The 142,369-nt window shown below is 47.2% G+C and overlaps 4 protein-coding genes across 9 annotated transcripts; 3 read left to right on the plus strand and 1 right to left on the minus strand.

Moving 5' to 3' along the window:
• Positions 1–6,643: 6,643 nt before the first annotated feature.
• On the plus strand, positions 6,644–31,234 carry SH2D5 (SH2 domain containing 5). 6 transcript variants are annotated; one of them, XM_043995365.1, is made up of 11 exons: positions 6,644–6,959; positions 15,288–15,388; positions 18,285–18,416; positions 18,716–18,796; positions 19,824–19,898; positions 21,561–21,707; positions 23,053–23,301; positions 25,730–25,904; positions 26,765–26,873; positions 27,143–27,302; positions 29,502–31,234. In XM_043995365.1, exons 3-11 carry the CDS (start codon positions 18,330–18,332, stop codon positions 29,691–29,693), a joined length of 1,275 nt encoding a protein of 424 aa, XP_043851300.1. In that variant the 5' UTR covers positions 6,644–6,959; positions 15,288–15,388; positions 18,285–18,329; the 3' UTR covers positions 29,694–31,234. The 6 variants fall into 6 exon arrangements, with proteins under 6 accessions (XP_043851300.1, XP_043851302.1, XP_043851299.1 ...); XM_043995364.1 differs by lacking the exon at positions 6,644–6,959 and adding an exon at positions 7,283–7,419; XM_043995367.1 differs by lacking the exon at positions 15,288–15,388 and having other exon boundaries at positions 6,936–6,959.
• A 4,073-nt stretch (positions 31,235–35,307) lies between these two features.
• On the plus strand, positions 35,308–97,765 carry KIF17 (kinesin family member 17). Its single transcript, XM_043996093.1, is given in 18 exon segments — positions 35,308–35,556; positions 40,974–41,120; positions 42,832–42,933; positions 57,594–57,783; positions 63,734–64,186; positions 70,192–70,301; positions 72,243–72,390; positions 75,354–75,854; positions 75,886–76,022; positions 77,395–77,472; positions 80,145–80,181; positions 80,184–80,218; positions 80,221–80,273; positions 84,563–84,794; positions 89,474–89,732; positions 90,300–90,367; positions 94,027–94,147; positions 97,559–97,765. Coding segments are annotated over 18 exon segments (3,093 nt in total). The 5' UTR covers positions 35,308–35,325; the 3' UTR covers positions 97,750–97,765.
• Positions 97,766–100,112: 2,347 nt separating this feature from the next.
• Positions 100,113–108,522, plus strand: DDOST (dolichyl-diphosphooligosaccharide--protein glycosyltransferase non-catalytic subunit). Its single transcript, XM_043996092.1, is given in 15 exon segments — positions 100,113–100,385; positions 102,664–102,774; positions 103,419–103,505; positions 105,222–105,325; positions 105,449–105,543; positions 106,053–106,146; positions 106,494–106,642; positions 107,127–107,274; positions 107,491–107,553; positions 107,556–107,594; positions 107,596–107,614; positions 107,980–108,027; positions 108,030–108,058; positions 108,060–108,086; positions 108,177–108,522. Coding segments are annotated over 15 exon segments (1,341 nt in total). The 5' UTR covers positions 100,113–100,207; the 3' UTR covers positions 108,327–108,522.
• Positions 108,523–109,808: 1,286 nt separating this feature from the next.
• Positions 109,809–128,590, minus strand: PINK1 (PTEN induced kinase 1). Its single transcript, XM_043996094.1, is given in 9 exon segments — positions 109,809–110,109; positions 113,088–113,324; positions 113,867–113,995; positions 115,335–115,457; positions 115,459–115,489; positions 116,330–116,512; positions 120,650–120,750; positions 121,673–121,960; positions 128,116–128,590. Coding segments are annotated over 9 exon segments (1,731 nt in total). The 5' UTR covers positions 128,497–128,590; the 3' UTR covers positions 109,809–109,851.
• Between the last annotated feature and the right edge of the window lie 13,779 nt (positions 128,591–142,369).

Here is a 142,369-nt window from a genome sequence, read left to right on the forward strand (position 1 = left end):
TGTGTAAAGTGTCTGAGGCCGGATTTGAACTCAGGTAATCCAGGGCCGGTGCTCTATCCACTGCGCCACCTAGCTGCCCCCAATGTTAAACCATCTTATCACTTGCCTCCATCATATAATCGCACTGGTATTCTTCCTGGACTCATTGCCCAGTAGTTAGCATATTCCTACCCCCTTTTATTCTCCTCATCCTTATGATGCTGAACACCCCGATTGCTGAAGGACAACCCTAATTTTGTCTATCTGCTCTCTTACTCCCATCTTCTTCAACTCTACCCTAATTAATTCCTATTCCATATGTCCCCACTCTTTCTACTATGCCATCTAAAATACTTGTTTCATAAACTTCCTTTCATCTTAAATCTTTTCTTTTTTTGCTCCATCTATCTTCTAGCATTCACTGACACCTGGTTCTTTCCTGATGCTACAGCCTCCATGACTACACTTTCCAACACTGGTTGTCCTTTCATACCCCCTGACTTATTGGTCATTGTGGGGAACTGAGAGTACTCCTTGCACCTTTTTGCCACTTCGAAATTTTCCCTCTACTACCATCACTTAGTAACCTCTCCTCCTTTGAGGTACATTCAAAACCAAATATATCGCCCAACTCAGATTCTGGTAGCTTCTATTTACTTATCCCTAGAATATGTTCTTTCCTTTCTCAATACATTCAGTTTTGGGCTCACAGTATTCTTCTCCATCCTAACTCCTCTCCTTCTAGGATACTTCAATATATGTGTTGATTTTTTTTCCTCAAAAACCCTAACTTCATCTTGCCTCAAAACCCCCTAACATCCTAGTTCTTCAACCTACTCAACTTCTACGAGCTATTCCCTAGCAACACATAGGGATAATTCTACTCTGATATTATCATTACCCATAAGTGTTGCATTTTCATGTTCAAGAACTCTTAGTGTCCTTTATCTGATCACTATTTTTTCCTTTCCATCTCTCCATGAACATCACTCTTCTTCCCAACATGACCTATATTTCCTCTATCCCTCAGTTCTTTGTCTGACCATTACCCCTGCTTTGACTACACTCTCTTCTCTTCCCAATTTTGACCCCTTGATAAAACCAGTTCTATGCTATATGGCCCTCCACTCGTTTTTCAAAATCACTTATTTACTTATTCATTTATTTACTTAAATTCTGAACTTGATCCCCAAATAAAATGGGCATTTCTGTATGCATAGTAGAAAAGAATTGTGCATATAACTGTAGTATGAGAGAGAGGGAGAGGGAGAGAGAGAGAGAGAGAGAGAGAGAGAGAGAGAGAGAGAGAGAGAGAGAGAGAAAGAGAGAGAGAAAGAAAGAAAGAGAGAGAGAGAGAGAGAAAGAAAGAAAGAAAGAAAGAAAGAAAGAAAGAAAGAAAGAAAGAAAGGAAGGAAGGAAGGAAGGAAGGAAGGAAGGAAGGAAGGAAGGAAGGAAGGAAGGAAGGAAGGAAGGAAGGAAGGAAGGAAGGAAGGAAGGAAGGAAGGAAAGAAGGAAGGAAAGAAGGAAGGAAGGAAGGAAGGAAGGAAGGAAGGAAGGAAGGAAGGAAGGAAGGAAGGAAGGAAGGAAGGAAGGAAGGAAGGAAGAAAATTCAACCTGTAGCTTTCAAAGCAGTCCTGATTGTGATCATTTCTAGACTTCTATTCTTTTTTGTGTCTTAAAAATATATATTCCTCAATCATTGACTTTTATTTTTACTGCCCTATCCCTACACCTGTTTTCCCATCTGCCCACCCCTACTTGAAAAAAGTAAAGAAAAACAAGGAACCAGAGTGTGTGTAACATGGATTTCTAGGGAGATAGATCTGGAATTCCCCCACTCTATGTCCTGAAGGGAGACTTCAATTTATGAAGAAAGAATCTTCTTTATGTAGGGTTGGAGTATGGCCATGATCAGGGGATCATTCCTTTGCTCTCCTATCATGAAGAGGGGTGTTGTGGGAGAATTCTATCTACTCCTTATAACTCTCTTTGGGGGTTCAGGTTAAAAGCCACTTTCCCTGGTCACTTGAGGAAAAAAGGAGGGAAGGAAGGAAGGGATCAATTAACTTATTTTCTAACAGTTGATCTCCCCTCCCACCAAATGTTTTGTTCACAGAAGGCAATCATAGATATTTAGTAAGCATATTTATCAAAGAAAGCAGTGAAACATTAATCAGTAGTTTAAAATTAGATTAATTTAAGCAATAGAACATACAAGCACGAGCATGCTTCTGTGTGTGTGTGTGTGTGTGTGTGTGTGTGTGTGTGTATGTAAGAGTATTGAGCAATTTGGGAGTGGGATAATCCCAGTTTAACTGAGGAAGGATATATTGGTGCGTCAGCTCCCTCCCATATGCCTGTGGCTGCAGGTCCTGCAGTCCCTTCTTCAAAGTGTGTGCCTTCTATCTCATCCCATCTAACTCCTTTCCTTTCTATCCCTCTCTTTCCTTTCCCACTTTTCTATTGGGAATCTCTGTGCCCAGCTATTCAGCAATCACATCTCCCTCACTTAGGCCATACTCATCCTTCAGGGGACCTCCCGAACACACCTGGTGGGGTGTTCCATGTAATTGTAAACCCAGCATTTAGAACAGTGCCTGGCACACACCAAGTACTTCCTAAGTGAATGCCTTTTCATTTATTCAGTCAGCCCAGTTAAGGAAATGAGGATCAAGTGGGTCTTTTTGCTTTGAGTGGACATAGATTGTTGAGAATTCGTCATCTCCCTCATATCACTGTAAAGAACTGTCTTTTTTTTTAGTGTGAATTCATTTTTATCTGATCAATCCTGTATATAAAAAAAAGACATCATAGAGACAGTCATTACCACGCATCCTGACAGACTGAGAAAATGAGGTTGGACATTAAATGTTGGTGTTTGTATTGGACGTGAATTCAAAGGAAACCGGAGACGAGGGCTCCTTTCTGCAGCTCTCTCCTGCCAGTAATGATATGTTGAGGCTTGAAACTAATCATTTTGGTGTGGGCTTGTGGGAGAACAGCTTTTCAAGCCTGTAGTTTAGTGTCCCAGTCATTCATACAGCTGACGTCTGTCTTCCGGAGCTTCAGAGGATTCTAGAGGAAGGGACAGCTTTTGATTGAGATTTCACATCCAGGGGGGTTAGTCATTCCCAGTGATTCATAAGGAAATACCCAAACACCATGGGACCGTTGCATGTGAGCCTGCCCTAACACATCTCTTCCTCCTGCATGCCTGCTTCTCTTGAAAGAAAATCATTTCAGTTAAATGTGACACCTGCAAAGGTGACTCATTTAAGCCAGTAGTTAAGCTCTACCACTGTGACCTCCAGGGCTATAGGGTATTATGTATGTATTACTAAGTTGCTATATTGAAGTGATGCCATTATTAGCCATTCTCTACCCTTCTTGGGCCCTGCAGTCAGAGGACCTAACTATTGGAATAGGTACAAAGTAGAGAGAAGATGTGACTCCCGGGGAAGCATTATAGTGGAAGCAAAAGGAGCAGTGCACTTGGACTCAAAAGAGCTAAGCTGGCCACCTGCTTGCTGTATGACTTTTGGTAAGTCTCTGTGTCTCTGTGTGTCTCTCTCTCTTTTTTAGTGAGGCAATTGGGGTTAAGTGACTTGCCCAGGGTCACACAGCTAGTAAGTGTAAAGTATCTGAGGTCGGATTTGAACTCAGGTGCTCCTGAATCCAGGCTCGGTATTCTATCCACTGCACCACCTAGCTGCTCCGAGTCACTTACTCTCACTCAGTTTCCTCATCTGTAAAATGTGGGAATTGAACTAAATGACCCTTATGACCAGTTATAGCTCCGAATCTAAGATCCCATGGCCATTCCTGTACTCTTCTTAAACATTACAACCAGACCCTTGGACCCACGTAGAAGGAATTTGACAAGATGCTTGAGATCTCCTCAGCCCTGGACTGTATCCTCTGGACTAAAAACTGTACCCTGGAGTACTTAACTTCTCTAGAAAGCCATCCCTGGGGCTTGTGCTGCCCATGGTTCACTATATCTACGCCTACTCCAACCAGGCTTCACTCTGTTGGTAATCTCTTAGCCAGCTCTGCTGCCCAGTTCATTCAGTCCCAGCCACCATGTTCAGTTTGGGAATATAATCAAATCAATCCTGCAGTTTCTATTGGAAAGGCCATGTCAATATTACTCCACTTCGGGGCAGCTATATGGCACAGTGGATAAAGCACCGGCCCTGGATTCAAGAGGACCTGAGTTCAAATCCAGCCTCAGACACTTGACACTTACTAGCTGTGTGAGCCTGGGCAAATCACTTAACCCTCATTGCCCCGCAAAAAAAAAAAAAAAAAAAAAAGAGCCATGGTTTCATCTATAATCCCATATCTCTGTTCAACTTTGTACAGGGAAATTACTAAAAATAAAAAATGCTAATTTTAAAAAGTATAGGTTTCACACTAGCAGAAATTGTCTCGGTTTTTTATTTGTATCATTTTATTTGTTGGTAAAACAAAATTGAAATGCTCATTTTATTTGTTTGATTTTTAAAAAATTTCAAAGAATGTAGGTTCCATGATGGAAGAGACTGTCTAGATTTTTAAATTTGTATCATTTCTTTCTTTTTTTGTGGGGCAGTGTTAAGTGACTTGCCCAGGGTTACACAGCTAGTAAGTGCCAAGTGTCAGAGTTCGGATTTGAATTCAGGTCCTCCTGAATCCAGGGTTGGTGCTTTATCCACTGTGCCACCTAGCTGCCCCCCTCTCCCATTATCTCTCTCTCTTTTTTTTTTTTGTGAGGCAATTGGGGTCAAGTGACTTGCCCAGGGTCACACAGCTAGTAAGTGTTAAGTGTCTGAGGCCGGATCTGAACTCAGGTACTCCTGATTCCAGGGCCGGTGCTCTATCCACTGTGCCACCTAGCTGCCCCCCTCTCCCATTATCTCTTAAGATTTTCTACACTCTGTAGTAAAAAGTGCACAGGGCTAGGAATCAAAAAAGACCTGAGTTCTGAACTGAACACCAGCACTTACTAGCTATATCACCTTGGCAAAGTCCCTTCATTATTTTGAGTCTCTCGGCTGTGAAATGAGAACAGTAAAATTTGTCCTGCCTACTTAATATTTGTTGGAGGACCAAAAGATAAGAAGAAGTGTGAATTTTGTAAAATCTTAAAGCACTCTGCGAATGGGATTGTTCCCCTCACACCGCAGTCTTCCTACAGCATCCTTGTCAATGGGACAGTCCTTGGGTCTCTATTACTGTTTTCTTGTATCTGGTAAAACACACTTTTAGAAAAGATCCTTTGGTCTTTCACAGCTGTCAAGGATACATGAGTTTCCTGGCAGTGAGGCCTGCATTGTTGCCTCAATTTAATCTCATTTAGGATCCTCTAGAAAGTTATTATCTGCAACCCCCATCTATAACTTCCCTACTTTTCTCCTGTTCCTTGTGATTCAGTCTGCCTGGGGATTGGGGCTGTGACAGCTGAAACTCCTACATTCCTGCCCTTCCCCAAGGGAATGAGAGTATCTTTTCTACCAATTTGAAATTCAGAGTCCATCAAAGGCTCTCTGTCTCTCTGTCTGTGTCTCTCTTACCCTGTCTCTGTCTCTGCTTCTCTCTGTCTCTGTCTGTTTCTCTCTGTCTCTGTCTCTCTCTGTATGTCTCTCCCTGTCTCTGTGTCTCTCCATGTTTCTGTCTCCCTCTCTGTCTCTCTGTCTGTCTCTGTCTCTGTCTCTCCCTCTGCATCTCCAGATTACATTGTCTGTAATAATTAGAAAGACTGCTTGAAGAACTGGGTGTAAAACATGTTCTTTCGGCTTTAGACCGCGGGATCATCCTGCTGTTGCATGTTTTCTAACCACATCCTCTTAGGCACTTCCTTTGCTTTCTTGGCTGAGGACTCAGTTTCCACCCTGCAGTCTTCATTCTTTCATTATTTCATCCTTCTTTATTATGAGCCATCTTGGTTGGTGAACCATAAAAGCAGCCATCCCTTTCTCCCAGGGACTGAATTTTTAGTAGTTGAGATCGTACACCTGCTCCTCTGTTTTCAGCGCTCTTCGCACCCCCACCCCCACCGTGCCCTGTTGTGTTGTATTTTAAAGACTCTGTATTGATGGGGATGAGGTATGGAGAGCCAGTGATCGAGAGAGGATGGGTAAAGTAGAACTATAGAATCAGAATGTCAGAGCTAGGAGAGACCTAGATAGACATCAGCTCTCTCATTTTGCGGATGGGGAAACTGAGGTCCAGAGAGGGGATTGTTATCTGTCCAAAGTCAACCCACTGGTTAGTGGTGGGGGACACTATTTGTTCACAAAATCCAATATTCCAACTAGCAGCATTTGTATTGCTGTTTAACCACTTCCTGGCTGTATCTTTTTAGCTCTCTCTCGCCCAGAGGGATCTCAAAAGGTTCTTTATTCTTGGCGAGGAGTGGACTTTGCCGAGATGAGTCTAAGGAGGCAGTTTAAGTACAAGGCACGGTAACAGGAGTCAATTTGTAGAATTGGGGTTCTAGAAACCTTTATCTACTTTGGACTGCAAGATCACAAACCTAGCTTTTAACCTGGCCAACCAAGACGGGGGAGAGTAACCCCCGAAGCGCCTACTCCACCCTTCACCCACCCCAGCTACCCAAGTAGGAGGAGGAAGAGGAGGAGGAGGAAGAGGAGGAGCGCGGGGGGGAGCGGTGAGGGTGGAAGGTTCTATCACTCTCCCTAAACACAGCGTTAGCTGTGACCCTAGATGAGAACGCTGGCCCATGCTCCCTCCCAAAGAATCGTAGGATTTTAGACTCTTCTAGCGCAAGCCTCTTATTTGACAGCAGAGGGTTCCCAGAGGTTAAGAGACCCATCCGGGGTCCTGTAGATAGAGAGCAAAGGAGTCGAGCTGCGTCTCCTGCCTCCGGGTGCAATGTGCTTTGGCCGCTCTGCCCAAGTCCCTTTCCCCTAGACTGGCCTAGGCTCCCCCGCGAGAACCCGCGCCTTCAGCCCGGCCGAAGCTTCTCCTCGGCCAAGGTAAAAGGAAGACAGTCCCTCCGGCCCCTTTAAGGAGGACAACTGGGGTGGGGGGTAGAGAAGAGAAGACAGCTCTGGGACTAGCGCCGGGTCTCCTTCCAGGCCGCGGATTGGGCGATGGGAATTCAGGGGAATCTTTCGCTGGCCCCAGATTAGTGGGTGATGCGAGGGTGCCGCCGGCGGCAGGTGATACGGTGGTTCCTTTCCTGCGGCCACGTGGGGAGGAGCTCGGAGTGGGCTGGGTTGGGAGGGGAGGGGAGGGGCTGGACTGCCTGCTTGGGGGCGGCCAGAGCGGGGACGTCCCGACCCATGGAGGAGCGGCGGCGCAAAGACGCGGAGGATCCCACCCCCGACCCAGTAGGTGCGCACCTCAGAGACGTGCCTGGAGGCAGGTAGAGCCTGGAATTGCGCTACTGCTGGGACCCGGGCTGAAGACTCAGCCACCGCCACCGCCACCCGAGTGAGTGGGGCTGCTTCCCGAGCTAGCGCCGGCTTCCTGTCAACCTTGGGGGGGGGTTCCCTGGTCCCCCCTTCTCTTGGCCAGGCTCCCCGAGCCTTCACTCTGCCCGTCATCCGTATGCGAGCAGGGATTGTACGCTGAGAGCTCCAGGGAACTGGGGGTAGGGGGTGGGCGGTGGGAAAGAGTCCCCGGCCTCAGTTTCCTCATTTCTGAAAAGGGAATGTGGATTAGATGATTTTCGAGGATCTTTCTAACTCTGCCCAGGAAGTGTTGGAAGCCGAGAGCTCCAACCCATGGCTACCAACAGCTCGGTAATGTGTGTGTGTGTGTGTTGGGGGAGGGGGTGGGGGTCTGCAAGGTTGCACGGTCTGTAAAAGGCAAGTAGTCTGGTTACCTTCTGCGCCAGCCGTCTGACCCTAGACAGAGAAGAGCAGGAACTCTTCCCCTAACACCCTCCGGTTTTCCCCCAGCCATCCTCACTCTTAGTGACTGAGAGAGTGAGGAGAGATTACAGTCAACGGGATAGCCTGAGGAAGATTGGGGGGGGGGGGATTCCGGTCCATAGGCCCTCATAAGCAATGGTTGGTCTGCTTGTGCTGAGATCCAGGACCCGGCGACGCACTCTTGTAGTTTCTTGCCATGTGAGGGCAGTACGGGGACTGACCTGGGCCAGGCTGGCCTGACATTTTACAGTGTCTGTGAATGCCCCAGGTCAGATGGGGGGGTGCATGAGGCCAAAGGAAACAGCTGTTGTGCTGATCAGATCAGCTTTGGGCTCTTCAAGGTGTTCGCAGGCTTCCCTGTCTAGCCTTTGGCTGTCTCTGGGATGTGGAAAGAGGGAGGGAAGGAGGGAGGGTGGGAGAGAGAGAAGACTGGAGGTAGAGGCTATTGGTGGGAAAGGAGCTGCCTGGGTTGCTGGGGAACTGCCTGCCTCGCTGGGGAACTGCCTGCCTCAGGAAAGACCATTTGTGCTAATTGGGACCGGTGAGGGCCAAATGAATCATAACTCGCATCTCTATAGTGCTTGAAGGTTTGCTACTTAAGGCTTTCTTTCCAAGGATGGGTACTTGCGTGTATGCCCATTTTAGAAAAAAAAAAAGAAACTGAGGTTGGGTGAGGAAAAACATGCCCAGGGCCACATGGGTTGTAAGCATTCGAACAGGGACTCAAAATCTAGCAGAATACAAATAGTCTAGCTGCAGAGCAGGTGGGAGTCCTCAGTAGAGTCGCCTACCGGGGGCTTCTTATCTTAACCCATTGGAAATGGTAATCCCTCGCTTCTGGGCGGACCATCCCTACTCAAGCCCAAACAGATTTAAACTAGAGTCTGAAATCAGACTCATCAGCCCTGCAGTATCCATCCCCCAGGCTGCTTAGGTCCCTCGGTCTGACCTGTGGGGTGGGGGGTGGTAAGGGAAGAGTGAGGCTGGGTTATCACTAAATGCTCTAGGTTTCCTGGGAGGATTTGCAAAGGAATAGAATGTCTGGGAGCAGCTAGCAGCTCTCAGCAAGGAGCCAATCTGTCTGACTCCTGTGTGCGTGCAGCGACTAGAGAGGTGTGATAGCTTTCCTCGGCACTCCGGTGCTGAAGGGGCTGTGTCAGCAGCACAGCCGGGGTGAGAGATTTCTCTCGTCTCTTTCTCTCTGCTTTCTTACTCTTCTCACGTCCCTCACCTCAAATCTGCGTCTCTTTGTCTCCTTGTCTCAACTCTGCCTCTCCGTCCTCCCCGTCCTCCTCTCTTTCTTCCCCATCTCCACTCTGCCCTTCTTTCTCTCATTCACCTTTTCTCTGCCTTTTTTGCGGACCTCATCTTGACTGTCTTTCTCTCTCCAATCTGGACTTTGTTTTCATCTTTCTCTCCCCAGTTTGGATCCGATGCCTTGGTCTTCCTCTCTTCCATCTCACTGTTTTTCCTCTCTCAATCTTTGGTCATAAAAAGAATTTACTTCTATAGTATTTTAAGGTTTTTCCTCTTTATCTCCCCATTTTTGCCCTAAGGTGTGCTCTAAAGTCCCATGATTTCTGACCTAGGAGAGAAGGAAGGAGGCCTCCCATTGAGTCATTGTTGCCACTGGCTTAGGAAGCTGGGGTACATATTTATGAGCAGACTGTTGTTCTAGAAGACCGGGACTATCTCTCTTTGGTATGCATTTCCCTAGTACCAAACAGAGTGCTTGAAACAGAATAGCACTAAATAGATGTGGGTTGGTAGATTGATTGATGCTTGATACCCCTTGACACATCAAAGCTTCTGGTTTGTCATTCAAGGTTGCTAAATTCTTTGCTTACTCTGGGGCTGGGTTTGCCCCCCCCCCAAACCTGCCATTCCTCTGAGTCTCTTTCAGGCATATCTCTGAGCCAGAGAGCAAGAAGCTGGGAAGCACCATAGAATATGGAATATTAAAACTGAAAGAGATGTGTGTGACCTTGGACAAATCACTTCATCTCTCTGAGCCTCAGTTTCCCTGTGGATAAAATAAGAAATCTTTAGTTTATCAATAAAGGCTCCTCCAGCTCTGGGTCTATGTATGATTCTGGGATCTTGGGCTATAGAAAGTTAGAACTGAGAGGGCCCTTAGAACACAGGGTGTCAGAGCTGAGAGGGCCCTTAGAACATACATAGGGTGTCAGATGGAGAGCGAGAGCAAGATCGAACAAGAGAGAGAGAGACAGTGAGTGAGTGTTCATAGTCAAAGCTTCTCATTTCAAAGAAGAGGAATTATTTCGTGGGGGGGAGTGATTTTCTCAAGGTCACACAGCCAATCGGGGCAGGATTTGGAACCTTAATCCTGATCTTCTGACGTCCGGTTCAGTACTTTCCCCTGCCCCATTATGCTTTCGCTGTACCTCCATCCTGAGGCCTCCGGAGTGGAGCTGCAATCTTTTTCATTCCCCAGCAGCCTCCTTCTTTTCCTCCAGCCCTGAAGGAATAGTCTTCCTGACCCGGTCTTCTGGTGGGAGTGGAGGATGCCTGTCTCCACCTCTTTCTACTTCTCCTGTTCTGATTTGAGGGAAGCGGAAGGTAATATGATAGTGACTCCTAGTTATTGACTACTTGAAGGAATGTAAATCATTCTCCTTAGAACAGCCTGGTGAGACTTGTGTATGTATTGTTTTTTTTTGGGGGGGGGTTAGTGAGGCAATTGGGGTTAAGTGACTTGCCCAGGGTCACACAGCCAGTAAGTGTTAAGTGTCTGAGGTCGGATTTGAACTCAGGTACTCCTGAATCTAGGACCGGTGCTTTATCCACTGCGCCACCTAGCCGCCCCTTGTGTATGTATCGTTATCCTCATATTATGGAAAGATTAAGGTGGAATGTCTGAGCTAGGATTCGAAACCATTCTTTGTGGTAGCAATCTAACATCCTGAAGACTTCCTTGGGGTGTGAGGGCATGGGTTTCTTCTTCATGAACTTCTCCCTGCAGAAGACTGGAAGTACATACACACTCTTTCCTGGCTAGAGGTAGGAATTTCCAAGAATTCCAAAGCTCTGCGGAATTGGTTTCTTGGAGGGGATGAAAGGGGGAGGGGTGCTCCATGGGAAACAAGGAAATTGAGATGATAAAAGGATGAAACTGGCTTGATATGGTTGAGCCATTCCTAGTCCCGGAACCTGAGGCTAGTGGATCGCTGGAGTTTGGAGTTACAATGGGTTAAGGCAATCAGAAGTCTGCCCAAAGTTCAGGATTCATACGGGAAACCTTTGATGGGAATGGAGAGGAAGGGTACTAACAGGATGCCTAAGAAAGGTCTGGTTTGTCCAGGTCTGAAATAGAATTTCAGGTCATTGATGGGATCTGGCCTCTGCATTTCTAATCTGGTCATCCTGGGGCAATTGAGTCTCTAAAACAAAACAAAAGCAATGAGACTGACTTCCTTAAGCTTCCCAAGTCCGTCCTCTGATATGTGAATTTGTAGCCGGGGTGAGGAGGGGGGAGGGATGGGGAGGGACCCTGAGTGAGCTGAGGAACACAGAGCTCTCATTGTGTATCTCTTGGATTGATATATACAATCAGTCTGAGATGTTTATGGAAATGGGGAGAAAATTTGGGGAAGAAATCATTTGTCTCTAAATTCAACCAGGGGTGGGGATGAGGTCAACCAGACTGTTGTAGTAAAAAGAACACTATATTGGAAATCAAGAGTTATTTTTCAGTCACGTCCAATTCTTCGTGATCCCATTTGGGGTTTCCTTGGCAAAGATACTGGAGGGGTTTGCCATTTCCTTCTTCAGTTCATTTTCTAGATGAGGGTATCGAAGAAAACAGGGTGAAGTGATTTGCCCAGAATCACATAGCTAATAAGCATTAATGACTTGCCCAAGTTCACACAGCTAGTAAATTAAGTGATTTACCCAAAGTTACACGGCTAGTGTCTAAGGCTGGATTTGAACTCAAGAAGATGAATCTTTCTGGTTCCAGGCCTGGCACTCTGGTGCCTCTTAGTTGCCCTTGGGTGTTAAGAGACCAGGGGCCAGATCCTGGCTCTGCCAAATGTGTCTGGGTCTCAAAGATTTTTGCTTAATTGTTTTGTTTTGTTTAAGATGCAGCATTGTTCGGGAATAAGAAGGAGTCATGGATTTAGAGTCAGATAACTAGCCACATGACAACTGCAGGAAAATGTGCTGGAGGACTTGGGTTTGAAAGTTGGCCCTCTACCCACTTGTTCTAAGATAAGCTCCAAGTGGGTACAAAACTTAAACATAAAGGATGGCATCACAAACACATGAGAGAAGCAAGGGTGACAATACCTTTCAGGTCTATGAGTAGGGGAAGGGTTCGTGACCAAACAAAAAAAAAAAATAACATAAGGTAAAACAGATTATTTTATTATATAAAATTATTTTGTTTGCAAAACAAAAGCAATGCAGCTACAATTAGAAGGAAAAACCAGTAACTGGTGGGGCGGGGGGAGGATTTTTGCTAGAGCCATTCTCCAGCTGATACATGGTCAAGCTCTATAAACAGGCACTTTTCAGAGGAAGAAATCTATGCTCTTAATTAACATACGAAACAATACTCCAACAATTAGAAAAGTGAAAATTAAGGTGACTCTGAGGTTCCACCTAGAGCCCATTGGATTAGAAAAACTGACCAAAAAATGGAAAATGACATGCCCAAGGGAGCATGGGAAACCAGGCACATCAATGCACTCTTGGTGGAGCTGTGAACTGATCCAGCCGTTCTGAAAAGCAACCTTGCCCCCTTTGGACACAGCAAGACCCAGTACCCTGGGCCTATACCCAAAGAGGTCAAAGAAAGAGGAAAAGGATCTATATACACAAAAATATCCCTAGCAGCAGTTTTTATGTGACAAATAACTGGAAATTAAGGGGATACCTATCAATTTGGGAACAGCTGAACAAATGATGACGTAATGATGTCATAGCAGTTTTAAGAAACCTGGAAAGACTTGTATGAACTGATGCAGAGTGAAGTGAACAGAACTAGGAGAAAAATGGATACAATCACAACATCATCATAAAGACTAGCCACGTCAAAAGACCTAAAAACTCAATGGCCCACCATGATTCCAAAGAATTCATGCTACCCACCTCCTGACAGAGAAGGGATGTACTCATGGTGCAGATTGAGACTTATAGATTTTTTTTGAACATAGCAAATACAGAGATTTGTTTTGATTGTCTATGCATATTTTTACCCCCCAAAAGATACTTCAACCCCTTATTATGTCTTTGTATATATCTTTTATATATGTCATATATATAGATATATATCTATATATATCAGTGATATATCTATCACTGATCTCTAAGGCTGTCTTTCGGTTCTAAATTTTTGTTTTTATGACAGTTTATTTGGGAAGGGGGTCTCCTGGGCTTCTCAGGACTTGATCCCCCTCGCCTCTACTACCAGAAGCCCCCATATCACTGTTTCCAAGTATGTGCTGCTCAGTAGACCATATATATATATGTATGAGATTTTGGGCAATATATCGTAAGCATTTATTAAACACTTATGGTATGCCAGGTACCTATTCTGTGCACCAGAAATACAAAGACACAACTGAAACAGCCTCTGCCCTGAGGGAGTTTACCTTCTATCACAGTAAGGGTAAATCACTTGCTCCCCTGGGTTTCCTAGTAAAGTCAATGGAAATCTGACTGGAGTTACAGGACAAGAGTGCAAATTCCACCTCTCATGATAACTACTTCTGCTTCTTAGACAATCCCTGAGCCTCAGTTTCCTCATTTGTCTAATAAGGGGTTTGACTTCCAACTTCCAGTTTGACTTCCATCCCTTCCAGCTCTTAATTCAGGAACCAATCATTTCCCTTTCTGAGGCTTCTTTTCCTTCGAATTCAATCAGCCAATAAACCTCTATTAAGTACTAACTGTGTGCTCTGGATATTGGGGATACAGAGACAAAAAAATTAAACAGTCCCTGCCCTAAAGAAGCTTACATTCTAATTTAGGAGGTAACACATACACATATGTAGGTATATGGAGAATATGGAGAAAATAAATATCAGGTCATATGGGGAGTAAAGGCATTAATAACAGGGAGGAAGGGATCAAGAGTTACCTGTAGAAGGGGGTGCTTGGATTGTAGGGTGCATGAAGGGGAGTAAGAGGAGAGGGGCCAATGTATGAAGAACTCTAAATGCCAAACAGAGGGTTTAATACTGGATCTTGGAGGTAAAGGGGAGCCCCTGGAATTTCTGGAAGGGGGAGGTGATATGGTCGGACAGGAAAAAGTTTGACAACTTTGAGGAGGGTGGCTGGAGTGGGGAGGTAGCCATTAGCAGACTGTTGCAACAGTCCAGGTGAAAGGACTTGAATGAGGATGGTGTCCCTGTGGGTGAAGAAACGATGTATATGAGAGATGTGGGAGAAAGACATTGGCAAGAGTGGGCATTGTGGCAAGACTTTGTGGGGTAAGTGAGAGCGAGGAATTGAGGGTGACAGTAAGATTTGGAGCCTGGAGGACTGGAAGGAAGTTGGCACCTTCCCCAGTGGAATTTGGAAGAGAAGAGGGTTTGGGGAGAAATAAAGAGTTCTGTTTTGAACATGTCAGGTATGAGATGCTTCCAGGATGTCTGGTTTGAGATTGTCCAAGGGGCAATTGGTGAAGTGGGAGATTAGAGCTGGATACATAGGTCTGAGAATCATCTGCCTAGAGAAGATTATATCCTGGGGGAACAATGGTAGTCCAATGAAAGGAGCAATGTGTCTGGAGTCAAAAGACCCGGGTTCAAATCTTGTCTCTGGTTCTGCTTTGTGTGATACCCTGGAAAAGAGGAGTATGCTTCCTCCCTCGCCCCCAAAAGGTGGGACATAATTATTGCAGGCATTATCAGATGAAGTTTCTTTATGGATGTCGCTTTAGTGTTCTTTTCCCTTGTAACAGGGGAGGATTCTCATTCTGGGGAGATGGATGGCAAATGACTGTGACTGTAAAGACAAAGGCAACAATAAAACATATACAAGTAACCTGAAGGGGTTGAATTCACTGATCTCTAAGGCTGTCTTTCGGTTCTAAATTTTTGTTTTTATGACAGTTTATTTGGGAAGGGGTTCTCCTGGGCTTCTCAGGACTTGATCCCCTTTGCCTCCACTACCAGAAGCCCCCATATCACCGCTTCCAAGTATGTGCTGCTCAGTAGACCAGCCTCTGACCCTTCTCTGGGCTGTGGCCAGTTCTCCCAGTACAAGCTGGGATGGGAAGTAGGTTTTAACTACAGGCTGATAACTATAGACCCTTGGGTATAGGGTGAAACGTGAGAAGTCAGCCCTAACCTTCCTCCTTCCTGGGAATAAACAGAATGTTCTATTTCCAAAGCCCTGGAATTCTAGGCCTTCCTTCGGGGGCTACACAGGGCTGGCTTATCCTCTCTCCTTCTCCAGGACCAAACCAAATCATCCCAGGCTGGGCCCTCACCTGATGACACAGGCAGGACAGGAAGAGGGTGTGTCACTGCCTCACCCACTTCCTCCCCAGGGATAAGGTGAGTAGGTGCCAGCTCTCTCCAGGGTGGGGACTATAGCACTTTCCCATCAGCTCTCCCCTCCTTAGAAAGAATCTCAGAGCACTTAGAACCTCAGAAGTCATCTAGGATCTACTTCTACCAGAAAGCATAAATCACATCCTTGATAACCAATCAATCAACAGCAAACATTGATTAAGCCATTACTGTATACCAAGAACTGTGTTAAGTGCAGAGAATGCAAAGAAAGGCAAAACTCTCACTCCCTGTCCACAAAGATATTACATTCTTTTAACAATTCTTTTCCAATTAACAAGTCTTTTCTTTCCCTTTATTGAGGGAAAAACCCAAACCTTTGTGACAGATATGTTTAGTCATTCAAAACAAATCCCTACACTGACCATGTCCCAAGAGTATGTCTTGGTTGACCTCTTGGTAAGGTGGTGGATAGAATCCTTCATCACTGGTCATTTGGAGTTGTGGCTAGTTATTATGATATTGATCAGAGTTCTTAAATCTTTCAGAGTTGTTCTTTTTCTCTCCCAATGTTGCTGTTACTGAATAAATTGCTCACCTGGTTCTGCCCCCTTCACTCTTCATGAGTTCATACAAGGCTGCCCATTTTTCTCCAAAACTAAAGGTAGCTGACATTTTCATGGGGGAGACAACTTGTAAGTAAAATGATAGGTTCATAATAGTGAATCCAATCCCCTTCATTTTACAGATGAATAAACTGAGGCACAGAGATCGAAAATGGTACATATAGAGTAAATGGGAAGTAACTTTAGAGGGAAAGACTCTACCAGCCTGGGGGACTGAGGGAGAGAATTTCAGGCATGGGCACAGCCTTGAAAAAGCATTGAGATGAGCTTGTACCACGGTGCTGTCTGTGTGAGTGGAGAGGGAAGGAACATCTAAGAAAAATGCTGTGAAGGGAGAAACGAGATTTGGCAGCTAATGTTGGGCGAGAATGAAATGAGGGGGTGAGCCTTGGGACTGACTGGGGGGGGGGATGTCCAGGATTCTTCTGTCAGATGGGACGAATGCTGCACCCAAGGGTCTGAACATGGAGATGGGGAGTTGGGAACCTGGCTAACTCCAACTGGTGGCCACCATCTTTTCCCCTGATGAATAGGACTTGGGGTTCTCCAATCCCTCTGCATCCCCTGCTCCACAACCTCAAACTCAAGGTCAAGCAGAGTGGAGGTGGCTGTTGTACTTTATCCCCAGGAAGTAGGTCAAAGGACCCTCTGGGAGGGGGTGTTTCCCTTCCCCAGTCAGATGAGTCTGGGTTGTGTTGGGCAGAGTGAGGGAGCCCATGGGTTTGAGAACCTTGCCCACCTCTAGATCAGGGAATGTTCCAAGGCCCTGAGGTCCAAGTTGAGCCTGGCTGACCTCATCCCCTCCTTGTCACAAAAGTCCCTGGCCTGAGGAGGTCCCAGTTTGGGGCAGGAAGATTCTCATGGTGTGGTAAAAACACTTTGCAGTACAAAGACCTAGGCTTTCTTCCTACCTTTTAGTCTATTCCTGTCACTCTTGCCTCATAAATAATACTCTGAATTCACCACACACTTCTCCCTGACTCTGAAACCTTCAGGGGATCCCCATTGCCTGCTAATTAAAGACAAGAGCCCTTAGGTCAATTCAGTAAGCATTTATTAAGCACCTACTATATGCCAGGCACTGTGCCAAGCTGGGGGTGGGGGGCTACAAAGAAAGGCAAAAACAATCCTTGTTCTTCAGGAGCTGACAGTTTAATGAGGGAAACAACATAAATGATGTACTTTGTATAACCATGTACAAAGATACGTTTAGGATACATTGGAGAAAATCCACAAGGAGAAGCAGAAAGCCAACCTTCCACTCTTATTGGGAAGACCTAACTTAAATCCCACCCCTATCGTTAGTCAGGGGCAACCTAGGTGGTACAGTGGATTGGCATGTCGGGCCCAGACTCCTCTTCCTGAGTTCAAATCCAGCCTTAGATGCCTGCGTTCCAATTCTGCTTCTGATACTTGCTATCTATATGTCCTTGGGGGCAAATTACTTAAGCGCCCTGGGCCTCGGTTTCCTCCTCTGTAAAATGAGGGGATCAGTTTCCTCCAACTCTAGAGCTATGATCTATTGTTATTCTTATACATGTTTGACCTCCCTATTAGGACACAAACCTCCGGAGGACAGAGACTGTATCTTGTTTCATCTTGTATTTCTGGAACCTAGCACACGGTCTTGTACACAGTAGACACTAAATGAATGTTTGTCAAATTGAATTGGAGTTCCCAATCTGCTTATTGGCTGTGTGAGAAAATCTTTTAATTTTCTTGGGACTCAGGGTGATACAACATGACTGATATAGAAATATGCTTAGGGGGCAGCTAGGTGGCACAGTAGATAAAGCACTGGCCCTGGATTCAGGAGGACCTGAGTTCAAATCTGGCCTCAGACACTTGACACTTACTAGCTGTGTGAACCTGGGCAAGTCACTTAACACTCATTGCCCCCCCCAAAAAAAAATATGTTTAATGGGATTGTACATATACAACCAATATCAGATTGCTTGCTGTCTTGGGGAGGGAGGGAGAAAAATTTGGAGCTCAAAATTTTATGAGGGGGGCAGCTAGGTGGCACAGTGGATAGAGCACTGGCCCTGGATTCAGAAGGACTTGAGTTCAAATCTGGCCTCAGACACTTAACACTTACTAGCTGTGTGACCCTGGGCAAGTCATTTAACCCCAATTGCCTCACCAAAAAAAAAAAAAAAGAGGGTGATAGTAGCCCTGGCACTGCCTGCCTGCCAGATGAGTGGTGTTCCCATTTTATCTATTTCCTATAGAAATGGAAGCCAGACGTAGTTGTGTTTTCTTCTGGGTCAGGTAAAGTCTAAAAAAATAACACATGTGCCCCTTGGCCTTTGCAGCTTCCTCCCCTCTGGAGCCTCCTGAGCTAAGTGTTTGTGGGGGCCATGCAGAAGGTGGGGGCAGCTGGCCGGAGGGCCTCCGACACAGCCCTCATTCCACACAGGTCAAGGGGAATTACCAAGTTTGCCCAGGTAGGCAGAACCTTCCAGAGGGTGAGGGAGAGGGAGGGACTCAGGGAAGGTTGACACAGGAAGGGGTTGGACCAGACGAGATCCGGGTCACCTCCCAAATCTCTAATTCTTTGGTCAATCCTGGGCCCCTCCTCCTTGGAGCCCTGCCTCAGGCTGAGGCCAAAACAATACCTCTTGTGTCTTCTTGGCCCTATTGGATACCCAAAGTCTTTGTATGGGGAGGAGAGGGAAGGAGGTTTGAGGATGGCGGGAGAGAGCTGACTGTTCTCTGACATACTCTCTTCCCTTTTCCATCACAGTATGTTGGCTCCTTTACTGTAGATGACCTGGGGCTTCAGGAGAAAGTGTGGATGGTCCAACAGCAGCTGTGGGCTCTGAAGGTAGGTAAAAAATGATTGGGGAGGGAGAGGATTAGCATTTAGATAGTGCCTACTATGTGCTGGGCGCTGTGCTAAGCTCTTTTTATAAATATCTTTCTGATCTTCACAACAACCTTGCTGAGGTGAATGCTGCTGTTATACCCATTTTATTGTTTGAAAAAATGAGACAGGTTAAGTGACTTGCCCACAGTCATACAGCTAGTACCTATAAGAGGCTGGATTTGAACTCAGATCTTCCTGATGCCCAGGGTTCTATCTACTTTGACATCAGCTGTTTATGACTGAGAGAAGGGAACTAGAGAATGAATGCGTGTGGGGGAGAAGAGACCCCAAGGAGGGGGAAAAAATCAGTATCACTCCCTAACTACATCATCTTTCTTCACTATCACCCATTCCTAGACTATCCAAGTGTCATAGCTGAGAGAGCCCTTAGAACACAGAATGTCAGAGCTGGGAGGAGCCTTAGAACACAGGATGTCAGAGTTGGGAGGGCCCTTAGAACACAGAATGTCAGAGCTGAGAGGAGCCTTAGAACACAGGATGTCAGAGCTGGGAGGGCCCTTAGAACTCAGGGTGTCAGAACAGGACAGGACCATAGAAGCTCCTCTGGTCCAAAACCCTCATTTTACAGATGAGGGGAAGTGACTGACCCAGCATCCCAGAGAGAATCTCCAGCAGACACAGGGCCAAAACCCGAACCCAGGCCTCCTGAATCCTAGGTCCAGGGCTCTATCCATTTCCCTGTACAACCTTCCCCAACCTCTTGTTGGTCCCTCATGTTTCTGAGGTCCATGCCGCTTCCTTTGAACTGAATCTCCAGCAGTGAGGATGGGCTCACTCTCATCTGCACAGTGAGCCCGGGGACCTAGAAAATTCCCTTCTCTCCTGACCAGGGGCTGGAGCTCCAACCATGGCCCCGTGAGCTCAGAGGCCTGAGCCCAGCAGGGCCCAGCCAGTATGATACTGGGAGACGGAGCGTCTGTCCCTCAGATTCTAAGCCCCGCCCTTCTCTCTCCTCCTCTGCCAGGACTGCCCTAGGAGAAGAGCAGTGATCCTAAAATTCAGTCTGCAGGGCCTCAGGATCTACAGTGCTGAGGGGGAGGTAGGTGCTCAGCTCCCTGGGTGTGGGCCACATCTTCCTAGTCATCCCTCATCTCTGCTCAGTGACTCACCAGGATTGTCTGGCCCCCACGCCCTCCCTGCCTATCACTTTGGCTCTTTCCACCTCCCAGATTTTTTCCCTCTGGTGTTTTTTTCCCCTCCTCCCTCCCTTCTTCCCCCACCCCCCAACATCCCCGAGCCAAAGGTTCTCTCTCATTTTCTATTGCTCTACTGGGCTCACGTTCTCCCTCTTGCTGCTCATTCCTTGTCTCCCTCCCCTCACAAACCTCTCCCCCCACCCCATCTTTTTTAAAAGGTGCATTACTTGATCTTTTTTGGCTCAGTGATTCTGGGAGTCACACAACCAGCTCCTACTTCAGCCCTGAGCAAAGGGGCTGCCTGGCCTCCTGGTCTTGGCTTGAGGTCCCCAGGGCAGGCCCAGTTTAGTGACTCCCCGAGGCAGCCAGAACAAAGATGGGGAAGACTCCAGAACCAGCCCCACTACCTGGCCTGTGCCCCATTATCCCCAACCAATATGCCCTTGGGTTCCCTAGGAATATCAGGGAGGTAGCTAAGGGGCCCTCAACAGGATAAGTGGGCACTGCATATCTCCATGGGAATGGGGGTGAAGAACTGGGCCTCGGGCTTCCCCACTGGGCAGTCCCAGTACAATAGCTAGAGCTGGAGTGTGGAGGCAGGGATAGCTATGAAGGATCCTGGTAAAGGCTTGGAGCAGTGGAGAAGGGTAAAGCTGAGAGGCATAGGCCCCAAGAACTGATGGAACTGAGTGTTTGACAGGGATGGGCTAAGAACTCCAGGAGTGAACGAAGGATAGTTCCCAGGGCCAGGCCTTGTGAGATCTGGAAGTGCAAGTCAACAAATGGTTGTTAAAGACCATCAGTGGGAAGGGCCTAGAAAGGTAGCATGGAAAGAAGGAAATATGCATTTATTAAGTGCCTACTGTATGCTGGGCACTATTTTAACCCCTTTACAACTATTATCTTGTTGGATCCTCACAACAGCCCTGCTAGACAGCTGCAGCACTATTCTGACCCCCATTTTACAGTTGGGGAAACCGAGGCAGACAGAGGTGAAGTGACTTGCCCAGAATCACACAGCTGGGAAGTGTCTGAGGCTGGATCTAAATTCCAGGCCCAGGGCACTGCCTGCCCTGGACATGCCTCTAGCTGGCTTCAGTGTCAAGAAGACCTGGCTTTGAGTCCTGCCTCTGACACACATTAGCTGTGCCACCCCCTCCTCAGTTCTGATGTGCCTTGTGCTGTGCTGGGCACTAAGGATACAAAGAGTGCCTGCCTTCAAGCAGCTTATGGTCGCAGCTCTTACTTGGCTCATATTGTTAAGTCCCTAAAGTGCCTTCTTCAGCACAACCCTGCATAGTTTCCTGGTGGTAAAAGTGTTCATATTCCCCTTTTAAAGATATGGAAACTGAGGCAGAGAAAATTAATGACTTGCCTGTGGTCACATGGCTAATAAGCATCAGTCTGAGCCCCCAGGAGCTGCCAACTCCTCCTCACCCCCAAGCTTGCTCGGATCAGCTTGGCTGACAGAGGGTCCCCCAGGGAAATGACAGCTTAGAACTAGCAGCTGCCGAATGAGGATAGCATGTGTCAGCCTCCCACCTGTGTCCCACCCCCTCCCCCAGACTCTCCTGATGGCTCACGCCCTGAAGCGGATCCTCTACTCCACCTGGTGCCCAGCTGAATGCCAGTTTGCCTTCATCTCCCGGAACCCACGGAGCCCTGCCAGCAAGCTCTTCTGTCACTTGTTCGTGGCCAGCCAGCCTGGGGAGGTACCAAGGGCCCCAGGGAGTGGGAGGGGACCACGTCCTAGACCCCCCCCCCCATTGCCTGTCAGCATCTGGAGGCTTTAGAGGAATGGGGGGAGGCCCCTTAGCACATGGGGTGGGGAGGCTGTCCAAGGCTTAGTGTCTGGCCGCTCCAACAACCATCATGGAACCTGCCCGCCTACCAACGTGAACATGTCCTGTTCCCATTGTACCCCAGCAGCTGCCCTTGGGAAACCCAAGACCCACATCTTAGACCTCCCTATTAAGGGCCAAAACCCAGAGACAAAGGTCAACTCTCCAGTCACTTCAGGGCTGTACTCTCTGAGCTAATGAGAGAAAGCATCCTCTGCCCTCAAGAAGCTCCCACTGTGTGTGGAAGGGAGAGGGAGGATGTAAGCAGACAAGTGTGTGTGTGAGGAAGAGAGGGGGAGGGGACGAGCATTAGCAGCAAGAAAAGCTTCCCTGAAGGGGCCCATGAGCTGAACCTCGAAGGAAAAGGGGGATTCCCAGAGGCAGAAGTGAGGAGAGAAAGCATGTCAGGATAGGGGAAGAGTACAGAGGCATGGAGGGCTGTTCTAGGGACCCTCCTAGCTCTGACATTCTGGGTTCTAAGGGCCCCCCCCAGCCCTGAGATTCTGGGTTCTAAGGACCCTCCCAGCTCTGACATTCTGGGTCCTAACGACCCTCCCAGTCCTGAGATTGTGGGTTCTAAGGACCCTCCCAGCTCTGACATCCTAGGTTCTAAGGACCCTCCCACCCATAACATTCCATGTTCTAAGGACCCTCCCACCCATAACATTCCATGTTCTAAGGGCACTCCCAGCTCTGACATCCTGTGTTCTAAGGGCCCTTCCAGCTCCGACATCCTGGGTTCTAAGGGCCCTCCCAGCTCCAACATCCTGTGTTCTAAGGGCCCTCCCAGCTCCAACACCCTGAGTTCTAAGGGCCCTCCCAGCTCCGACATCCTGGGTTCTAAGGACTTTCCAAGGTTTGACACTATATTCTAGGGTCCTTCCAGTCCCAACATTCTGTTCTCTAACATCTCTTCCAGCTCTTACAATTTATGATCTGAAGGTCCTCCCGGTTGTGATATTGTAGGATTCTTTTCTAGGATTATATAGTACATGGAATAATGGGGTTTGGCAGTAGTGGAGTCAGTGTTAGAGATGGTTCCCATGGGTTGATGCACCCCAAATAAAGCTTCCCTAGACCACCCCTTCTACTTATAGTTCCCAGATGCCCTGGGGCTGGGGGTAGGAAATGGAGCAGGAAGAAGGCATTTATTTGTCCCTAATCCATCTCTGTTCCCATCTCCAACCCCACCCCCATTTCTGCTTTGCCTCCCCAGGTCCAGATCCTACACCTACTGCTTTGCCGCTCCTTTCAGCTGTCATACCTCTTGCAGCACCCCGAGGATCAGGCACAACCTGGACCGGGGCTACCAGCAGAGGAATCCCCCAAGCCCTTGCCCAGCCCCAGCGGTCCTACTGGGGTGGTCAGGGAGCCCTTCGGTCGGGATCAGGTCTCTCAAAATGTCCACGCCCTGGTGTCCTTCCGGCGGCTGCCAGCCCCAACTGATGGCCCAGGAGGCAGCACGGTGAGTGGCTTACCTTTGTAGTGATGTGGGGAAAGAGGCAAGATGAGGAGATGACTCATAGATGGTAGGGAGCTAAGGAAAACCTTGCTAGGCAAACTTCCCTCCCAGCAGCTCGATCCAGATTTGGCCTGGAGCTCCCATCTCAAGGCATACAGTAGGCTCTTGGCAAACTTGACAGATTCTAGACATGGTGCTTTTCTTTTTTTTTTTTTCTGCGGGGCAATGGGGGTTAAGTGACTTGCCCAGGGTCACACAGCTAGTAAGTGTCTATTGTCTGAGGCTGGATTTGAACCCAGGTCCTCCTGAATCCAAGGCCAGTGCTTTATCCACTGTGCCACCTAGCTGCCCCTATTTTTTTTCTTTTTTCTTTTTTCTTTTTCATGGTGCAGCAAAGTGTCATGGGAAGAGCTTTGGTTCTACAGTCAAAGGACCTGAATTCAAATCCCCCTTTTTTCCCTTTACTACCTGGGTGGCCCTTGGTATAAGTCATTCCACATCTGGAGGCCTGTTTCCTTCCTGGTACAAACAAGGGATTTAGAATCTCTGTCCCATCTCACTTATTTTTTCTTTTAAATAGTATTTTATTTTTTTCTATTACATATAAAGATAATTTTTAACATTCATTTTTATTATTAAATTTTATTTTTAATTTGTGGAATAAAACAGGCATTTCCATAATGTAATACAATAAAAGAGAGTCCTTTTAAACATTCATTATTTAATAAAATTTTTAATTGCAAATTTTCTTCTCCTTTCCCTCCTCCCTAAGATGGTGAGCAATTTAATATAGGATACAAATGTGCAATTATATAAAAGATATTCCCATAGGAGTCATGTTGTGAAAGACATCCCACTTTTTTATAAGCACTTTCAGGAAGCATGGCTACCTCCCGGGAGCCTGGCCCAGGACTGTAGGAAGTGGGGCACACAAAAGATATAGACTCCTCTAGGGCAGTGACTAGCACATAGCAGGGTCCCAATAAGCGCTTGCTGTTTGTGTGACTAATTAATGACAAGACCTCAGTTCACACTCAGCAGGGAGGTGGGTTTTCTCTGACCCTTTCTTTCTTTCTTTCCCTGAAGTTTGAGGAAAGGGGGAGTTAAAGTACAGTTGAGGGGGGGGGCAGCTAGGTGATGCTGCAGTGGATAAAGCATCAGCCCTGGATTCAGGAGGACCTGAGTTCAAATCCGACCTCAGACACTTGACACTTACTAGCTGTATGACCTGGGCAAGTCACTTAACCCTCATTGTCCTGCAAAATAAATAAATAAACAAACAAACAAATAAACAAATAAAGTATAGTTGGTAGTGAGGAGAATTATAGCGAAAGGGACTGGGTTGGCCCATAGGAGTAGAGAAAGTTTCCTTAGTTGGAGGCAATGTACTAGAGTGGCTAGAACACCGGGCATGAGGTCAGGGAACCCTCTGTCACGTGTTCCTGTGTAACATTGGGCTACTTCCTATGTCTTCTGAACCTCAGTTTTCTGATCTGAAAATTGATGGAATTGAACCTCTAAGAACCTTTCCTACTCTTAACCTCAAGGTGCAGTAGGAAAAAAAAAATACTACATTCTTTCATGTAATTGTAAAAAATGCTATTTACATCTTAAAAAAAAATATTGGATTCACAGTTTGAGGACCTGGGTTCAAATCCTAGCTCTCAAACCCACAGTTTCCTCAACTGTAAAATGGTAGGTTGAGACTTGATGGCTTCTGAGGCCCCTTGTTTCTCTAAATTGATGAGCTTATTATAAGAGGGTCAGCCATGGAGCACATGGTAGGGGATAGGCTAGTACTCTGACCCCTTTCTTTTTGGGGGGGGGGGGCGGTAATGAGGGTTAAGTGACTTGCCCGGGGTCATACAACTAGTGTCAAGTGTCTGAGGCCAGATCTGAACTCAGGGCCTCCTGAATCCAGGGTAGGTGCTTTATCCACTGCAGTGCCACCTAGCTGCCCCACTCCTGACCCCTTTCTAAAGGACGTGCATTAATTACCTGTGTGGCTTCTGGTTCCTAGGGTCATAGACTTAGGAAGGGACCTGGAGTCCTGCAGGCTAACCATTGACTTAGAAAACCACAAATTAACATTATTTATGTTAAGTTGTCTTTTTATTTATTTTGTCAAATATTGTCTGATTATATTTTAATCTGGTTTGTAAGCTACAGGTCAGAGCTGGGATTTGAACTCAAGCCCTCTGACTCTGAAGCTAATGTTCTGCCAGGTACCACATTGTTTAGCCCCATGGGGGGGGGGGCAACAGGGGATATATCAATCAGAGGAACAGTGCCTGAGCCAGGAAGGAATAAGAAGTAGGGAGCCATGCCTGCTCCCAGGGATGGCTTTTGTCACATGGTGTTGTTCAACCTGGGATGTCCCTGTCTGTGTCTCTCTGCCTTCCCCTGGTCTCGCTCTGGTCCCCGTTCATAGAAGGAAATGTCAGAGGCAGAAGTTCGAGGGCCTACCCGTCACTCCCGCCTGGGGAACCCTTACTGTTCCCCAACCCTTGTGCGAAAGAAGGCAATTCGAAGCAAGGTGATCCGCTCTGGGGCTTATCGTTGCTGTACCTACGAAACCCAGCTTCAGCAGTCTGCCCGGGAGGCCTGTGAGTGTGTGTGTGTGTGTGTTTGCATATGCTCCTGGGAATGGGAGATGTGGTGTCTGGGTGGACAGGGGAGGCTGTGGGTGGGAGCCAATGGAAACCACTGGGGAGGCTGCTGGGAAGGGAGGCAGGGTGGAGGGGAGGGGAAGGGAAGGAAGGTCTTTCCCTAGATGTGCAGCTGGGTTTCCAGAGAGCTTTGCTCTCCCAAAGACATCCCTATGAATGTAGACTTGTCCCAGGATCAAGTGGTCTCAGACCTAGAAGAGACCCCAGAGACCCCCCAGATCCAAACCATTCCACACCTGACCTGGGTAGTATGAGGGTTCTTAGCTCCATTTTACAGAAGAGAAAACTGAGGCTAAAATAAAGTGAAAGAAGAAAGTTGAGTCCAAATAAGCTAACTCAAGATCTAGTGTTCATGCCCTCATGGAGTTTTATAAATGGTCAGAGCTGGGGGGGAGCCTTAGAACACAGGATGTCAGAGCTGGGAGGGGCCTTAGAACCCAGGATGTCAGAGCTGGAAGGGAGCTTAGAACATAGGATATCAGAGCTGGGAGGTCCTTTGAAGACCAAACCATCCCCCTCACTCTCCAGTTGACAGAGAGGGTCCTGCCCCTAGTAAGTAAGCACCTATAGCAGGATTTGAGCTAAGGTGTCTGTGACCCCTGGGTCTAGACTGTGTGACAGTAAGAGTATTGGGCACAGAGTTCAGGGACTGCATCCATACATTGACTGCTGCTTATTACCTGCTGATACCTCATCTGTAGAATGGGTTCACAGGGCTGTCCTGAGGCTCCAGTGAGAGAGAGGATATAAAGCACTTTATAAAGTGCCCTTGTTAACGTGTGTCACAAATACCACAGTTCCCACTGCCTGGGAGAGTTGGGCCCAGGGGTCCAGTGGCCTGGCCTGCCTGGTGGAGAGCGAGGGAAGCCTGACGGAGAATATCTGGGCCTTCGCCGGCCTGGCTAGGTAAGTCTCTCTCCACCCACCACCCCCATCCCAGAGACAAGGTTCATCTCACATACTTGGGTGAAAGGATCAAATGCTGTCATGAGGCAGCTCTGAGCTGGGGACGGGTTCTTGGCAGAGAGGGACCCAGCCTCTGGGTAGGGGTTTGGGGACAGGCAGGATATCACCCTGCTTCTGGGCAGTGCAGCTGCTGAGCTGGCCCATCCAATGAGTCACAGAAAAGCGCTACCCCAAGGCCTGGCACTCACCATGTGTACCTTCTGCCCTAGGGCCCAGGCACTCTCCCTGCTCCGAAGAGATGTCCTGGGGGCCTTTCTGCTGTGGCCTGAGCCTGGCCCCAGTGGCCAGTGGTGCCTGTCAGTGAAGACACAGTGCGGGGTGGTCCCCCATCACATCTTCAGGACCCACTTGGGCAAGTTCAGTGTGGAGGTAAGTTCTTGGCATCTGATGCCCCCTAGCCCTGCTCATCCCCACAATCCCATCAACCCCTTCTCTGTTCACATCCTTTGGAACACTTCAAAGCCCCTGGAAATCTTGGGTTGTGAGATTTTGGACACCTGTGCTGGGGGATGGTCTCCTGTAGTTTCAGGAAGGAAGAAAAGAACAGAAAGGAGGGAGGGAGGAAAGAAGGGAGGGAAAGAGAGGATGAAGGGAAAGGGGGAGGAAGGAAGGAGACAAAGAGGGAAGGAAAGAAAGGTGGAAAGAAGGAAGGAAGAAAGGGAAGGATGAGAGGGAAGAAGTAGAAAAGGAGGGAGGGAAGAAGGAAGAGAGGAAGAAAAGGAAGGAGGAAGGAGGGAGGAAGGAGGAAAGGAAGGAGAGAGAAAGGGGGAAAGTAGGAAGGAGGGGAGAGAAGAAAGTAGAAAAGGAGGGAGGAAAAGAGGAAGAAAGGAGAGGGAAGGGAGGAACAAAGGAAAGAAGAGAGGGACAGAGGGAGGGAAAGAAGGGAAGGAGGGAGGGTGAGTTTCAAAGAGGGAAGGACCAATTAAGTGCTAAGCACTGGCAATACAAATACAGAAGTTAGGAACTTCCACTGTGTTAGTGGAGGGTGAGCAGATAGGGCTGTTTTGGTCTGGGTGGTCAGAGGGGCAGTGACTGGAGCCTTCTGGGAAGTGGATTAAAACCTTGCTGGAGGGGGGGCGGCTAGGTGGCGCAGTGGATAAAGCACCGGCCCTGGAGTCAGGAGTTCCTGAGTTCAAATCCGGCCTTAGACAATTGACACTTACTAGCTATGTGACCTTGGGCAAGTCACTTAACCCCCATTGCCCCAGAAAAGGAAAAAAAAAAAAACCTTGCTGGAAGCACACAAGGAAAGCCCTTTGGAAACCTGAAAGCAGGAAGGAAAAATTACCTCAGACATGGCTCTGACTCTCTTGAGTGATCTTTTCCTCATTTGTACCACGATGATAATGATTAGGACTGACTGACAAGTGCAGGGCTCTTGTGAGGAAAGTCAGTCAACAAGCATTTATTAAATGCTTGTTCTGTTCTGGGCTCTGGGCTAAGTTCTGAAGTTAGGAAAGAAAGGCAAAACCACAGCCCCTGCCCTCAATGCCTCTGGGTAGCTGGGTGGCCAGAGCCCTGGGCCTGGAGTCAGGAAGACTTGAGTTCAAATCCAGTTTCACATACTTCCTGGACGTGTAACTCTGGCTAAGTCACTTAACCTCTGCCTCAGTTTCCTTAACTGTGAAATGAGGCTAATAAATAGCACCGATCTCCCAGGTTTGCTGTGAGGTTCAGGTTCAAATGAGAAAATATTTGTAAAGAGCTTAGCAGGGTGCCTGGCACGGGGCGCCTGACATTGAACAGGTGTGATATGCGTGCTTGTTCCCTTCTCCTTTCTCCCATTTATAAAGCACTTAGCGCAGAGCACGGTACCTAGTAGTCACTTAATAAATAACTGCTTGTTTCCTTTCCTTCCGCAAGGAGCTCACACGTAAATGCGGAGCTCTCATTCTAATGGGGGAGATGACAACTGAGCAATAACTAACGTTGAAATGGAATATTTTTAAAAAAATTATTATTTTATTTTAATGACTAACATTTATAAAGAGCTTCAAGGGTTTCACATATTATCTAAACAAAAAGTACATATTATCTCATTTGATTCTCACAACATTTTACAGATGAAGAAACAGGGTCACATTCCTACCCCTCTAAGACAGGATTTGAACTCAGGTCTTCCCAACTCCAATCCAGCATTTTAGCCACTGGGCTGCTTCAGTTATGGGAGTAACTATGTACAGATAAAATAAAGACAATGTATATTGAAGGGAATCTCAGTGGGGAAGGCACTAGCAATTGGGGGATTAGGAAAGCCCCTCCCCCATACTTCCCCCAGCCACTGATCAGAGGGGGATTTGAACCCATTGCTTTGTTAACTTTACAATGCTGTAGAAATGGGAGCAAAATTCAGACTTTGCCATCTGCAGCTGTGTAAACCGAGGCATATACTTAGTACTTTACTGTAAAATGAAGGGGTGGGGTCTCTTCCCCTTCAAAATCAAGGCATCTAAGTATGTTGTGTCCAGACTTGGGCTCTGAGGGGCTGGGTCCAGCAGTCCACCAGTAGGGGGAGGGGCTGGAGCTATGGGGACCGAGGATGACTCTTTTTCCTGTGCCCTCCCTCAGCACCTGCCGACAGAGTTCCCCAGCTTGGAGGCCTTGGTGGAGCACCACTCGGGAGCTGAACGTAGCCTTTTCTGTCCATTGGACATGGGACGCCTGAACCCCTGCTATGAAGCACAGGACTGTGGGCCTGGTCGGCCTACATGGCCCCGGGCCCACCCCAAGCATGAGCCCCGGCAGCAAGAACTGGGTTAAGGCTGTCTTTGAATTCCCTAATAGTCAAAGTGTGTGTGTGTGTGTGTGTGTGTGTGTGTGTGTGTGTGTGTGTGTGTACACACTCAAGTTATTCCATTTGGGTCTTCCCAGTCCGAGCAACCTTTTCCCTTGGTGCTAATGGCTCATGGAGCATAGCCCCCGAGTGGGTAGTTACCCTGGTTGGTGGTCTCTTGAATGAATCAGACCAGGAACTGCTGGTTTGTCTCTGATCCCCTCTCCCCTCCAACACACACACACACACACACACACACACACACACCCACCAACAGCAGCTCTGGTCCTCAGAAATGGCCTGGAGGGAAGAGACATGCCATCCTTCCCTCAACTTGCTGTGCTATGGACAAGGAGACTTGCTAGGCTTGGCTCAGGTGGCTTCTCTCATCAGGGGACTGACCTTATCAGAGATTTTGCCATCAATCCATGGATAAGTCTCAGTCCTAGGGGAAGGCCTTTTTGCCCAAATTGAGTACCCTGAGATTATGCCTCTACCCTGGATGGGCTCACCCTAGGCTACATTTCAAGCTTTCTCATGAACACCTAGTTTTATTTGGAAGATCCCTCGATGGTGAGGGAGGCATCCAAGCATCAAACCCAAAAGACTTGGGTTTGAACCACTTCTCTGCCTCTTCTTAGCTCTATGACCTTCAACAGATTATTCCTTTCTCTGGGCTCTCCTCTGTAAAGGGAAACAGTGTGGTGTAGTGGCCAGAGCCCTGGGCTTGGAGTCAGGAATACCTGAATTTAAATCCCACTTCAGTTACTAGTTGTGTGACCCTGGATAAATCACTTCTGTCTGCCTCAGTTTCCTCATCTGTAAAATGAGGGGGTTGGATTCAATGATCTAGCTCTAAATTTATGATCTATGATAAAGAGATTGAACCAGGTAGTCCCCCATGTCCTGTGATTCTGGGCTCCTTTCTGCTAGTCCCTGTATGTGGGTCTAGAGGTGCTGCAGGGCAAGTCACGGATCAGGGATTATTTGGTTCTTACTGGAAGCGCTTGGAAAGGATGCAACAGGGGGAGGTGGACAGGCCCGTTTGGTCTTCAGATACTACTTGATGCTGAGGCCTCTTTCTTCTCCCCAGAGCCCCCAAGGTTAAGGTAAGAGGAGCATAGGGAAGGCTGCTGCAGAAATTCTGGGTGGGCAACCATCCCCTCCCCCTTCCTCAAACATTTGCAAGCATTCACAGATGCTGTCTTGGAGCTTCTACAATAGAACTTGCTGCACCAAATAGCACAATCACAGGGGTTAGAGTTGGAGGGGACCTTCCAGTCCAGCCCTCTCATTTCAAGGACAGAGAAAGGCAGAGGAAGAAGGGGAAGGTAATTTACTCAAGGTCACATGGGTCAGTAGCTGAACCAAAACTTTGGCATCAGGTCTGGGTAACTTGAGAGAGGTAGGAAGTGAATTCAGCTCATTGAACCAGCTCCTGGGTCTTTAGGCTTTGAAATTTAGCAGGTGCTTTCTTTTCTTTTTTTCTTTTGTGGGGCAATGAGGGTTAAGTGACTTGCCCAGGGTCACATAGCTAGTAAGTGTCAAGTGTCTGAGGCCGGATTTGAACTCAGGTCCTTCTGAATCCATGGCTGGTGCTTTATCCACTGCACCACCTAGCTGGCAGCTAGCACCAGTCCTGGATTCAGAAGGACCAGAGTTCAAATCTGGCCTCAGACACTTGACACTTACTAGCTGTGTGACCCTGGGGAAGTCACTTAACCCTCATTGCCCCACAAAAAAAGAAAAAGAAAAAAAAAACCACCCTAAGGATGGGACCTGAGGGATCTTTTCCCCCTTTTCACATGTAGGGAAACTGAGGCACCATGAAAGGACTTGTTCAGGGTTAGGTAGCTAGCTAGTGTAAGAAGTGGGATTTGATTGTATTTGCTGAATCCACACATCAGTCCCCACCCTCCTGGATGTGTTCTCTCTCTCTCCTCTCTCTTCTCTCTCTTCTCTCTCTCCCCCTCCCTCCCTTCTGCTCCCCCTCCCTCCTGCTCTCTCCCTCTCTCACCTGCTCTGCCACTCCATTCTCCCCTTCTCCCACTATCTGTACCTCTTCTTCCTCTTCTCTCTCTCTCTCTGATTCTCCCATTCTCCTGAGCAGCTTAATATATAGTGGATAGGGCTCTTGACTTGAGAATCAGGAAAACCCAAGATGAAAACCTGCCTTAAACACTGTGGGACTCTGGCCAAGTCATTTAACTTCTCTGGCCTCAGTTTCCTTATATGTAAAAGAAGGGGCTGAACTCGACCTCTAGGGTGCCTCCCAGCTCTAAATCTAGTATCCTTTGCTTTCCCTTTGGCCAGCTAGAGCCAAGGACCCAATGGAACCTACAGAGTTATGGGAGAGGATAGTTGAGATCCCCATAGCAGGAACTGAAGCCAAAACTTAATTCAGTTTTATGGTATCTGCTCCTCCTCATTGCACTGTCCCCTGGGAAATTGCAAGTTTGTCACCCCTGGCTTCGAGGGTGGAATTCTTAGGTGCCCGATAGGAGATAGGAGAGCTCACAAGGTTGGGCTAGAGTCACTGAGGTGGTGAAGGAGTGTTGAGTGTGAGCTCTGGCCCAGGCTGGAGCCCCCAAGGGATCTTGGGTAATCTACATTAAATAACCCTGCTTTTGAGTATGAGAAGTGCCGTCATGTGAAAGAGATTTGTTAGATTTGTACAGCTTGGCCTCAGAGGGATGAACCAGGAGCAAAGGATGGAAGTCACAGAGAGGCAGCTTTCGGCACTTTCTAACGCTTAGAGCTGCCCATTTGTGAGACAGGCTGCTGGTAGAGGTAGTGAGTTCCCCGTCACTGAAGTAGTCTTTGTGACTGTCAGAGATGCCTGATATGAACTCAAAACAGATGGTTGCTGATGCTTCCCATGCTCCAGTTCTGGGTTAGGTTAAAAAAATGCAAGTACCCCCTCTTTTTTAAGCAAACATGATGAGGTCTTTCAGACTTAATTGTGAAAAACATTCCTCTTCACTATGCTGAATTCTCAAAGGTCTCTCCTTGTTTCAACTGCCCTATGTATGTAAGGCATCTGACAAAGGAGATACAAAGTAATGGAGCCTGACTGCATTGGGTTCTGGGAATTCTCAAACCAAGGGACACCAAGGGGGAAGCAAGCCACTCAGTCATTGTGTGATCTTAAGCATATTTCCCTTCTGTGGGCCTCAGTTTCCTTATCTGTCAAATGAAGGGCTGAGATGAGAAAATCTCTTTGGATTTTCCTCCTGACAGTGGAGAGTTTCTGATGGTCAAAGGCTGATTTCTGAGTTCAGGAATTAGCTCCCATGTAGCAGGACCTGGGGGAACTTCCAGGCCCATTCCTCTCGGCTTTTCTTTGGGGGAGGGGGTTGTTCTGAAAGGAAGGGTCAGGGGGTTAGACTGTACTACATTCCACGGCCCGGGGTGTGGGTGGGGGTGGAGAAAAGCACAGTTATCAATGAAAACATTTCTCTGACTTCATGAAGATGAATGTGGAAATAGGTTTGACTTTATGAGTCTCTGGGGGGAATCCATGTATTCCATCAAGTGAAGACTTCTTGGTAGTCCTGGGGCCTTGTGTCAAAGTTTTCCCCTATTGTGACATGAGCCCTCCCTGGTGGCTCCCAGCCAATGACAAGAGTGGCCAGTATCGGACTATTTAAAAAAAAAAAGGTGGCGCAAATATCGTAAAGAAGGTTTCAAGAGGGGGGAATGTTTAACCTACTTAGAATAACTTTTCCCAAGCACTTTAACGTTCATTCAACAAGTATTATTAAGCGCTCACTATGTGCAAAGGCGCTAGGCGCCTGCCCTATTTGCGTACAAACCACGAATGTACTCATTTGAGCCTAATTGTCCATTACTGTGTGAATTTCCTGGGAATAAAACCCTAGGTTTCTTAAAAGAAAGAAAAATCAGACTTTTCACAAATTCGGCGACCTTTCCTGCGGTCCTCCTCATTAGCTGAGCTCGTTTTATTGTTGGTCTCAGGTCTGTCTCCCTCCACCCCTGGCCCGCGGCTCTTGCCTGAAGCTGGTTGGGCCTGGAATCTGCCTCCCGTGTACCTTACCCAGCTGTGGCCAGGCCCAGGGGTCTGGGCTGAGTGGGTTAAGGAGAGCATTGCCTTCTCTGAAACAATACATCTTTTAATAACCCCACCTTCTCTGTCTTTTAAGGGAAATCTTCTAAAGAGTAGGGTTAGGGAGAAGGGAGAGGGAGGTGTGTGTGTGGGGGAGGGGGGTCTCTCTCGCTTCTTGCGTTTCTCTCTAGCCCAAAGGCGTCTTTAAGCTCTCTTTATCTCTCCCTGCATCCCTAACCTATCCCTAGATCGCGCCTGTGTCTCCTCGCGTCTAACCATCCCTATCTTTCCCCGATCTCCCTCTCTAAGCTTAATGAGTGTTTCTAAAACGTATCCAGCCTCTGTCCCTCCACCTCCGGTCCATCAGTGTCTCTAAAAGTACCCACGTATTGATCTCTTAGGGTGTCCGTCAAACCTACTGATGCTGTCCGTCGTCTTTTTGGGAATCTCTCGGCTCTGTCTCTCCCTGGATCGACCCCCTACGGGTTGAAGGGGACACTGGGGCAAGGCTGCTCGGCGAGGGGGGCGACATAGGGACACTTGCTGGACATGGCTTTTGGTGGGCAGCAGGAGAGGCTTGGAACTTCCGGCCTTCCCCCGGGCCGCCACCTGTGACGCCAGAGTCGGTCGCTAGGCAGCCGCGAACGCCGCAACGGGCGGGAGGCAGGGGCGGCTCCCGGGCTCGGGTCCCTGCGGCGGCGGCGCCTGCAGCGCGGAGCCCCCTCCCCCCTCCCCCCCGGCCCAGCTACAGGGAAGGGAGAGCCGGGGCGGAGGAGGAGAAGCAGGCGCCGGCTTCTGCCCCCCACCTCCCACGCGCGAGCGCGCCGGGGTCCCCCGGGAGGCTCCGCCCGCCCGGGAGCCCCCTTCCCCCTCCCTCCCCGCCCCGTCGAGGCCCCGTTACCTGACCGCTGCCCCACCCCTAGATCTCTGCACTGCCCCCCCCGCCCCCCCCCCCGGGAGCGGGGTTCCCCTCCCCTCGACTCGCTGTGCATTCATTGTCGATCCCCTCCAGGCCCTGGCACCTCACAAGGAGGCCGGGGTCAGCCACCCACCCACCTCCCCAGACCCCTGCGCTGCCCCAGGCCCTGTACCCACCCTGAGGATCCAGGAGGCACCTCGCCTCCCCCGGGTCCTGTGCCCAACCCCGAGGGGCAAGATCCCCCGCTGGCCCTCCCAAGTCTAAGCCACTCCTGCGCCCCACCCTGAGCGCCCCCTCTTTCCCCAGCCCGTCCCCCTCATCCCAACTCGTTCGAAGAGCGGGCCCTACACCCCTCTGTACCCCTAGACTAAGCCCCGCCCAGTCCTGTCGAAGCCCCGCCCCCAGACCGCCTCTCAGGTCCCAAGTCTCCGTCAGGCCCTGCGCCGGTCCAGAGACAAGGGGTGCCCTTCCCCACGGGCCAAGTCTGCCCCGCCCCGGCCCCCAGGTCAGGTAGCCTGGGCCCCGGGTCCGGCCCCGCCCCTGCCCTGCCCCGCCCAGCCCAGTAGGCCCCCCCGGCGTAGGCCTGCGCCTGCAGCCCCGGCCAGGCCCCCGGGCCCCCCGCCGCGGCGGCAGCATGGCCTCGGAGTCGGTGAAAGTGGTGGTTCGCTGTCGGCCCATGAACCAGCGGGAGAAGGAGCTGAACTGCCAGTCCGTGGTGACAGTGGACTGCGCCCGCGGCCAGTGCTTCATCCAGAACCCGGGCGCTGCGGACCAGCCGCCCAAGCAGTTCACCTTCGACGGCGCCTACTACCTGGAGCACTACACCGAGCAGATCTACAACGAGATCGCCTACCCCCTGGTGGAGGTGAGGGAGGGGGAGGGGCAGGGGGGCACGTGCTCGGCCGAAGGAGACCGGGGGAGGGCGATGGTCCGGAGGCTCAGGCGGGCTTAGCTTCTCCAGGACACCCCTTCTACCTGGGATTCAGTCTTTACCAGCGGGCTCACGCCAATCCCCCTTGGATTCTGGCCTGCAGGCACCCCTAGCCTCCCTTTGCTCAGAACTCTAGAGCGGGCAGCCCCTAACCTGCCAACCTCCTGCCTGGCTCAAGATTCAGCTTAAATCCCACCTTCTAAAGAAAAAAAAAAAGCCTTTCTTGGTGTTCCCTCGCTCAAGCTAGTGCCGTCCAGTCTGGCTTTACCTGCGTACCTTCACATAGTGATTTGCATGTTATCTCATCCCATCCCCACCTTATAATATGAGATCTGTGAGGGTGGGGATGGTATTTAGGGTTTTCTTTGTATCTCCTTCATTTAACACAGTGCCTGGCACATAGTAAGCCCTTAATAAACGCTTGTTGACTGACTGACTGACTGACTCACATCCCTGTACACTACCCTACCTGCCTATTCAGGCTTTGACTTCCCTTTACTCTCAGACATGCATATCCCACAGAGTTTCACTTCTGATATCCACCCTGTGCCTCCCCCTTTCTTTGTGGGAGCTAACCCTTGTCCCGCCGGGGATTCGGTTCTTCAGCTTTCCTTCTCCCTGACAGAAAGACCAGGCTTTTTCCCTAAGCCGGGGGTCTCCCAGGCTTCACTTGTTGAAACTCTTCCCATGTCCCCAGCCTTTGATCCTGGGATTCCTGTTCCTCTTGTCCACTGAGTGCTCAGACCTGAGCTAACATAGGACCTTTTGAAGGAATCCTCTAGGGAAGCCTGGGAATCAGAAAGACCGAGGTCCAAGTCTCACTCATAACAGTACTTGTCTTTGTGACCCTGGGCAAGGCATGAGCCTTCTCAGTGTCCCACTGAGGGCATGACAAAACTTTAATAAATCGCAAAGTGGTTACTGATCATCACTGGTGGAGGGAGTTTCCTCACCAGAAGTTCCCTCTGAAATGACATGCCCAGCCCTTAAAAGGACAGCAGAAGGGGAAGACTTCTACCCAGAGCCCAGTTTGGCCCGGTCCTGACCTACAGACAAGTAGGAGATAGTATAACTTGAGTTTAGATAACCCTGTCCTGAAATAGCAGGTCTGATTTTATAGGAAGATGACCCGGGACCTTCCAAAGGCTGTCAAAAGAGAAACGTAGCTGGCATTTTATTAACCAGTCTCAGGGAAGGTCAAGGGGTCCCGCTTGGTGTGTGTTGGGTACTGGGCCTCACATCTGTGGCAAATTGCTTCAAGTATATTGAGGGACATTAGAGTTCCACATTCAGCCTTTGACAATTTAATTAGCTCCAGGATGCTGCTTAAGCCCTAGTTGGAGCCCCTTCCCCAAAATCCACTGGTCAGGCTGCTCAAAGCAACTCATGTCCTACTGCCAGGGAATCAATGGCATTGTTAGGAAGGCGCAGGCCTCAGCCCTGCCACTGACTTACTGTGTCACCTTGGCTGAATAGTTTTCCCTCTCTGGGCTTCAGTTTCCTAGCATCCTAGGAGTCATCTAGTTCAACCTGAACAGAAACACCCCTTTTTTGTTTTTGTTTTTGTTTTGTTGTTGTTGTTGTTGTTGTTGTTGTTGTGGGGCAGTGGGGGTTAAGTGTCTTGCCCAGAGTCACACAGCTAGTAAGTGTTAAGTGTCTGAGGCCAGATTTGAACTCATGACCTTCTGAATCCAGGGCCGGTGCTCTATCCACTGCGCCACCTAGCTGCCCCTCTAGTTCTCATATGAAATATCCCTCATTCCTCCCATTTGTTCAGGGAGATGAACCCACTGGAAACAAGATAAGAGTTTGACTCAGGCTGTTTGGGTTTCTCCTTATATCTAGCCCTATTTTCCAGTTCTCAGGGACCACCAGCATGGAAGGGAGTCAGATGTTGGGTAGTTTTCCATGATGGAAAGGGTTAGACCTGCTCTTAAGTCCTGGGGGTCAGAGAATCGAAGAAGCCTGGGTTTCTCCCATCCTACCAGTTAGGTTAACAGCTCAGTCTTATCTCAGCACTGCCAGTGCATCCCCAAGTTTCTCCCCCCTCCAAGTCCTGAGGCTCTGGTCTCATTCCTACTCTGCCAGTTGCCAGGGTCGATGCTTTCCCTCATATGTGCTGGGCTACTCCGTCATCCCTTGTTCCGTCCTTGAGTCTCCACTTTCCACAGCCTGATGACCCCTCACCTAGATTTGACAGCAGACAATGGGGGAAGCTTCTGACCTGGCCTGGCACCAAGATTCTTTCTCATAGAGGAACAGAGCATTGAGTGGAAATTGCAAAGAGATGAATTGAGAGTCTGGATGTCAGGGAAAAACTTTCTGAAAATTGGGTCTATTCCCGTATGGAACAACATGCTTTGGGAGGTTCTGCGTTCTTCCTCCCTAGCCAATGCTCTTGTAACTTGACCCCAGACCACCTTCCTCTGATTACTCTGGATTCTCACCCTACCCCTATTACATCAGTCTTCACTTGAGGTCACTTTGCACTGGGTCTTGCACAATTCTCTTTTGCACTGCACACATGGAGAGATTCAAGAAGCCATTTCCTGATTGACCCAGATGTTCGTGTTCCTCCCTGAAATCATTATTTCTGCCAAATCATAGGAGAGCTGGATGGGACTTCAGTGACCATCTAGCACAACCAATACCCCCAACGCAATCCCAACTGTAACATGCCTGGGGTCATATTGTAACTTACCAAGAAACCAGCCAGTCTTTGCTGGAAGACTGTTAATGAGGGGTCCAGAGGGGACCCATTCCATCTGGGGGAGGGGGCAGCTCTAACCATTAGGAAGTTTTTGAGACAATACATCTAAATTTGCTTCTTGGCAACCTATTCATTTGGTTTCTATCCTGCATTGGTTTATCTGTGTTGTGAACCAACCTCTGGCAGAACCTAAAACTCCTTGAGGGAGGAGACCAAGGTCTATATTCAGTGAAGAAGGGGCAGCTAGGTGGCACAGTGGTTAGAGTACTGGCTCTGGAGTCAGGAGGACCTGAGTTCAAATCCAGCCTCAGATGCTTGACACTTACTGGCTGTGTGACCCTGGGCACGTCACTTAACCCCAATTGCCTCACCAAAAAAAAAATACTCAATGAAGAGCCTTTGGCCCTTCTTGGGGTCACAGAGAACAAGCGAAATCCCTCTTCCATGTGACAGCCCTTCAGATACTTGAGGACATTTAGCATGTCTCCCTTGAGCCTTTTCCTGTTCCTTCAACCAATCAGTTCCATAGAACAGGTATTTTTTAAGTACTCTGTGTGGAGCACAGCGCTAGGCATCAAGGATGCCATAGTGAAATTAGACGCTGAATTTCTGTCCTAGATGAATGCCATTCATTAAATGAGCAGCATGTGAACTATGTACAAATCAATAGCGAGGGGACCCCAAAGTCCCTTGTGACCCAAGTACAGATGTATCATCTTGATCCAGCTGGGAGGATGATGCTATGTGCTAGGCACTAATATCTGGGGACAAAAAGACAAAAATGAGATATTCTTTCCCTACTGTTTAAGGGGGGAAAGTGTAAACACGGTTAAGTAAATATGATCAATCAATCATAAACATTTATTAAGTACCTACTATGTGCCAGGCCCTGTGTTAAGTGCTGAAGGTGCAAGCTAATTCGGGGGAGGAGATCACTACTGTAAGGGAGAATCTGGCAAAGCTTCATGTAGGACTTGCTTTGAGCTAAATTTTGAAGGAAACTCAAGAATCTCAAGGTGGGGGGAGCTGCAAGAAGCAGACCAATCCAGGCATGAGGGGATGGCCCAGACAAAGGTATGGAGATAGAACATCATGTGTGAGGAAAAGCAGGCAGGCTAGTTTGGCTAGAAGGAAGCATGTCTGAAGGGGAGGAATATGAACTCAGTCTGAAAAGATAGGCTGAAACCAGGTTGTCAAGGGCTTTAAATGCCAAGCCAAGAAGCTTGTGTTTGATCATAGAGGCAACAGGGAGCCACTGGATCCTCTTGAGCAATTGAGTGACGTGATCGGGCCTTGGCTTTAGAAATGTCATTTGGCAAGAGTGGAAAGGATGGATTGGAGGAAGAAGAATCTGCATGCAGGGAGCCTAAATGAGAAAGCCATCACAGGAGTGCTGGCCAGAGAGCTTCTGAGGGTTTGAACTTGGGTGGTGGTGTGGGGAGTCAAGAGAGGGGAATGTATGGAAGAGATATTGAAGTCATAGAACACCAAGATGTGACAATTAACTGGATCTGGTGACGGGGCTGGGATCGAAGAGTCAAGCCATCTGGCTCTAACATTCTTTGTTTGAAGGTGTCCCCTGGAACATTTCCACCGTCTAGGGGAGCCTAGGGAAGCTCAGATGTGAAAGTTCAATCATGTCATCCTCCTACTCAATAAACTTCAGTGGCTCCCACTTGCCTCCCGGATCAAATACAAAATGCTCTGTTTGACATTCAAAGCCTTTCCTAACCACTCCCCCTCCTATCTTTCCACTGTTTCACACCTTACTGCCCTCCACGTATTCAATCCAGTGACACAGACTTTCTGGCTGTTTCACGAGCAAGACACCCCACCCCTGGGCTCTGGGCATTTTTTTTTTTTTGGTGAGGCAATTGGGGTCAAGTGACTTGCCCAGGGTCACACAGCTAGTAAGTGTCAAGTGTCTGAGCCCGGATTTGAACTCAGGTCCTCCTGACTCCAGGGCCAGTGCTCTATCTGCTGCACCCCGTAGATGCCCCTCTGGGCACTTTTTGTGCTTGTACCCCCATGTCTGGAATGGTCTCCCTCCTCATCTCTGCCTCGCCCCTTCCTTGGCTTCCTCTAAGTCCCAACAAAAATCCCATCTTTGACAGGAAGCCTTCCCTGCCCTCTCCTAATTCCAGTACCTTGCCCCCGTTAATTATTTCCCAGTTACTCTGCATATAGCTTGCTTTGCACATATTTATTTGTCTGTTACTTCTCTCATTAGATTGTAAATTCCTTAAGGACAGGGGCTGTCTTTTGCCTCTTTTTGCTTAGCACAGTGCCTGGCCCATAGTAGGTGCTTAATAAATGTTTATTGATTAATTGGTTGAGATGCCACAGAATGTGTGACTGCTCTCAAATCACAGAGCAGCTCGAGATTTCCTGGAATGACTCAGACCATCCCTTCTCCCTTTTACTAGAAAGCAAAGTGAGTAGGTGGTGAACCACCCCCACCCCCATCCCACCCCTGACCAAGGGTCACTAACAGCCTAGGCCCATAGCCCACCCTTGACTGTTTTTGCTTTTTCAATTTCTTTTCTTTTCTTTTTTTTTGCAATTAACAAAGACCAATTTTCTCTCCTCTCCTCTCCCTATACACCCTAAGTATCTGTGTCTCTGTTGGCTCTATGTACAGGGTGTCACTGAGGGCTACAATGGCACTATCTTTGCCTACGGCCAGACAGGCAGTGGGAAGTCCTTTACCATGCAAGGCCTGCCAGACCCTTCCACGCAGAGAGGCATCATCCCCAGAGCGTTTGAACATATTTTTGAAAGTGTCCAGGTATGAGAGCCGGAGGGGTTTGAACTGGGCTGGGAAGGGATGCTGGCTGAGGAGGAAAAAGCCCATGGGTCAGAAATCACCTTAAGCCCCCACTTTCCATAGGCTCACCTGTTTAGGTGATCTCTGGGAGTGAGGGCCATCAAAGGGAGAATCTATGTCTTTAAACCAACTCAACTCTTTAAAAAAATTTTTTTATCAATTAACACAAATCTTTTCTTTCCCTGTCACCTCCCCATAGGGGGAAAAAGAAAAAGAAAACAAATCCCTTGTAACAAATATACAACAAATATACAACAAATAGCAAATATATAACAAACCTTGTAGCAAATATTCAGGCAAAACAAATGATCACATTGGCCACATCCAAAAATGTGTCTTATTTTGCCTCTTTGTCAGGAGGAGGGCAGCGGGCTTCTTCAAAGGGTCCTCTGGAGTCATGCTTGGTCATTGATCAGAGTTCCTATGTCTTAAGTTGTTTGTCTTTACAGGACTTTTATTTTTGTTGTATAAATTGTCTGCCTGGTTCTGCTTGCTTCATTCCGCATCATTTCCTACTAGTCTTCCCAAGTTTCTCTGAAATTGTCTCACAATTTCTTATAACACAGCAATATTCCGTTCCAAGCCTTCTACTCTCTATCATGATTTGTTCAGCCATTCCGAAAGAAAGTGGGCAATTGGTTCTTTACCACACAAAAAGAGGTTGCTGGGCACTGTGGTGAAGGTCAGTCATCTACCTTAGACCTCATTTTTCTACCTGGAAAAAAGAGATGTTGCAAAGGAACATTTAGCCAAATTCAGTACAATAGAAGAGAAGTATTTAACTCTTAGAAGGCAAGAAAATAAATAGCTCATGTTTATATAGTGCTTTGTGGTTTTACAAAGTCCTTTAAAGACATCATCTCCTCTGAACTTAACAATAACCCTGTGCAAGTTGTTAGATGCTATTATTATCCCCATTTTGCTAATGAGGGAACTGAGCCTGAGAGGGATTAAGTGAATTGTCCGTGGTTACAGAGAAAGTAAATGTCAGAGGCTGGACTTGAACTGAGGTCTTCTGGGCTCCCGGTCCAGTTTTCTTTCTATTCTTCGTGCTGCCACTCAGTGTGAAGCATGCTCCATGAACTAGGGGGTGCCATAGTGCATAGAGCATTGGGCCTGGAGTCAGGAAGACCTGAGTTCAAATGTGACCTCAGACGCTCACTGTATGACCCTGGGCAAGTCATTTAACCCTGATTGCCTCAGTTTCCTCATCTGTAAAATGAGCTGGTAAAGGAAATAGCAAATCACTTTGATATCTTTGCCAAGAAAACCCCAAATGTGTCCTTGAAGAGTGGGATGTGACTAAACAACAAAACACATTCTTTCCATTGTGTGTATTGGTTTTCTGGTTCTCCTTGTTTTGTTTGGTTTCAAGTTCATGTAACTCTTCCCATACTTCTCTATATTTCTTTCATTCATCATTGCTTCTAGCACAGCTAGAGTCTGTTGCACCCCAGGGTTTTGTAAGGAAAGTGTTTTGTAAACCATTCAGTTCCAGAGAAACCCAAGCTAATATATACTTGTTGCTTGCCTCCCTGCATGTTGGCCAAATGAGGCACAGTTTGGAGCCAAGCAGTCTTTTTGAGGGCCCAGTCTGAGTGCTCCCTGATCTGGGATAGTAGCCGGACTCTCTGCCGGAGAATAAAAGCCTCTCTCTGTTTCCTCTGCATAGTGTGCTGAGAACACCAAATTTTTGGTCCGGGCTTCCTATCTAGAGATCTATAATGAGGATATCCGAGACCTGCTGGGAGCTGACACCAAGCAAAAGCTGGAGGTGAGGACAGACATGCCCAGGTATCACCTTTCAGGGACTGTGGACCGGGAAGCCATCAGAAAGAGATGGGAATGACGCCCTTCCTGGGGACCTCAGTCTCATCAGCAAGGGCCTGAAACAGAAAATATTAAGCGTTTCTTGCAAGCAAGAGATTATGTTTGACACTGGGGATTCAAAAATGAACAGCAACCCCCATCAATCAACGCCCAAATGAGAATTTATTAATCCCCTGATGTGTGCTAGCCACTGGACATATGGAAGCAAAAAATGAAAGAATCCCTGCCCTCATCAAATATACATTCTTCTGGGTGGGGTGGGGTGGGCAGGGAGGGAGAGAGAAGCCAACAGTACACTGGTAAAGCAAATATGGTAGGGAGAGAGGGCAATGGGAAGAGATGTAGATCAAGTGGTGCTCTAAGACAATTTTGACCAAGTCCTGTATCCAGGAGCGTTTGTTTGTTTTTTGAGGGGGCAATGAGGGTTAAGTGACTTTCCTAGGGTCACACAGTGTCAGTTGTCTGAGACTGGATTTGAACTCAAGTCCTCCTGAATCCAGGGCTGGTGCTTTATCCACTGTGCCATTCAGCTGCCCCCTCCAGGAGTGTTTGGGTGGGAGGAGCTTGCAAAAACTGCACATGGGAGGAAGCTAGACAAAAGTGCTTGAGAATATCAGCAAGTGTCTGTTGGGGCCAGCATTGGAAAGGGCTTTGAATGCCGAGCCAAGGAATTTCTTTTTTTTTCTTCTCCCAGGGGCTGTTGACGTTTTCAGGGCATTTTCTTTACAGACAAATCTCAGTTCTCTCCCTGTGTTTGCTCCAAAGTTAGGTTCTGGGCAGAATCTCATGGCTGTGAATTTAGTTACAAAGCCTTTTCCATCTCCCAGGGGATGGATGAGCCTTGGTGATGGTTTTGTAGACTTGGCTACTGGCACTGTTCCTGATGAGTGTGTGCCATGCAGAGGCAGCTGGGAGAGTGGACAGAGTGTTAGGTTTGGACTTAGGGATATCTGCCCAGTGGCTCTCCCTCAGTTTACTAGCTGTGTGATCCTGGGGCAGTGGGTTAACCTGCCTCAGCCTCATTCCTTCAACTGTCAAACAGGGTAGTTAAAAGTAACATCTGCCTCAGTGGGTGGTTGTGGGGAACTTGGTGAGACAATGGATGAAAAGGCATTTTGCTTTGTAAATTTGAGCTATTATGATTACGACAATAATGATTTTTTGCCAAATGCTTTCTCTAGGCTCCGGAGAGGGAGGTGGGTACCTGACCTTTTCTTTGTTTGCAATGGGAGGTCTTCCAGGCTCACATATTCTGCCAGGGAGCTTCAGTGACCTTTTAAACACCCCTTGGTCCTCTCTGTCTCCAGGGCTACCATTCCACCCTCACTCTTTGGAATTTCCTTGGTACAATGGCCCCAGAGGATGCTGGAGAACAGAGAAAGAACTGGGAGGGCTTTGGAAGACTTTCTTCAGACTTTATAGAAGAGAGAAGGAGAAGCCCAGGCAGGCCTAGTGAGGGCAAGTGGCCCGGTCAGCGGCAAGACCGGTAGAGTTTGGGAGCAGAGGTTGCTAGCAGGGGATGGCAGGAGCTGTTTCAGCTCTCCCTGCCCCCTCAATGTGTCATTGCCAAAGTGACTTAGCTATTAGGTTCTGCCTTCGGTCCACCTGCCGCCAAGAGGGTTCTAATGATAGTCAAGAGGAAAGAGAGGGATGGGAAAAAGAAATGATGGCTTCTATTGTGCTATTGTGAATGCAACTTTAACCTAGAAATTACAGGAGAAAAGCCTGCCCCCGGACTTAGTCACATATAAATATAGTTCCATCCCTCCCCCATCCTCCTTCAGCCACTTCATACCCTGAAATCAACTCTGGGAGCAGAGGGAGGGCTGACCCTGGCCTAGTCAAGAGGGATAAAATCCCAGCTGGATAATGTATTAGCCATGTGACCCTGGGAAAATATGTGTCCCCCTCACCCCGCCCCTGCCCCACCCCAGCCTCAGTTTTCTAATCTGTAAAATAGAGATAATGATACCTCTATGCCCTACAGGGTAGTTGTGAGAAAAGTTCTTTTGTGAAGTTTAACAGGGAACATGAATTTAATTGGTTGCCAATTATTCTTACTTTATTCGGGGATGTAACTGGGGAAAAGGGATGCCTCCTACGGGAAATCTTTGCTAATAATCGTTGTAGTCAAGTACAAACTTATCCATTTACAGTGTGTCAGAGTAGCCTGCAAGCTTAGTAGAATGGAAGCTCCTTGAAGGCAGGGATTCATTCCTTCTTTTGTCTTTGTATCCCTGGCGCAGAGTAGTTGTTGGATTGGACTGGAGGATGGGGATGGGGATGGGGATGGGGATGGCATGGTCAGACACCCTCCCCACGCCCATCCCCACCCACACCTCCATCCCCTGTTCAGCATTTGGTTTTGGCTGAGCCCCCTCTCCCCATAATGCCTTCCTCTTCACTTCAGCTATGTTTGATCAGGCAAGTGCCTGATTGGTCACTTAATTGGCCCAAAGCATCTTCTGGTCCTTGCACTGGGAAGAATTCCCTCTCCCCTCCCCTTCTCTCTTTCCCTCCCTTTCCTCTCCCTCTCTCTCTCCCTCTCTCTCTCTCTCTCTTTTCCACTTTTCTTCTCCCCTCCCATCCCCTCCACCTCTTTTTCTCTCCTCTCTCTCCCTCCCCCCTCTTTCTCTCCCTCTCTCCCCCTTTCTCTCTCTCCTCCCCTCCATCTCCTCCCCTCCATCTCTCTTCCTCTCCTTTCTTTCTCTCTCTCTTTCCTCTTCCCTTCCTCCTTTCTCTCTTTTGCTTCTATCTCCCTCTTTTCCTTTCTTCTCCTCACCTTCTCCCCCTCCATCTCCATCTCTTCCCCTGCCCCCTCGCTCTCTCCTCTCCTCTACCTCTCCCCTTCTGCCATAATTCAGCCCTGGCAGTTGGGAGGAGGATTTAATGAGGTTCCTTCACACTTCAGTAATACCCACCCCTCCCCCAGTCATATACTTTCCAGTCACAGGCTCCTTGGTCCTGTTTAGAAAATTCATCTCTAAGTGAGATTTCTCTCCCCATCAATATTGATTTATCCTGCCATGCTTGTGAGTCACTGCAGTCAGCTTGAGGTTAGAGGAGGCGTCGGGGAGGGCTGCTGAGGGGATGCTTGGGGGGAGGGGCTTGCGACATGTGTCACTGCTCAACTCTTTAGCCTGGGGAGTATTTTCCTGCCCTCTCACCAGCCCCTTCATCCCCTCAGGGAGACAGCCGTTAACCAGCTGCCTCAGAAACCCCTTGCATTTCATCTGAGCCTCTAGGGACCACAGATCATAATAAATTGTGATGCAGTCCATGAATTGGCTTGTCGCCTTCCCAGCTGGGCCTGTGAGCTTTTAGCCTGGGTAAGGGGTGGTGTCTGTGGGGTGAGGGATGGGGGGGGTAGAAGCTGGCTACAAAGAACAGTTGATCTTTCCATTTCTTTTGTGCTTTGGGTTCTCTTTCCTTCCCTTGACCTTTGTCCTTTCCCCATAGCTGGGGCCAAGGGATGGGAATACACTCCCTGAAGCCAGAAAAATAGGGTAAAAGGAAAAGAGGTCGCACCTTGTATTTGAATACAACTTTAACCCAAGAATTACAGGAGGGATGACTGCAGAGGCATGCAGGCTTAGGCCAGTACAACTTCCGTCACCTCCTTTAGCTACCATAGATATCTTTGCACCGGGCCCATTTTTGTGAAAGGTGTCCTGGGAGAGTAGGAAGATCTAGGAGGTGGAAGACCCAGACCTGGAACCCACTTTGCCACTAACTTCAGCCCCCGTACTTAGTGCCCTTCTTTCTCATTCTGAACTATTTCCTTCTCTGTAAAATTCAGGGGCCAGACTAGTTGGTCCCTTAAGGCCCTGTCTGCCCCCAACATTCTTTGTTCTAAGGTCCCTCCCAGCTCTGACATTTTCTCCTCCTAGGGTCCTTCTGGCTCTGACATTTTAGCTTTCCTTGGCTAAGTCATAACGGAGACCTCAGCATTAAACAAAACCTACATATTTAGTGGCATTTATTCCCTTCAGAGAGGGTGAACAAAATCCCCACAGGCATTTGGTGGTTAATGCCCCTCTATTGGGAAGGACCGTTCCTTTCTCTAAGGACATGCCTAGGCCTGAAAGCTTGAGATTCAGAACAATTTCTCATTCTCGAGACAGAGAACAATCAAGGCCTCATTAATCTTCTCCCCTCAACCAAAGCATGCGACAATGCATTGTGGGTAATGGCCTTTCCCCTTCCTTGCCCCCCCCCCCCAGCCCACGCTTTCCTTTAAACTCCCGCACCTTCTTGCACAAACACATACTCTAGGGACAGGGATGGGAGGAGCAGGAGAGGCGTCACGAGGCCCCAGGGGGCAGATTTCTAGGCTTGGAAGCTTCCTTCCAGAAATTCCTGCTCTTTGTTCTGTATCCCTATAACGGGTTGCTATGACAACCATGAGTTGCCAGCCGGTGGAGCAGCAGCTGGGCAGAGCATGGCAGCTGGCTGGGGCACAGAGGAAAGCTGGCCCATACTTAGCAAGCCAGTGCCATCTCCCAGCCTCCCAGACCTGGACCATCTTCCCCCTTGGGGAGGCCCATTTCTCATAACCATTGCCTCTCCGTCCCAGCCAGTCTGGGCTGCGGGTCTGGGAGGGTCACCTTCCGATCTTATTCACTCAGGCTTGTGGTCCTATCTTAGAACTCGGGGTTATATTCATATTCGAGGGCCCGGGTTCTGGAGATCAGTCAGGAAAGCTCCCTCCACCCCCACCTCCACCCCCACCAAATGAGTTAATTTGTTAAGTACTGGGGCAGCTAGGTAGCCCAGTGGATAGAACACTGGCCCTGAAATCAGGAGGACCTGAGTTCAAATCCAGCCTCAGACACTTGACACTAGCTGTGTGACCCTGGGCAAGTCGCTTAACCCCAATTGTCTAAAAAAATGTAAGTATTTAATGAAGTGCTTGGCACATAGTAGGTGCTTAATAAATGTTCTCCCCTATGCTCCCAAATAAAAATGGAGGGGGGGGGAGCAACAGGAAACCTGAGCTGTGGGCAATGTATTCTAGTTGCTTCTTTTTACTATTGCCTCCTATTAATTTAATTTTTTTAATTAAAAAAATTTATCTGTTTTCTTTCCTTCCCACTTTGCCCTCTCTCTACATTGAAAAAAAGAGAAACAAAACCCTTGGAACAGCAGTCCCAGTGAAGGAAAACAAATGTCCACCTTGGCCATGTCTAAAAAATGCGTGTCTTGTTCTTGAGTCTCTCCCCTCTGTATCAGGTGATGGGCAGGCAGCAGGCCTCATCATAGGCCCTCTGCAATCCTGGTGGGTCAGTCAGGTTGATTAGTTTTTAAGTCTTTCAAGGTTGTTTTTCTTTTTCTTTTCTTTTCTTTTTGGGTGGGGCAATGAGAGTTAAGTGACTTGCCCAGGGTCACATAGCTAGTATCAAGTGTTTGAGGCCGAATTTTAACTCAGGTCCTCTTGAATCCAGGACCAGTGCTTTATCTACTGCACCACCTAGCTGCCCTCACAGTTGTTTTTCTTGACAGTAATTCTATGTCCTGTTGTCAGTCACCTTTATATCCCTGGATTCCAACCTCATCCGTCCATCTTGGTATTAAAGAGTAGCAAATCCAACCCTTGATTCTCGTTCTAACAGGGTATCTGAGGATGCCTTGAGGGCCTTGCTTGTCATTGTCAGCCTCTGAACCTTAAGGTTCATAAGATCATAGATGACTTTAGAAGTCATGTAATCCATCCCTCCAGACCCCAATTTTTGTAGATGAGAAACTGAGGCCCACCTACTTGTCCAGGATCACATGGCTACCAAGTGCCTCTGGTGGGATTTGAATTCAGATCTCTGTGATTCCAAATCCCAGCACCTTATTATTATGCTACTTCCTGGAATACGGAATGCCAGATTTGGAATGAATTGGAAAGGCCATCTAGTTCAACACCTCAGATGAGGGGACTTCTGCCCAGAGAGGTCACATAGGCAAAGGGGCAGAGCTGGGATATGAAGCCAAGTTTTCTGACTACAAAGCCAGATAGCATGTTGGGATGGCCCAAAGGAAAGAACACTGAATTTGTTAGGAAGCCTGGGTGCAAATCCATCTCAGACAGTTCCTGGCTGGGTGACCCAGGACAAGTCATTGAATCTCTTTGGGCCTCAGGTCCTCATCTGCAAAATGGGCGTGTGGGACTCTATGACTTTTTTTTTTAGTGAGGCAATTGGGGTTAAGTGACTTGCCCAGGGTCACACAGCTAGTAAGTGTTAAGTGTCTGAGGCCAGATTTGAACTCAAGTAGTCCTGAATCCAGGGCTGGTACTCTATCCACTGCACCACCTAGCTGCCCCTTCTATGACTTCTAAGATCCCTTTCACCTGTAAATCCAGGATCTTCACCTTCACCTGACAAGTCAGTTTCCTCTTCTATCAAATGAGATGGTATTCTTACACTGCTTACCTCAAAGGGCTATTGGGAAAAAACTTTTGCCAACCTTAAAGCCAGTGAAGAAAGGTAATAGTAGTGGCTGTTATTATTATTGTTACTTATTAGCTGGGTGACCTTGGGCAAGTCCTTTCCCTTCCTCTTCATGTCATTTGCCTTCCCTGTAAAATGAGGCTATTGGACTATATGACTTCTAAGGCCCCTTTCAGCTCTGGCATCCAGTCCTCTGAGAGACAAGAAGATGCAATGGATAGAATGCTAGATAGAGGTCAGGAAGACTCTGACACTCACAATAGTGCAAAAGTGAGCATGCCAACTTAACCCCTATTATGTCCTAATTATACCTATTCCAGGACTGTTGTGAGGCACAAAAGAGATCACATGCTTGGCACACTTTAAAATTCTATCTAAATGTTGAGGCTCCTCTCAACTCTGACATCCTGTGTTCTACGGTACTTTCCAGCTCTGACATCCTGTGTTCTAAGGGCCCTCCCAGCTCTGACATCCTGTGTTCTACAGTACTTTCCAGCTCTGACATCCTGTGTTCTAAGGGCCCTCCCAGCTCTGACATCCTGTGTTCTACAGTACTTTCCAGCTCTGACATCCTGTGTTCTAAGGGCCCTCCCAGCCCTGACATCCTGTGTTCTAAGGGCCCTCCCAGTTTTGATATTCTGTGTTCTAAGACCCTTCCAGTTCTGACATTCCTTGTTCTACAGCCCCTCCCAGCTCCAACATGCTATACTCTAAGGGCTCTTTCATACCTGAAATTGTGTGTCAGAAGCTAGCTTCTTCTAGCTCTATGTTCTAAGACTCTCTTCCAGCTCTAAAAAACAATTTTGATTCCCAGGCCTTTGACCACTGTAAGCCATAGACCCAGCTGCAGTGGATGACCTAGTTTCTGGAGTCTCAGGAATAGGTTGAACATTCAGTGTCCCCTCCATCCCTCAAGTAGAGGAAAGCTGGCAGGGTGGGCCCGTGGGAAGAACTCGTGGTTTGGCAGTTTCAGTGATCCAGGGGGGTTGTACTTAAGTCTTCCAAGCCTTGGGGCTTTGGGACACAGCTCTTTGGACCTCAGAGGACATTGCTGCCCTTGCTCACATTGAACCAAGATTTTCTTGTGTTTCTAGTTCCCCCATAGAGAAAAAAGTGTGGCCTAATGTCCTTCCAGCTGGTTCCGGCATTCCTGGTGTGACTAGGATAAGGCAGATGTAATTCACTTACTTATTCATAGAATTTTAGGTTTTAGGCTCGTGGGATTTAGGGCTAGACAAGACCTTACATGTCATAGGGGCAGCTAGGAGGCCCAGTGGATAGAGTGGATAGAGTGCCAGAGTTCAGATTCAGCATCAGACACCCGTGCTATCTGTGTAACCCTGAGTAAGTCACAACCCCTCTTTGCCTCAATTTCCTCACCTGTAAAATGGGGATAATAAGAGCACCCATCTCCCAGAGTTGTTGTGAGGATCAAATGAGACAAGAAGTATAATTTTTAGCACAATGCCTGGCACATAGTCAGTGCTATATAAATGTTAGCTATTATTATTCTATTCTATTATAAGCTCCATAGCTGCAAAGACAGATTCTAAATTTTGTTATTGTGTCCCCAATATCTACCCAAGTGCATGGAACAGAGTAATTGCCTAAGAAATGCTTATTGTCATCAGTTTTCAAAAGAAGAAATATAAGTATCAACAACCAAATGAAAGAGTGCCCCAAATCACTAATAATAAGGGGAATGTGAATTGAAGCAACTTTGAGCTTTCCCTTTATGTCTATTAGATTGACAAAGATGAAAATGGTAAATGTTGGGGGTGGAGCTGGGAAAAACAGGCTGTTGGTGAAGTTGTGAATTGGTACAAGCATTCTCAAAAACACTTTGTATATGTGCTTAAAAGATCACCAAACTCTATATACCATTATTACTAGACATGTATTTAGATTCCAGGGGGTCAAAGGAGGTAAAAAATAGAAGGAAAGGTCCCATAAATTTTAAAAAAAGTAGGATCACTTTTTTGTAGGAGCAAAGAATTGGAAGAAAAGTGCGGGGGCAGCTAGGTGGCACAGTGGATAAAGCACCAGCCCTGGATGTAGGAGGACCTGAGTTCAAATCTGGCCTCAAATACTTGACACTTACTAGCTGTGTGACCCTGGGCAAATCACTTAACCCTCATTTGCCCCACCAAAACCAAAAAACCAAAAAACAACAACAACAACAAAAAGAAAAGTGAATAGGTGTCCATTTGGGCAGAGGTTAAGCAAATTATGGTATGTGAATATAATGGACTGTTATTGGCGATAAGAAATGATAAATAGGAAGTATTAAGAAATGTTTAGGGAAACTTGTGGGAAGCAAAGTAAAATGAACCAGGAGAACAAATTACCTGATGGCCACAGTAACATAAAGGAAAATAGCACCAAAAGACTTTAGAACCCTTCGATGGCCTGATGGTAAAGCCTTTTGCCTCTCATTAGAGAGGTGGTGGACTACAGGTGTGGAATGAGGCATATGTTTTCAGACACGGTCATTGTGTTGATTCATTTGACTAATTTCGTTGCAAGAGAGTGTTCAATTGGAAGGGGGAGTTACAGGGAAGTAATGGCAATGTTTAAAAATAGCATCAATAGAACATTTTAAAAGGGCAAAAAAAGAAAAAATATGTATTGCTGATGGAATTGAATAGACACCCTAATTTCCAAGGAGTTGCCTCATAGGGACTAAGACACATAGCTATGTTGAGGTTTCAATAGATCCATGTTCTAATCCAGTAGCACAAATCACTGCCCATCTATTGGCTCCATGTTCATATCTTCTCATGAGAGGTTTATGGGTTGGTTCCCTGCTATGGGAGGCCTTTTTCTTGGCTGGTACTTTATGTAACTTGAGGCATGAAATTCTGCCTGTAGATGTAATACTAAGTAAGGGACTAAGCCACTGTTTATTGTCTTCTGAAACCACCAGTGTGTCTTCCATTTGGGAAGATTTCCTTCCTCAGCAGAAGAAACTTGTTTAGCAATTATAAATTTTTCTGCCTGGGCATTAAGAGGTGATAGTTTTGAGGGACAGCTAGGTGGCGCAGTGGATAAAGCACTGGTCTTGGATTCAGGAGGACCTGAACTCAAATCCATCCTCAGACACTTGACACTAGATGTGTGACCCTGGGCAAGTCACTTAACCCTCATTGCCCTGCCCTCCCCCCAAATTAATAGTTTTGGGCAGCTAGGTGGTACAGTGGATAGAGTGCCAGGCCTGGAGTCAAGAAGACCTGAGTTCAAATTTGGCCTCAGACATTTACTAGCTCTGTGGCCCTGAGCAAGTCACTTATCCCTGTTTTCCTCAGTTTTCTCATTTGTTTTTTGTTTTGTTTTGTTTTGTTTGCGGGGCAATGGGGTTTAAGTGACTTGCCCAGGGTCACACAGCTAGTAAGTGTCAAGTGTCTGAGGCTAGATTTGAACTCAGGTCCTCCTGACTCCAGGGCTGGTGCTCTATCCACTGTGCCACCTAGCCTCCCCTCCTCATTTGTAAAATGAACTGGAGAAGGAAATGGCAAACTACTCCATAATCTTTGCCAGTAAAACTCCCAAATGGGGTCAGAAAGAATCGGACATGATTGAAAAGACTGAACAACAAAGTTTTTTTTGAAGTATATCATTGTCATTATTACCTCTTAGTTTGTTAAAACTTCAAAAGTTTTTTTTTTCCTTTTGTAACTTGGATTAGAAGCCTTACGATACGAGCTCTCTTCCTTTCCCACCTTCTCTAAGATAACAGTAACTTCTTTTTTTTCTTTTTAAATGTTTTATGGATGGTCTTTCCTTTTTAAATACTACTGTCACTTTGCAGTGATCTCTCTTCTGTCAGGAGAACCCTCGACTCTAGTGAATAAGTACTGTCAAGCTAAACAAATCAATATTCTGGCTACATCTGAAAACCTATGCCTCATTTCAAGCCTAGGCCTTCTGCCTCTCTTCAGTAAGGCACTCAGTAAGGCTTTGCCATCAGCTCTCATAACATTAGCTTCTTCAAGGTCTTTCTTAGGTTAAGTTTACTTGGCAGGCTGCCTACTGTGAGCTAATAACTCTCTTCCAATGTCATTGATTGTGCTCCAAGGCTGAGCAGCCCAAAAGACCAATCTTGAGTTCAGAAAGACAGAGGTGAGCTCATTCATTGCTTAGGCCAAGTAGCATCCCTCCACCTTCGAGGCCAGATCAGAAGTGATAAACTACATCAGAATCAGGGTCTCTTCTGTACATAAGCAAGGACAATCTAGTCTCACACTGCACTATTGCCTGCCTTCCCCAGGCACAGGAGATCAAAGAAGATGAAACACACAGGCAGGCCCATAAGGAAGGTCAGAGGTGATCATATTCTAGCATCTTTCTCCATCACTTTGGAGCCTAACTATCCATGCTCTATCTTTTTTTTTTTTTGCTGGGCAATGAGGGTTAAGTGACTTGCCCAGGGTCACACAGCTAGTAACTGTCAAATGTCTGAGGCTGGATTTGAACTCAGGTACTCCTGAATCTAGGGCTGGTGCTTTATCCACTGCACCACCTAGCTGCCCCTCCATGCTCTATCTTTAATAAATCCCACTTGCATGCACCATTTTGCCTCTTTTGGGGTGCATGGTGGTGATGCTTTACCATGTTATCCACTTAGAGTATTTGCTGCTAAATGTTGGGCAATGAGCAGGAAAGAAACACCTCTCCATCTCTGAAATTAGCCCATGAAACTGAGTATGAGCTCACTAACTGTGCTGGGACCTTTCCTTTTAGTCTCTTGATGTTATTGTGTATATATCACTGGAGCATGTGGACTCTCCGTTAGTTATCCCTTTGTTCATTTAAATTTCTTTTATTTAGAATTTTTATTTTCCCAAATTACATGTAAAAACAAATTTTGACATCAAATTTTTAAAACTTCTTGTTCCAAATTCTCTCCCTCCCTCTTCACTCCCCTTCCCGCAAGAACTCAAACAATTCAATATAAGTTATTATCCCTTTGTTCTTGATATACTGCTAGCCCGTCTCTTTTTCTGATTGTTTATGGGGTGTTCAAAATGTCTCGATTTAGTTTTAAACATTACTAGCTCTTGGTTCCCTTCAGTTTTGACATTCTGTGTTCTAAGTTTTCCCTCACCTCTAGCTATGGGATGTGTTCTAAAGTCCTTTGTGGTTTCAGTAGCTTAAAATTGTACTAAGAGCTTGAGAACACCTTGTTTTTCTCTGAGGTCATCCTTTAAGTCATTGATCTCAAACTCAAACAGAAACAGATCACCTCAGGCCACATATTGATTTAGAAACCCTCAAATTAACATTCTGTTTACTTTTGCTAATCCTTTCAGCGAGTTTGACACCTCAGCTTTAAATCACTTTTCCCGTATTGCTAATATGTTAATTCATTAGCAATAAGTTGTAGCCAACTCATACCTATCAGGAAATGGCAAACCACTCCATTATCTTGGCCAAGAAAACCCCAAAGGGGTCAATGAAGAGTCTGACGGGACCGAAAAAAATGACTAAACAACTCATACGACCGTGTGCCTCCCCATTGCCAGTCGAGTAACCTGCAGCTCCAGTTCTTTAGACATTGGTATTCCCTGTTACATAGTGGGCTCTATAGCATCATTGGGAAAATATTGTTATTAAAAGCATGGAAGCAGTTGGTTTCAGGGAAAAGCTTGGCTTCATTAAAAGTACTGGACAGTTTCCAAAGGATATTCCAGCTCACTCTTCTCCCATTCAATCCTGGGCCCAGTTCTTTGTTCATCCTCAGTATCTACCCAGAATACATGATATATGAGTTCTGTAGGTAGTCTATATCACTGCATATCATAGTATCTTGGTTAGGAGAAGAGATATTTTTCATATACTTGTTTTTTCCTAGGCTGAATTCATGTAAGCGATTATCATAGTTTAACATTTCTGTGTTAAATCTAGAGATAATAACGAATCTAGAGAAATCTCTAGGGAATACCTCTTTCATTTGGATTATTTACTGGATATTCTTTCTAACATTGGCAAGCCCTCTTGGTGATCGGGCTGGGTTTGGAGTCATGCACAAGATGAAGCGGTCAGGCTAGATGATTTCAAAGGTCCCTCCCAGCTCTAAAAGTCTCTATTTCCAGATTATCTTAAAGCTCCACTATGGCTCTGACACCCTGTGTTCTAAGGGTCCTCCCAGCTCCGACATTCCATGTTCTAAGGGCCCTCCCAGCTCTGACGTCTTGTGTTCTAAGGGCCCTCCCAGCTCTGACACCCTGTGTTCTAAGGGTCCTCCCAGCTCTGACATTCCATGTTCTAAGGGCCCTCCCAACTCTGACATCTTGTGTTCTAAAGACCCTTCCAGATTCATGTTGGTTCTGTGAGCCTGCAACATTGTACCCTCTGTGCAAAACCTGGTTACACCAGTCTGGGTCAAACTCCACTCCCTCAGTCAGGGCTCTTTAGGACATTTTGTCTTTTCTGCTTCCCAGGGGAGAGTGATGGAGCAGCTGGCTTTCCATTTGCATGCAGCTGGCTTTCTTTAGATTCTGGTCACATCTTAGCTGCAGTGGGTGAGGAGCAGCATACTGGTCTTTGACAGCTCGATGATTTCCAGGCTGCCGGGGGCTAGGAAGCCTACTGGGACCACTTGGCAGACAATGGACTCTTGTCTTGAACCTTTTGATATCCACTAGAGTGATGCAGGGTCTGGGCTGGGTGTTTTCTTTTTCACACTTGGAAAATATTGTATTTCACAGTTTTTAGTCAGCAGCCAAATAGCTCTGCAGCTTGGGAAGCGGGCTGGCAATCTGATGATTTAATGTGTTTGCCACCAGCTATCTCCGTCAGAGTAGGAGGGCAGGCTCTGTGAGCAGGGAGTGACTGGTGTTCTGGATGGAAAGAGCCACTCACACTAGCAGCTCATTACCAGAGAGTTAAGGACTCAAGCTGACACTTAAGCAAAGGACCAGCCCAGAGGAGCATAGAGAGCTTCGTTAGAGCGGTTCAGACTGGAGTACTGAAGTCCCAGAATCATACAGGAGAGCCCATTCCCTTCCAATTCTGATAAAGGCCTTGATGGCCTTCTGGTCAAATACTCAGGTGGTATGAATCTGGGGTGGGGGGGGGAGAGAGGGGAACGGAAAGCTAGCACCTTGAGTGACAGGACCAAAGATAGTAATGAGTTAGATCAATCTTGAGATCAATCTATCAGATGAAATTCAATAGGGATAAATGTAAACTCAGGTCTTGGGGTTCAAAAAATCAATTTCGCACAAGATGGAAGAGGAACAGTCTGACAAACAGTAGTTTGTCTTAAAAAAAAAAAACAACCCTAAGGTTTTTTAGTAGCCAACAAGTCCCTTGGGAGTCAATAATGTGGTATTGCAGCAATGTAAGGAAGCACAATCTTGGGCTGCATTAAAAGAAGCATGGCTTCCAGGCTTTATGCCTGGGTTCTCCACCACCAGGGTATTGTGTTAGGAAGGAAGTAAATAAGCCAGAGAGCAGCCAGGCTGGTGAAGGTCCCCGTGTCAGTGCCACAGCAAGATTGGGCTAAGGGAACGCAGATGCTTAACATAGAAAAATGGTGGCTTGGGAGCATGGGGGAGACATGCTAACAATTTTCAAGTGTTTGATGGATAGTCATATGAATTAGACTTACTCTGTTTGGTCTTAGAGACCAGACCTAGGGTTCAATAGGTGAAAGCTACAAATAGGCTCATTTAGGCTCGATGGCAAGGATAAACTTCCTACATGATAAACCGTGAAAAGTACAGCAAAGTCAAGGATGAGCACTGAGAAAAGGCCACTGAATTTGAATGAATGAATGAAAAATTATTAAGCTCTTTAAAAAGGGGGGAAAACTGCCTAGTTAGGAGTGCTGTGCAGTGGTAGAAAGGACTGCCTTGGGAGGTAGTGGCTTTCCCACACACACACACACTTCTTGGAGGTCTAGAGGCTGAATGGCTGCAGTAGATCTGTAATGGGTACTCTTTGTGGACTAGATGCCCCCTGAGGTCCAATCAATGCTAAAACTCTGTGATTCTGTCCTGTTTGTGGGTGGCATGCCAGGCTCAGCTGCTATAGGAGGGGAGCCCTGGGAAGGATGGAGCCATGAACACGTGGTAGAGAAGCCACAGTGATTGAGGTTAGGAACAGGTTGGGGTGGGAGGGTCTGAGAGCTCCCCTGTGACGCAGGCTGTGCTGTCTCCGGCAGCTGAAGGAGCACCCAGAGAAGGGCGTGTACGTGAAGGGGCTGTCCATGCATACGGTCCACAGCGTGGCCCAGTGCGAGCGCATCATGGAGATGGGCTGGAAGAATCGCTCGGTGGGCTACACCCTAATGAACAAGGACTCCTCACGCTCCCACTCCATCTTCACCATCAGCATCGAGATCTATGCCGTGGGTAGGTGTGGGCAGTCTGGCGGGAGGGGCTTGGGCCATAGAGCTGGAAGGGAACCCCGGGGGCTCTCTAGTCCAATCCCCTTATTTTACAGGGGAGGAAACTGAGGCCCAGGGAGGTGATGTGAGTCAGGCAAGAGAGTTCCTAAAAAATAAACTATAGATTTAGAACTAGAAGGAGTCTCGGAGGCAATCTGGTCCACCCCCTTCATTTTACAAATAAGGAAACTGAGGTACAGAATGGCAACGTGTCCTGACGAAGGTTACTTAGGTAATGAGTGGTAGATCTGGGATTCAAATCCAACCCAGCTAAAGTGACTTTATCAGAGTCACACAGCTAGTAGAGCTTCAGAGACAGGATTTGAACCAAGGTCTTCCAGCTCCATGTCCATGCTGAGCCTCATCCAACAAATTCAGTTGAGTTCCTCAAACACTCATGTTCTCCCTTCTCTCCTCCATGTCTTAGTCTCTTCAGCTTTTTTCCAAGTGTCTTCTCTTATGGGGTTTCCCAGTTGTGTACAAGTGCTTGCCCCACTGAGATGGCTTCTGTTGGCTTTATATTTGCTTATCTCTATACATGTTATTTCCTCCCAGAAAATTATAAACTCCTTGAGGGCAGGCACTTTTTTTTTTGTCTTTGTATCTCCAGTAACTAGCACAGTTTCTAGGACATAGTGGGAGCTTAGTAAATGCTTGTTGAGTTGAATTAAAAATCTTGTCTACTGGGGCAGCTAGGTGGCGCAGTGGATAGAACACCTGCACTGGATTCAGGAGGACCTGAGTTCAAATCTGGCCTCAGACACTTAACACTTACTAGCTGTGTGACCCTGGGCAAGTCACTTAACCCCAATTGCCCCACCAAAAACCAAAAAAACAAACTTGTCTACAATGCACTGGGATAAGGGTTGGGGTTGGGGTGGAGATTCAAAGATTAAATATGCCATGAGCTGTATCCTCCAAGAGCAGGAGAATATAATACACAAATGCAAATGTTTTATGACAAGAACCTCAGCTTTATACAGAAGGGGTAGGGTTATTATGACTGAGGAGGGGCATCAGAGACGGTACCCTGGAGGAGGTGGTATCTGACTAGGGTTTTAAAGAATTAATCGGAATTCAACAGGTCCTTGGGAAGGGTGGGCATTGCAGGCATTTCCTGCTCAAAACCAGGAAAGGTTAGGGGAATAAATAATCTGTTTAGCTACAAGTTTGGAAAGGTCAGGCGGTGCCAGGTTGTGGGGTTAACAAGCATTTATTAAGCACCATTTATTAAGCATTAGGCGGGGCAGCTAGGTGGCACAGTGGATAGAGCACCGGCCCTGGATTCAGGAGGACCTGAGTTCAAATTCGGCCTCAGACACTTAACCCTTACTAGCTGTGTGACCCTGGGCAAGTCACTTAACCCCAATTGCCTCCCTTAAAAAAAAACAAAAAACATTAGGCACTATGCCAAATTCTGCAGATACAAAGAAAGGCAAAAAAGACAGCCTCTGCTTTCAAGGAGCATCTGGTCTAGTGGGAGAGGCAACGCAAAGGTCATGAAAGCGGGACAGAGGAGTTGGAGCTTGACCAAGGAGGTCATGGGGATCTATTAAAGATTCTTGAGTAGAAGTGGCATGAGCAGATTCTGTACCAAGGGTCTGGCCAGTGGTATGAAGGATGAATCAGAGAGGAAGAGGAGCCCAAGTGGGCAGATCCATTAGGAGGCTATGGTCCAGACAGATGGCAATAAGGGCCTGTAGGAAGACAGGGGCACTGGGAAGATAAGCTATAAATCCTTATCTTCACATGCTGTTGGATTAAAGTGAGACCCTGAGGGGCACTGTGCTGTAAAGAATGCTGAATCAAGGAGACTTCGGTTCAAATTCTTCCTTGGACACGTGCTGGCCGAGTAACCCTAGGCCGGTCAATTAATTTCTCCACCTCAGTTTCCTTGTCCATAAATTGAGGGGATTGGACTAGATGACCTCCAGCTCTAGGTTAATGGTCTCATGATCCTGTGGCCTTGGGTCTGTCACGGATGTGTCATGTGGCCTGGAGGAAGTGATTTCCTTTGCTCCAGATCTCACCCTTCACTTTTGTCAAAGGAGGGGCCTCCAAAATCCTTTCCCATTCTGTGAGTCTAATTCCTCACCGTTCTCTAACAAAATTTGGTTCTACAAAGGTGAAAAGGTCCTTCCCCTTGTATTTCCCTCCAACCTTAGGGGTGGATTGGTAGTTGAGGAGTTCGGGGGTCAGCAGATCTTGACCCAAACACCCCTCTAATTGGACAGAGCATGGGCCAAGGGCTACCTCCCCATCTTCCTCCTCAAACTGGATAGTGGCTTCATTCTAATGTAGGAGACCCTCCCCCTCCCTTGGGTGTAACTTCTGAGGGAGAGTGGTATGATGTAATAGAAAAAGCCCCAGACCTAGAGTAAGGAGACCTGGCTTCAAATCCTCCCTCTTACCCTTCTAGCTGTGTGCTGGTGGACGAGTCATTTCACAATTGTGGACAAAAGTGTTCTTGTCTGTAAAGTGGTCATGACCTTCCTTGACTTCTCGGCTTCTTAGGGCTGTGAGAAGGATGCTTTGTAAGACTTGGAAGTGCCAAAAAGGGCCTTGGGGAAGGGAACATGTACTTATTAGGTGCCCTTTGTGGGCCAGGTGCTTTGCAAACATGTCCTCATTTGATCTACAACCCTTTGAGGTAGGTGCTATTATTATCCCCATTTTACAAATGAGGACACTGAGGCAGGCAGTGGTTAAGAGACTTGCCCAGGGTTATATAGCTAGGAAGTGTCCGAGGCTGGATTTGAATTCAGGTCTTTCTAACTAACAAGCCCAGCATTCCATCTGCTGTGGCACTTAGAAACTTGGTTGTTATCATCAAGGCACTCCCAGTGGCTTATTTAAGATGAGTGATTGGGGGGGGGGTGTTTGTATTTTATTGTGCTGCTTGGGAACATTTAAGTGCCACCAGGAAGTTTGTCTCTTGACCCCCTCCTTCCCTCTTTCTTCTTCCTCCCAATTTGATCCTGTTTGGCCTGAGATGTGAAAACATCCGACATTAAAAGAACCCTTCCACTGAGTCAGCTTCCACCCTGCCCCTGTCTGGTTTGGGACCATGTTATGGGGTGACCCAAGCAGTCATCAACCCACCACAGGTGCTTGCCTTCAGAGGCAGAGTATCCACATTTCGAGGGCAGCCCCCTTTCTCCTGTCACCACTAGACACAGCTGTAACTAGGGCAAGAGACCAAGGCTTTGCCCCAAGGTGCTGAATTTAGAGGGTGTCAAATTTTGAGAGCCCTGAGTTTGGAGGGTGTTGACGACACATGCAAACAACACTTGGCTCCTCGTTAGCAAGAATAATTAGTTAAAATAGGAAGCTCTCAGATGGTGCTATAGAGACACGGTAGTTATTATTAGGGCTTACTTAAGATGAGTTCTTTTTTGGGGGGAGGGGGCATCTGGATTTCACTGAGCCATTTAGGGATATCTAGGTCCTTGTCCCAGATACAAAAGTTCCTAGTCCCAACTCTGCCGATAAAACAACTTTCCTTTCCTTTTCCAGTCCTTCTCCCTCCTCCCTCTGCCTTAAACCCAGCATAGAACTTGTGGGGCTTTCTGAAAGGTTCCGAGGGGTTCAGGAAAGGCCACTGTTTCAAACGTTCAGGCCCAGGCTTCCTGCCCACTTCTTTTCAAGGCTAAGCATTTATTAAGCACCTTCTGAGTGCAGAATATCATGCTGGATTCTTGGGAGACATAAAATTTATCTAACTCAGTCCCTGCCCTCATAGAGCTTACAGTCTGGTATAGGGAAAAGACTCAAACATGGATTCCTACAATATTACCTGAAAAGTGCTATTGAGAGGTGTGGACAAAGTGCTCCGTAAGACCCAAAAGGGAAGTGCATTACTAAACCAGGAGCAATCAAGAAAGGCTTCCTGGAGGAGGGAGCATTTGAATGGAGCTTTAAAGGATGAATAGAAATTCTTTAAGCAAAAAGGAGTGTTCTGGCCAATAAGGAGGAGGTGAAGAAAGGCACTGAGGCCACACAGGGGAGAGAAATTGGACAACAATCTAAATTATGTCTAGGGGAGTGAGATGAGATGGGAAAGACATGACACAAAGCTTAGAGGGAGAGCTAACGGACCAGGTCAGAGAGTCTGGATTCCAAAGGAATGTCACAAGCTAGAACATTGGGTTGACGCTGATACAATAAAAAAAATGGGACAGGGGAGGATCTGAACCTGGGATTTTATTAGTATGGGGTACTCCCAATATGGAAACTCCCTCCTGCAATCTAGATCGGCTATTCTTCTGTAACTCATAGCTTTAGAGGGTTGTTTGGAGGGAGGTGGGGTTGGGTGTCTTGGCCTCTAGTCTCACAGCTAGGCTGCATCAGAGGAAGGATTTAAACACAGGATCTCCAGACTACAAGACCAGCTCTCCGTATATTATGTCGTGTACCCTCTCAGGATGAAATGGGAGAGGGAAAAATCTTGCATCAGGTCCAAAGTAGACTGTACAAGTACAAGATGGAGAGTGATAGTTTGAGATCTGGTTTTTTTGGGGGGGAAAATCTGGAGGTCTCAGTGTACCACATACTTATTATGAATCAACAGGGTGATGTGGCCACCGAAAAAGCTAATGGGATCTTAAACTGAACAAAAACAGGCCTGGTGTCCAGAAAGAGCCGTCTATCCTTTTCTCTGGTCAGGGTACATCTAGGGTGCTGTATTCGGTGCACCCCAGTTTATTAAGGATGTGGATAAGCTGGAGAAGCATCCTCCAGGGGAGGGCAGGCTGAGATTGTTAAAGGTCTCGTGCCCATAGAAGGTTCACCTGAAGGAATTGGGTATATTTAGCTTGAGGAAAAGAAGACTGGGGGAGATTTGGGAAGAGAGCTATCTTAAAATGGCCGAAATAGATTGTATATTGAAAGTAAATTGAAAAAAAAAAAGAAAGTAAATTGAAGCTGTCAGGAAGAAGACCCATTAGTCCTGTCCTCCTGGACTCCAGATGTCAGGATGAGGAGCCATGGAGAAGCCTAGTTAGCCTTGATATCAATTAAAGCTTCCCCAAAGGAGAATGGGCTGCCCGCCAAAGTTTCCATGGCTTCTTGTCCCGGTGTGTTGTAAAAGGGTTGCTTATTCAGCTGAAGGTCAGATTAGATGGTGATTGGGGTCCTTGCTAACTCATTCTTGAATCTTAGCCTGAGGGAATTTTACTTGCTGGGCAATAGGGAGCTACTGAAGGTTTGTGAGTGGAGGAAAGAGGACCAGGATCATATCTCTGTGTAGGAAAGGTGATTTTTTCCCCCCAGGGTTTATGGGATGGGCTTGAATGGGGAGTGTATGGGAGCAGAGAACCTGTTAGGAAATTATATTGTAGGAGAGGAATAATCAGGGGCAATCTGTGCTAGGGTGGGACTAGTGGGAAAGGAATGGTTTCAAAAGATGTTGCTGAGGTGGAGTTTATAGGACTTGGGAACTGATTGGGTGGGAGAGATTCAGGAGAGGAAAGAGTCCAGGGTATGCTCAGGATTACAGATAAAGGATCATTGCATTAAAGCCAGAAGCCATCAAGTTCAACTCCCTTATTTTGCAGTTGAGGAAACTGAGGCACAGAGAGATAAGGCTGAGGGTCACTTGGCTAATGTATTATCAGATCATGGATTGAGAGCTGGAAGGGACATTGGAAGCCCTCAAATTCAACCCTTTATTTTACAAATTAAGGAACTGTGGCCCAGAGAATTTGAGTGACTCATCCAGGGTTATGTGGCTGGTAAGTGTCTAAGAGGGGGATTCGAACCCAGGTTGTCTTGACTCAAGTCCACTAAGCTATATTGCATGTTAGATGAAGTCTCTCTAGGGTCTCATCTTGGCTGACCAGGGATGGAGATTACCAAACAATCCATCCCCTCACCTTTTCTATCTCCCTGGCTCCCATTTGTTTTTCCCTCTGCAGATGAACGAGGCAAAGACCACTTGAGGGCAGGGAAGTTGAACCTAGTCGACCTGGCAGGCAGCGAGAGACAGTCGAAAACAGGGGCCACAGGGGAGCGGCTCAAGGAAGCCACAAAAATCAACCTTTCACTATCGGCTCTGGGCAACGTCATCTCGGCCCTGGTGGACGGCCGCTGCAAACACATCCCCTACCGGGACTCGAAACTGACCCGGCTACTGCAGGACTCCTTGGGGGGCAACACTAAGACCCTTATGGTGGCCTGCCTGTCCCCTGCCGACAATAACTACGACGAGACCCTCAGTACCCTGCGGTATGCCAACCGAGCCAAGAACATCAAGAATAAGCCTCGCATCAACGAGGACCCCAAGGACGCCCTCCTGAGGGAGTACCAGGAGGAAATCAAGAAACTGAAAGCCATCTTGGCTCAAACGGTCAACTCCAACAACTTGACAGGTAGGCTCGCTGGGCCCCCCAGGGGGTGCTGTGGCTCTCCAGCTGATCTGCGCAGGGATGTGTATTTGGATGGCCCACCACAGCCCTGTTAGGGTGGCTTCCTAACTGATCTCTCTTGTTCCAGTCTCTCCCATGGCCCCACCCATGTAGAGAAAGACTAGAAAGAGAGAGGAATTTACACAGTATCCTGGAGGTGATAGGGAGCTTCAGAAGGCTCTTGAGGGGGAGGGAGAGAGAGTCTTTTAGGACAACTGACCATATCCCTCCTTCCTGGACCAGGGGAGTAATGTGGAATAAGTCTGGAAAGCTGGGACGGAGTCAGATTGTTAGGAACATCAAAGGTCAAAGAGTTTTATTTTAGAAGCCATAGGGAGCCGTTGGAGGTTATTGAGCAGGGAAGTAAGATAGGGAGGTCTGTACTTTGGGAAAGTGGTAGGGAGAATAATTAGGAGGCTCTTGCAAGAATCCAGGGTGATTTGTTTTGATCTTTATATCACTGTGCACATAGTAGGCACTACTCTGTTGGTTGGATTTGTTGAGTTGAATCTCTACCAGGAACTCAATTCAATTGAAGAAATATTCATGAAGTGCTTACTGTGTGCTTAGCCACTGTGCTGGGCACTTGGGATGTGCCCAAACCTGAATGATGAGCAGACACTGTCCTCAAGGAGTTTTCATTCCACCAGAGGCATGCTATGCTTACACATAGTAGGTCTAAGAGAATTTGAGGGAATCATGGGAGGGGTCCCCTGAGATGAGCTTTGCATTCAGCAGGACCATGCCTCAACTTTTGAGTCTTTCAGGGAGGGCGCCTCCCCCAAACTGTCCCTCAGTGTCTGTAAGAGACGTTATGGGATGAGGCATTCACCCATCAAGAGGTTTCTTCAATCCTTCTGTCCTTCCAATACATTACAAAATGTTTGTTTTATTTTGTTCTTTTTTTTTAGGGCAGTGAGGGTTAAGTGACTTGCCCAGGGTCACACAGCTAGTGTCAAGTGTCTGAGGTTGGATTTGAACTCAGGTCCTCCTGAATCCAGGGCTAGTGCTTTATCCACTGCGTTACCCAGCTGCCCCTGAGATATCTTCATTTGACCCCATGAGAATGATCTCTTGAGTTTTTTCCTCCCTCAGGCAGACTTGTCCTTTTATTAGCATAGGCTGCTATAGAAATTCCCTTGACCAACGAACTCAGCACCCACTGTTCTGTAACAGCACCATCTTGGAATTACCTGGAGCCCTGAGATGGTACAGTTAAGTTAAGTGACTTGCCCAGGGCCACATAATAGATAGCTGATGCTGGATTCAAACCCAAGGCTCTACCCACCAGAACATGGCACCTCCTCAGGTGTCTGAGGGTGCCCAGTGTCTCCAGAGGCTAAGTCTAATGTAAAATATGCTGAAGACCCTCAAGGATCGATGGTTTCCTTGGTGGAGGCATACCTTCCCCAACACAGTTCCTGGCCCCTTCATGGTATAGCAGGAAATCTTCATGAGTTGCTGGGGCTGAAAAGATTCATTGTTTATAATTATAATAGCTGGCATTTATATAGCATCTTTATGCATCTGTATGCACATAAACACCATTATACCTACATGCATGCATCATACGTACATTCGCACACATATACAATACATATATGTATATATTTATCGATGTCTGTCTGCCTGCCTATCTATCCATCCATCCATCCATCTGCTAGTCTCACTGGATCCCCACAAGTCCGCATACATATGCCTTTCCCTCTGAATGCTTTGGTCTTCCCATCTGTATGATGGGGACATTTACCCACGAATTCTTCCACACCTCAGCCAGGAAGATAATGGGCCCTTTGAAGCTGCCTGGTAAACCCCAGGGCAATGGTGGGCGTAGGAGGTGGGAGGGCCATGATGGTATCTGCCAGTTAGGGGGCAGGTCTCCTCTTTGGTCTCTTCCTCCCTACTTCTACCACCCATGCACCACCAGCCTCCTCCTCCACCAGTCCCCATGGCAGCGGTGCTGAGCTTCTCATCAGCTGGGATGACTCACCCCCCACCCCCCACATGCTTATTAGACTGTCTTGCTCATCATATCTCCTACCAAAATGTTCTGCTGTCACTGGGTACCATGGGAATATCGGGTACGATCGATTAGGGCTCCCAGAACCCCACTCCCCAACCCTAACCCCAGGGCCCGGGTCTTCTAGCAAGGTGGGGTCTTCCCCCATGCAGGGGCACTGAACCAGAGAGTCCCCAAACTCCTCCATTCATCTAGGGGTGCTCTTCCTCTCTCATAATACTCTTAGGTTCACAGATTTAGAGCAGGAAGGAAAGTTAGAGACTATCAAGGCTAATCCTCTCATTTTACATATGAGGAAACTGAGGCCCAGGATCACTCAGTAAAATCCAAACCCAGGTCTTCCTGCCTCCAAGTCCAGTGACCCCAAAGGTCACTTGCAGGTATGCTGCCTCTCAGTTCTGACTTGATAAGGGACTGATGGGAACCTGGCAAAAGGTGAGAGAGAAGCCAGGCTCTACTGTACCTTGTTCTTCCCACTCAAAGCAAGGGCCTGTCCCAGATGCTGCAAGGGTTCCCCCTCACCCTCCTATTCTACTCAGGCGATCCATGCCCTATCAGGGTTCCCCTTATCTAATGGCACAGTTGGGCCCCAAGACTGGATGAGTCCCCCTTTGTATGGACTCACTGCCCCATCCCTAACTGTAAATATCTTGGCAGCCATGGCTGTAGTTAATGTGAGTCTAAATAAATGTATGTACTTGAAAAAAAAAAAGGTGAGAGAGATGAAGGCTGGTCTTCATCAAACCTTTGAAGTAAGGGAAGATTTGCCTATGCTCTCATCCTTGCTGGGGCTGACTCACCTATGTTGCAGTTGGGATTCAAGAGGTCCGGCCTGTGGCCTGACCACTAATTCCTTGTGTAACTTTAGGGATGACTTTAGGCAAGTCCTCTCCCGGGCTTCAGCATCTCCATCTGTGAAATGGGGAAAATAACCCCTGCCCTACCAAGGATCAAATAAGATAACGGATGGGAAAACACCTGGTGAAGCATAAACCCCTTATAAAGGCAAGGTGTTATTATAATATAATGATGACTTCAAGGGCTCCCTGGCCTTATCCCCAGAGGCAGTGCCACCCAGTGCCTCAATATTGGTGATGTGGGTCCATCTCTTTGAGTAAAGCAGCTACAGAGGAGGCTTCCCTCTGATTCCTTTTGATAGGCATCTAGGGGGCGCCACAGCGCACAGAGCGCTGGGCCTGGGAGTCAGGAAAACCTGAGTTCAAATCTTCCCTCAGACATTTACTAGCTGCGTGGCTCTGTACACAAAATACACATGTAGTTATAGGTAGGATACAAATAAAGTAGATACAAGGTAACCTTGGAGGGGAAGGCACTTAACTGGGGAAACCAGGAAATGCCTTCTAGAATTACTCTTCCCAAAGTTTGGTCCAGGGACTCCTGGGGCTCTCTGAGGCCCATTTAGGGGGTTCATATGGTCAAAACTATTTTCATAATAATATCAAGATGTTTTAATGTCTAATATGTTCTATATTGATAGAGAAAACCAAGGATGTGCTGGTAAATGTTTAACAACCAGCTCCCTTGGGGGCAAGGGGAATTTGTTTATGATATACTCTTGTTTAATCTGCATTCATCTCTTTTCTCCATCACATTCTTTTTTTTGTTTTTGCAGGGCAATGAGGGTTAAATGACTTGCCCAGGGTCACACAGCTAGTAAGTGTCAAGTGTCTGAGGCCAGATTCGAACTCAGGTCCTCTTGAATCCAAGGCCGGTGCTTTATCCGCTGTGCCACCTAGCTGCCCCCCATCACATTCTTAAGCCTAGACAATCGATAAAACAATGAATTAAGCCCTGATTTGTAGTACTCACCTGTTCCCAAGGTGTAAATGCTCACATGGAAAATGTAAAAATCAGCTTTCTTGATATGAGCTGGCTCCAGCATGCCCCTTGATGTAATCCACATCAACAAAATCCCTTTGGGAGTAGGTAATCAATCAATTTTAAGAGTGTAAAGGGGTCCTGAGAGCAAAAAGTTTGAGAACCACTATTCTATTAGTAGTTCTTATATCAACCAATCAACATGTACTAAGTGCCTACTATGTGCCAGACACTGAGGATATAAGTACAAAGACTGAAGATCCCTACTTGCAATGAGCTTATAGGGAAGAGAATTGCTACTAAAATATAGATACCGTATATATATATATGCTACTAAAATATAGATGGGGCAGCTAAGTGGCACAGTGGATAGAGCACCAGCCCTGGAGTCAGAAGGACCTGAGTTCAAATCCGGCATTAGACACCTAACACTCACTAGCTGTGTGACCCTGGGCAAGTCACTTAACCCCAATTGCCTCACCAAAAAAAAAATTAAAACATAGATAGCATATATATGGTGAAGAAATATAAATATAGACAAAGTGATAAAATTCAAGGTAATCTGGGAAGGAGGGCACTGCCAGCCCCTGGGGGAATCAGAAAAGGATTCACGTAAATGATGCTGTTTGAGCTTGTCTAGGATCAGCTGAGTCAGCTACACCAATTAATTGCACTAAGAAGTTAAACATTTAAAAAATAATTTTATTACAGTCTCTCCTACCTGTGCTAATGCATTTTAAATACAAAGCATTACAAGCAGACTTTATAATTTTACTTTGAAACAGATATTTTCATCTTACTCTATTTTCCTTGCCTTATTGATTTAAAAAAATGTGCTGTGGTATCAGTTTCCACAGTTTGTTCTTTCAAGGTATTCTTCAATTCTGGCCTTTCCAATGTTAAAAGAAAGGGTAGGGGGTAAGAAGAGAGAACATTCCAGACATGCCAGTGAGGGAAGCACTAGCCAGGGCACCTGGGTTCTAGATGGGAGATGAAGGATCTACACCTAGGTTCTAGACAGGAGATGGAGGATCTACTCCTGGGTTCTAGACGGGAGATGGAGGGTCCAGACCTGGGTTCTAGACGGGAGATGGAGGGTCTAGACCTGGATTCTAGACAGTAGATGGAGGGTCTAGACCTGTGTTCTAGACAGGAGATGGAGGGTCTTGCCAGTTTGGCTGGATTGTGGAATGTGGGAGGGAAAGTGATATCCACTGAGACTGGAAAGAAATGTTGGGGCTAGGTCATTTAGGGTTTTAAGAATTGAAATAGAGGGGGGCAGCTAGATGGTGCAGAGGTTAAAGCACCGGCCCTGGATTCAGGAGTACCTGAGTTCAAATCCGGCCTCAGACACTTGACACTTACTAGCTGTGTGACCCTGGGCAAGTCACTTAATCCCCATTGCCAAAAAAAAAAAAGAATTGAAACAGAAGAGTTTATATTTGATCCTAGAGGCAATAAAAAATCCCTGGAGTTGGTTGGCCAGGGGAGCCACATGGTCAGCTCTGTACTTAAGGAAAATCACTTTATAGAGCAGGTGGTGATCTGCATTGTTGGAGGTTATTTTCTCCACAGGAGCGCCCTCTACCAGAGGTGTCGAACTTGAACAAAATTCCCTGCCAAACCAGATTAAAATGTATTTAGGGAAATGTCTAACAAAATAAATGACAATTGGATACAACCCAGATGATGTTAATTTGTGGTTTTCTAAGTCTTAAACTGTGGGTCTTGACCTCTAACTGACTGTGGGGATCACAAAAAATTTGGCAACAGTAAAAGGTTATACATACCTATTTTATAATCCTTTATACCTGCGATTGTATAAAAATTTCTCAGACAAAAATAGGTCTCGAGTGGAAAAAGTTTAAGAAGCCCTGTTCTAAGTCAACACGACTACCTGTGGAGATTTCTCTTTGAGTTTGACACCACTACACTAAACCAATGACTGCCCAAGTCCGGTTTAAACTCCAAATCAACATAGCTAAGATACTTTGGTGATGGATGTAAATACTTATGTGATATTGTGTGATCAATGGGATTATAAAAACTAATTTCTAAGTACTTGTGTGCCCTGGATTACTCCTGATCCTTGTTATCTGCTTGCTGCCAGCCTTGCTGTTGAATCAGCCATTTGGTAAAGCCGAGCAAACCGAGGAGAAGCCGCCACCCCCACCGCCTCCTCAGCCAGATACCGAAGCAGAGAAGCAATTGATCCGGGAGGTAAGGACTAGGGAGGGCTTGAACCCAGGAAATGAGGCAGCTGTTTCCCCAGCGGGGGCCTGGCAAGGTGAGGTGATTTCCTCTGCAGGGCTCATCTGGATGTGAACATTCAGAACAGGGATTGGAACTCGGATACGCTGATCGGCAGTCCAGTGCTTTCCCCACCTTCCCATGTTGCTTATCTTTGTGCTGCAAGCTCTGTGGTTGGAATCCATGATCCTGGCTTTGATTTTCATGGAGTCCGGTGATCTTTCCTCTGTTCCACTGCTCCAGATGGCACCCAAGAGGTCTGTTGCCTGGGGAATGATTGGCAGTCAGGGCTTGTTCCCACAAGGTCAGGGAGCCTGGGCACTTTTCCCAGCAATTTTTGGGAACCTATATTTATGAGGACAAGAGAAAACAAGCTTACACACTTGGAATGAGCCCTAACTATGGACACAGATGCACAACCCTGGGGAAGTCACTTAATCTGTTTGCCTCAGTTTCCCCCTCTGTAAAATGGGAATAATAATAGCATCTGCTTCTTTAGGTGTAAAAATCAAATGATTATTTGTAAATCTTAAGACTCTTGTTAAAGTGATTGTCATTATTATTATCATTACTCCTGTGCCAGACATATTGGGGGACTCAGCAGTCCTGGGATCACAGGGCTCTATGATCCTGACTTCAGAGTTAATCTAGTCCAGTCCCTTCGTTTTACAATAGAGGAAACTGAGGCCCAGAGAAATTAAATAGCTTGCCCAATGCCACACAGGCAGTAAGTAACAGAGGCACCTCCGAGGTCCTTAGTTCCCTTTAGGTTGGCTATGCCTAGGCTATTTGAAGGACTATGTCTCTGGAAGAAGCCCTAAGCCAGGGGACCGAGATTCTAGCCCCAGCTCTGCTGGCTAGCTTTGAGCAATTCACTTGATCTCTGTGAACCTCAGTTTCCCCTTGTGCAAAATAACATTAACTATTTCCCTTTATATAAAATCCTTCAGTACCTCATCCTGGTGTGGATGGTACCTTGAGTTCTCAAAGCCAATGTCAGCATGAGAAAAGGCCTCTAGCCTGGGCCCGATGACAGACTGTGAGGAGATGGCAATTACCCTGTGGTTGGCCATCAAGAGATAAATTATTTAGCTAAAAGTAATTCATTAACATGTGATTATGCTTACCAAGCCTGGCTTCAAAGAAGAGGTGAGAAAATGTGTCTGCCTCCCTCTCTTCTTTGTGGAAAATACCATTGACATACTAGTGGTTCTCCCCCCACCCCCACCCCTGTTTATTCTTTGTTACAAGGGAAAAGATCTGTTTAGAAACTAAGGTAATATTAAAACAGAAAGTGTATGTACAAATTAAAAATGAAAAAAACACACACCAAGAATCCACTTATAAATCCAGTCTTTCAAGTCCCTCTGACTACTGTGTCCCGGGAAGGCCTGACAGGAAGGAGTCCCTTCCTGAGATGACAACAGGTACCCCACCAGGCCTGTTGGCTCCTGACTGAGCCCCAGGGGAAGCCTGGGATGGTGGAAAGAGCACTGGATTTGAGTTTGAATCCTTGCTCTGCCAGGAACTTGTTGGACAAGTTCTTGGACAAGGCTCATTTATAAGAGAAGGAAAGAGAAGGGGATACAAATAATATTCACAAATATTAAGTGCTTTACAAACATTATTTCATTTGATCCTAACAACAGCCCTGGGAGGGAAGTGTTTTTATTATCACCCCTATTTTGCAGAGGAGGAAACTGAGGCAGACAGAGGTGAAATGACTTACGCAGAGTCACACAACTAAGTGACTGAGGCCAGATTTGAACTCAGGTTTTTCTGACACCAGGCCCAGTACTATACCACCAGCTGCCTTATGACTGAATGGGTTCATCTAAATGATCTCTGAGGTCCCTCTTAGCTCTTAATCTTCTGGTCCTCTCATGGTGGACATGCTGACTTGCCTTTCAGGAGTATGAGGAACGGCTGGCCCGGCTAAAGGCTGATTATGAAGCAGAGCAGGTGTCAAGAGCCAAGCTGGAAGAGGACATCACAGCCATGCGTAATTCTTATGATGTGAAGCTGTCCACCCTGGAAGAGAACCTCAGGAAGGAGGCTGGTGCGTACTGCCCGAGGGCAAGTGGGGTATGTGTGTGGGGGGGCTGATGATAAAAAGAGACAGAAGTGCTGAGATCGAGGCTCTTGACATCTCATAGCATCTCACAGCATCATTGAACTGGAAGAGACCTCAGAGGTCATCTGGTTCAAACCCCGCCCCCCATTTTACAGAGGAAGAAACTGAGACCCAAGGATGAGAAGTAATTCATCAGAAGTGGGATTTGAACCCAGGGCTCTTTCCTCTCCACCACAGTGGTTACCTTTGTCTGTCTTATGAACCATTTGGCTCTGTGGTTTAAGCCCAGTTTTCATGAGGCCAAGTCTTGGTTTTGATTCTCATGGAAGCAGGTGATCTTTCCTGACTACATATGGCGTCTGCTAGCAAAGGCCTGCCATTGACCCCATGGAAGAGCAGACCAGGATGATTTGAGGTGGTCCGTCTCTAGGGCTGGGGAAACACCCCAAAGGGCTTGTCTTCCTCAATGGTGGCTCAGGGGTGCTCTGTTTATTCCTAAAGGATGAGATATTCCATGGTTTGAAAATTCTGCTCATCCCTGCTTTTTGTCTTCTTCAATGTTTTATGGATGCCTTTTTCTTGTCTTCTATCGCTATCACCTCTCAATGAATCCTCTGTCCCTGATAGAATTCTCCTTGGTAATGAATAGTTACAATCAGGCAAAACAAGTGAACATGCCAGCCGTGTTTGAATATATAGTCCTCTAATGAGGGAATGTGCTTTGTATGACTTCATATGTCTAACAGGCATCATATCTCTTGCCTTTTCAATGGGTGAGTAGAGGATACAGGGAGGAAGAGAATTTGGAACCAGAAAAAAGGAAAATCTATGCCTCATTCCCTACCCAAAGTCCACTATGTCTTAATAGTGTTCACTAATCCTTACTGTGTACAAAGCCAAATGCTATGCAGTGGGACCTTTTTTAAAAAAGGCTAATATGGGGCAGCTGGATGGCGCAGTGGATAGAGCACCAGCCCTGGAGTCAGGAGGACCTGAGTTCAAATCCAGCCTCAGACACTTAACACTTACTAGCTGTGTGACCCTGGGCAAGTCACTTAACCCCAATTGCCTCACCAAAAACCCCCCCAAAAACAAAAACCAAGAAAAGGCCAATACTCATCTCCTGCCATGGAGAAGGTTCTGAATGTCCTTTTTGTCCAACAAGGTATATTGCAATAGTCAAAGTAACCAATGTCAGTGGGTGGGTTTCCCTCCCAAGCAAACTATTTGTTATAGAGGATCATGAGATCTTAGAAGGACAGATTTAGGCCTAGAAGAGACTTAAATGACCATCCAGTCCTGCCCCCTGCCCCCATCCTCATTTTATTGATGTGGAAACAGTCACTGAGGGATGGAAGTGACTCACCCAGAGTCACATAGCTTGTCTGAGGCTGGATTTGAACCCAGATCTAATTGATTCTGTTTCTGGCACCCTATCTATTATACCACTCTGCCCTTCTGTGATTCCGTGAGACAGAAGACCTGGGGTTTAGTCCTGGCTTATTACCAACATGACTTTGGGCAAGTAATTTGCTCTGTGTGACCCCGGGCAAGTCACTTAACCCCAATTGCCTCACAAAAAACAAAAACAAAAACAAAAAAACCCCAAAACAATAAATATTGAGGCAGCTAGGTGGTGCAGTGGATAGAGCACTGGCCCTGGAGTCAGGAGTACCTGAGTTCAAATCCGGCCTCAGACACTTAACACTTACTAGCTGTGTGACCCTGGGCAAGTCACTTAACCCCAATTGCCTCACAAAAACCAAAAACCAAAACAAAAAAAAACCCCAAAAGCAAGTTATTTGCTATCTTAACCTGTTTCCTCATCTGTAAAATGGAGGTGATAAAACTTGCCCTCCCAGAAGACAAACACTTTATAACCAATAAAGCACGTTAGTGAGTGTGAGTGATCTTTGTGATCATTATTCTTGGAATGGAGTTATTGAGTCCCTGTTATATGTCCATAAAGGCCCAGATTCAGAGTCAAGAATCCTTGGGTATGGCATACCTCTGATACAGGGGGGCCATGAGACCCTGGGTGAGGTATTTCTTTTCTCGCTGTCCCCAGGCAACTTTATAAGACTATAATTTGCAGGTGAATTGCTGACCTGAATCTAGGGGAGGCGAGGAATTTCAACATAGGGGATTTCCCTTACATTGATTACATAGATCCCTAGACAGAAAAAAAAAAAAGATTGGCCGTGAGCAACTCATAGCCTTACTGGGGAGATAAGCCCCACACAGGAGCAGAAAAATGCCCAGGAAAATGCCTGGGCAAGCAACTTTCCCAGGGTCATAGAACTAGTAAGTGTCTGAGGCTGGATTTGAACTCAGGCACCTGGGTGCCTACACACCTATCACAGATGTCATGATATGGTGGAGTGATCTCAGTGCAATGGGCTGGTCAGGAAAGGATTTCTGAAAGTGGGCATCCAGCTGATCCTGGAAGGATGGGTAGGGTTTGGATAAGGGGAGTGGGGTAAGAGGGAATGATAGGACATCATAGTTGGGGAAAATGCCATGATAAAAGACACAGAGGAGGCAGCTAGGTGGCACAGTGGATAAAGCAGCGGCCCTGGATTCAGGAGGACCTGGGTTCAAATCTGGCCTTAGACACTTGATACTTACTAGCTGTGTGGCCCTGGGCAAGTCATTTAACCCTCATTGCCCCACAGAAACAAACAAACAAAAAACCAAAGACACAGAGGCAGCAATCAACCTATATGTCGGGGGATTAGTGAGGAGACTCTTCTGGCTGAAGCTTGACCCTTCGGGGCCTTGAATGTAAACTAGCCCTCTAGAGAGAGCGTGCTTTGGGACAATTTGGAACAAACTTGCCATTAGTGGAATGATTCTGGGTTTGGGGAAGTCACCTCTACTATCTCTTGAGCGTAACACTCCCTCTACCTCTTATAAAAGATGCAACAAAAAAAGTTTTCATTTTCCAGAGGCTGCCCTGAAGGCCGAGGCCCTGTCCAAAGCGGAGGCACTGGCCAAAGCTGAGGAACTGCTCAAGGCTGAGACCCTGGCCAAGACCGAAGCCCTCCTCAAGTGTGAAGACCTCCTGAAAGCTGAAGAACAACTGGAGGCTTCCCTGTTGGAGGTGCCATCATTGGAGGTCCCGCTGTTGGAGGTCCCCTCATTAGAAATATCCGACAAGCTTGAGGTGCCCTTCCAGCCTGAGGCCTCCTTCCTACCTGAGGCCCCCTTCCTGTCTGAAGTCCCCCCCAAAGCAGACGCCTTTGTGTCTGAAGAGCCGTTTCCATCAGACATCCCCGCTGAGCCGGAGGCCCCGTTGCCACCATCTGAAATGGCCACATCTGACGCTGCCTTCAGGCCTGACGAGTTGTCCACGGATGAGCTCCCGCCCAGGCCTGAAGTCTTCTTCAGGGATGAAGACGTCTTTGAGCAGGCCCTGGAGCCCCCCCTGCAGCCCCCCCTGGAGCCCCCCTGGAACAGACATTTGTGTATTTGCATCCGTTATGCTCGACATGACATCTCCAGAGGCTGAGCAGATCACCGGGCAGCTAGCCATTTCGATGAGGCTGGAGGTGAAGCTGTCCAAGATCTCTTCTGCAGCTGCCAACAAACTGGAGGAGTCAGAAATTCCACTGGAGGTATCTTTTGCTTTATGGTGACCTGATAAAGGGAAGTTTGCCATTCTTGACTTGGTAAAGCAGGGCACGCCTTCTGCGCACAGTACGTTGGAAGGGCATGGCTAGAATGGGTGATCATGGTGCCCCTCATTCTGCCTTGATGCCTTGGGGGTGGGCACAGTAGTACTCGGGGAACCCTTGCAGAGGGGAGGACAAGTCTAGCCCTCTAGAAAACTGGGGACACATAGACTGGATTTTGTAAGTCGGATAATTTCTTGGGTAGGTGCCCATTCTAGTGTCCTGTCTGGGAAAAGTCCTGCCGATGACTTTGTTAGGGGTGGGGGGTAAAAGGCTCCTCAGTTATTCCTGAGGTGGAGGAGCTGTGGGAGGTTGGAGGGAGGAGGGACGGGGGTGGAGGCTTGCTTGAGGGGTGAGACAGACCCTGAAGTGCCCTTGTCTGAGCGGTGGGTGGAAGAGGCTGGGGGACTTGGAAGTGTCCGGGATGGAGAATGCTGTTCCTTCTATCGTGTGGAAGAATTCAACCCAGTCTTTTACTTCTAGACTATCCTTGGCTGCTCCCCCTCCTCTTTCCTCTGACTAAAGAACTCTTTTTCCTCTCTCCTTTTCCTCCTCCCCCCTTCCCCTCCTCTCCTTCCTTCTTTTGCCCTTCTCTTCTGTCCCTTCTCTCTCCAGTACTATCTCCTTCCTTTTTCATCCAATCTCCTCCCTTCTTCATTTCCTCAGCTCTCCTTTGTCTTCTTGCCCTCTCTTTTTGTCTTCCCTTTTCTCCTATTTTCATTCACCCCTTTTGGCTCCTCCCCTTCATTACCCTAGATGAGTCTTGTAACTTCTCTGGGGCTCAAGTGTAAAATGAAGGGGTTGGACTCATTGACTTGGCAGGTCCCTTTCTATTTATGATCCATCCTCTCTTTATCCCCATTCTCCCTCCCTCTTTTTCTTTCTTCTGTCTCCTTTTCCCCTTCATCTCTTTCCTTCTCCCATCTCTTCTCCCTCTTTATTTCTCCTCCTCTCTCTTTTCCTTTCCCCTTTTTTTCTCCTCTTTTTTTCTCATTTCCCCCTTCCTTCTTTTCCATCTCTTTCCTCTGCCCTTCATCTCTCTCCTCCATTCTCTTCTTCCCTTTTTTCCTTCTCTTCCCCTCTTCCCTTCATCTCTTTCCTCCTCCTCCCTTCCTTTCTTTCCTCTTCCTTTCTCTTCTTCCCCTCCCCCCCCATCTTTCCCTTTCTCTCCCTTTCCCTTCTCTCCTCTCTCCTCTCCTCAATGCAGGGGGAGAAGGTGTTGGATACCAGTGTTAAGGGAGGAGGTGAGTAATTAGGAGAGGGCAGTTGCTGCTCAGATCACCCCATTCCCTTTTTCGTCCCTCCCCATTTCAAGTATTCCATGACAGACCTGCTACCGCCAAGTGACATCAAGCCTGAAGTCGAGCCTGCCTTTGAGACGGCTCCCAAAAGCGTGAGTAGCTGCTCACCTCTGCTTTTCCCACATGGAACACTGACCAAGGAGCTCACCAAGACAGGGCTTTTAAAGGTCCCAGCTTTGAAGGGTCCCCCAGCATCTCCCTGGTTCCCTGAATGCCCTGCGGCAGAGCAGTCATCCTCTGGTTATGGAATCAGGACTAGTTCTGTGTTTTCCAGGAATTGGATTCATCACCTTTATTAAGCCTCTACTGTGTGCTAGAGCTCTGGGGATACAGGGACAAGAATGAGTTGGTCCCTGCCCTCAGGGAGTGGATATTCTGCTGGAGAGATACCACATGTATGGAAGAGTAGAAACAGGCTATGTGCCAAGTAAATGAGGTAGTTTCCAGACGGGAGAGAGTGCTGCTACCCTGGGGCCATCAGGGTGGGGCCCATGGGAGGGGGTCCACCTGCCCCTGTGCTTAGATGACAGGCCAGAATTACCTCCTGCTGGAGACACCAAGTAGTAACACTCAAGTTTCCTGCTCTCAGCTCCTTTAAAACCGAGATATGGCTCTTCTCAGAATCATCGATTTAGAGCTGGGAGGATCCTTACAGGCTTTCAGGCCCAACCTATCATTTTTATAAATGAGAAGGAAAGTGCAACATATATCAGATAATAAGTGTCAGAGGCAGGATTTGAACCCAGTCCCCTGGGGATTGCAATAAAGCAAGAAAACATTTTTTTATTTGTCTAAGCATTTTGCTTTAGACTTTCCTGGGGTTTGAGGGAATTCAATTCATTGATTTTAACTCAATGCATTAAGTCCCAGTTTTATGCTGGACTTGGTGTGGGGGGCAGAGCCAAAGTTTAGTTAAGCTGCTCATCCCAAAATAAATAAATGGACAAACCAACCAACAAATAAATAAATGAATGAATGAATGAATAATGAATAAATGAAGAGATAGGTAGATAAATAGATAAACGACTAAATAAGATGCTCATCCCAGTCCTTATGGAGTTTGGCAGGAAGATAAGTCAGAGGGGCAGCTAGGTGGCGCAGTGGATAAAGCACTGGCCCTAGATTCAGGAGGACCCAAGTTCAAATCCAGCCTCAGACACTGGACACTTGCTAGCTGTGTGACCCTGGGCAAATCACTTAACCCTCATTGCCCTACCAAAAAAAAAAAAAGATAAGTCAGAAATAAGGACAGTATATAGTATCACTGGGGCAAGACCTCTGAGACTCTGTGCCAGAATGAGTGGGTGAAAAATGAAGTGTTGGGGGCAGCTAAGTGGCACAGTGGATAAAGCACTGGCCCTGGATTCAGAAGGACCTGAGTTCAAATCTGACCTCAGACACTTGACACTTACTAGCTGTGTGACCCTGGGCAAGTCACTTAACCCCCACTGCCCCCACCAAAAAAAAAATAAATAAATAAAGTATAGAACATTTAAAAAAAAGAAAAGAAAAATGGAAGTGTTAATTAGGCACCAAGCACTGTGCTAAGTGCTAGGGATATAGATGCAAAAGTCAGACAATCCCTGTCCTCAAGGACCTTCTGTTCTACCAGGGCGGGAGACAACACAGCACAAAGGGGGAAGCAGTGGCCAGGAAAGAGGGTATTTTGCTTTGAGAAGTCACAGGAATAGGGAGTAGAGTCATAGGAATTTAGTATCCAACCCCTGCCTTTTCCAAATGTAGAAACAGAGGCAAAGAGAGAAGTGATTCACCCAGGGTGGCACAGCAAGTGTCTGAGGGGGGATTTGAAGCCAGGTCTTTCTGACTCCCAAATCTAGTGCTCTCTCCACTATTCTACACTAGACCCCAGGTTCACAGCATCACAGATTTAGTGCTAGAAGGGACAGTAAGCAGGGGTACTGTTCCCAGAGCAGTTGCAGGATCAGAGATCTAGGGCTGACAGGATTAGAGGCAACGGAGAAGTCAGAGAAGTCGAAACTGCTCAAATAAATCAGTCAATCAGCAAGCACTTAGCAAATACCTCCTGTGGGCCTGGCACTGTGCTGGGTAGTGGCAGAAGTGAAATAGACTGGGGCCTCAGGGAGCTTACCTGAGGAAAAGTGGGTACTAGGAGAGTATTGGAATGGATGGGCTTTCCAGTCTCTGGGGCCTACATATAGTGGACCATGTGCACCTGTGCTGACTGCCTCAGCAGTGAGAATAACACTGCTCTAGAGCACAGGTTGGTACCAACATGGGGGGGATCTGGGAGAAGCTTGCCTGGTGGGGGAGATGGCTTTGTGCTGGTTATTGATGGCAGCAATGTAACAGCTAAAGAGAGAAGGGTGGGGCAGCTAGATGGCGCAGTGGATAGAGCACCGGCCCTGGATTCAGGAATACCTGAGTTCAAATCTGGCCTCAGACATTTAACACTTACTAGCTGTGTGACCCTGGGGAAGTCACTTAACCCCAATTGCCTCACCAAAAAAAAAAGAAAAAGAAAAAAAAGAGAGAGAAGGGTGGGTGGTCATTCTAGGAAGAAGGCATAGAGTGAGCTAAGGTGTGGAGGTGGGAGAGTGCAGGCTGACTTCTGGGGACAGAAAGGAGTCGTTTGGCCTCATGGAGCAGAAGAGTGAGAGGAAAGAGTCCATTGTCCCCCCTCTGCATTCTGTCCAGTGCTTGACCTGCTTCCCTGCTCTCCCTTCTCTGGCCCCATCTTTCTAACCTGTAGAAGCTTCATTGTCTCCTTTCTTTCCCTGTGCAGGAGGCTGAGCAGCCACCACAGGTAGCCCAGCATGTGGGGTCCCCAAAAAAGAGAGCATTGGAGTGGAGGTGGCGGGCTGGTGACAGATGAAATCCCTGCGACGGTGAACCAGGAGCAGGTGCTGGCCAGGTCGAGCGCAGGAGGAGAGGGCCTCAGCAGGGCCTGGTGGGAAGAGAGGGGCGGGTGTGGGTGCCAGTATTTGCTGACGTCCATGGGCGTCTGGGGTGATCACAGGAGGGACAGCTAGCCAGATCCCAGGTCAGTGATGGAGGGAGGCGAGAGGACTGTGCTCTACTCTGCCCTGGGCAGACCATAGCTAGAGCATTCTTGCCACATCTGGGTCCAAGATTCAGAAATGACACTGACAAGCTTCACAAGCTATACTATATCCAGAAGAGGAGAACTAGGCTGAGGGAAGGGGACTGGAAGTGGACATGTATACCCTCCCAGCTCTGACGTTCCGTGTTCTAAGGAACTTCCAAACTCTGCCATTCTAGAATTCTGTGAAATAGAATTTGAAAAATCAGCTTGGTCAGGAAGCCTCCCCCTTCCTTTCCTGAATGTTGTGCTCTGCCTACCCCCAGCTGTGTTCTTGCACCCTGGTGTACTTTGTACTTCTCATTTCCTCAGGAAAGCCTCCCTAGGGAGTGGAGATACAAAGGGAGAAGCAATAGGCCTCCTGCTCAAAGTCATGCAGCTAGTAGGTGTCTGAGGCAGGATTCGAACTCAGGATTTCCTGTGTCCAAGTGCAGCACTCAGATCTTCTGTGTCACCCCACTGCCTACTTAGAGGTGCCACTGCTTCCCCAGCCTTAAGCTCTTCTCAGGGATCTCATGGATCTTCTCCCAGTATTGCACCGATACATACCAGGAGGCTTTCTAGGTGTGTCCTCTTGGAAAAGGAAAAGTTGTGGTGTGAGATAACACAGTCACATCTGCACAGAGCTATAACTAAAGCTATGCAATAGGAGCCTTGTTCAGAGCATCAAACTTTAACAGCTCCTAATTATATTTCCTCCGTCACTTTCTACTTCTAGCACCTCGTTAGCAAGAATAATGAGTTAAGGGGCAGCTAGGTGGCGCAGTGGATAAAGCACCGGCCCTGGATTCAGGAGGACCTGAGTTCAAATCCAGCCTCAGACACTTGACACTTACTAGCTGTGTGACCTTGGGCAAGTCACTTAACCCCTATTGCCCCACAAAAAAAAAGAATAATGAGTTAACATAGGACGTAATCAGATGAGGCTACCTTTTTGTCCCAGTGGCTGGACCCCAAGTCAATTTTTCATTTTCTCAGTCTCCTCTTGGGATCTTGCTGTGTCCCAGGGTCTTTGGGTACCCACCAAGGAGCAATGACCTGGAATGTCCTCGCAATTGCATTTCTCTTAAAATGTTGATTAGGGGGCAGCTACGTGGCACAGTAGATAAAGCATGGGCCCTGGAGTCAGGAGGACCTGAGTTCAAATATGGCCTCAGACACTTGACACTAGCTGTGTGACCCTGAACAAGTCACTTAACCGTAATTGCCCCCCAACAATAAATAAATAAATGATAAAATGAGTGAATGGATGAATGAATGAATGAATGAATGCAAAAAAATAATAAATGAAAAAAAAGTTGACTAGAGGATGCCTTTTGGGTCATTTGCCCCAAGCTCAGTGTTTATATTTGTACTTCCTCTCTCAAGTCAGGGACCTCTCGAATTAAGTGTTGGCTTCCTTGGTGCTAAGGATTACAGGGTGTGTGTGTGTGTGTGTGTGTGTGTGTGGTCATTGTTAGCTCTAGGAGAGCAGGGACCAGCACAGTCCTCTGTAAACAGTGGGTGCATGGAGACTGAATGAATGCTGACATGAATGGATCTTCCTGGGAAGATAATCCCCTTGTCCTGATCCCAGGACGCTCTGGTGAACTCCATACTCCCCCTTGTGCCTCCTGGCTTGACCATGCTTGGAAAGAGCTTTCCACTTTTTAAAAAAATTTATTTATTTTTGCGGAGCAATGAGGGTTAAGTGACTTTCCCAGCATCTCACAGCTAGTAAGTGTCAAGTGTCTGAGGCCATATTTGAACTCAGGTCCTCCTGACTCCAGGGCCCATACTTTATCCACTGTACCACCTAGCTGCCCTCTTACTTTGTTTTTTAAAAGTTTTCCTGGTGCCTGTTTTGCATCACGTTCATTTCTTAATACTCACCTTCAGCCTCCTCATTTTGGGGAGCCATTCCCTATAACAAGCATAACCCCACCCTACTGCAGTTTGGCAAAACTACCCAACATATTGACGTGTGATAGTGTGATAGTGTATACAACGTTCCACACCCGTAGTCCCTCACCTTTCAAACAAAGGAGGGAAGTGGATTTTTTCCTTCCTTTTCCAGGGCCATGCTTGGTTATTAGGGTACAGAATCCAGGTTCATGTGTATATAAGGTGGCATGTTCTTTAATCTGGGATTCAAGAGATCTGAGTTTGAATTCTGGCTCTCCTGCTACCTTTGTGACCTTGAGTGAGTCCCTTCTCCAAAATCTAAGCCTCGAATCACCAGCCTTCCAGGGCTGTTGGGAGGAATATGTTGTGTAAGCCTTGAAGTCTTAGGGAACGTGAGCTGCAGTCACCATCCTTATTATTAATTTTAACAAGGGAGAAAGGAAACTCAGAGGGTGGGCTGAGCTTTCCCAGGACGTCTGGGAGCAGGCTGAGGCTGTCTGGTGTTCCAGGCATGTGGTGATCAGTGCCTGGAGAAGAGCTTGGGTTGTGCTGGATGTCCGGGGGTGGGGGGAGCTTCCCCCACTGCTTAGCCAAGCAGATCTGTTTGGTAGCCAACAAAGGCCTGCTGATTCGACAGTTTAAATCAAACACCAGCTGTGGAAAGACAGGTCTGAGGAAGAGGACAGAAAGGAAGGGCAAGGACTTGCACTGGGAGCGCAGGGAACTTTGCATAATGCAATTCTGTTCTAAGGACCCTCTCAGCTCTGACCTTCTGTGTTCATAAGGCCCCTTCCAGTTCTGACATTCATTGTTCCTAAGATCCCTCTCAGCTTTGACATCCTGGTTCTAAAGGGCCCTCCCAGCCCCTGACATTCTATGTCCTGAGGCCCCTCCCAGCTCTGACATTCTGTGTTCTAAGGGCCCTCCCAGCTCTGACATTCTATGTCCTGAGGCCCCTCCCAGCTCTGACATTCTGTGTTCTAAGGGCCCTTACAGATTTATTTATATATATATTTGCAACCAAATGGAAGTTTTTATGGGAAAAGTGACTGGAGGCAGACAAACTCATGTGATCTCTATTCCTGGGGAATAATTATCAAGACAACCCAACCTCTTTCACTGAGAGGTAGATTAAAAATTTCAAGTTCATTGGGCAACTGATGAAAAGTAAGAGCCCTCCCCATTTCTTCTTCCACTGGCGAAAAGTAGAGCACATCAAGAACCTAAGATTGCAGAGCCCCAAAATGAGATCTGACTGACCTGCTAACAGTGCTCCAAGGCAGATTGGGCTGGCGCTGTTAGTGCCATTTTGTAGATGACAAAATAGAGGCTCAGAGAAATGGAGACTGGTTCAAGATGGCAAGGGCAGCAGGGGTCACTGCCAGTCACTGGGACGTGCCGTGAGAGACGTTCCACCATGCTTTGGAATTTCTGACACACGAATATGAGGAATCTTCTATCAGGGAGAGAGGATGCATGTGACCAGGAACGACAACAGGGTTTGGAGGAGGAGAGAGGTAGAGGGAATATTGCCAGAACTGAGGAAAATTACCCTCGTTTGTGATTTTTCCTGTAAGATTTCTAGAGGCCAATTGTCAGCTAGGCATGCCTTTAAAGCACAGAGTGGGAAAAACAAAGGCTAGTAGAGCTGGGAGGGCCCTTAGAACCCAGGATGTCAGAGCTGGGAGGGCCCTTAGAACACAGGAAGTTGGAGCTGGGAGGGTCCTTAGAACACAGAATGTCAGGGCTGGGAGGGCCCTTAGAACACAGGAAGTCGGAGCTGGGAGGGTCCTTAGAACACAGAATGTCAGGGCTGGGAGGGCCCTTAGAACACAGGATGTTGGAAGGGGGGAGGTGTGCCTTAGAACACAGAATGTCAGAGTTATAAGGGGCCTTAGAGCTCACCCAGTCCAATTCTTTCATATTATGGAAGAGGAAATAGATCCAGAGAAATAAAATGAGTTGACTCCTGAACACAAAGTGAGCTCATGGCAGAGCCTTGAGTGAGATCTGGTCACCTTCTCAGCCCAGTCCATTTCTCTCTACTGGCCTTTTTACATCTTCCCCTCTGAGAGGAAGACCCAGTGACCCAGTGCCTGGCCCTGGCTGTGGTAGGGGGTGCAGACATGTGCCCATTCCTGGCTGGGGATGTCAGGCCCAGGCCCTTTCTTCCCCTCATCCCCTTAGCCGGTCATCTTTCTCACTGCACGCCCCAGGTTGCATATGCTGGAGCAGCAGGTGGTGGGAGGAGAGCAAGCAAAGAACAAGGACCTGAAGGAGAAATTGAAGCGGCGCAAGCGGTACGCAGATGAGCGGAAGAAGCAGCTGGTGGCCGCCCTGCAGAACTCTGATGAGGACAGTGGCGACTGGGTGCTCCTGAATGTCTATGATTCCATTCAGGAGGAAGTGAGAGCCAAGAGCAAACTCCTGGAGAAGATGCAGAGAAAGGTAAATGCCAGTCTGGCGTAGGCATGGAGGGAGGGGTTCAGCGCTAGTCCCAGCCCTGCTATTCATCTCCCCACTCCAGGCCTTTGCACTGGCAGGGCCCCATGCCTGGAGTGCCCTCCCTCCTCTTCTCTGCCTCTCAGCTTCCTCAGCATCCTCCAAGAATCAGCTCCAATTCTTCCTTCTGTAGGAGGCCTTTCCTGTTCTCCCTGTTCCCTGTTGTACCTGCCTCTGTACATCTACCTTAGACTTCAAGCATCTTGAGGGCAGCAACAGTCTTTTTCCTTTCTTTGTGTCCCTGACATTGAACTTGGAACACAACTACTTGTAGCCCTACCAGGACTTTGTACTAACCACTTTTCTTCTCTGTGATACAGTTTCCCCATTTGTAAAATCAGGGGCTGAACTGAATAACTCCTAAAGCCCTCTCCCTTAGATAAGAATGCATAGGTCAGCATTAGGGTCAAAACCACGGGTTTAGGGGCACCTAGGTGGTACAGTGGATAGAGCACCAGCCCTGGAGTCAAGAGAACCCTGAGTCCAATCCAGCCTCAGACACTTAACACTTACTAGCTGTGTGACCCTGGGCTAAGTCACTTAACCCCCAATGGCCCTCACCAAAAGAAATAAAAAATATAAATCATTCCCTAACTTGAGCAATATGAACAGGCAGTTTTCAGATGAAGAATCAAAGCTAGTATTGCCATATGAAAACATACTCTAAATCGCTATTGATTAGAGAAATGCAAATTAAAACAACTCTGAGGTACCACTTCACACCTATCAGATTGGCTAATATGACCAAAAAAGGAAAATAATAAATGCTGGAGAAGATGTGGAAAAATTGGAACACTCCCATTGTTGGTGGATTTGTGAACTAATCCAACCATTCTGGAGAAGAATTTGGAACTATGCCCAAAGGGCTATGGTGCTGTGCTTACCCTTTGACCCAGTAATACCACTATTAGGTCTATATCCCAAAGAGATCATAAAAAAGGGAAGAGGACCCATATGTACAAAAATATTTACATCAGCTTTCTTTGTGGTAGCAAAGAATTGAAAATTGAGGGGATGCCCATCAATTGGGGAATGACTGAACAAGTTGTGGTATATAAATATAATGAATTACTATTGTGCTATAAGAAATGATGAGCAGGCAGATTTCAGAAAAACCTGGAAAGACTTAAGTGGACTGATGCTGAGTGAAGTGAGCAGAACCAGGATAACATTGTATAATAGTAATAGCAACATTGCGTGCATGACTCAACTGTGCTAGACTTAGCTCTCCTTAGGATTACAGTGATCCAAGACAATTCCAAAGGATCATGATAGAAAATGCATCTCCATATCCCAGACCAAACATCTGAGGAGTCTAGAATGCAGATTGAACCATACTATTTTGTTTTCTTTTTTCCTTCAGGGCAATGAGGGTTAAGTGACTTGTCCAGGGCACCACAGCTAGTAGGTGTCAAGTATCTGAGGCCTGATTTTTGAAACTCTGGTCCTCCTGAATCCAGGGCTGGTGCTTTATCCACTGCACCACCTAGATGCCCCCTGAACCATACTATTTCTACTTTTTTTTCTTTTTTGAGGTTTTTCCCTTTCATTTACATTTCACAACTATTTAGGAAATATATTTAATGTGATTGTACATATATAACCTATATTAGATTCCTTTCTGCCTTGGGGAGGGGGGAGGGAAAGGAGGGAGTGAGAGAAATTTGGAACTCAAAATCTTATAAAAACAAATGTTGAAAACTATCTTACATATAACTGGAAAAAAATACTATTAAGATTGAAAAAAAGAATAAAGCAGTTACCTCAAGTTTTAAAAAAAGATTGAAAAAAGAAACTATAGGCAAGTGAACATGATCAATAAAGTGTAAGGGGGGTTTTAAAAGATCCCCCAGGTTCGTTAAGCCCCATACGGGCCGCCAATCTGTAAGGCCCAAATTTATGGGAAGAGTTAATTGGGAGGCTAGCTGCAATATTGGGACTGAGAAAACAACGGGCCCTCTAGGTCCCGAGCCTCCCCTCTCTTCCACGTTGCCCCCTCCCCAACTGTTTCTCCCAGACTGATAAGAAACGAAATTAAAAAGCCTTCTTTCAATACAAGCAAAAAACCAGGGTTTATTGATGTGGAACAAATTTAGAGATAAGGACAAAAGAAAAGCAGGAAATACGACCTCTAAACTCACCCACCGGACTCAGCTGCTTCCCATCTAACTCTCTCTCTATCCCCCTGTGTCTCCATGTTTAACTCTCTTGCCTACCATTGTGAACTCTACTCTTCTCTCTCCTCTCTCGTCTCCTCCTCCCATCTCCTCCTCCCGTCTCCTCCCTTTGTCTCTACCCCCAGAATAAAAAACCCTTCTCTCACAGGAAACCCAGGAAGACCACCTACACACCCCAAGCTAATTCATTGGCACCCCCAGGGGTGGCGTCCAAGGCTGGCTGGGGCTCGGGTTTCCGTGCATACCCCCACTGGGCGGAGGAAGCCTGGGTGTGGGGTGGGGGGAGAGAGAGCCGTGTGGGGCGTGCCCAAGGCTTTCTAATTTTAGCCAAAGATGGGGTCCCCAAACCTCAATCAACTCTTACAAAAGAGAAGGTTTGTGGTCATCTAGAAGTGATCCCAAAAAGTCCTACATGGCTCCAACAAGAAAGAATCTTGCTAGACTAGACTTAGTTCTTTCTTTTTTCTTTTGACAGAGTTAGTACACTGATAGGCCTGGACAACGCTATAGAATTTACCTTGATTTTATCCAAGTGTTCAGTAAAACATCTCACATTATTCTTATGGAAAACAGAATAGTGGGGTAGATGACAGCCAGATTAGATAGATTCATAAGTGGTTGAATAGCCAGGCTCAAATAGAAGTCACTCATCATTTGATAAAATCTCAGAAGTAGGTCTGCAGGTGAGCGTCCAGGCCTGGCCTGATGCTGTTTGATATTTTTATCAACGAGTTAGATAAAGGCACAGGTGGGATCGTACAGAGAAAATAGTCTATTAAATAAGCTTCCTTGAGGTATGAGTTATAGTGCTGATGGCTGTGAATTTAATCTTTTAAAAAAAATAATAGGGGGCAGCTAGGTGGCGCAGTAGATAGAGCACCGGCCCTGGAGTCAGGAGTACCTGAGTTCAAATCCAGCCTCAGACACTTGACACTTACTAGCTGTGTGACCCTAGGCAAGTCACTTAACTCCCATTGCCACACACACACACACACACAACCAAAATAAAAAATAATAAACATTTTTATTTATAGTTTTGAGTTCCAATTTTTATCCCTCCTTCCCTTCTTCCCCTCCCCCCTCCCTGAGGCAGTGAGCAATCAGATATGGGTTACACATGTGCGATTATATAAAACATGACCATATTAGTCATTTTGTACAAGAAAACTTGAATAAAAGAAAAAAATGAAAGAAAGTGAAAAACAGCATGCTTCGGTCTGTCTTCAATATGAGTTCTTTCTTTTGAGGTGGATAGTATGTTTCATCAATAGTCCTTTGAGATTGTCTTGGATCATTGTATTTGTGAATTTAATCTTAGTGAATCAACAATACGATATGTCCAGAAAAAGGAAGAGGAAATTCTTTGGTCTGAAGGTTTCTCTGTGATGTGCTAAAGTAAATGTAACCAGAGGCTCACAGCAACTTAACCTTGTATTTTCCCTAGAAACGATGGTTCAAAATATTCACTAATTCAGTGTTCATAGTGACTTTATGCACCATAACTATTGCGAATGATGAGAATTAATTGAATTTTCCTTCCCTCCTTTCCCCCATCTAAAAATAAACAAAACCAAAATATTTATAACTATACATAATCAAGCAAAACTAATGTCCTCATTGGTCATGTCCAAAAACTATACACCTTATTCTACATATTTAGTCCATTATCTCCGTGCCATGAAGTGGGTAGCACGCTATATCCTGTCTTTTGGAGTCATGGTTGATCATTTTGCTGACCAGAGTTGTTAATTCTTTCAAAGCTGTTTATCCTTTTCAATGTTATCATTACATCAGTTGTTCTCCAAAGAAAGAACTGATATTGATGGAACATAGGCTGAAGCATGCTGTTTTTCACTTTCTTTCATTTTTTTCTTTTATTCAAGTTTTCTTGTACAAAATGACTAATATGGTCATGTTTTACATAATCGCACATGTGTAACCCATATCTGATTGCTCACTGCCTCAGGGAGGGGGAAAGGGAGGAAGGGAAGGAAGGATAAAAATTGGAACTCAAAACTATAAATAAAAATGTTTATTATTTTAAAAAAAGATTAAACTCCCAGCCATCAGCACTGTAACTCATACCTCAAGGAAGGGGCCTCTGCATCAGTTCATACAACTTCCCAGGTTTCTCTAAAACAGTACCCTTTGTCATTTCTGATGGCAGAATAATCCCATTTCATTCATATACCATAAATTTATTCAGCTCTTCCCCATTAAAGGGCCAGCCCCCTTTAGATTCCTGTTCTTTGCTATTACAAAATGAGCTGCTATAAATAATTTGGTACATATGGTTCCTCATGAAATGCCCTTTCCCAACTTACTGATTGGCATCCTCATCTTTCAGACTATGGGCTGAAGGGGAGGGGAAATGTCATCGAGTGAATGAGTAAGACAAATTACGAAATGCCCTTTCCCACCTCATGCACCAGCATCCTTGTCTTTTAGCTGCGGGCTGCAGAGGTGGAGATCAAAGATCTACAGTCAGAATTTGAGCTGGAGAAGATTGATTACTTGGCGACTATCCGCAGGCAAGAGCGAGACTTCATGCTTTTCCAGCAGCTTCTTGAACAGATGCAGCCGCTGATTCGCCGGGACTGTAACTATAGCAACCTTGATAAAATCAAACGGGAATCATCCTGGGATGAAGAAAATGGCTTCTGGAAGGTGCCAGAGCCTGTCATTGTGAAAACCAGTCTCCCTGTAGGTAAAGAGTTTGACTGCTTCTGACCCGAAAGGCACCTAGAAATTCTTATACTCACCCTTGTATGGGTTGCCTTCTCTTCTTTCTTCAATCCTCAAAAAATAAGAGAATGTTAGAGCCGGGAGGGGCCTTAGAACATAGAATGTCAGAGCTGGGAAGGGTCCTTAGAACACAGGATGTCTGAGCTGGGAGGGCCCTTAGAATCCAGATATCAGAGCTGGGAGGGCCCTTAGAACACAGAATGTCAGAGCTGGGAGGGCCCTTAGAACATGGAATGTCATAGCTGGGAGGGCCCTTAGAACAAGAAATGCAAAGAACATGGAATGTCAGAGTTGGGAGGGATGGACTCAATGTCCTCCTTGTGAGTCCATGTTTTCCTGAGAACTTTGTCATCTCCTCCTGTGGAAGCACTTCTTTTCCCTTCCTGCTTAGCCAAGGTTTCCCTCTTTCTCCTAAGCCCACAGCTCAATGTAGTCAAAGAACCCTGGGTTTGATGTCAGAAGAGCCTGACTTTTTGCCCATGGGCCTGTTTTGTGTAAGGAGTGACTCCAATTTCTCTTTTTCTCATAGCAGTTTCAACATTACCACAGAATAAGCCTCAAAGAAAAGCCTGTTCAGTGAGAATGGAGAAACCATCGGTAGGTGCCAGTATCTCATGATGCAGTTTGAACTGAGTTTGGTAGAAACATGGGGTAAATGAAGGCAAGTGAATGAAGAATGTCAGAGCTAGGGTCCTTAGAACACCAAATGTCAAAGGTAGGAGGGCCCCTTAGAACACAGAATGTCAGGGCTGGGAGAAGCTTAGAACAGGAAAATTTCAGAGCTGGAAGGGCCTTAGAACACAGAAGTCAGGTCTGGAAGAGGCTTAGAACAGAATATGTCAGAGCTGGAAGGGCCTTAGAATATAAATATCAGGAACATGTAATGTCAAAATGAGGGTCAAAAAAATTGAGGGTCTCTAGAACACAGACTATCAGAGCTGGGATGGCCCTTAGAACACAGAATGTTAGAGCTAGAAGGGACCCTAGGACAGAGAATGTCAGAGCTTGAAAGGAACTTAAAACAAAGAACTTGAGGGGCAGCTAGGTTGGCACAGTGGATAAAGCACCAGCCCTGGATTCAGGAGGACCTGAGTTCATAATCGACCTCAGCCACTTGACACTTACTAGCTGTGTGACCCTGGGCAAGTCAGTTAATCCCCCTTCCCCCGACAAAAAAAAAAAAAGAGCTTGAGAGTAATGTTAGGTGTAGAATATTTAAATTGGAAAGGGAACTTAAGAGAATAGGAAGGCTAATTTAGACTCAGTATTTCCATCCCTAGGAACTTGAAGACTGCCATTGTCAGGTTCCAGTCCTCCTACCTCTTACCTTCTCCACAAATGAGGAAGGACTATATTTGGGTTGACTTGACTTTAGGTCCCTATCCTGATGCTTATGAAGCTAAGGTTGACCATTCTCTCCCTGCTTAACTCCTCGAAACTATGTCTATTCTCAATCGTTTGCTGTTACTTGGCATGCTGATGGATCCAGGATTTTATCAGCATAGGGACTTCCTCCCTCAGTACAGACGGCAACTGTCCATTCCCTACAAGCTCCTTGTACTTGTTTTTACACTGAAAACTTCCACAAAGGACCAGCCCATTTTGCTAGAAGCCTTCCTCTGGCTTTTCAAAACCTCTGGGGCTGGGCATGGTGGCTCATCCCATCTACCAGTTCTAAGCCTCAGTGAGATATATGATTACATGTCACCAAGTTTGGCATATTATGTTGAGTCCCAAGTATTGGGGGGCCACAGCTTGTCTAAGGAGGGGTGATCCAGCCCAGGTCATAGCTCCCATACCATCAGTAGTGGGATGATTGGAACCAATCCTGGACTTCTCTGGGGGGACACGGAAAAGATCAGTCTTAAAAAAAACGATGAATGAAACAAACAAAAAACCACTGGGTCCCATTTGCCACATGTACACTGACCTTGTGTTGCCGTTAATTCTCACTACATTACCTGCTTACCTTCTTTTACAGTCATACTTGCGCTTTAGAATGTCTATTGCCGGTTTTCTTGAGTGTGGAACACCATGGGCAATGTGTTATATACATCTTTAAGGAAATGTTTTAGTCAGTGCTAGTCACAAACTCTCCGGTGCTTGCTAATCAGTCACTTAGTCAGCAATCCGTTTTATGAGTTGAGAAATGAAATAAACTTGGCATTTCAGCCTCTTCTGCCTTGAGAGGTGCTCCAGTCAACAGTCACTCTTATCAATGGGCTGGAAAACCATAAAGTGTTAAATAATGTTATCAGTGATTATTGCTGTTTGTCTCTCATAGAATTAGAGAATCTTAACTGCAGAGGGGAAATCACCCATTCTTGTACAAAAATCCCTTTTTGTATCCCTTACCATAGCCCCACAGCCATGGCTTGAAGACTTCCAGGGAGGAGCCACAGGCTGCCCCGATGGCTTTTGGGCAGCTCCCAATGGCTAGGCACCAATTTTCAGGGAAACTTCCCCCAAACCTGAAAACCTCGACTTCTTCACTCCTTCCACCCACTGTTCCCAGGGCTCTCCTCTGGGGCCAAACAGAGCAAACCCAATAATCTTCCTCCCACAGAACAGCCCTTCGAATACTTGAACGCAGCTATCACATATCTTTCTGAGTGTTCTCTTCTCTGGACAATTCCTTCCACCTTTCTCATGTGGCATGGGTTGCAAAGCCCCTCACCAAGTGAGCTGCTCTTGTCTGGATGCTCTCTGCCTTATGAGTGTCCTTCTCAAATAGTGGAGCCCAGAACTAAGGAAGATACCCCACGTTGGTGTGATGAGGGCAGAGAACAGAGGGACACAACTCTCCTTATTCTTGCTTCCAATATTGCTCCCAGTGCCTTTCTTATTGCAGACCATGGCATCTCCCAGCTGACCCATACTGGCCTGGGCTGGGGGCACGTGGCATGTGTGCATGGCATTTCTGGCTGAGTGTTGTACTCACCCCTGGATGGGGATGTATGTCACCATCCTGGGTACAACAATGGAGAATGGCATTGTTGGTTTGGCTAGAGATGAGATAGCAGAGAAAAGTGAACTCTGCACTCTTCCCAGATCCTAGGACAGTTTCCTTTGCTCAGGTACTAGGACTTTATACAAACACAGAAAGACAACCAGCAGTATAAAGCATCTTAGGCTAAACCGGATGGTGATATGGACAAGCAGCACAGGAGTTTGCGGAAGGGAGTCGGAGGGTGCCATGCTCAGGAATGGTTAGGGTTAGAGAAGGTGGGACTCAGTCGAGGCTTGGATTGAGGTGGAGAAGAGGGCACTTGGAGGAGTGAGGTGTGCGTGTATGTGCAAAGACAAGAATGTACCGAGTGTGCTTGGATCACAGCCAATGGACCTGCCACGACGTGAGGAAGGAGGGAGAAGAGATAGAGAGGGGAGGTCCCATGGACAGGGAAGGTGAAGACTGCTTGGAACCTTTGCTGGAGAGCCCCAGGAGCTCCCTGAAAACCACTGAGAAGGTCAAAGGAGGCACTGATGATGTTCTTACATTGGATCTTAGGGTCAGGGGTGGGCCAGAGGCTCACAGGGCTGGGCCCCGAGTAGGTAAAAGGAATGCGTGCTCTTCAGCTGGAGAGATGAGGAAGAACTTGGGGCAACCTGGCATGGCCAGAGGATGTGGGGACCCGATAGGGGAAAGATGGAGTAGTGGACCTGGAATCAGGAAAACTTGAGTTCAAATCTGGCCTCAGACACTTATTCAGTGTGTGATCCTGGGCAAGTCACTCAATCTCTGTCTGCCTCAATTTCCTCAAATGTAAAATAGTAATAGCACCTACCTCTCACCCTTGTTGTGAGGATCATAGGAGATGTGTCAAGTACTTAGCATGATGCCTGACACATAGTAGGTGCTATAAATGCTAGCAATGATCACTATTATTATTGTTATTATTAGATAGGGAACAAGGATTGAAGATGGCAGCTGCCGCAGGTGCAGATGGAATGGGGGAGGAGAGAAACTAGTATGGGGCAAAGTGGACAAACTGGGAAGGCCTTGGGAGTGGCCAGACTTGAGTTTGAAACCTATCTGTGGCCCTTATAGCTTCATGAAACTTAACCTTTCTGGGACTCATTTCTTCCTTTAGAAAATGGGATTAATAATTCCTGCCCTACCTACTTAAGGACAATGTTTTGTAAACCCTACAGTGGTGGAGCAGGAGGAGCTTTGTATGTGGGCATTGGTGGGGAGGGGGTGGGGAGGGGAGTGGGCCTACCGAGGGGTCTCAGCTTACAGGCCTTGGTTATCCCAGCAGGAAGAAGATCGCTATAAGCTAATGCTGAACAGGAGTGACAGTGAAAATATTGCCAGCAACTATTTCCGATCTAAACGGGCCAGCCAGATCCTCAGCACGGATCCCATGAAGAGCCTGGGTAGGTAGCCTCCTTTCTTACTGTTCCTCCTTACCTCACGGCCAAACTGTAAAAGGCCTGCTATGACCAGAACTAGCCAGAGTACCCTGATGCCTCTGGAGGGCAGAGGGGACTGGAAGAAAGAGCAGTTCTTTATGGAATCTTATTCAGTCCCTTATTCAGGGTGGAATTCTTGGCTTTTGCTAGTGAATCTATTGGTCGGTCCATCCATTTATAAGCCAGGCTTTGTAATTGAGGTTACAAATACGAAAAGGAAACATTCCCTGTCCCCAAGAAACTTACATTCTTTTGGGGGATGGGATAGCATGTACATATATATAAATACATCAAGAAACATTTCTTAAGCACTTTCTATGGGTCAGGCACTGTCCGAGGTTCTGGGGATACAAAGACTACAATTGAAACAGCCCCTGCCCTCAGGAATTTCAATTCTCTTGGGAAAATAATAAAACTTACATAAATACATGTAAAATAACTACAAGTTAACTTGGAAGGGAGATGGGGGAGCAGGGAAGGATTCATGTAGAAGAGGGGTCATGGGCTGAGTCTTTTTTTTGTTTTGTTTTGTTTTTTTGTGAGGCAATTGGGGTTAATTGACTTTCCGGGGGTCACACAGCTAGTAAGTATTAAGTGTCTGAGGCTGGATTTGAACTCAGGTCCTCCTGAATCCAGGGCTGGTGCTCTATCCACTGCACCGTATGGGCTGAGTCTTGACAGAAGTGAAGGAGTCTATGAAGCAGAAAGGAGGAGCTATTTCAGGCATGGGGAGATGCCAATGACAAAGTCCCAGAAATGAGAGATTGAGTCACTGACCTCTTTCCTGAGATAGGATCTAATGCTAGAAGGGTCTTTAGTGACTAATGAGCCCAAGCATCTTGTTGTTCAGAAGCAGAAATGGAGGTCCTTAGAGGACAGGTGATTTGTCCAAGGTCACAGTGGTTACAAGGTCACTAAGTGGCATTGCTGGGATTCAAACCCAAATTTTCATGGAGTAGTGGAGAGACAGGGATCCACTGTGACCAGATGCTCTTAATTTCATAGAGCTATCATGAGGAAAGTACTTTGTAAATCTTCAGGTGTTACAGAAATGGAAATAACAATGATTAGTAAGCTATAGTCACCAGGGAAAGAGATACTTGATCTATCAAGGGCCAATAATTCATAGAAAAATATATGTTGGGGGCAGCTAGGTGGTGCAGTGGATAAAGCACTGGCCCTGGATTCAGGAGGACCTGAGTTCAAATCCAGCCTCAGACACTTGACAATTACTAGCTGTGTAACACTGGGCAAGTCACTTAACCCTCATTGCCCTGCAAAAAAAAAAAAAAAAAGGAGACATGGAAAAATATGTGTTAAAAAATGAACCATATAGGTAAAAGGGTTAATTGGCTCTCTAGGCAGCTAGGAGGTGCAGTGGATAGAATTCCAGGCTTGGGGTCAGGAAGATTCATCTTCCTAAGTTCAAATATGACCTCAGATACTTATAAGCTGTGTGACCCTGGCCAAGTCACTTAACCACCTTTGCCTCAGTTTCTTCATTTGTAAGATGGTAAAACCACTCTAATATTTTTACCAAGAAAACCCCAAATAGGATCATGAAGAGTCAGACACAACTGAAAAACAACTGAATTATTGGCTCTGTGACCCCATATACTTGGCTGCTCCTTGTAGTGATGGAGATCAGTTACCTGCCTACTTAGCTTGGGTGGTTCTTATCAAGGTTCTTCCATAAAGCTACCCCTCCCCCTGGTCCATCCAACATGCTGAGAGCCTTCCTCTTGTTCCCTTGACATTATATGGGTACCACTGGAGTGCATAGGCTGTCTGTTATCCCTTGCTCTCCCTCCTCCATATTCAGTCCATATTCATCTTTTTCTCTAGTTATACTTTTCTTTATTTTATTTTTTATTTTGGGGGGGCGGAATGAGGGTTAAGTGACTTGGCCAGGGTCACACAGCTAGTAAGTGTCAAGTGTCTGAGGCGGTCTAATTATATTTTTCTTAAGTGACATCCTGTAAACCAGAGGTGTCAAATTTGTAGCCAGCTGTCTGATACAGCCAGGAACCAGATTAAAGGGGAATTGGGAAAGAGTTAACAAAATAAATAAAAATACAACACAACCTAGATCAATTTGTGGGTTTTTAAGTCAACACGTAGTCTATAGGGAGGTGTTTCTATTAACTTAACCCCACGGCTGTAAATCACTTCTCTTGCACAATTGCTTACTCCCAATGGGTTGAAGCCTGCTCACACCCACTATGCATCTCTCCATTGCCTTGTGAAGGATAATCAATGGCAATCTTTTAGAGTACAAAACAACTTAATTCCATTTTTAAAAGCAAGACGTAGGAGGGAGAATACTTCTGACTTAGAGACAGAAATCTTGGGTTTTAGTTCTGGCCCTGCAGTGTGATCATAGGCAAGTGACCCAATCTCTTTGGACCTATTTCCTCATATAAAATGGTGATGATAGTGGCAGCTAGGTGGTGCAGTGGATAGAACACTGGCCCTGGATTCAGGAGGACCTGAGTTCAAATCCGACCTCAGACACTTAACACTTACTAGCTGTGTGACCCTGGGCAAGTCACTTAACCCCAATTGCCTCACAAAAAAAAAAAAGAAAGAAAGAAAGAGAAGAAAAGAAAAAATGGTGATGATATAAATCACCCAACTCCCAGCCCTGTAGTGAGGAAAATTCTATGTAATCTGGAGTATGATGCTCTTTAATGAGCATCACATTTAAGTAGGATATTGACAAACTGAAGTACTTCCTGAGGATGGTGACCAGTGACAATGGCATGGACAGCTGGAGTCCTTGTTAGATGAGGATCCGCTAAAGGAATTGATGAGGTTTAACTTGGAGAAGAGACCACTTGGAGGAATAGCTCCACCTCTTGGCTTCCCTGGTTCCCTCCTTCAAGCCCCAGCAAAAATCCCATCTTCTACCAAAAAAAAAAAAAGTTCCACTAGACTGATCTCCTGGGGGGTGGGGTGGGTGGGTGGGGGGCTGTCTTTTAAACCTTTAGCACAGTGCCTGGCACAGAGCAGACATTTAATAAAATGCTTGCTGATTGACAAACAAAAATTCTGTACACGTTATTCGTGGGAGCTAGGTGGTGCAGTGGATGGAGCACCGGCCCTGGAGTCGGGAGGACCTGAGTTCAAATCCGACCTCAGACGCTTGACACTTCCTAGCTGTGTGACCCTGGGCAAGTCACTTAACCCCAATTGCCTCACCAAAAACAAACAAAAAACCAGAATGCCTATTAAGTCCCTTAAATATAAGGACTCATGTCTTATGCTTCCTATATTTTGCCCAAAGTAGACGAGGGAAGGGGTGGATGGCTGGCCGGCGTCTGGTTTCTTCAGCATTCCTCATCTGGTTTCTTTGCGCCCCCCTTGTCTCTGCAGCTTACCATAACTCGCCGCCCGGGCTCAACTCCTCCCTGAACAACGCCTCCTCCATCCTGACACCCATCTCGCCCACCCAGGCCACGGACATGCCCCAGCCTCGGCCCTTCCGTCTCGAGTCCCTGGACATCCCCTTTGCCAAGGCCAAGCGCAAGAAAAGCAAAAGTAACTTTGGCAACGAGCCCCTCTGAGCACCGCCCCCGCCCCACCCCGCCCCGCCCCGCCCCGGGCTGGCTTGTCCCCTGTCCTGGCCGCGCTGGACTCTGCCTCCCCTCCCCTCCGGCCGGGGGGCGGGGGGGGCGGAGGGTGCCAGGCGGCCCCGGGCCGCGGACAGCTCCTCCAGCCTGCCCTCAGCCTGCCCGGCTGGCGGACCGAGGCGAGGAAGGACTCCTATGGCTTCACGACACGGACACCTCCATTCACTCAGACAGCACTGTTCTGGCTCCTACAAAGGACACTGCAGTAGCTGTCTTCCTGCCCCCCACTCTCCCCCATTTTGTTTGCACCTGCAGCCTGAGCCCCACTGAGCGCCTGCCAGCCAGTGTTGATCCTGACGGACCTTACCGGACCACCCCTCCCCAAACGCCCCAGCGCCAAGGGTTTTCTGGGGGGCCACCCTTCAGACCGAGGGCACCTTGCCCCTTTGCACGGATGAGACTGGAAAGAAAGCCTTTTGACCAGAGGGAGGGAGAGGGACCTTCCTTGGCCTCTCCGGTCGATTGAGCATTGGATTCCTGATGAGCAAAACAAATGGCGCCGTAGTACCGATCGTTGGTGGGACAAGCCCTGACCTCACTGGGGAGCCGCCTGCTCCAGCTGGGAGCCGGCCCTCCCCAACGAACACTGGACGCTTCCCACGGAGCTGGCACATTAAACTGCCTCATTCTGATAAGCTCTCCCGGAGCGACTCCTGTCTGTTGTTTTGAGACCCTCCTCTGGGCTCGGCTGTGCCCGTGGCTCCCGTGTGGCAGGACCATCCGGCTCCGGGCCCCTCGGTGCCCCCAAAACGGGGAGTCGGGGATGGGGAGGCAACATGGTGTGGGGAAGGCGGGCTGGATTTGGAGTTAGATGGCCTGGCTTCTGCCTCTGTATTAGCCGTCAAGTCCCTTGAGCCCTTCTCAGTTTCCCCGTATGCAAAATGAACGGTCACACTATGTGACCCTGAACAACCCAGGACAACTGAATGGCTAGCCTCCCGCAGCCTTCTTCCTGACTCCTCTCTCCCTCCTCCATCTTACCGGTCCTATTTAGGACCATTGTCCTACAATATCACTGATGATGCGCATGCATACCCGTCTCTATCATCCCCTCAATTTAGTTTGATTCCATACACACTAAATGCCTACTATGTGTATGCTCAAGGGACCTACTGGGTGAGAGATCACCGAGTGGAGAGAGGGCTAGCTTTGGAATCAGGAAGACTGGAGGCAAGACCCTCCTCTGCGCTGTCACCCTGGGAAAGTCATTTAGCCTGTGTCCCAGGCAATTGAAACAAGTCACCAGAGCGCTAGCTATCTGCCTCAGATAAGAGGCTATTTCACACCGGGAGCTAACTACTTGTGATGAAAGTATTAATAGCATTTAAATGTCTTGGGTGGGTGGGTGGAGGGCGGCAATGAGGGTTAAGCGACTTGTCTGAGGCCGAATTTGAACTCGGGTCCTCCCGAATCCAGGGCCGGTGCTTTATCCACTGCGCTACCTAGCTGCCCCCTATATGTCGTTTTAAGGTTTGCAAAGCCATTTACGAATATCTCGTTTTTATCCTCACCAGTCTGGGAAGTAAGGGTCTATTTATCCTTATTTTACAGATGAGGAAACAGAGGCAAAGAGGATAAGTAACAATCTTTAAAAAAAAAAAACTTTTCTAAGTCTGTAGGAGGCAGGAGAGTCACTGAAGGTCTTTGAGCGGAGGAGTAACGTGGTCAGATGGGCCTTGGGTTGATTTGACAGCTGAATGGAGTGGGGGCCGGGAAAAACGAGGATGTTGCAGTATTTGGCGGCGCCTAGGGCAGGGGTTCGGGGCGAGAGAACAAGGGAATGGAACCAAGCCTTGCCCTGAGGCAGAAACCGGCGGCCTGGAAGTCAGAAGAGGCTCCAAGGCCGCTGACTCGTTGTGTGACCTTGGGACACTTGTCCTCCCCCTCTGGGCCTCAGTTTTCCCATCTACAAAATGGGGGCGGGGACTGGGTGGTTTCCAACGATCCTTTCAGTCCCGAGGTCCACTGGCGCCCCCAGTCCCGCGGCAGGGTGGCGTCGGCAGAATGCTCACTGAGGAGGACAGGGGCTGCGGAAGGAGGTGGGCTGAGGGCGCAAAGTATGATGGGAAGTTCTTCCGGTAGCTCCTCTCTCCCTTCTGGGGCGGAGCGAGAGGGAGGCTGGCGTTACTGATTGGTGGTCTCTGTAGAGCTGGCTCTTCGGGATTGACGCGTTTCCTAGAAGGTCGGGGCGGGATGTTTTACTTCCTACCCAATGGGCTTCACCAGTCTTCTCCCCCGCCCTTCAGGAGCTTCCGCCCGCGCTGCCGATACACTTTCACCCGAACTTCCGGGGGGCCGAATTGCTTCCGGCGCTCGCTCGTGGTGATTGGACGGCTGCGGCCAGAGCCCTTCCGGAGCGGCATTCGAGGGGCACAGTGGCGGCGGGAGGAAGATGGAGGTCCGCCCCGTGTCTGCGGCTCGCCGGTCCGTGGGGCCTCTGAGCCTGCTCCTCCTGCTCCTGCTGGGCCTCGACACCGCCGGCGCCAGCGCCGGAGCCCGCCGCACCCTCGTGCTGCTGGAGAACGTCAACCTGCGCGAGACCCACTCGCTGTTCTTCCGGAGCCTGGCCGGTGAGGGGGCGGGGGCAGGGAGAGGGGGGGCAGGGAGAGGGGAGGGGGCCCAGGGAGAGGTGGAGTTGTTGTCTTCCAGGGGAAGCCAGTTGGCCACGAAGCGGGGGCTTGGGTAGGAGGGGAGGCAGCACGGGGGGCTGGGGCCGAAGGGCTGTGGGATAAGGGATGGTGAGTGAACCTGTGGGAGAGGAGCAAGGGGTGAAGCCTGGAGTGGGGGCGTGGAGAGGTCATGGGGGTGCGGGGGCTACGGGTTTGTGGGAGGGCCCTGTTGAAGATGGGAGACTTAAAAGGGGGAGATCCCAGGGCTGACTGAGATGAGGGTGGGCTCGGGACCAGTTGGAGGAGCCTTGAGTGGAGGACCGACCGCTTGTTGGACCGCTCTCCCTCTTCATCCTCTTTTCCCCTTGCTTGTGGCTCAGTGGCTAATGTTGGAGTCAGGAAGACTCATCTTGAGTTCAAGTCAGACTCCAGACACTTAGTAGCCACGCGGAGGCTGGATTTGCCGCCGTTTCCTCGTCGGTAAAATGAGCCGGAGAAGGAAATAACAAACCGCTCTGCAATCTTTGCCAAGACAGCCCCACTGGGGTCACGAAGAGTCGGGCAGGACCCGGTCACAAAGACTGACCCAACCACCAAAGTCGTGCCTTTCCCTCTCTCTTAATGCTAGCTCCTTCTCTTTAAGATCTTCTCTGGCCTTTCTTATGTCCTTAGCACGAGGTCTTGGACTCAATAGGTGCTTGTTTGGTCATTTCAGGCTGCACCCCACTCATCGTGACACCCCGCCCCCACCCCTCTCCGTGGGGCTTTCTTGGCAAAGGTGCTGGAGAGATTTGCTGCTCCCTTCTCAAACTGAGGCTCTCAGCTAGCTAGTGTCTGAGGCCCGATTGGAACTTGGGTCTTCCTGAGCCCAGGCCCCTCATTCTGATCCACTTCCCCACTCAGCTGCCCCCAGTAGGTAGGTAGTAAACATTTATCAACTGACTGACTGACTGACCCACCGACCCACGGACCCACCGACCCGAAGGGTATTCAGGAGAGAAATGGGCGGCCTCTGGTTCTGGAGGAGGAAGGGGGGCAGGGAAGCTGGCCCTGTAAGGTGCTTGGTCTCCAGCCCGGTTGGAATCAGTGGTCAAGGAAACTCAAATGTTCATCGAACATAGGACTTAGAACTAGAAAGGTCATCCAGTCTAGCAGCCTTTACACTTGAGGAAACTGAGGCCCAGCTGTGCAGGTAGGGTTGAATTTGAACCTAGGTACTCTTTAACTCCACATCCAGGGTTTGTCCTTCCCTCCCCTTTCTTTAGCTAATAAGTGTCAAGTGCCTGAGGCTAGATTTGAACTCAGGTCCTGAATCTAGGGCTGGTGCTCTATCCACTGCACCACCTGTAAGTGCCTCTGCTTTTATGCACAGGAGAGTAGAGCCTTCAGTTGATTACACTGAGTGCTGGCTGTTCGTGAAATTTTGTAATGGGCTCCAGGAAGGGGTGGGAATAGTAGAGGTGGCACCTGCCCAACTGGGAAGGGGAGCAGTGGGGCGGGGTGGGGGGAGTGTGACAACAAAAAGGCCCTGGATCTGGAGGCAGGAGGCCTTAAAGACTCTTACATTAGGGATCTGTTTCATTCCCCCACCCCCATGTTCTGTAGCTTGGCCTATAGGAATCTTGTCTGTGTCTTTTGGCATCTACCCAGTTGTCCTCAGGTTCTTTTAATATCTCAGAGATAGGGGCTGGGTTCTTTCAGTATTGTGCTGTCATGGCAAGATGAGAAAATTGCTAATATGTTAAAAGAAGGACGTATTCCGTACATTTTACATGTCATGGCAGAGGAAAGCATTTGTGGGGCAAATAGACTCAGTACACATTATTTTGCATAGGTACTTAGAGTATACAGAAAACAGTCATTCTGGCTTCACAAGTAGCAGCTCAGGAGGGGATACAGATATTTTCTGTCTGCTACTCTGTCATTGACTTTGGGGGCTGAGACAATGGATTTTGCCTTTTGATTGGCATTAGAGTTAGATGTAATGGCTCATTTACACTTGAAATGGAGGCTTATTCTAAATGGCATTACTAATGTCAAGAACAGAAAATGCTGGGCCCTCCTCTGCCTGCCACCACACGTCCTTCATCAGTTCATTACATGTAGAAAGTTAGATTGCTCCTCTCTCTTCTGTAGAAAGGAGAGTAAAGGAAGGGGGGGCGTCATCAATGATCTTTGTGCCTTGGTGTGGGTGCTATTGTTGCTTGCTGTCTGCAGCAGCCTCCTTGTTTTCTTGCAGATCGTGGCTTTGACCTCACCTACAGGACTGCCGATGACCCTAGCCTGTCCCTTATTAAGTATGGGGAGTTCCTCTATGACAATCTTATCATCTTCTCTCCTTCTGTGGAAGGTAAGTGGTCCTGAGCAGGGAGCACCTGGCCTTGAAGAGTGAGGCCCAGTTAGCAGAGACGGTTCTGAAGGAGCCGTCACTCCTGTCACAGCCTGCCTTTTGGTTGCTGCCCTCCTCGGGGGAGCCTTTCTTATTTGCAGATGGTTCACTTTCAAGCCCCTGCAGTTAGGGGTGGGTGGTGTGGAGCCGCCTGTAGGCCTTCACTGAGCCTTCACCAGATGGGCCAGGCAGCTGACTCAGGCAGCTTGTGTTGAGGCTGGGATCCACGCTAGAAAGGGTTCCTAGAAGCAACAGCTTCTTCCCATGGCTGGGGCAGCCCCCAGCCTCATTCATTTGCCATCATATCTATTTTGTGTACACTGTGCATAAATATGGAGGACAGAAGAATAATTGACTACACGGAGGCTGGGGTGAGGTGGGAAAAGGAAAAAAAAACCACAAACATACAGAGGAGGAGGTCCCAGCAAAGAGCTGTGAGGAATTTGAGGTGAGCGTGTTTGCTTTTGTTTGGAAGCGGAGAGTGGGGTTAGCGAAGACTTCCTGGAGTGGGTAGCTCCCAGCCTGGGCCCTCTTCGGCTTCAATCTTGGTGGGGCAGAACCCTTGAGACAGCCATGACTCATGGTGCCTTGATGATTTCTTTCAGATTTTGGAGGCAATATCAACGTCGAGACCATCAGTTCTTTTATTGATGGAGGTGGCAGCGTCCTGGTAGCCGCCAGCTCAGACATTGGTGAGTACAGCCTTTCCTCACATTCGAGACACAGGCTGTTTTTTATTTTCTCTCCCCTCCCCCTCACAAATGCAGACTGGCAAGTGGGTGTTTGTCCAGCCCGGGTGAGTTGGAACAGGACAGTGATATGATCGAACCCTGACCGTGATTCTCCGTGCCTCTAACCGTGGTGTATTGGAAAGAAATTTGGATTTGGAGTTAGGAGACGAGTTCAGAGCCCAGCTCTCTAGCTTTGTAGTGTGACGTGAGCCCGGCCATATCTCCTAAGTCCTCAGCTTTCTTGCCTGTAAAATGGAGGTAATGATTCTTGTACTGTTACCTCTGTCTGCCTAACCGAATCGTTGCGATAACGATATTTTAAACCAAAAAGTGCTGTATGGTTATAAGTTGTTGTTCTTGTGAGGAAAGGAAATGGAAGCCGTGAGCCTGGGGTGGGCCCCTAGAAGATTTGGGCGGCCGGGCTGGGGGGTTGGAGTGGCACGGGTTTGGGAGGATTCTTCCCCACCCTTCACTATGGAACTTCTGATCTAAAGAAGAGAGGCGAATGGAGGTGAGCAGGGACTTCATTCCAAGCCTGTACACAGGGCAGGAGACAGACTGTCTTGTGCTGAAATGTAGGGTGCGTGAGGGAGAGCGCGCATGATCATTCTGGAAGGTGGTTGGAGCCAAGTGGTGAAGAGCTCTAGATACCAAACAGAGGAGCTTGTTTTCCGTCCGGGGGGCAGTGAAGAGTTTGTGGAGCAGGTGGTGTCTTGGGCAGCCTTGGTCTTTAGGAGGGCTGCCTTTGCAGCCCCGTGGAGGATGGATTGTAGCGGGGAAGGGCATGGAGACAAGCTATGAGAAGAGTTCATTGAGGTATGTGGAGAGAAGGGGCAGAAGTGCAGGAGGGGAAATCAACAGAATTTGATAGCCGATTACATGAGGGCGAAAGAGAATTAGTCAGGGGTGTCTCTGAGGTGGTGAACTTTGGTGACTAGAAGGAGAAGTGGGTTTGGGGGAAAACATGAATTCTGTTTCTACCAAGTTTGAGGTGTCTGGGACATTCAGGTGGAGATGTAGGGCAGGTAATTGGTTTTATGGAACTGGAACTGGAGAGATAAGCTGTAGGTCTATAGATGGGGGGATTATCTTCATAGATATAACAGCTGATCGCATGGGAGCTAATGTGATCCCTGAAAGAATGAAGAGTAGGAGTCTTAACCATTTTAAGAAAGTGTCCCTAGGTATCACTAGACTACTAATGGGCTCTGGCACACAAAAACGATTAAGAACCAGGCCCAGGACAGAGGTCTGGAGGTCCCCCATGCAAAGGGGTCAATAGTTCATGAATTAATGTGCCAAGGAGACTGAGAAGGAGCATCTGACTGGGAAGAGAACATGACAGAACAGCCTCATGAAATCCAGGGCGGAGGAAAGAATATCCAGAAGTAGGAGTTGGGTCTGGCTCACTGTGTTAGATGCTTCAGGTTGGTCCAACAGGAAGAGGACTGAGAGAAGGCTGTTGGTGATCTCAGGGCCTGCTGGTGACAGAGGCCAGAGTGTCACAGGAAAAAGTGGAGACAATGAGAAGAAACAGCCTTTCCTGGGAGTTTGGCTATGAAAAGGAGCCATGTAGTCCAGCAGCTTGAGGGCTATAGGTAGGGTCAAGGATGGGGGAGATGGGAGCATGTTTATAAGCATCAGGCTGAGCTGGGCATTTCATGGTTTTGTCTGCAGGTGACCCACTGAGGGAGCTGGGCAGTGAGTGTGGGATTGAATTTGACGAGGAGAAAACAGCTGTCATTGACCATCACAACTATGACATCTCTGACCCTGGAGAGGTAAGGACCCAGTCTTCATGAGGCACAGACAGAGGGCAGAGAAGGAAGGGGGGGGGGGGGAGGCAGCACTGCCTGGGAGGCACCTTTTCTTGACCATCTCTGCCTTTGGCCTGTTCCTTGCAGCACACACTTATTGTGGCAGACACAGAAAATCTCCTCAAGGCCCCAACCATCGTAGGAAGGACATCCCTTAATCCCATCCTGTTTCGAGGTGTTGGGTAAGTGATCCAGCAAGGACCAGCAGAGACTTCCATGAATTGGGAGGCTGGGTGTCACTTTTTCCTTTCAACAGGAAAATGGCACAACTTTCCCCTGGGTACAAAACAAAACTCACTTTCTTTGACCATTAGTTTGCTCTATGAGCTTATGCTCTGTGTTACTCTATTTATTCTTCATCATTGGATGTAAAACTTAACTTTCTTGGGATAGAAAGAGTCTGTTTGTTTGTTTGGGTTTTTTTGGGGGGTGAGGTGATTGGGGTTAAGTGAGTTGCCCAGGGTCACACAGCTAGTAAGTGTCAAGCGTCTGAGGCCGGATTTGAACTCAGGTCCTCCTGACTCCAGGGCCGGTGCTCTATCCACAGCACCACCTAGCTGCCCCTCTGTTTGGTTATTTTTAAAGGGAGTCACTCCTGGGGAAAAATGAAGTGCCACCAGGGCACTCCAGGTGCCACTTGCTTGGATCCCAAACCCTGTTTATGCACTGGCCTCTTTTCTTGCCCCTATAGGATGGTTGCTGATCCCGATAACCCTCTGGTACTGGATATTCTGACAGGCTCCTCTACCTCATATTCCTTTTTCCCAGATAAACCCATTACACAGGTGAGTACCCACAGAAGCACTTTGGATTCCAGCCCTGCCCTTAGTAACCTAACCCTTGGGCCTCTGGTGCCAGCTGACACAGAGCTCACCTGCACTGACTCCAGAGGCAAAATCTGGATAAGGAAATCAGACTTCAGGGGATAGTGGACTTTGAAAGCTGGGGTGCTGGGTAGGAAATGGAAGGACATGTAAGAAAGCTATAGTCAACTTGGATTTAAGGGTAGGCCATGCTGTGGCTGCACCCAAGTGTAGGAACTTAGGGTCTGCATACTTGAATTAGTGGCAGCCCAGTGTTTGGGCCAGGACTCAAGCTGCCAGAAAAGTGACTTGATCTGTTTTGTTGTTAGTATCCCCACGCGGTGGGGAAGAACACCCTCCTGATTGCAGGGCTCCAGGCCCGAAATAACGCCCGAGTCATCTTCAGCGGCTCCTTGGACTTCTTCAGTGATGCCTTCTTTAACTCAGCAGTGCAGAAAGCCAGCCCTGGCTCACAGAGGTATGGCCCACGGAGGCATGGCCCATGGGCTCTGGTAAGAAGAGCTAGCAGCAGCCCAGGCCGGTGGCCTAGCTCTTCCTCCATTCTGGGATCATTTGAGCCCTTTTCCTTGTGGGTGATGCGGAGCTCCTGGTTTTCAGAGCTTTCAGTGACAGAGAAGTAGGTGGTGGCCCCGCTGGTGGGGCTCTTTCCTCTTTCTGTTGTTGCTGGCGCTCTCTTCAGTGAAACCTTTGGGGTTCTTCTGAATTGTCCCTTTGAGCCTCAGCTTTCTCTTTTGTAAAGAGAGGGTTGTGTAGATGGTCTCTGATCCCTTCCACCTTGGGGTCCTTTGATCCCAACATGGTTGAACGTGCCTTTCCCTTCAGGAAAGTGTGTCACTTCCCTTTGCTTTCTTGACCCAAGGAGCTTTAACGTGAAAGGCACAGTTGGGCCTCTGGCCTGCTCCCATTAGGGTTCCCATCTCTTTTTTGTCTTTGTTGTATAGGTACTCCCAAACGGGCAACTATGAATTGGCAGTTGCCTTGTCCCGATGGGTGTTCAAGGAGGAGGGTGTGCTTCGGGTAGGGGCTGTCTCTCACCATCGAGTAGGGGAGAAGGCCCCACCTAATGCTTACACTGTCACAGACCTCGTGGTAAGGACCTGCTTGGCCAAGGGGGCTATGGGAGGGTATGCCATATTTGAGAAAGGTTAAATGCAAAGCTTGGTGATGAGCACCCCAGAAAGCGTACTGTTTGTGGGTGAGGGGCAATCACTGATTTTTATCTACACCTTTTCATTAGTCCTGGTGGGGTTGGGGGGGGGGGATATCAGGTCATTGATGCATCCTTTGTTATGCCTTGTGCCTTAGGAGTATAGCATTGTCATCGAGAAGCTCTCGGAAGGCAAATGGGTGCCCTTTGACGGAGATGACGATTCAGGCTAGAGTTCGTCCGCATTGATCCTTTTGTGAGGAACTTTCTTGAAGAGGAAGGGTAAGTCTCAATTGTGGAGATGAGCCAGCCTCCCTTACCCACTCTCCCCCCACACCCCAAGCAGGATTGGTTTTATTTCAATCTGTGGTTACTGTTAGCTCCTACTTTTCCTTAGTGGTATTTAGCCACAGTCCCTTTGGCTTCCTGTCTGGATCCCAACATACTAAGGTAGGGTGGGAAGGAAAATGCAAGTAATGGGGCAAGCACCTGCCTCCAAAAAAAGTGTATTAGACCTTGGGAGTGAGGGGATCTTGGGTTCAAATTCTGGCTTTGACACTGCAGCTGCCTGGATGGGCTACTTTGTATTTGGGGTTAGACAGGATGCCCTTTGAATGCTATTCTTGGTGTGGTTGGGCCTTTCACAGGTGGCAAGTACAGCGTCCAGTTCAAGTTGCCAGATGTCTATGGGGTATTCAGTTCAAAGTGGATTACAATCGGCTGGGCTTACACTCACTTGTACTCCTCCACTCAGGTGAGCACCTATGGGCTCTGGATGGGCAGGACAGTTGTTTGCCAAGGGATCAATCTAGACCTATCTGCTCCCTCTCTTCTCTTCTTACAGGTGTCTGTGCGGCCCCTCCAGCACACACAGTATGAACGCTTCATCCCCTCTGCCTTCCTTACTATGCCCTGTTGCTTTCTCCATGATGGCCGGACTCTTCTCTTCAGCGCTGTATTTTTGCATATGAAAGAGAAGGAAAAATCTGATTGAAGGAGCAGAGCCCTTGGATCTTCATGGGCAGTTGGTTGGCAGGTGTGGGTGCCTGGTTCTGCCTGCCCTCTGTAGGAGACAATTGGGTTACCAGGGGTGGGACATCATTTCTCCTCCAGCAAATCTGCCCCTGGATCTTTGGTGGCTGCAGTCATCCATTCCCACTTGTGAAATAAAAATGGGGTTGCTGCCCTAACTGGTTTCCCGATCCATGTAAAAAGACAAGCTACACAGTCACATTCTACCTGTACTTGGGACATCTTTGGCTAGCTCTCCATATCAGATCAATGAAACTTCATTAGGGCAGTGACTCCATAAACCATTACTAGGGTGTTTATGTTTATATTGACCTATTTTGCATTTAGATCTAAAAAATTGGCTCTATTCCTTTTTTAAAAAATTTTTGTTTGTTTGTTTTTTGGCAGGGCAATGGGGATTAAGTGACTTGCCCAGGGTCACACAACTAGTAAGTGTCAAGTGTCTGAGCCCGGATTTGAACTCTGGTCCTCCTAAATCCAGGGCTGGCACTTTATCCACTGTGTCACCTAGTTGCCCCTTCTTAACCTCTATTCTTGCACCCATTTTATAGATGAGGCTTAGGGGCCTGAGTAGCTACATAAGAACCAGGCCTTGAACCCAACTCCCCTTATAGCTAAGGCTGCCTCAGTTACTTTTAAAGTAACTGGGCCTGAGCTTTTAACATACGAGATATTTGTGAAATGATGTTATTTTTTTGTCCCCAGACTTAAAAACCACACAAAATCCCTATTATTCATTTTGAGGCATATTGTACCTTTGTAAACATGCATTTAATTCTTGAGAGCAGCTCCTACAAGAGAGCTTGGTCAGAGGGAAGCTCTACAGCACATCTATTTCTGTTTCTCGGCAAAGCTGCTACAAGAGCTGAGTTTCTGATTTTTCCTCCCAGAAATGCACCAGGCCCACACTGCTCGCTTAACAATTACATAGCAGGACCCTACCTCCTTCAACATGAAATGCTCTGATCCTAGCACCACAGGGCTCTAACTTGGACCTTTTGCATCATACTGCCTCAGCCAGCTGCTTCTTCCTGGTGCATAAAGTTTGTGAAATAAAGGGATTTCATGTGTTGGAAACAAAGATTTCAGATTCTTTAGTTGGTCTGCTCCCTCTAAGTGACTGGGCAAGCAAGCAATCAATTCTTTAATGACTGACGTCTGTCTCTCCTTTTATAGACCAGGAGGCTGATGCCTAGAAGTTAGTGACTTGCCCGTGGTTATGTTAGAGCTAGAGTTAGTAGCTACAACCTGATCATGAAGTGACCCTTTCACAATCCTTCCCACGTTACCCAATCTGAGGCTTTTGTGTCTCCCTTGCTCTGGCTCAGGGCTATGACTGGGAGCCCACAGGCCCTCTTCCATCTATTTTCCTGACCCTGCACGCAAACCTCCTGCACCTTCAAAGCCCCTGGGTTCCCTTGAGATACCGTTAGGACACAAAGAATGCTGCTAAGTGCTTTTAGTAAAGCTCAGGTGACATGGGACCATCACGGGGCTGCCCTCCAGGAACAGAGCAGGAATGCAGCCTGGCAGAGGGCTTCGTACTCCAGGTTAGCCAAGAAGCACATCTTCATTTTGGTTTCTATGCTGTTCCCCTCTACCAACCGATCAGTCAGCAGAGTGGCAGCTGATTGGTAAAGGAGCCAGCCAATCATCTTGTCTGATTTCAGACTCTTCATGGCCAAGATACTTTCCCCCCAGAGGCTTAAGTGAAGCACATTTGCTGCTACTCTAGCAGATGGTCTCTGAAAGAGAAGATGAAAAAAAAAAAAAAAAAGATGCAATAAGCCACAATACAAACGTGGAGACTACCTCGTTCATCACTCATGTCTATAGTAAGCACTTTTACTACAACAATCCTGCAAGGTAAGAGGTCTGGCTGTTGTTAAAGAAGACAGAACATTAAAAGTTCTCTCAGGTTTTCCCTATTGTATTAGTTGAGTTGCCTTCAGCACAAATTCAAAATGTCTACCTCTTCCTGGGAGGCCCCTTGGTCAGCCTATACCTGCTAAAACCTCTGCTCTCTTCATGCCCATTAAAAATTCCTTCTCAAAACTCAGCTTTCTTTTCTGAATGACTTCTATTTTTTTCTTTATTACGTTAATATTAAAACATTTTTTGAGCTCCACATTCTCTTCCTACAGCCCCCACCCACTGAGAAGGCAAGCAATATATCAGTTATACATGTACAATCATGTAAAACATGGCCATATTAGCCAGGTTGGGAAAAAAGTGAAAAAATTATAATTTGCACTCAATTGAAGTCTCTGGAGTTGGATGGCATTCTGAATCATATCAATAGTCCTTTGGAATTGTCTTGGATCACTATATTGATCATAGTAGTTAAAGTCTTTTACAGTTGATCATAATATTGCTGTTAGGTAGATTCTTTTGATTTCTATTTTACTTTCTGGGTCTAAGGGCAGTTTTCCTTGATAATTTCTTGAAATATGTGTAGACTTTTTTTTTATCATGACTTTCAGGTTAGTACAATAATTCTTAGATTATCTCTCAGTCTATTTTCTAGGTCAGTTGTTTTTCCAATGAGATATTTCACATTTTCTTCTATTATACTTTTAACTTTTGCTTTTTGGTGTCTCATGGAGTCATTAATTTCCACTTACTCAATTCTAGTTTTAAGAAATTATTTTCTTCAGTGAGCTCTTGTACCTCCTTTTCTATTATTCATTTATTTATTTTGTGGGGCAGTGAAGGTTAAGTGACTTGCCTATGGTCACACAGTGTCAAGTGTCTGAGGCCAGATTTGAACTCAGGTCCTGAATCCAGGGCCAGTGCTTTATCCACTGTGCCACCTAGCTGCCCCATTAAAAAAAAATTATTTCCTTCTTTTCCATTTTAAAGGAGTTCTCTTTGGTAGATTTTTGTGCCTCTTTTACCAAGTTGTTGACTTTTTTCATGATTTTCTTGCATAACTCATTTCCCATTTCCCCCTCTATTTCTCTTGATTTTTAAAATCCTTTTTGAGCTCTTCTGGAATTTTTTTTTCCCCGAGATCAATTCACATTGACTTTTGTCATCTTCTGAGTTTGTTTTAATCTTCCTTGTCACCACTGTCACTAACTTTCTATGGTTTATATTCTTTGTTGTTGTTTGCTCACTTCCCTAGCCTATTTCTTAACTTTTAACTTTATGTTAAAGTTGGGCTCTGCTCCTGGGGTGGGGAGGTGGGGGCACTGTCCCAAGCTTCAGGTTTTTCATGCTGTTTTCAGGGCTATTTTGGGGGGTCTGTAAGTTTTCAGTTCTTCCAAGGTGCTATGCTCCAAGAAGAAGTGTAGTCACTGCTCTCCCGGCCTCTGTTCTGATCTGTGAATCACCACACTCTTCCACCCTGTATCTGTGACCAGGCCCCCCAGCCCCCCTGCACCTGCACACTAGTATTCTTCCTCACCCTGGGACTGTGACCTGGAACTGCATATCGTTAATGCAACAGAGTCCCGCACCCAGTGCCAGCAAAGGATTCCATGTAATCTTCTGACCAGTTATGTGGCTTCCTTAAAACCCTCAGCAGGGGTCCCATCCCCAAGGCCTGCTGCTGGTTTGCAGGGTGCAGCCTGTGCTGGACTGTGCTCCACTCAAGCGAGGCAGACCTTTTCTCCCAACTGTCCAAGTTGTCTTGGGCTGGAAAACTGTTTTACCCCATCCAGAATTCATCTTGAGCTGTTACTGTAAAGTTGCTTGGAGGGGAATTTGGGGTCCCTGCCTTTACTCTGCCATCTTGGCTGTTATTTTCAACTTGTTTTGTGCCTCTTATTAAGCTGTTGATTCTCTATCATTTTCTTTCATCATTTTCATTCCCCAATTTTTCCTCCAGCCAGGAAGGGCCTCAGCTTCCCTGTGGCCATAAGTGCTTGTACTCCTCTCTGCCCTGGAACTGGGTGTGGGCCACAAGAGTCGCCAAACAGCACCTGGTCCTGAAGTGTCAGCTCAGGGTCCCCTGTGATCTCTTTTGAAGGGCTGTCTATTCAAACCCTTACCATCTCTGGGCCGTAGGCTTCCCCAAGCTGCTGCCCGCCACAGCTCCTCTATAGCCCAACGCTGAGTACCTTCCCCATGTACACTCCTGGTTGTCCCCCACCCCCAGTGTCACAGACCTCTCCTGCAGACTTGGCTCTCCTTCTGCTCAGAATCAGATACGAGGAGTTATTATAAAGTTGAAGAGGAATGTAGAGTTTGGCTGGATTGCATTCTCCACCATCTTGGCTCTGCCAAGAATGACCTTCTAATAACAATATATACTCCCCAATGACAAAGGAAAATGAATTGAAATTCCCATAATTCTGACTAATTAATCATCTGCCTGGGTGGCCCCCCTGCTTAGCAGAAAAACTAAATACATGGGGCGGCTAGGTGGTGCAGTAGATAGAGCACCGGCCCCTGAGTCAGGAGGACCTGAGTTCAAATCCGACCTCAGACACTTAACACTTACTAGCTGTGTGACCCTGGGCAAGTCACTTAACCCCAATTGCCTCACTAAAAAAAAAAAAAAGCTAAATACATGTTGAGCTTCTGAGGATTAGCCTTCAGCTATGAGAAACAGATCATGAGTACGTCTCTCACTGTGGTACCTGCCAGGTTCTTAGTTAATGCCCATCATGACCCGGCAGCCCCTGCAGGTGAACTGAGTTTTCAGGCCTTAGAACAGCATCCCAGGTGTCTACAAACTAAAGGTGACAGAAGCAGGGTTGGTATCAACTCTCCTCACCTTGCTAGCATCTCGCTGGAGCAGTGCCTTTACCAGCTGCTGTACGTCCGAGGGCACGGTCTCCGGCAATGAAGGGAGCTGAGACTCCTGGTAACTTCGGCTTTCCAGCTGGGTCCCACCACGTCCATAGAAGGGATTGGGGAGTCCAAAGATCTCGTAGGCAATTGCTCCCACTGCCCAGGCATCAGCTTTGCTGTAGTCGATCACTACTCCAGGCCCAGGACTGGCTGTGGACACCTGCATGGGAAACGAGGAGGTGGAACATCTACCACCTGTGTGCTACTGGTGTTTCAATAAAGCCTGCGTGGGTCATAAGAAATCACACCGAATGGCCATCTGCTGGCCCTGGCACGACTGGACTTGGCAGGACCCACTTAGAGAACCCTCTATGTCTTTTTTAAACTCAGCCACAACTTATAAACAGTGAAATGTCCTCATAACAAGGCTTATGGGCCAGAAAACAACGTGTTCATGTAGTACTTGAAGGTTACAAAGCATTTTTTCCCTCTCACAAGGCATTATCTCCATTTTAAAAGAGGAAACTGCAGCTCAGGGGTAAAAGGACTTGCCCTCCGATCCAACCACATGTGTCCGAGGCTAGATCTGAACCTAGCTCCCTCTCCAGATCCAGGGCTCTTTCACTCACACCACACATGCAAAGACCAAGGCATCCTGGAGAATAATGGAGGATTGGTCTTGGATGCCCTGTATAATGGGGAAACACCCAAGTACCAAACAGAGGGAGGGGTTCTTGCCTAATGGCAAACAGCAAGAATTACCTCGGGAGCCATCAAGCAGCTATTTCCTCCACGGTCCACATACCAGCTGGTGAAAGGCAAGCGTAGGCCAATGCTCTCGTCAGCCAGACAGCAACCGAAATCTGTTATGACCCACGCAGGGGCAGCCAGCTGGGAAGACAACAGGGAGAGGGGCCAATGAACAATCACTGGCGAGGACCCCTCTCCCATCCCCACTGGTTCAGGACTAAAGCCACAGGTCCCTGACTGGCAAAGACTCTTGAACCTGGCCAGGAACCTACGGGGACACCCCTAGTCCAACCTCTCTCATTTTAACAGAGAAGGAAGCTGAGGCCAGCGAGGGGAAGAGGCTCCTCCAAAGTCACAGGACAAGTTAGGATCACACCAGAACCAGGTTGCCGACTTCCAGCCTGGGGCACTTTCCCCACCCTGGGTAGAGTCTGATCAAGATTGTTATTCTTTTTTTTTTGGTAAGACAATTGGGGTTAAGTGACTTGCCCAGGGTCACACAGCTAGTAAGTGTTAAGTGTCTGAGGCTTGGATTTGAACTCAGGCACTCCTGACTCCAGGGCCGGTGCTCTATCCACTGTGCCACCTAGCTGCCCCGATAATGATTTCTTAAAGAGACTGAACTTTTGAAATCAGGAACTTTAGAAAAAGGAGGGAACTCTGGACCTCCCAAAATCACTGGTTATTAATATCAGCTCTCTCTCTCATTGGACCAGGTGTGGCAAGTACAGGTGGTTGTACTCATTTAAAACCCCCAATTGGCCAATATCCAAAATAGAAGAACAAAAGACAGTGGCCATTTTACTATTTACCAACTGCATTAAAAAAGAGGCCATACAAGGATTGGTAGGTTTGGAGTTGTAAGGCCCCCACAGCGAGTGCTAGACGGGAAGTAGGAAGACCCACTTCTAACACTTGAGGACTTAGCCGTACGACCGGGCAAGTCAGCCAGCCTCTCTGTGCCTCAATTTCTTCAACTGTAAAATGAGGTAGTAGACTAGGTGGTCTCTAAGGTCCCTTCCAGCTTAAATACTGTGAATCTCTGACCCTTGATTTATGCAACTGACACATTTTGGAAATTGAGGAAACAGGCTGAGAGAAAAGGTCAATCAGGATTTAGACACAAAATGATTTGGTCCTCTGACTTCCAAATCTAGGACTCTTCCCACTAACTGCACAGCAGTCCATGTTCTAGATTTAAAAAGGGCCCTGTCCAGAACATCAGAAGAAAGCTGGGGTTCTATAGGGGGAGCTGAGCAAAGTCCTCTGGGGGGTTCCAGCCACCCTCCCTTAATAAGAGAGCCGCATTCTGCAGAAGGGGGAATCTTGTCTCAGCCTCCTACCCTGGGAGGGGCAGTGAGTGAAGGGCAAAGGCAGAGGAGCCTGACAATGACATTCCAGACCCCCACACATACACACACTTCTCTGGAAGGGCTCTTACCAGGGAGTACAAGTGGCGGGCCACCCACCTGAGTCAAACCTCCACGAGGATGTTGTCCGACTTTAAGTCCCTGTGTGCGATGCCCTGCTGAACCAGGTGATCCACCCCTTCCAACAGCTGCAGGAGTCATCATGGTGCAAGGCGGGGGCTGGGAGGGCATTGCCTGCAGGTATTGGCGCAGGGTACAGGGGTAGCTGGGCACAGAGGGAGACAGAGTTGTATGGCTTGACTGGTTTCCTATCTCTATGCCTCAGACTAGTGACTGAAAAGGATCTCCCTCTGCCTCTGTCGGGGACCTGCCATACTCTCCTCCACTCCACCCTTCCTCTGAACCCAAAGGATGATATGTCGTGGCATGAGCCTGATCGCCAGCTCCCTGGGACAGCCAGCAGAGCTTGTGAGGAGCGGAGGAAGGCAATGACACATGTGCTAACTAGTGAGCATCTGTGTCCGGCAGCTCAGGATCTCCAGGGCTGGAAGGGGCCTTGGCAGCCGTCCCACCCACCCAAAGCCTCGTGAAATGACTTTGCTTTACTCCATCTGGACTTGGCATCTGGTTGGCAGGGCACCGGTGTGTTCCCCCAGCAGAAGGTAAGCTTGTCGAGGGCCCAGGACTACTTGTTCCAAGCATCCAGCACTAGTACTCTGCATGTGGAAGGGGCCTAATGTTTGAGTTAGGTTGACTCAAATAACCTAACTCTCATTTCTATAACAATTGAGGATTTGCACAAAATGTTTTCTTGAGAACACCTTGTGGGGCAGCTGGTGTATTTACTGTCACCCCCACTTCCAAGTGTTAGTGGATCCTCTCTCTATGCCAGAGGGGAGATGTAAGGCCAGATTTCCTCTTCTTTACACTGCACCCTGTTCCTAAAGGGAGGCTTCTTCTTGGTTGAGCTTGGACGCATCCCACTTGGGAGATTTTCCTCCCTGACATCCTCCTCCCCGCCCATATCCCACAGGGGTAGTAACTGCTACAGCTATACACACTCCCAGGCAAGGCCCAGGCCCCCCTGGACCTCACCGGCACTTACTTCTTCATAACAAGGAATAGTGTTCGCCCGTGCCCCAGGCCTGAGGGGTAGAGCTTCGGAGGCAGGACATCAGGGTAGTCCACCAGGGCCCCAGGCAGGAGGGGCACAGATGAGGTGAAGGCCCGGAGCACCCGGATAATGTTGGGGTGTGGGGCCAGCTGCTTGGAACTTCTCTCATGTTTCCTGTTTCAGTTAAAGTGAGGGGACACGTCAGGCCAGGCCTCAGACATGATAAGGAATGCCAACACGGCAGAGAGCAGGTACTGACATAAGCCCCTTCTTCCAAAGCATAGGACTCGTGTACCAGGCAAGCAGGCAGGCTGCCAAATCTAAGACCACAACACACACTGGACGGGAAGAGGAGCTTACATAAAGGTCTGCCAGAAATGCTGATTACTTATTCATTCATCTGACTGATCTCAATCAAGATCTACAGTGAAGAGGCCAGACAGGCCTATTTTAAGTCTATTAGGAGCCTCAGTTCATATTCCTATTATTATTCATGTCTTAGCCCTCTGGAACCTGACTTACCTGCTCAATAATTTTTCAATGGCTCCCACTGCCCCACAGAACGAAGCCCCTGAAACTCATGTACACCTTAAGATGATGGGGCGTTCAGAGCTGGAAGGGACCTTAGAGATCACCTAGTCCAGTTTCCTCATTTTATGAATCAGGGAACTATAGGTCAAAGATATTAAGCGACTTGCTCGAGGCCATCAAAGCAGCTTGTTACAATGGAAAGAACACTCCCATTGGAGTGAAAGGAGCTAAGTTTATTGTTGGTGGAACTGTGAACTGATCCAACCATTCTGGAGAACAATTTGGAATTATGCCCAAAGGGCTATAAAGCTGTGCATACCTTTGACCCAGCAATACCACTCTTGGGTCTTTTTCCCAAGGAGATCATGGAAAGGGGAGAGGGACCCACATGTACAAAAATATTTATAGCTGCTCTGTTTGTGGTGGCAAGGAATTGGAAATTGAGGGGATGCCCATCAGTTGGGGAATGGCTGAACAAGTTGTGGTATATGAATGTAATGGAATTCTATTGTGCTGTGAGAAACAATGAGCAGGAAAAATTCAGAGAAACCTGAAGGATTTGCATGAACTGATGAGTGAGATGAGCAGAACCAGAAGAAACATTATACACAGTATCATCAACATTATGTGTTGATCAACTGTGATAGGACTGGATTCTTTTCACCAATACAATGGTACAAGAAAGTTCCAGGGACTCATGATGGAAAAGGCTCTCCAAAATCCAGAAAAAAAAAAGGAAGAACTGTGGAATATGGATGCAGCCCTGTCTTCTTGCTGTCTCATTTTGTCTCCCACTACTCCTTTCTTTTTTTTTGGTGGGGGCAGTGAGGGTTAAGTGAACTTGCCCAGGGTCACATAGCTAGTGTCAAGTGTCTGAGGCTGGATTTGAACTCAGGTCCTCCTGAATGTAGGGCTGGTGCTTTATCCATTGTGCCACCTAGCTGCCACATTCCTTTTCTTATTTATTTAGAATTTTCCTCGTCACATGAAAAAAAACAAATTTTTACATCAATTTTTTAAAACTGTGTTCCAAATTCTTTTCCTCCTCCCTCCCCACCCCTGTTAAGAATACAAGCAATTCAATATTAAGTTCTACCATTGTGCAGTCATGCAAAACATTTCCACATTGGTCAGGTTGTGAAAGAAAAACAGACAAAAAAAACTTTAGAAAGAGGAATTAACAAAAAAAATTATACTTTGATCTGTATTCAGATATCATCAGTTCTTTCTCTATAGATGGATTACATTTTTCATAAGTCCTTCTGATAGCATCCTGCTCATCATTTCTTACAGCACAATATTGTTCTATCCTAATCTCATTCTAATTTTTACAGCCATTCCCCAATTGATGAACATCACCCCAATTTTAAATTCAACTTTTTAAAAAAATCTCTTTTAGAATGCAAACCTAGTAGTTGTATTGCTAAGTTGAAGAATATGCATGGTTTTATAGCCCTTTGGCCATGTTCCAAATTGCTCTACAGAATGTTTGAATCAGTCTACAACTTTACCAATGTCTCATTTTCCCCATATCCCCCACAACATTTGTCATTTTCCTCTGCTGTCCTATTATCCAATCCAATAGGTATGAGGTAGTACCCAGAATTGTTTTGACCTGAATATCTTCAAACAATAGTGACATAGACCCAATTGAGAAATGGTCAAAGGATATGAACAGGCAGTTTTCTGATGAAGAAATAAAAGCTATCTCTTATCATATGAAAAAATGCTCTAAATCACTATTGGTTAGAGAAATGCAAATTAAAATAACTCTGAGGTACCACCTGACACCTATCAGATTGGCTAATATGACAAAAAAGGAAAATAATAAATGTTGGAAAAGTTGTGGAAAAATTGAAACATGAATGCATTGTTAGTGGAGCTGTGAACTGATCCAACCATTCTGGAGAGCAATTTGGAACTATGCCCAAAGGGCTATAAAGCTGTGTATACCCTTTGACCCAGCAATACCGTTACTAGGTCTTTTTCCTAAAGAGATCATAAAAAAGGGAAAAGGACCCACATGGGGAATGGCTGAACAAGTTGTGGTATATGAATGTAACGGAATACTATTGTGCTGTAAGAAACGATGAGCAGGCGGATTTCAGAGAAACCTGGAAGGGCTTGCATGACCTGATGCTGAGTGAAGTGAACAGGACCAGAAGAACATTAGACACAGTATCAACAACATTGTGTGTTGATCAACTGTGATGGACTTGACTCTTCTCAGCAATATAATGGTCCAAGACAGTTCCAAAGGATTCATAATGGAAGATGCTCTCCAAATCCAGAAGAAAACAACTACAGAATCTAGATGCAGATTGAACCATATTATCTCTATGTTTTTTTTGTTTTCCTTTTTTGAGGTTTTTCCTTTTTGCTCTGATTCTTCTTTCACAACACGACTAATGCAGAAATATGTTTAATGTGATTGTACATATATAACCTGTATTGGATTGCTAGCTGTCTTAAAGAGGGGGGAGGGAGAAAAAATTGAAACTAGAAATCTTATAAAAACAAATGTTGTGGGGCAGCTAGGTGGCGCAGTGGATAGAGCACCGGCCCTGGAGTCAGGAGGACCTGAGTTCAAATCCGACCTCAGACACTTAACACTTACTAGCTGTGTGACCCAGGGCAAGTCACTTAACCCCCATTGCCTCACTAAAAAAAAATGAAAAAAAAATGTTGCAAACCATCTCTACATGTAACTGGAAAATAATAAAATACCTTTATGGAAAAAAATAGTAACATAGAGCATTTTTTTTCATATGGCTTTGATTATTTCATTTGAAAACTTCATGTCTTTTGATTATCTCCCACTACTCCTTTTCTACATGTGACATCCTGGTCAACATCCCATCTTTCTGTACTCCATATCTTTGCTGATGCCCTTCTTCATAAGCAGATGCCCATCCTGCATCTTCAAGACCCAGCTCCACCACCTCCTTGCTGATGTCTCTGCTGACACCCTAGGTTGCAATGACACCCCTTCTCTAACTCCACCTGTACTCTGTGTACCTCCCCTTATCACACACCTGTGCACATCTCACTCCCCTGCTACACTGGGAGGAGTCACACCATATTGACCTTAATGTCTCCTCCTGCACCAACCACAGGCCTCCCTCCATGCAGGGGAGATCAGTGCTAACTAGATCCATCTACATGGGCCCTGTGCTGGTGGATACCACTAGAGGGCGCTCTCCACTTGCACTGTCTGCAGCCACCCCTGCTTCAAAAGAGGAATCCTGGGATGAGGGTTGGGATGGCTTGAGCCTCAGTCTCTCAGCTCTGTGCCAAGCAGAGGGAGCCCGTTCAGTACAACAGCAGAACGTTCAAACACTACGCAGGAAGGGACCATAGGACACGTCTGGCCCTGGGGACCAAGGAAAGCCCTGGGGGGGAGGGGGGCAGTGCCAGGCTGGGGCCCCTGATGAGCTCAGCACTGGCAGGGACACTTCAGCAGCGGCCAAGGTCGACACGCTCAGGAGTCCCCTCCTCCATCCCCCAGACCAGTGGCTATGGCCGCCTTTGCTTGAGAGTCGGGGGTGGGCCAGCTGGGAGGCAAGGGCAGACCTCCGCCGGAAGCCTCTCCCACCTTGCACGGCTCTCAGTCACTAAACTAAAATGACCTCTGGGCAACTTCTCTTCCTGGCCCCCGGCTCTGTCTGCCCTCGGGCCTCTGCCAAGTCTCTTCTCTGCAGCCTTCTAGTCCAGGAGTCCTCCCACTGTGAGCCAGTGCTCCCCCGCCCACTTCCGCCAAGGGCTACTACTGACTCTTACCTGATAATGCCGGCCCCATACTTCCCAGACAGGGCCATGCGGCTGGCTGGGACCAGCTCCTGGCTCATGGTGCTCAAGATGGCTTCACTGGAGGAACCTGCCTGCGATGAATTCCAACAGACACAGCATTATGCATCGGACACGGGACGAGACAGGGTGCTGGGAGAGGGGACAGTCACAACAGGAGGCAAGCATTCCCCAACTCCCACTTCAAGATAAGAGAGTGCCTCCTTACACTGAGCACCTTCCAGAGGCAGGTCAAGCAGGAGGGCAGAGTATGGGACCAGGGGGCCACGAGACCTCCCTAGAGAGTGAGGAAGGTCAGGGCAGGCACTGCCGGAGCTGCCCCAAGCCTCGGGGTGAGCAAAGGTGGCGGGGTAAACGCAAACTGCCCTCGCTTGGCTCTGGTAGCTGGGCCCAAAGCAGCCTGCTTGATCTTCTTTGGAACCATGCACGTGGCACCTACTGTTGAGTCCTGGCTGGAAAGAGGTGATGCAAGGCTGGGACCCTCACGCTCTCCTGTGAGTATTGCATGCACCATGAGACTCACGGAAGGAGTGCAGATCCCATCCGGATCAATCTGCTTTTTTGTAAGCGAGATAGCTCTTGCTCACCAGTTATTTCCCATTTCTCATTTCTGACTCAAAGCCTAATCAAAAGAAGTGCTCAGGCTGGCCACTACTCTATCAAAAGACAGACCACTTGACCTCTATCTGGAATGCCAGCAGGCAACAGGCAAGGAAGGCAGCCTGACAAAGGGCTTGGAACTCCAGGTTACAAAGTCTGAAGGTTTGAAGCCCCCAATCAACCAGTCAAGGCTCTGGGATTAACCACGGTTGGCCGGTTAGAGACTCCTGACCTGGAATCTCTCACAAGGAAGGGGGAAGAGGCCTAGTCACTGCAAACACCCTTTCTGATGTCTGTTTATCGGCAGAAGATGTTTGCTTTGTCCCTCAAGACTGGCACTCACAGGAGAGCTGCTTCCTCCAAAGGACAAGGAGTGGGAGGGGGCGATGTACTCACTGAGATGTTCCACATCATCTTGATGGCTAAGGGAAAGGCCGTGGCCGTGTGCTGAGCACTCTTCTTGTTTTCTGCCTGTGGGGCGATGACTGGATCCTGTGCCAAGAGAAGCCCATCCCTGGGGCCCTCCTGCTCGGGCAGCCAGGTGGGCATGGTGGCTTCATACACTGCAGCACTGCACCCCTTGCCAATGGACTGTCCGATGAGGTACTCCTCTAGCCGGAAGCCCTGCCAACGCCTATTTGCCAGAGGGTCAGGAAGCAGCTTATTTTTCTGGGTAAAAATTTCCTAGGAGGGGAGAAAAAAGGCCCTGGTAAAGCGAGAGACTAGCTGAGGCCTGTGCCTGTAGACTTGTGGCCAGAGCAGTGCTGGGGTAGAGAGGTCACTCAAGCAAGATCGGGTTAGGAGCAGCAGAAATAGAAACATGCTGTCCTTTGTTCCTAGGCCAGAAGCTGGCCGGCCTTTCTTTTGTTGTTCAAAGCAACTTTGCTGCACTCTTTTTTCCCTGCACAGTAGAAAGAATAATTGGTTAGGGGTCAGAATTTCTGGACGCTGCAGCTGGCACAATTACAGACGTGTTGCCCATCTGTCTCTTGGCACCAACTTGGAGTTTTCTGTGCTGCAGAGATGTCTCTCCTTACAAAGACCTCAAGTGACAAGTACTAGACAGGTGTTGGGCACAGTGGCGAGGATGATGGGCAGTGTGCCGCAACTGGTGGTCAGGCTAATGGCTTCTTAATGCCTTGAGGTCAGTACTGCACACAACCAAGGTCTTCTGAAATCTAAAGCCAGACCAAAGTCCCTCCATCAATCTTCTAACAAAGCTGCTTCTCTCCCTTAGGTTGGAGCAGAAGGTCTGAATAGTGAGTGGAATCGTTATCAGGAGTTGTTGGAAGAGAGAGAGGACCAATGACGACTTGTCCACCCCAAAACTGGCTCTGCTCTCTCTCTGCTAATGGAATCATCCTTCTCCCAGTCGGACCAGTTCCTAAGAGCTGGCCCCCTCCCTCTCTCCCTTCTGCCACACATGCAGTGAGTGCCCATGCAGAGGGTCCCTAAGCCCTAAGGACCTGAGATTCTTGGATTTCATCAGTCCCCTTCTTTCCTACCCTCTTGGTCCAAGCCCTTATGACCCTTTTTTTGGGACCATGCAGGAGTTCCTAGCTTTCTCAGTGTCACAGTCCCCTCTGGCAATCTGGGGAACCTTTTGGACTCTGTTATGTTCTTTAAAACTCGTCAGTTAGGGGCAGTTAGGTGGCACAGTGGCTAGAGCACTGGCCCTGGATTCAGGAGGACCTGAGTTCAAATTCGGCCTCAGACACTAGACACTTACTAGCTGTGTGACCCTGGGCAAGTCACTTAATCCCAACTACCTCACAAAAAACAAAACAAAACAAAACAAAACCTCGTCAGTTAGAGGTCAGTGCAATAACTCTGAAGCTAATTCATGGAGTCAGAAATATGGACCTGGAAGAGACCTCAGAGACTATCTCATCCAACTCCTTCATTTTACAGATAAGAAATCTAAGGCCCAAGGAAAGTAAGAGCCTTGTCCAAGTTCACTCAAATAATGTCAGAGGCAGGACTGGAACCCAGGTCCTCCAACGTTAGAAGTAGGACTCTCTTACCCGTATCACACTGCTCCCACTTGCCTCCAGTCTCATCCTGTAAAGGTTGTCAAATTAATCTTCCAGAAATACTGCCTTCATTTCGTCCCTGCTTTCCTGAAAGGCCTTCAAAGGCCCCCTCTGGCCAACACGACTCAATGTCCAGCATCAGAAGCCCTCCCTAATGAGGCCCCAAGGGAAAACCCCTGCCTTCTGAAACACCTCAACAACTGGGGGAGCTCTGATGGTCAGGAAATGTTTCCTTAAAGCGCTTCTCCCCTCCACGGGCACTTGGCTCCCGCCATACTGGTCTATGCAGCACCTGTCAAACATGCCTTGCACAATCCTGTCTTCTCACATTTGCACTGCTTTCTCTCTGGGTGACCTTGTCGATTCTCATGGATTCAACGACTATTTCTTCGCTGCTGATGCCCAGATCTACATGCCCACTAGGTGGTGCCATAGTGCACTGAGCACCGGGCTGGAGTCAGGAAGACTCATCTTCCTGAGTTCAAATCTGGCCTCACACGCTAGCTGTGTGACCCTGGGCAAGTCACTTCACCCCGTTTGCCTCAGTTTCCTCATCTGTAAAATGAACTGGAGAAGGAGATTGCAAATCAGTCCAGTATCTTTGCCAAGAAAACCCCAAATAGGGTCATAAAGAGTCAGACATGCCTGCAGTGACTGAATGACAACAGTTCCTCTCTCATGAGCTCCAGTCCCACGTACCACGAGCTGCCCACTGGACATTTTGAGCTCACCGTCCTGAGGCACCTCAAATTCAGTGTGTCCAAAAGAGAGCACATTATCTCCCCCCACCCTCAACACTCCCCTCTTCCTTAATAGTGTTACTGAGGGTACCAGTACCCTCTAGTCACCCAGGTTTGTAACCTCAGTGCCATCTGCCGCCCTGCACTCACTCAGCCCACGCTGATGTCACTTTCTCTCCACATCCTCCCCAGTCACAACCACCGCCCAGTACAGGCCTTCAACACCTTTCTTCTGTTCTCTCTTCCCCGGGTCTCTGCACTCCAATCTATCCTCCACTAGGCCGCCAAGGGGATTCATCACCCTGCAAGATGACCTCACCTCTGAAATGATCACCTCCTCAGTGCCGCCTGTCCCCTCTCCCTCTGAGTGGAGAGAGATCGAGCCCCTCCCAGATCCTTCTTCACAGAGCCAGGCCCATGGTAGACCCTGACACTCCGATTTCAAGGCCTGCATTCAATGGCTCCCCATTACCTCCAGTATCATATATAAGTGACATCACTTGGCTCTATACTCTATACACTTCCATCTGGACCCGCCTTTGAGCAGCTGCACCTCGTGCCTCTCAGCATCCCTCATTCATGGGGAAACATGAAACTTTTCCTCTTTGCCCCAGCTGCTACTGCCTTCCTTCCCCAAACCACCCCAGGATGTGCGGTTTGTACATATTCTGTATGCATCTCTCTGGCTTTCATTTGACTCCCACTAGGATGTAAACTCTTTGAAAGCTAAGGCTTTGTCACTCCAGTCTTTGTATTCCTCACCCTACACTGAGACACAGCTGGTAGAGAACCTTGCTGGACTTCCCGTCCTTGGCCTCTGCTCATCAGAAGGGCATTAGGGGCCAAAGCACAGACTCTGGGACCAAGGGCTGGCCCAAGCTCGGCTGTGGGGTGGTAGTGAGACGTAGAAGGAACCCTGCCCTGGGTCAAGAGTCAGAAGACATAAGTTCCCGTCCCTGGTGGCTCATAATGTCCTCAGACATCTCAAACTGGACATTCAGTAACCATCTTAAACTCAAAGTATCCAAAACAGAACTCATCTCTCCCCCAAACCCTCCCTCCCCACTCCTCCTGCCTCCCCTGTTCCTGTAGAGAGCACCACCACCATCCTCCCAGTCCCTCAGGCTCACAGCCTGATCCTGGATCCTCTCTCACCCTCCATATCCAAGGTGCCTGCCAATTTCAACTCTGCAGCGTCTCTCAAACATGCCCCCTTCTCTGCTGACGTTGATGCCCCTCTAATGCAGACCCTCATCACCTCACACTTGGGCTCCAATCCATCCTCCATTCACCCACCAAAGCTGTCACTCCTCTGCTCAGTAAACTCCAGTGGCTCCCTATGGCCTCCAGGGACAAATACAAAATGCCATCAATGTCACTGGCATTCGATGGCCTTAACCCACTGCTTCCTGCCTTTCCAGTCTTCTCACACCTTACTCCCTGACACAAACTCTTTGGTCCAGTGACAATGGCCTCCTGGCTCACTCCATCCCTCAGCTCCGGGCATTCTCTGTTCACCCCCCCCCCACTTGTGCCTGGATTGTTCTTCCTCCTCGTCTTTGCCTATCGGCTTCTCCAGCTCCCTTTAAGTCTCGGCTAAAATCCCACCATCTATAAAAGTCTTTCCCAGCCCCTTTTACTTCTAGTACCTTCCCTCTCTGGAGGGCAGGGGCTACCTTTTGCTTCTCTTTGTATTCTGAGAGCTTGGTACAGTGCCTGGCACGCAGCAGGACCTAAATTGACGTGTCTTGATTGTCTGATTTTGGACAAACCCATTCCCTTCAAAAACCAAAACCAAACAAACACCCCCCCCCAATTCCCTTCCTTGGGTCTCAGCTTTCCTCTCTATAACATGGTTGGAGGCACTGCGGAATAGTGGAAAGAGCCTGGAACTAGGGGTCAGAAGATTTGGCTTCCACGTCTGGGACTCTGAAATAACCTGTTTTATGGCCCTGGGAAAATCCCTTAAATTTGGGGGGCTTCAGTCTTCCTCTTGGTAAAGCAAGGATGCTCGGCCTGCTTAGGTGTATGGATCAAAAGTTCTTCAGGGATGGGCCACAGGGCTAGAAATCCCCTTGTATGACTATACTACATGAGCTTAATTATTATTTAATTAAGGCGCGTGCCAATTACCATTCCATTTTCACCTCAGGAGCACAACAGTCAGCATCGGGTAAATTCCACACCAGTAGGGAAAGCCAACTGTTAGACCCTACTGAGGTCACATGTGCTGACTAAGTAGAGAAAACATGTCTTTGCTTAAAATCTCAGGCTAACTACACTCTACATGTTCAGGGGTCATGGAGCTTCCAAAGCCTCTCCTACCTCTGACATGCTCCAAGTTAGAGTCCCAAAGATGGGGATACAGACCAAAAAAAAAGCCTCAGCCCTCATGGGACTTGGTGGTGATACTCTCTGTGCCAATTTCCCGCCCCTCCCCCCCACCCCACCTCTAACACAAAGGGCTTGGAGCCCCAGAACCTGTTTCAAAGCTTGGCTCTGCCACTTACTCCTTAAATTGTGCAACTGAGTAACTTATTGATTCCCTTGGCCCAAGCTTCTCCAACTTTTAAAAAATGACAGGATTGTGCTGGACGACCTATAAGGTCCTTCCTGATCTACATGCGGGATCTATGATCCTTTAAAACCTGAACAGTGTCAGGTCATAAAGTGAGGTAACAACGAGGCTTGGCCACAGATCTAGATCACTGGGATTCAAGTCTAGAACTCTTTGTGCCACATGATATTGCTTTAAAGGGTTTGGAGCCGGAAGCCCCTCTCATCTAATCCTCTCCTTTTACAGGATTGAGGGGAACCAGCATTTATTAAGCACCAGGTACTCTGTTAAGCTGGTTGTTATTCGGTTTCAGTCCCGTCTGTGACCCCATTTGGGATTTTCTTGGCACAGATACTGAGTAATCTGCCATTTCCTTCTCCAGATAAGGAACTGAGGCAAACAGGTTTAAGTGACTTGCCCAAGGTCACACAGCTAGTGAGTGTCTGAGACTGGATTTGAACTCAGGAAGATGAGCCTTCCTGACTCCAGGCCTGAGCTCTATCCACTGTACCACCTAGCTGTCCTTCCCCTAAGTGGTAGGTGCTATTATTATCTTGATTTTACATTTGAAGAAATTGAGGCAGTCAGTAAGTTGCCTAGGGTCCTGCAGTTCCTGTCTGACTTTGGATTGGAACTCAGGGTTTCCTGACTACTTGGTCAAGGTCAGATAGGTAATAAATGGCATATTGGAATGCAAAGGAAGTTTGCAGACTTCAAATTCAGGACTTCCCACTGTAACGAAATCTCTCAGCGATGACATTCTCTGTTCTAAGATCTCTTCTATGTTCTAAGGGCCCTCCCAACTCTGAAATCCTGTGTTCTAAGGACCCTCCCAGCTGTGACATCCTGTGTTCTAAAGCCCTTCCCAGGTAAGACATTCTATGTTCTAAGGCCCTTCCCAATGAAGATAATCTATGTTCTAAGGCCCTTCCCAGCTCTGACATCCTAGGTTCTACAAGGGCTCTCCCAGCTCTGACACCCTGTGTTCTAAGGTCCCTCACAGCTCTGATATCCTGTGTTCCAAAGGCCCTCCCAGCTCTGACCTGGGTTCCAAGGGCCCTCCCAGCTCTGACACAGCTATGTCTTAAGGTCAATTCCAGGTATGATATTCTGCAATGGGAGTTTTCTTACACCTGACACTCCACGTGCTGATTCCTTCCTAGGGTGCCATCCCACGTTCTAGGTTCTTGGTCGCCCTATCAGGCAGCTGTGGAGTGTTTCCTAGCTCCGGTGCAGCGCTGACACTGCCTATGGGGACATTAAGCTGGCTCTCCCAGGTCTGGCAGTCTGCTGTAGGTGCACCTTCACCTCTGGCAGAGTAGGCTCTAGCAGGGTCACCATGATGCTCCCCCTCCCCCCAAGCTGACCCTGGCCACTGGGGGCGCACGTGTGACCTTGCCCTGCCCTCAGCCGCCAGGTCTGGGCTGGGGGCGGTTCAAGGGAAGGGCACTAACCCAAGAGGCCGGTGGGCCAGGGCGCGGTGCCCGGGTCCTGGGTCCCGACCCTCACCTGGATGTCGCGGCAGGCCGAGGCCGCCCGCTGCCCCTCCGCCTGCTTCTCCTCGACGAGCCCCAGCCCCAGGCCGAAGGCCAGGAAGACAGCGCGGCCGCAGGGAGGCCCGGCGCCCCGGGCCCGCAGCACCAGCTGACGCTGCAGGCGGGCCGCCAGCCCGGCCACCGACTCCCGGAAGAAGCGGTAACGACTGGGAAGGCCCAGTCCCAGCTCTGGCCCCGGCCGGGGCGCCGCAGCCCCTCGGATCCCGAGGCCCCAGCCCGGCCCGGGTCGCTCCGCGCGTCCTAGGCCTCCTGGCGGGCCCGGTTTGGCCGAGAAGCGCAGGAGCAGCGCCCGGCCGAGCTGCAGGCCCCTGCCCAGCGCCTGTCGCAGAGCCATGGCCTTGGCCTTGGCCTTGACCGCGGCCCGAATGACACCAACCAGCGCCGACCCCACCGGCCGCCGGACCTGATCTGGCTTGCGCACGCGCCAGCTCCCGCGCTTGCGCACAGGCCGGAGGCGGGGAGCGTTCTTCCCACGAGGCGATTGTTTACAAACGTTACACCGCGAGAGGTGGGAGTAGTGCGCTGCGCTCGGACTCAGAGCCTGTCGGAATGTCAAGTTCATTGGCACACCTTGAATACGTGCAGGGATGGCGAGCTCATTACTTAACCAGTCAGCCGATTCCACTTCGGGGATAGCTCTTAATCGTTAGAAAGTTTTTCTTTGTTATTGTTCAGTCGTTTCAGTCGTGTCTGACTCTACGTGACCCCTTTTGGGGAGTTTCCTTAGCAGAGATACTGGAGAGGTTTTCCATTTCCTTCTCCAGCTCATTTGACAGCTGAGGAAACTGAGGCAAACAGGGTGAAGTGACTTGCCGAGATCACACAGCTAGGAAGTGTCTGTGGCCAGATTTAAACTCAGGAAGATAAGTCTAACTGACTCCAGGCTCAGCGATCTCTCTGCTGCCTCATCTTGCTGCCCCTACTTTTTACTTTACATCCAGCCTAAATCTACCACTGCAACTCCCACCCTTTGCTCCTAGTTCTTCCTTGGGGGACCATGCAGCTCAAGTTCAAGACCTCTCCCGTGACAGCTCAACAGACATCTGAAGATGGTTCTGGCACTGACTCGTTGTGGGTCGCCTTTCCCCAGAAATCCAACCTGTTTCATGCTAACAGTCATCTAGGTCTTAGTTCTTAGAATTTTCCTCAGTCTTTCCCTGACTCCCACAACATCCAACTGGTCACTCAGTCTTGACTGTTCCTTGATACTCCTTTTCATCTAATCTCCATTAAGGCTCTGATATCGTGTGCTCTAAGATCCCTTCCATCTGTGACATTCCATGCTCCAAGGCCCCTTCCAGCTCTGACACTGTTCTAAGGGCCCTCCCAGCTCTGACATTCTGTGTTCTAAGGGACTTCCCAGCTCTGCCGTTGACTGATTGGATTGCCTCAGCCTGACATTTGCAACTCTCCACAAGCTGGCTCTAATCCACCTTTCTTTGCTCATTTCACTTTGCTCCCCCTAATACATTCTACACTCCAGCCAGACCGACCTGCTTATTCTTCCTGCCCACAAAGTTTCATCTTCAATTTCTGCCTTTACAAGCTGTGCCCCAGTCCACTAACTTCCCTGTTGTATCATCTACTTTTCTAAACACACCCATCACCCACTTAACTCAAATTCAAGTTGATTCAATCAAAGCTTTGTAGGCTACTCCGTTGCCTGAGAACCTTTGTCTTATCTTAGTGTTGTTAAGAGGCTTTCAGAAGGGGAGGTCCAAATGATGTAATCTTAATTCTGGCTATGTCATCTATAACCAATGGGAAGAAGACACAGCTATGCTCCTCAAGATTTTGCTTTGTCATCTTGCTAATTATTCTAAAAGACCATGTCAACATTCATTCAGGGTCTTTGGTCTTTGAGAGAGGACATTGACCCTATTTATTGGTTGCTGCTAGCCTGACTAGTAAATTGCTCATGCTCAGAAAGAACTTTGTCTCTTAGTTCACCTTAATTCCCAACATAACAGATTAAATCACAGTTAATGGCTATATTAATATCAATTTCAGGGGCAGCTAGGTGGCACAGTGGATAGAGCACCAACCCTGGATTCAGGAGGACCTGAGTTCAAATCCTATCTCAGACATTTCACACTTTTTAGCTGTGTGACCCTGGGCAAGTCACTTAACCCCAATTGTATCACGAAAGAAAGAAAGAAAGGAAGGAAGGAAGAAAGAAAGAAAGAATTTAAAGAATTACACTTCTCCCACACAATCCAATTAGAGTAAAATGGTTCTCTAAGCTTGATCTCGTTTTCCCAGGAATTTATATATCTTTGTGGGAGAGTGTGTCACAGACTTTTGTGGGGCCATGTTTTATAGCAACTATATCATCTTGGGAAATACCTCTTTCTAAAAGCTAAGTCTGGCTGACTAGTTGATAATCAACTGACATTGATGGTGGGAAGCACACTTATGGGGGCTCACGAGCAATTATTACTTTAGAAAGACACTTTTAACACCTCGGAGCCACCTCTAGAGTTCTGAGGAGAGATGTAGCAGCCTTGCCACTGTGAGTGTGAGTTAGGTTAAGAGCCCTCAGTTTACATCTTACCCCAAAGGTCCCTTCCAATTTTTACATTCTATAAGAAGTTGAAGAGATTATAAATTCCATGAGGATGGGGACTGTACACATTGCATATTGTTGGTGATTAACAAATATTTCTAGAAGAAAAGAGAAAAAGACAACCTCCCCAGCCCCCCCCATGAAAACCCCCCCAAATCTCTCTGGTTTACTTATCTGTAAAAAGATGGAGATAGATTAAAGTTTCTACCAGCTCTAAATTTAATATGCTATAATGCCTGATCCTACGGATAAGAATTAGTGAAAAATATGACAACTAAGAAAGTGAATGGATCTTGGGTTACATTAAGAGAGGTGTGGGATCTAAGGTGTGTGTGTCTGAGAGAGACAGACAGAGACAGAGGGAGACAGAGAGAAACAGAGACAGAGACAGATACAGAGACAAAAAGAGAGACAGAGAGAGTGAGAGACAGAGAGACAGAGAGAGTGAGAGACAGACAGAGACAGAGGGAGACAGAGAGAAACAGAGACAAAAAGAGAGACACAGAGAGAGAGTGAGACAGACAGACAGAGACAGAGGGAGACAGAAACAGAGACAGAGACAGATACAGAGACAAAAAAGAGAGACAGAGAGAGAGAGAGACAGACAGACAGAGACAGACAGAGACAGAGGGAGACAGAGAGAAACAGAGACAGAGACAGATACAGAGACAAAAAGAGAGACACAGAGAGAGAGAGTGAGAGACAGACAGACAGACAGAGACAGAGACAGATACAGAGACAAAAAGAGAGACAGAGAGAGAGTGAGAGACAGACAGACAGACAGAGACAGAGGGAGACAGAGAGAAACAGAGACAGAGACAGATACAGAGACAAAAAGAGAGACAGAGAGAGAGTGAGAGACAGACAGACAGAGACAGAGGGAGACAGAGAGAAACAGAGACAGATACAGAGACAAAAAGAGAGACAGAGAGAGAGTGAGAGACAGACAGACAGACAGACAGAGACAGAGGGAGACAGAGAGAAACAGAGAAAGATACAGAGATGAAAAGAGAGACATAGAGAGAGAGTGAGAGACAGACAGAGAGAAAGAGAGAGACAGAGAGAGAGTGAGAGACAGACAGACAGAGACAGAGGGAGACAGAGACAGAGACAGAGACAAAAAAAGAGAGAGAGTGAGAGACAGACAGACAGAGACAGAGAGAAACAGAGACAGATACAGAGACAAAAAGAGAGACAGAGAGAGAGTGAGAGACAGACAGACAGACAGACAGAGACAGAGGGAGACAGAGAAACAGAGAAAGATACAGAGACGAAAAGAGAGACAGAGAGAGAGAGTGAGAGACAGACAGACAGAGAGAGAGAGACAGAGAGAGAGAGTGAGAGACAGATAGACAGAGACAGAGGGAGACAGAGAGAAACAGACAGAGACAGATACAGAGACAAAAAGAGACAGAGAGAGAGAGAGTGAGAGACAGACAGACAGAGACAGAGGGAGACAGAGACAGATACAGAGACAAAAAGAGAGACTCAGAGAGAGAGAGAGAGAGTGAGAGACAGACAGACAGAGACAGAGGGAGACAGAGAGAAACAGAGACAGAGACATACAGAGACAAAAAGAGAGACTCAGAGAGAGAGAGAGTGAGAGACAGACAGACAGACAGAGACAGAGGGAGACAGAGAGAAACAGAGACAGATACAGAGACAAAAAGAGAGAGAGAAAGAGAGAGAGAGAGAGAGAGAGAGAGAGAGAGAGAGAGAGAGAGAGAGAGAGAGAGAGAGCCTGTACTCCATACTCTTCCTTGGTTAGACCATACAACCTTATAGGATCAGAGATCTAGAGATGAAGCTGGCTCCTGAGGCTGACTCAATTCTGGCTGTCACGTGACAAAGTGTAAATTGTCTAGAGGATAACCTGGATGTTGAGGGGTCTGAAGACCTTGCCATACCATGACCTCTTCAAGGAACTTCGGGTATTTATCAGAGAGGGGAGCAGATGGCTGTCCAAGTATGCTAAGGGGTGTCTGAGTGGAAGAGGGATTAGATTTGTTATGTTTGGCCTCAGAGGACAGAACAATAGTAGATGGAAATGACTTTAGGTCTGAGATAGGGAAAATCTTCCCCTACAAGCAGGATGGGGGCAGCTAGATGGCACAGCGGATAGAGCACCAGCCCTGGAGTCAGGAGGACCTGAGTTCAAATCTGGCCTCAGACACTTAACACTTACTAGCTGTGTGACCCTGGGCAAGTCACTTAACCCCAACTGCCTCACCAAAAAAAAAAAAAAAAAAAAAAAGCAGGATGGTTTACTGGGACAGCAATTAGGACTTAGTGGAGGCTGCTTCACTAGTTGGCTGGGTGATCCTCGGCTGGTCATTTCCTCTGTCTAGTATTCATTGTTCTCTGTAAACTTCACATCTTGGACTAGATGCTCTCTAAGGTTACTGCTAGTTATGGGACCTATGACCTATGACTCAGCACCTGGGGTAGCTCTACTATCTATTAGAGACCAGCAGAGCCATAACTAGCCATTTTGGTTCCCAGGACAAGCAACACCAATAGCTTCCCTGGGACAAGCAGAAGGAAAGAAGTCTTTAAAAATTCACTTGGAAATAGGGATACCCTAGGTAAGATAAGCAGGACACTTCAAGGTGGTTACTGGGGTGGCCTCCACTAGGGAAGGAGAACGGTGGAAGTGGGAACTCATTATTCTTCCTAATTAGGTGCTAAGCTGAATTGTTGCTACCCCATGAAGGAGTGCTGTCAGCTCTCCCTAAATTTTGGTGCCCTAGATCAAAGATCCAGTTGCCCTGCCCTAGTTACATCTCTGAAAACAATTTCCAAGAATGGAATCCTAGAGGAAAAGAATTGTGACACTTACGTGAGTAGTAGAGGAGGAATTGCTAAGAAGTCCAGAAATATACACAATTCTATTTATTTCTGTGAGATCTGGGATGTTGAATTTGGGTTTTTCTTTTTTAAATAATGTAGGAATCACAGCATGTGCTACTCTGAAAACAACTCGCAACTTATATTTGCAACTATGAGGTGATCTTGTTTTAATAGGCCAAAATGTCTACATATTGGCTTGGGTTGAATTGGATTGGTGTGCTCTTCCCAAGGATCCTCATTGCAGTAGGGCTTCCTTATATTTCCAAACACTAGGGAATAGGAGTTACCTTTAGAATTGACAGCCTCTCCAGAAAATTTATCCCATTTCCCTGGAGATGAACTTTGTTTTGGACCGCCAAAGGAATCCTTTATGTTGCTTCTCTACCTTATTTGCCACCAGACTGGGCTCTAAAGAGCTGCTGCTATTTCCAAATAGCAGACTGACCTCTTAGGATAAAGATTTGAGACTAGCCCAAAGAATGTGGTGGGGCAGCCGGTCAGTGATACAGTAGATAGAGCTCCAGGCCTGAAATCAGGAAGACTCATTTTTTTTTTTTAAAGACTCATCTTCTTGACTTCAAATCTGGCCTCAGACACTTACTAGCTGTGTGACCCTGGGCAAGTCACTTCACCCTGTTTGCCTCAGTTTCCTCATCTATCAAATGATCTGGAGAAGGAAATGGTGAATCACTCCAGCATCTCTGCCAAGAAAACCCCAAATGGGGTCCAACACAACTGAGATGACTGAATAACAACAACAGAAAAAGAATGTGGTATAGGATAGTGGGAAGAATACCAACTCAATCACTTCCCAGAGTCACAGAATCTCTGAGTTAGAAGGGAGCTCACAGAGGTCACCTGGTCCAAATTGTACATGAAGTCATGAAGTCACACAGACTCCATAGTATTGTGACAATGAGCACATCACTCCCCCTTTCCAAGTCTCAGTGTAATGTGTATAAAATTTATTGTTGTCGAGTTGTTCAGTTGTGTCTGACTCTTTGTGGCCCCATGGACCACAGCACACCAGATCCTTTTATCTCCCACTATCTCCTGAAGTCTATCCAAGCTCCTGTTCATCGCTTCCATGCTGCTACCCATCCATCTCATTTTATATATATATATATATATATATATATATATATATATATATTATAAGCTTCAGTTTCAGTATTTGATCTTCCAGTGAACAGTCTGAGTTAATTTCTCTCAGTATTGGCCGATTTGATCTCCTTGCTGACCAGTGCCACCATTCAAAAACATCGATTCTGTGGTGCTCAGCTTTCTTTATAGTCCAACTCTCACAGCCACATAGCGCTACTGGAAAAACCGCAGCTTTGACTATACAGACTTTTGTCAGCAGGGTGATGTCTCTGCTTTTTAGTCTGCTGTCCAGATTTGCTAGAGCTTTTCTTCCAAGGAGCAAGTGTCTTTTAATTTCATGGCTGCAGTCGCCATCTACACTGATCTTTGAGCCCAAGAATATAAAATATGATACTTGCTTCTATTTCTTCTCACTTGATTTGCCATGGAGTGACAGGACCAGTTGCCAAGATCTTAGTTTTTTTGATATTAAGCTTCAAACCAGCTTTTATACCCTCCTCTTTCACCCTAATCAAAAAGGCTTCTTAATTCTTTTTTACCTTCTGCCGTCAGAGTAGTATCATTTGGGGGGGGGGTGGAGGGGTGTGTGAGGCAATCAGGGTTAAATGACTTGCCCAGGGTCACACAGCTAGTGTCAAATGTCTGAGGCTGGATTTGAGATTTAGAGCATTTTTTCATACGGGAATAGATAGCTTTGGTTTCTTCATCAGAAAACTGCCTGTTCATATCCTTTGACCATTTCTCAATTGGGGAATGACTTGGATTCTTATAAATTTGATTTAGTTCCCTATATATTTTAGAGATGAGGCCTTTATCAGAAGCACTGGCCTCAAAAATTGTTTCCCAGCTTTCTGCCTCCCTTCTAATTTTGGATGCATTGCTTCTGTTTGTACAAAATTTTTAAAATTTAATATAATCAAAATCATCCATTTTGCATTTTATAATATACTCTATCTCTTGTTTGGTCATAAACTGTTTTCCTTTCCAGAGATCTGATAGGTAAACTATTCCTTTCTCTCCTAATTTACCTATGGTATCACCTCTTATGTCTAAATCGTGTATCCATTTTGACTTTATTTTAGTATAAGGTGTCAGATGTTGGTCTATGCCTAATTTCTGCCATACTATCTTCCAGTTTTCCCAGCAGTTTTTGTCAAATACTGAGTTCCTATCCCAGAAGCTGGAGTCTTTGGGTTTATCAAACTTATACATTACTTGTGTCATTTACTACTGCATTTCCTGAGCCTAGCCTATTCCATTGATCTACCACTCTATTTTTTAGCCAGTACCAGATAGTTTTGATTACTGCTGCTTTATAGTAAAGCTCCAGGTTTGGTACTGCTAACCCACCTTCCTGTGAATTTTTTTTCATTATTTCCCTGGATATTCTTGATTTTTTGTTTTTCCAGATGAATTTTGTTATTATTTTTTCTAGCTCTATAAAATAATTTTTAGGTAGTCTGATTGGTATGGCACTGAATAAGTAAATTAATTTAGGCAGTATTGTCATTTTTACTATATTAGCTCTGCCTATCCATGAGCAATTGATATCTTTCCAATTATTTAGATCTGATTTGATTTGTGTGAAGAGTGTTTGGTAGTTGTGTTCATAGAGTTCCTGGGTTTGTCTTGGCAAGTAGACTCCCAAGTATTTTATATTATCTACCGTTACTTTAAATGGAATTTCTCTTTCTATCTCTTGCTGCTGGACTTTGTTGGTCATGTATAGAAATGCTGATGATTTATGTGGATTTATTTTACATCCTGCTACTTTGCTAAAGTTGTTAATTGTTTCAAGTAATTTTTGAGTTGATTCTCTAGGATTCTTTAAGTATACCATCATATCATCTGCAAAGAGTGATGGTTTTGTTTCCTCCTTGCCTATTCTAATTCCTTTAATTCCTTTCTCTTCTCTGATTGCTAAAGCTAACATTTCTAGGACAATATTAAATAATAGGGGTGATAATGGACATCCCTGTTTCACCCGTGATCTTATTGGGAAGGCCTCTAATTTATCTCCATTGCATATAATACTTGCTGATGGCTTTAGGTAGATACTGTTTATTATTCTAAGGACAGCTCCCCCTATTCCTAAACTCTCTAGTGTTTTTATTAGGAATGGGTGTTGTACTTTGTCAAAAGCTTTCTCTGCATCTATTGAGATAATTATATGATTTTGGTTGGTTTTCTTATTGATGTGGTTGATTATGTTAATAGTTTTCCTAATGTTGAACCAGCCCTGCATTCCTGGTATAAATCCCACCTGGTCATACTGAGGCTGGATTTGAACTCAGGTCCTCCTGACTCTGGAACCAGTACTCTCTCCATTACACCACCTAGCTGCCCCAGAGTAGTATCATCTTACTCATACCATCTGTTTCTCCAGCTAAATTGCCACATATTCAAACTATCGCAGAGGACGCAACTCTGATGGGGTGGCTACATTGTTCAAATGCCAAATGTAAGCTTGCCTATAAGGTTATTTTATGGAGAACTTACAGAGGGCAAGTGCTCACCTGGAGGTCAGAAAAAGTGATATAGGGACACTCTCAAGGTCTCTCTGAAGAACTTTGGAATTGATTGCATGACATTGGGAGATACTGGTACAGGACCTCTCAGCATGGCGTGCCTTCATCAGAGAGGGTGCCATGCTCTATGAGCAAAGCAGAATTGATGTAGCTCAAAAGAAATGTGAGATGTGCAAATTTAGAGAATCCACCCCAAATGTTCACATGGATTATTGGTGCCTGGCCTGTGGTAGAGCCTTCCGAGCCCACATTGGTCTGATCAGCCACAGTCGGACACACCGTAACCTGACTAACATAGTGATATCATTGTGGTCCTCTTTGAGAATGATGGGCAATGATAACAACAACAATTTCCCAGTATTCCAGTGATGGCAGTGATTTTTAACTCACATTGCTATAGAAATATGAGCTATTAGTAAAATATTTTTTATTTTTAAGGAGATTGGACTAGATGCTTTTGAAGGTCCCTTTTTACCTCTAAATCCTATAAAATCCTATTTAAAAGATGGGGTCCTCTCTATTGAGATGGGGTAGTGAAAGGAAAAGGCCTTTATTCTGCTTTTGAAGGGTTTGGATGTCTCCATTAATGTATAGAGATCATGGAGTTACAGGTACTTGGGGATATGATTAAATCAGGGCTATTGGAGTTCTGAACCCTAATTTGTGGATAGTATCCTATATAGTAGGTAATCTATATTATTTCTTTATAGTTATGTACACAAAGAAATGATCAGTTTTGTGCTGAGTTGAACTGAGGTGGGCACATAGCTCAAATTTATTCTTGTCCCTGGAACCCAGGTGAGGATGGGGATAGGGGGATTGCCATGAAGCCTGTGCCTCAAAGCAGTCCTTCAGGAGAGCCAGAAGTCCCAGAAATCATGGCTGTGAAGAGGCAGTGGCAGAGAAGGCGAGGAGTTTCTGGAGAAAGGAAACCACATGACCCCAGGAAAAGAGGGAACCATATAGCCTAAGAAATGCTAGTAGTCAGGGGCAATAGTAAAACAGTGAGAATTCCTTAACTGTATATGGGCACCAGTGAGTCCTTGGTGGTTTTTTAGGTCTTCCTGTGTAGTGAAATATATCTGACCAATGTATATTGTTAGCCTTAGTTCTTGCATGGGACCTGAGAACTAGACATAACTATAGAAATCTAGATACCATCTTTATTGTGCTATTCCCAGGGGAGACCCTGAGTGGGGACAAAATGAGCCAAATTCTAGGTTCCTAGTGTAAACACTGGATGGGGACCCAAGCCAAAGAATGATTTATGTGAAGCCCCCAAGATTGAACCTTATCCATATACAACAGAGTGTGGGGGTCCTGGACTATGGATTATGGATTATTAACCTGCTGCAACCTCTGAAGTTCCTACCCAAAGAGAAGCTCTTTTAGCATTCTGAGCATCAGCCATGACCTTGGGATAAGTTTGGAACTTCCCAAGGTGACTTCTTTTAAGGGAACAGTGCTCAACAGGATGTAAAAATTTTGGCATGCTTGTTATTAAAAGAAAAAAAACATCCTCATTATGCGGCAGACTCCAGAAATACCTTAGAGACCCATGATTTACATATTATTACCTGCGGATTCATTTACTTTCTCTCCTTGAAATGAATGTGACTTGCAGATGCACAAAGGACTGTTCTCGTATCTGCCAAACCACTGAGCCATATCTGCCTTAAACACTCCTTCCGATACAGATTGAGGTCTTGGGCAATCAGCATTCTCTTTTCAGCAGTGTGAGGCGAGGAACCTTCTTTAGCGCTAGCAATTTCTGACCACGTGCCCGTGTAGACGCACAGATAGGCAAGGGTGGGAGTGTGGTTGGGGCTGGATGCCAGCTAGTTCAACCCCATGATTTTAGAGCCCCAGAGAGGGGAAGCAGCTTGCCCAAGGTCACACAGCTTGTGAGGGACAGATTCATTTGCTGAGATACCAGAGGCAGAACAATATAAGGAGAGTCATCTGATCTGGGTTCCAGAATATGCAGTTCTGTGACCTAGAACTGAAACCCTGGGACTACACATGCTGGATCCAACTTTGAGTCAATTAAGCAACAAGCATTTATTAAGCAGCAACTGTATACCAGGCCCTGGGGGCACAAAGAGAAAAAACCCCTGAAACAGTCCTTGTTCTTAAACAAGATTATGTTCTAAGAGGGAGACAACATCTACAAATAAGTGGATTCCAAATGTTGTTGTTGTCTCATTTCAGACTCTGTGACCCCATCTGGGGTTTTCTTGGAAGAGATACTGGAGTGGTTTGCCATTTCCTTCTCCAGCTCATTTTACAGATGAGGATACTGAGGCAAATAGGGTGAAGTGACTTGACCAGGATCACACAGCTAGTAAGTTTCTGAGGCCGGATTTGAAATCAGCTCTTCCTGACTCCAAGACTGACACTCTCTCCACTGTGCCACTTAGCTGCCATATTCAAAATATGTACAAAATAAATGCAAGGCAATTTTGGGAGGGAGGTATAAATAATTAGGAGATCAGGAAGGATCCTATGTGGGAGATGGCATTTGAACTGGATCTTGAAGGAATCTAGGGATTCTTTAAGGCAAGGATGAGCAGAAGAGTGCATTCCAGGAAGGGGAACCAGCCTGTACAAATGCATGGTAGTGGGAGATAGGATGTCTTGTGTAAGGAACAGCAGGAAATTTTAGTTAGACTGAAAAGTTCATAGTAAGATAGAAAGTATAAGGCTGGAAAGATAGGTTGGGGCCAGGTAGCAAAGGGCCTTAATTACTAAATGCCCTTTGAAGGTTGCTCAGTAATGATCTACATTGCTGCCACTCAGGGAACATCTCAGGCCCTGGGAAAATCTGAGCCTGGTTCATGTCTAGCTTTCATCTAAGTGCCTTTAGTTCTTTGCAAGCATGAAGGAATTTATAATGAGTTTATTACAGAAAACCAAGGATGCAGAAAGAACATTCATTAGACATTAGTAAGTACATGGGCAAGAAAATTTCCCCTTCTGCTGGGCCTTACCTCTCCCCAGCATCTGTACAGTCATTCCAACTATGAATACCATGTAGGATGTTTACCTATATCCATATCTCTCCCTGAGTCAGAAAATAATAACAATTATAATAGCTAGCATTTATTTATATAGTGCCTTAATGCAAAGTATTTTATATATATTACCTCATTTGAGTCTCACAACAACCCTGTGAAATAGGTACAATTATTATTCCCATTCAATAATAAAACTTTATTTAAAAATGTAACCACCTCTCACTTGGGTCATATAAAAACAAGGGGCAGGTTGGATTTGACTCATGGGTCCTAGTTTGCCAACTCTAACCTATATCATTTGTCTATGTCTGTGTCTATGCTGACATCTACATTTATAACTAAGTCTATATCTATATCTGTGTCTACGTGTACATCTATGTCTGTCTGTGTCTATGTACCTATGTCTACATCTACATGTATGACTATGTTTATATGTCTGTGTCTATGCCTATGCTCATATCTATGTCAATGTCTTTGATAGTTCTTAGCTGTGTGACAGTGGGCAAGTCACTGAACTTTAAAGTTGAAAGGGACTTCAGTGGCCATTTAATCCAACACATACATGTAAGGAGCACCCATTATAACATGACCAAGAGTTCATTTAACCTCTACTTGAAGATTTTTTGTGAAGTGGAATCCACGTGAGGCAACCCTTTCTACCTTTCAATGATTCTCATCATTAGGAATTTTTTCTTGACATTAAACCTAGCTTATCTCTTTGCAGTTTCTACCCATTTGATCATTTAGCTTTTATGGTCTTCAGTTTCCTTATCTATGAAATGGGCATACTTGTACCTCATCTACCTCCAAGGCTATTTTGAAGCTCAAAGGAGACACTGCATGGTGTGTTTTTTTATAATTAACTACTATCGCTATAGATATCAGTTTTGCATAAGCATATTACTATTTTATTAATATTATATACCAGTAAAGGATTGACCACGAGTCTTCCTAACTTTTCATGGTCTCAGGCCATGTGGTAGAGAAAGCAGGGAGAGAGCTTCAGCATGGCAGTTAGTGCAAGCAGGAGAAAAGCCCCAAAAGACCCGTGCTGTCCTCCAGAGGGACAGCATGTGGTCTCAAGGTGACCCAAGAAAGTTCAGAAGACTTACAAGACCTGTGCTATACTAAAAGAGAGAGCCAAGGGGCAGCTAGGTGGCACAGTGGATAAAGCACCAGCCCTGGAGTCAGGAAGGACCTGAGTTCAAATCTAGCCTCAGACACTTAACACTTACTAGCTGTGTGACCCTGGGCAAGTCACTTAACCCCAATTGCCTCACCAAAAAACAAACAAACAAAAAAGAGAGAGCCAAAGCAGCTCTTGGCATCTTCCCAGGGTTTTTATCTTCTTTTGATAAACTCCAGCCATTATACATTGATCAAAGATAATTGGTTAGCATCATTCAATTCCATTGGTTGACATGATTTGAAGGTGGTCTACATTAAAATGAACTCTGCAGATGACATCAGGGAAAAGTATGCAAATGACCCTCACTCAAGTTGCTTAAGGCTAAATCCATTATCTAGGTGTGGTTTGATCTCATCAGTTGTCGATTTCTTCTGTTCCCTTGGTTGGCTTTGTCCCAGGTCAAAGAGAACTGGATTTTCTGGAGGGAGGTGGGGAGAAAAGACTGAGAAACTGATCCCTGGCTTCCCCAAGAAATCCATTATTAATAATTATTTTCTCACAGTGGAAAAGGCTCTTCAACTGTAAAGTGCCAAATAAATGACTATTTTTCTTATTACCTTATATGTTGAAATCGCATAGTGCTTTATGACTTATCATGTCATGTTGCTATCTTGATGTGTATGGCTCACGGGGAGGCAAGAATAGACCTTTTTGAGGGCAGCTAGCTGACGCAGTGGATAAAGCACTGGCCCTGGATTCAGGAGGACCTGAGTTCAAATCTGGCTTCAGACACTTGACACTTACTAGCTGTGTGACCCTAGGCAAGTCACTTAATCCTCATTGCCCTGCCCCCCCCAATACAAAATAAAAAGTGAAAGAAATGGGAGAAGGATAGGAAGAATAGACCTCTTTAACATCTATCTAACATGTTAGTATTGTTTCTTATGTGCCAGGGATGGCAATGGAAAGGCAGAACAATATGACAGAAAGAATGTTGGCTTCACTCTCATGAG

The sequence above is a fragment of the Dromiciops gliroides genome, chromosome 3 (genome assembly GCF_019393635.1).
Source record: "Dromiciops gliroides isolate mDroGli1 chromosome 3, mDroGli1.pri, whole genome shotgun sequence".
Classification (NCBI taxonomy): domain Eukaryota; kingdom Metazoa; phylum Chordata; class Mammalia; order Microbiotheria; family Microbiotheriidae; genus Dromiciops; species Dromiciops gliroides.

What these genes read in the sequence shown, in the direction of transcription:
- SH2D5 (XM_043995365.1), top strand. Translation starts at nt 18,330, where the DNA reads ATGCAGAAGGTGGGGGCAGCTGGCCGGAGGGCCTCCGACACAGCCCTC. An exon ending in GAATTACCAAGTTTGCCCAG is followed by an intron (nt 18,417 to 18,715) that starts GTAGGCAGAACC and finishes TTTCCATCACAG; the next exon opens with TATGTTGGCTCCTTTACTGT. An exon ending in TGGGCAAGTTCAGTGTGGAG is followed by an intron (nt 27,303 to 29,501) that starts GTAAGTTCTTGG and finishes GCCCTCCCTCAG; the next exon opens with CACCTGCCGACAGAGTTCCC.